The following is a 142,465-nucleotide window of genomic DNA, read 5'->3' as shown; positions in this document are numbered from 1 at the left end:
AATTCTTGGTTCTCTCTGGTTGGAGCATTTCTCCATCTATTCTGGTTTTTGTTCCTAATGTCTTAAGTGGCTGTGGCTGGTTTATGTAGTTTTGTCGTTGATGCTTGCTGCTGCTGCTAAATTTGCTTGTTATTGTAGGGTAAAGTTGTTGGTTTGCTCTTTTGTTTCTCGTTGTATAGGTTTGTTTGTTTGGTCTTCTTAATTTCTCAAAAAATTAAAGACGGAATTTTCTTCTTTTTTTCTTTATGAGCAAATGTGTCGAGGTACCATTGATCACTACAAAAAAACAATTTTTTTTTTTCACTGGAGTTTTCTAACGTGTCAGGGTGTCTGACACGTCAAAAAAATTTTCTGACGTGGCGTTTCTGACGCGCATTGATTGTCAGAAGCATAGGTGACACGTCAGAAAATTTTCTGACGTGTGAGACAATAGAACGTTAGAATCACGTCAAAAAATAGCAATTTTTTTGTAGTGGATGGACAATAGCTTATAGCTTATACCCATAATTCATTAACCAATTAAAGGCTTTTGAAACAGAAACGTCATATGCATGAAGAGTCTTTTTCAAAACAATGAATGATTTGGGAAAAAGAACTGAAATTATATAGGGTTGAAATAATGATAAGGATCTAATTACGTGTTAAAGTTGTGATCATTAACTTTATTGGTTTGTAATACAAATATCTATATTTATAGGGTAGTAATTAGTAAATACAAGTACAGTAATCAAATTTCATTGATTTGATTATAATTAGTCATTAAATAGAGAATATTTTAAATATCAATCAAATATTAAATATTAAGAAAATATTATATATTGTTCATATACTCTAACAAAGAGAAACACAATGGAATGAGAAAATATGGGGAAGCTGGTGAGATTTACAGAAAGAATATAAGCTCAAGATTAAGGGCAGGGACGGAGCTAAAAAATTTTATGGGAGGGGGCCAACCAAAATTTCTTTTTTGTTCTTTAGAATTTTTTTATTAAAAAAAATTATTTTGATTGTTTTTTATAAACTAAAGACTACCGTCAAGACTAAAAAAAGTAAGCATTTGAAACTAAGGGCCAAAAAATGGACATTTGAAAGTAAGGACCAAAAATAAAAAACTTAATGGGTATGGCCCAAAAAAATTAAGAATTGGGCCAAAAGTTTTCATTAGATATGGCCCAAAAAATCTAAAAATATGGCCAATTTTTCTTTTGGAGGGGGTCAAATGACTAAACTTAAACATTACTTTACTTTTTTTTTTTTTTTTTTTTTTTTTTTTTTTTTTTTTTTTTTCCTTATTTTGGGGGGGACCATGGCCCACCCCGGTCCCCCCCTCCCTCCGTCTCTGATTAAGGGCATGTTTGGGTGTGCGTTTGAGGAGCTTAAAAGTGCATTTAACAGTCAAAAAACCTATTTGAAAAAAAAATATCCGTTTAATAAAAAAAATTGAAAGAACTTTTAAGGGTCTAAAAAGCTTAAAAATTGCCAAAACGCACTTTTGACAAAAGCTTAAAAATGAAGCTTTTGCCGAAAAAAGCTTTTTGACTTAAAAACTATATTTTTCAAACACAATCTCAAACATGCTATAATAGGGATATGATTAGAGTAAGATAAATATAATAGTTGAATTGGAATTCACTTCAATTCATTAGGATTGTATCATTTTTTTTTTTGAAGGAAAATCATTCTTATCTCATTAATAGAGGAATCAAGAGCATTAAAACTCTTACAATCACAGAACATAACGTTCTTAAAGGTCTCAGCCGAAGCTAAAAGATCAAAGTCGTAACTAAAAGATTATACATCAAAGACGCCAAACATCCGCTAACCTATAACTAATCTTCAGTTGGAATAACAGATCTGCGCTAGGCAGACACAAATTAATGTATAGGTAGCTCTTATTCCTCGACCCTGGGATCAAAAGGACTCCATGCCAACACACATCCTCCTGAACCCGAAAGCCAGGATTGTATCATTTTAAATTAAGATTATGTTATTTAAAATTAGGATTAAGATTAATTACGAGTTGGTATTCATTTAGGTATTATCTTATTTTATTTAAAGATCATTTTGTCATTAATGAAAAATTAAAGTGAAGAAAATATTTGTGAAATTTGTAGTATTCTCCAGCCCTGCGTGGAGTTCTTGTGGTTTCTCTTACCTCAAGTGGAGAATTACTTCACCCCTAAACCAACCGCAACCGTCTTAAGCGTTTATGAAATTTTAGTAATGACAACTCCGCCTTAGCCGATTAACAGTTTTAAAATAACTGTCAGTTATAAGTTATTTGAAGCTCAACCACACCACAAGTGCTTCTTTTTTTTTTCCTTTTTTTTTTAGAAAAAAAAAAAATGGTTTGCTTGTTTGGCTAGCTTAAAGAGGATGATGTGATAGTGATTTTTTATTTTTTATTTTAAATACAAATGCTAATTGTATATGTGTAGAGATTCTAGGTTTTTATTTTATTTTTTATTTTTTATTATTTTATTTGCTCTCAGACATTGAAAATACAAAATGAAAGATTGTCACGATTCCCGTTAATTGTCAATTTTATATTAGGATTTTATTTGTAGAATATTTAATTTGATTAGAACTTTATTTCCTTTCCTTATTAGGATTAGATTTTCTTTAATTATTTTCCTTTTCCTTATTAGGATTAGGTTTACTATTACTATTAGGATTAGGTTTTTTACAAGTATTTATCACTACAAAAAAAAGGCCATTTCCTGACGTGTCAAACAGTTCCATTTTTTTGCCACGTCAGTAAATATTGACGTGCCAAAAGTGGCACGTCAACAAATTTTTTTTGACGTGCCAAAAGTGGCACGTCAACATTTACTGACGTGTTGAATATAACACGTCAGGATTTACTGACGTGTCACTATCTGACACGTCAGTAAATTTGAATTCAATTTTATTTTAAAATTTTTTATTTAAATAACATAATAATTTAATATTTACTGACGTGTCAAAATTAGACACGTCAGTAAATATTGACGTGTTACTTTGACACGTCAATAATTGATTGACGTGTTAAAATGACACGTCAATAATTTATTGACGTGTCAAAATGACACGTCAGTAAATATAATGTTTATACATATATAATATAAAATAAACATGATTTATAAAAAATAAAAATTAAAAAAATATATATATTTATGGAATTCCTGACGTGCCATATGTGGCACGTCAGGAATTCCTGACGTGCCATATGTGGCACGTCAGGAATTCCTGACGTGCCAAATCTGGCACGTCAAGAATTCCTGACGTGCCAAATTTGGCACGTCAGGAATTCTTTTATGTTTTTTTTTTTTTTTTTTTCCTTTTTCTTTATATATATATATATTCCTGACGTGCCACATAGGCACGTCAGGATGTGCCTTGGAAGGCCAGCAGGCACCCATCGCATTTGCATTCAATTTTTTTTTTTTTTTTATCTGGTTTATATATATATATATATATATATATATATATATATATATATAATATTATAAATTACTGACGTGCTAATTTAGCACGTCAGTATTTTTATTTTTACTTTTTTTTTAAAAAATATCAGGTATATATATATTGTAAATTTCTGACGTGTTGATTTGGCACGTCAGCATTTACTGACGTGTCAAAACTAGCACGTCAGAAATTTTCTGACGTGCTAAAATTAACACGTCAAAAAATAAAAAAGCGGGACATTCAATTTAATTTTCCCTCTTTTTTCTCTCTTTTATTATTTATTATTTCTCCAGCTACTTTTCTTATTTAATTCCAAATTTTTTTTCTCTCTCTTAATCTCCCTCTTCTCTCTCAATCTCTCTGAATCTCCCTCTTCTCTCTCACTCTCTCTGCACGGCTGCTAGAAGAAAAGCAGATCAAGAAGAAAAAAAAACAAAGGAGAAGAGAAGATCGAAGAAGAGAAGGAGAAGAAAAAAAAAAAAAGAAGAGAAGATCAGAAGATCGAAGAAGAAAAAAAAAAGAGAGAAGTCAGAAGATCGAAGAAGCAGAAGAAAAAAAAAAAGGAGAAGAGAAGATTGCAGAAGAGAAGCAGGCAAAAAAAAAAAAAAAAAAAAAAAAAAAAAAAAAGAAGCAGCAGAAAGAAGAAAAAAGCAGCAAAAAAAAAAAAAAAAAAAAAAAGGAGAAGAGAAGAGGATCGAAGAAGAGAGATTTTTGATTTGAAGAAGCTTTGATTTGGTTTATTTTGATTTGATTTGAGAGATTTTTTATTTTTTATTTGAAGAGAAGAAGATAGAAGAAGGAAGAAGGATAAAGTTTATATTTTGATTTGGGTTTTTGATTTTTTGAAGATTTTTTGGGTTTGAGTTTTTGAAAATGGAGGAAAGAAGAGAGAGTGCAAATGGAGGAAGGAAGAAGGCAGCAGGGAGAGAGCTGGGGGAAGAAGAAACGTACTTCTTCAGACTAAAAAAAATATTTTTAATTGAAAAAAAAAAATCCAGAAAATTTTTAAAAAAAGAAAAATAATTTTAAATTTCCTGATGTGTCAATTTTGGCACGTCAGGAAATTTAAAATTATTAAAAAAATTAATTTTTCTTTTTTTAATTTTTTTTTAATTAAAAATATTTACTGACGTGTCAAAATTTGACACGTCAGAAAATTTGTTGACGTGTCAAAATTTGACACGTCAAAAAATTTTCCTGACGTGTTAAATCCAACACGTCAGTATTTTCTGACGTGTTGGATCTAGCACGTCAGTAATTCCTGACGTGCCAAAAATGACACGTCAAGAATTCCCATTTCCTGACACCCACATTCTTCACGACCGAAACACGTCAGAAAAGCCCCGTCAGGAGGATTTACTGACGTGTCAGACGACCTGACACGTCAGTAAACCTATGTCAATAAAAATTGTGTTTTTTGTAGTGTATCTTTTATAACTAGGCTAGCATATGATGTAAAGTTCATTCAATTGAATTATTGTAAAATCGTATAATTTTCTCTCAAATACTATTCGGAGTTTTATCTTTCTTTTAGCCGATGGGCTTGTTTTATATTTTAGGTACGTAGAAGACGAAGACATTTTTCTTTGCATAATCAAAGACGTTGTTCTTTGATTAGTTATTTTAGTCTTCCGCTACATCAAGATCTTTGAAAAATGAGATGAAAAATCATTTTTATCATTTTTCAATAATAATAATAATAATACAAAGTGTGTTTATGCTTCTACAACAGCTAGTCAATGACATTCGTCACGAGAAAGTAGGGAGAAGGATTCTCACCATTTCATTTGACATGGAGAGAAACCGGTTAGTTATTTCAAGAGAGGCAAAATTGTCTAAATAAATGACAATTTTACTTTTCTTGAAGAACTAAACAATGAAATGAAGAGGATCATATTCCATATAGTTGGTACCTGTTTGGTCCAAGCATTTTTTTTTAAAAAAAAAATTTCATAGTCCCCGTTAAACATGTCTTAAATATTGGTAACCATTGTTTGTCAATTGTCAAAACATTTTCTTGTTTAACGGGAAGATGAGAGATAGATGACAAAATTAAAAATAAAAACGCACATAAAGGCAGAAAAGAAAGCAGCCAATTTAAAAGTCTCCACTTGCTTTATCACTTGCACCGGTAACCACTTGGCACTACCTACACACGGCTTCTGCAATTGCTTTGTGTGTAGCCTGTATGTAAATTGCTTTTATAGCCTACATTATAGGGAAAATACAGCTTTATAGTTTAATGAGTAGGACCATAGAGCCAGACAACCCTAACTCTATCCACTTCCAGGCAAAGAATTTAAATGGGGGCTTGTCCTATGCTCTCCCCCTTGCATCTATCGATCTCTGGTTGTAATTCCTAGTCTATATAGCTATCTAGCTCGTTGCTTGATTAATGAAAGTATGAAAAAACTTATATTGGCAATTAAACTCATTCAAGGTAGCTTGAATCACCGTAAAATCTATCTTTTATTATGTAGGTACGTAACAATTGACATTAGAGCCAGATGGGCAAAGGAGATGAGAACTGTTAGAATATATTATTTCCTTTTATAGAATATTTTATATTTTCGTTATTTAATTTGTAATGTAGGGTTTATTTATTTTCCTTATGTATTTTAGGCTTTAATTTGAGTTTCTTGGTCACTACTCATTGTCTCTCTATAAATAGAGAGTTGTAATATTGATTGATACTATACGGTGAATATACAAGATGTAGCCCATACATCTCTCTCTGCTTCCGCTATCTTTTCTTTCTCTTTTATATTTTAGTATTTTATATTTTTATATATATTTCAACATGGTATCAGAGCAGCGTTTCTGTTTCTGTGGCTTTCAATAAAAGTCTTATGACGTTTCTATGGTGTTTTCTAGCATTCTCTTCTGATGATCTCTTAATTTTGTTGTGATCCACGGCTTTATTCATTGGCGAATCTTGGCACAATGCGGTTTTGGCCCTTCACGGGAATTTTAACGGCTAGTTTTCGTTCTTCGGCCTCATTGTCAGTTGCGCCTTGGCCCTTCACCGGATTCTTTTAGTGGCTTGTCTCCGTTCTCCGGTATTTCTCCAGCCGTCACTTTCAGCCTTTCTCGTCTTTGTTATTGGCGAACCCTGGCACAATGTGGTTTGGCCCTTCAAGGGATTTAATGACTAGTTTTCGTTCTTCGACCGTCATTGTCAGTTGCGGCCCCTTAACTGGATTCTTTTAGCAGCTTGTCTCTGGTCTCCGGTATTTCTCTGGCCGTCACTTTCAGCCTTTCTCGCCGGCATTGTATTGATCCAACCATTGACTTCAGATGCCTTCAATTTATTCTCTTTTCCAAACTCAAGCTTACACCTTGAGTTTGAGGGGGGATGTTAGAATATATTATTTCATTTTATAGAATATTTTATATTTCCGTTATTTAATTTGTAATGTAGGGTTTATTTCTTTTCCTTATGTATTTTAGGCTTTAATTTGAGTTTCTTGGTCACTACTCATTGTCTCTCTATAAATAGAGAGTTGTAATATTGATTGATACTATACGGTGAATATACAAGATGTAGCCCATACATCTCTCTCTACTTCTACTATCTTTTCTTTCTCTTTTATATTTTAGTATTTTATATTTTTATATATATTTCAACAAGAACAAAGAGTTCCACCAAATAAAAATTGTCTTCTTATTTAGTTATTATCCATGTGTCTTTGTGATTTGGTTATTATTTATCTTGTGTCCTTGTTCCCGGCCTAATGTTATAAGTCTTCCTACAGTCATCCCAAATGTGATGTAGTTTTTAAAATCACTGTTGAAAACTACATCATTTTTGAAATGACTATAGGAAAACTCTAAGAAGACTTATAGCATTACTCGTCCTTGCTCTGTACCGTTTCTCTCTGATTTTCTTCTTTTCATTTCTCTCTTTTTTTTTTCTTTTTTTTTTTTTTTTTTTTTTTTTATTTCTGTATCTTTTTTTTTTCGTCTCTCCTCTGTACCGTTTCTCAGGTTTTTTTTTTTTTTTTTTTTTTTTTTTTTTTTTTTTAATTTCTTTGACGGAGAAACATAATCTACAAGGTTTTTATAAAATATAAATATATCATCTGTTTTTTATTTCTTTTGATTCTCTGTACATTCTCCAACTATATATATATACATATATATATATATATATATATATATATATATATTTTATTTCAAGATTGAGTTTGATTCTGTTTTCTCCAAGTATATATATATATATATTTTTATTATAAATAATTTTGTAGCATAATTGCAAAAAAAAAAAAAAGTAAAGTTGTTTATGTTTCAAAAAAATAAAATAAAAAAAGAATGAAAGTTCTTAATAATATAAATTGTATTTGTATTATAAGGGTATTTTAGGAAATTTGATCACAATATGATTTTATTCATCAACATATTGCATTGTACCAAATGAAGGAATATGATTAGCTAGTCTATTCCAACTTTACAACTAAACAAGGAAATATGAATAGTTAATCTATTCCATACTCTTCTATTCATAGTAGTAGCTAATTCTTTTCTAATAGACTAGACATTTCGCGAATCAAATGAGGCCTAAGAGTTCAACCTTGATTCTACCAAACAACTTCGATTCTGCCAAACAAACTCAATCTAAATGATACAATCAATCCTTATAATAGCACCTCCAAAAAGGTAGTTACAATCTGCTGAGATCAATATCAAACTAGACACAATATTTTAAGAAAGTCAAGTAAGAGTCCCTCAACCCGCTACAACACAAAACACAGTTAAATCTCTCTATACGTTTATCTTGATATTATTTTCTATTCAATTATTCTCTCTAAATCTTTTCATAATTCTAATTAAGGCATCAGAAGTGGAACAACCACCACACTCCCACTTTGTAGCCTTCCATCATTGATCATCATTTTCTTGTTTTTAGCAGACTTTGAATTCGAGTCGCTACCTGAATTGACAATGACTAACAATATGGATTATTGGCGCTGTTCACGTAAGGCCAAAACAATGTAATATACAAAGCAAACCATTTTCCCACATAATGTGGGCCTCCAAAACTAGACACGAATGGCTCTCCTCTAGGCTCTTCTTCGAATTGGTTCCCAGTTTTCTTTGTTCTGTACACTTTTTTTTAATAAGTATTTTAAAAGTTGGCTAGGAGAGTTTGAAAATAGTACGTGTATCTTTCGATAAAGGGTCTTTTCAGTGGTGGGAGGGAAAACAATTTTCAATTTGGCAATGAAAGGGTAGAGAGAGAAAGTGGCATGGGTTTATTAGGGCAACGTTTTAGAGTGTCCGGCACTACTACTTTAGCTTTCCACAAAACCATGTCAGCCATTCATCTCTAACATTTGTGCCTGTTCATCACTAATAACCTAAAGAGAAAACGACATTCGAGAGCTCTCCACTCTTCTTCATCATGCGTCGTTTCATCTTTCAGAATTCTATTTGATAAGGTTTGTACGTGATACGAGCAGGAAGGGTTCACATGCATGAAATTCCAATACGATTGGTGTCAATGGACAAAAATCAGACGATCGAAAATCACAAACCATATTTGGAAAGTTGGGTGGAAATATTATTGCTGGACCTCATTACTTATTCTATAAATTGCTTATCAACATCTCAAAAACCCATGAATTATTGAAAGCAACATACATGCACTTCCAAGCACTCAGAAATTAAAAAAATAAAAAAAAATACGCACATTGTATATTTATGTCACGTTAAAAGAATCCACGGCATGGAATGGCATACACCCACCAATCCATGTCTTTGATAATAATTAATAAACAAAAGAAAATGCCCATGATCAGAGTCCCATTTACGTACGACACAAAAGAAATTAAATCTTTTACTAATACACGTTTACTAAAATGATGTGTAATTTATTCATTGGAGAAAAATAAAATAATAGAAAAATGATAGGCTTACAAACAAATTTTAGAACATGATGTGGGGTACAACATGATTGAGTTTCTGAAAAGCTGAATTTATCTAGTTTCCAATCATGTTGTATCACATCATATTATAAAAGTATTTTTTGTAAAATTTGTTTGTAAACCTAGCATTCCTCAAAACAATAACGAGTACTAATGAATGAGCTAGACATTAATTTAGTAAGCCTTTGTTAGTAAAAGATTTAGTACCCATAGCATTTCTCATATAAGGAAAAAAAAAATACTTAAATTATTTTTTCTAATAAATTTAAGGAAAAACATCACTTAATTACCTAAACTTTCATATTTTTGCAAACACTCCCCTAAATCTTCAATATATTATTTATTTATTTATTTATGTTTGAGTGGGAGCTGACGGGGGCCAGGTCCCCCCGGCCAGCTTACTTCCGTCTCTGTTTTCCCTGCATGCATATAAATACCCTTCCAATCTATTCAGCTCAAAAGAAAGAAGAATATATATATAATAAGAATGATTGGGTGGGAAGACGTTTACAAAGTGGTGGTGGCGATGATGCCACTTTACTTCGCATTGATTTTAGGGTACGGGTCGGTCAGGTGGTGGCGGCTGTTTACTCTCGAACAGTGTGACGTTGTTAACCGCTTCACATGCTTTTTCACCATCCCGTTCTTATCCTTTGAATTCACCGCCCGCGCCGATCCATTCAAATGGAACTATTTGTTCATCGCCGCCGACGCAGTTTCGAAGGTCATCATAGTGGTGGTGCTGGGCTTCTGGGCAAAGTGTAGTAGCAAGGGGAGCTACAGCTGGTCCATCACAAGCTTTTCTTTGTGTACTTTGACCAATTCTCTTATTGTTGGGTTGCCGTTGATGAAGGCCATGTACGGCCAGCTGGCTGTGGATATGGTCGTTCAATCCTCTATTTTGCAGGGTATTATATGGCAGACTCTTCTGTTGTTCGTCTTGGAATTCCGGCGGACGGGGATTGACTATTCTGCCGATCACACTACTACTGTCAGTCAATCGGCGCCCGTCGAAACGGGAAATGATTTGGAGATTGCGGCGAGCGCCGGGCGGCCGTCTTTCTGCTATTTGATGAGGACGGTGTGGTTGAAGCTGGGGAGAAATCCCAACTCGTATGCGTGTATTATAGGCATTGCTTGGGCTCTTATTGCCAATAGGTAATGTAATGTAAGAATTGCGTGCGGTTGTTTTATTGAAAACATATATACATTTGTCTTGAATTCAAGGATGAGTAAGCTGAAAATGTTTACAGGTGGCATATTCAGATGCCAAGCATCGTGGAGGGATCTATATTGCTAATGTCAAGAACTGCGACAGGCACTGCCATGTTTAGCTTGGGTGAGAGATCTCATTCAATCTCTTGAATCCTATGATCAGTACTGACTTAGCAAAACAAAAACAAAAAATTGGTTACGTTTGTTTATCCATTTAGATTTTGTGTTTTTCTCTGGAAAAAAAAGTATATTTTAAAAGTACTATATTCTGGTAGGATTCATATGGCCACTCTAATCCTTTTTTCTTCTATTTTTTTTTTTTTTTAGTGTCTGAATTCTGAAATAAGAAGTTAAAGCAAGGAAATTAAAGAAAAAGTATTTTGTGTTTGTTTTTTTTTAAAAAAAAAATTAATATATTTACTTTATTTGAGAAATTCAAACTACACGTAGAAATTAGCGAAAAATATATAGTTATAATTTGATTATGTGCAGGGACCTTCATGGCCCTTCAAGAAAAGTTGATTGCTTGCGGCCCAGGACCCACTGTGTTTGTGATGGTTTTGAGATTTATTTTTGCACCGGCCACTATGGCTATTGGTTCTATCGCTGTGGGTTTGCATGGTGACACTCTACGTATTGCTATCATTCAGGTAATTTTTCTCTATAAATTAGAGCATTCCTAATGGATGAGCCATATTTTTATGTAAAATAGCTTCTAAAAATTCACTTTTATCTAGTTTAGCTAAGCCATTTTTAAATGTCTCTACATCCGATTAGCTATATTTCTATCTATTCTATTAAAATATTATTAAAAGTAAGAAAAATTTTGGGAAAAAGAGAACATGTGAGAGGAAAAATGGGAAAAATTTTGGGAAAAAGGGAACATCAGAGAAAAAGTATGAAAATATTTGAGAAAAAGAGGAAACATGTGAGGAAAAATAAAATAGCTCCCTTAAAAAATGCTGCTACATTAACTTTTTTTTTAGCTCTTCCAATCATATATCTATTTTACATTTTCTTTTGGCTAATCTAATGTAGAGGGTTTTTTAAACATTTGAAGAGCCATTTTAGATAAAAGTAGCATTTAGCTCTTCCATTGGGAATGCTCTTAATTCAGCACAAACTTTTCTTTGATTTTTTATTTTTAAATTTTAAAAACAAAATCACTTCAACACCCTTACATTTTTTATAAAATTTCAATACAATTTCTAGTTAGGAAGAGTTTTTCTCCAAGTCTAAGTCGTTGTAACATTCTTATTTAAAGGATGATCATGAATAAAAAAATAAACATAATTAATCTCAAACCTTTTGTTTGAAAAATGGTTTTTAAGTTTCTTTAAAATTTAATTCCCGAAGAATTTAAGGCACAGGTTCCCTTGTAACCTAAAATCTACCCCATTAAGTTTCAAGGCTTTCAAACGGTTGCAGTACTTCGGTTTAATTTCTCTTCAATTTCATCCTCTAGCTGTCGGAATTGGGCTTGAGGTCAAAGGTCAACTGAATTTATTCTTGCTTGATGTTGCAGGCTGCATTGCCACAATCCATTTCGTCTTTTATCTTCGCTAAAGAATATGGATTGCATGCAGGAGTACTTAGCACTGCGTAAGTTGCTCAAAAATTCCTCTTTCACACCATCTTTCATTTTTTACAATATAACAAACAATACTTTTCACATTATTCTGTATTATAATTTTCTAAAAAATCTTTTGAAGGAAAACCATTTCTTACATGAAATTTTTTTAAGCAAAAACGTTAAATTTAAATTGACTATTATTGTTTTGGTTTGCAGAGTCATATTCGGCACAATGGCTTCGCTTCCTTTGTTGATAGCTTATTATACGGTTTTCGAGTCTGTATCATGATACCTTTTTTTTTTTTTTTTTTTTTTCCAGCTTGTAATGAAATTGATACCCTTGGCCTTATCTACTTCTTCTTCTTTTTTTCTTTTTTTTATACGTCTCATAATATGAGGTAAATTGAAACTAATTATCTCTACCTCATGAGGCAGAAAGAGCTCTTACTAACTGAGAGACTTCTCTCTCCAGTGAGTGCAAACAAGGGAAGAAGGAAGAGCTCTTATGATTATGATTATGATTATGATTGAATGTATCCTACCACTCTCCCTTAATGGACACTCTCAAGCTCATGACGATGGGCTTTTCCTTACATTGTGAGTTCAGGCAGGGGAGGAAGAAAGATATCTATATATATATATCTTTATCTCCCCTCAAAGCTGTCGTTTTCAAGAGCCCCTTTCTTAGACAATGTGTTTAAAAACTATTGGGCCAGGCCATTTGTTTGGTATATTCTCATATGTTAGATTTTATCTTGCGCTATAATGTTTGTCCTTGCATTTTCGTTGAGGTGCCTATTCCCTCATTTTGTATTATATATATATATATATATTATGATGCAGCCTCACTTATTAAAAAAAAAAAAAAAACAAAGAATCACTTGCACATCAATTTGCAAGGACCTAGACGCACTGAATTAGGACATTTCCAGCAAATCCACAGTTGCATGTTAAACTTTGGGTCGGGCCCTTTGGAGTCATAATCCCAAGTTGGGCCTACTTGGACTCAAACGGATGGACCTCCGACTTATTACTTTTATATCCCACCCTATATATATATATATATATATATATATATATATATATATATTGCTCTTTTCACTATCCTAATTGCCTAATTCATTCATGCTTTAATTATTAATAAAATATTGTTGTCTATTGAGCCCTCAAAAAAATCAAGATTACCAAAAATTACGTGTATTTTATATAATAAACTAATCTAATTTTAATTTGTTAAGTCAGTTTTATCCTCCTTCCAACTAATTATCTTATTATCACACGTTTATTAATTGCCTCTGAACTTTGTTGTAATGGAAGTATGAGCTTTAATGGCATCAAATCTTAATGGGATTTCTACACATTTTATAGTCTGACAAAATAAATAAAAGCATATACGGACCTAGGGTTTTCTCACTTTTTCTCTAACGCCACAACCTAGGTAAGCCCCCTCCCCCATGGTGAGGGGAGGAGGGATGGCCGTTTGTTCTCCCTCCTCCCCCTCGCCTTCCCTTGTACCGGGTGGTAGTAGTTTACTTGATATCTCTGGCCCAGGTTGCCTCCTCCCTACCCTTTCTCTGCGTCCCTTCCTCTTTGTTCCGCTTTTGTCCTTGGCGGGGCTCTTTGTTTTGTTTTGTGTTCGCCGCCGATCTCCTCCGCCCGCTCTGCCGCCGATCTCCTCCGCCTGCTCTGCCGCCCACCGTCCGATGTTGAGTCTTTCCTCGTGCCCCTCCAGCAATGAGCTTCAACGTCCCCTGCTACGATGGTTTTTCGGCCAGTTGGCGATCAGTTTCGCCACCCTCCGTCCACTGTTTTGGGCTTTTTCCGCGTCCCCACCGCGTCGAGCTTCCATCGTTCCCTTCTGGTGTCGGTTTCCGGCGAGTACACAATCGGCATCCACGCTACGTGTGCCTGCTCCCATTTGTTTTATTTTCCTTGTATTGTCTTTGTTCATGTTTTTTCCGTGTATGCATTTCATTCTTGTTATTTGCTTGTAATAAGGCCCTGCCTCTTTGGTTCACCCACGTTTTATTTCGGTTTTCTTGCTTATGTTTTGTAATAAGGCTTGGCCACTCGATCTGCATGCTTGGATGTGAACTGAACTTTGGTCCAAATCTTTTAGGTCGTGGATGTGAACTTTAGTCCAAACCTTCGAGTTGTGGACATGAACTTCATCCTAGTTTTTGGGTCGAGGATTGCGTCTGTCTTATGCAGATCTGTTATTTCAACTGAAAATTAGTCATAGGTTAGCGAAGGTTTTAGGTGATGTTATATCCTTATAGCTTCGGCTATAATTTGCATTTTCATGGCTTTATGCTCCTGCGATGTAAGAGCTTTATACTCGTAATTATTATTAATGAAATTAGAATATATTTCTTTAAAATATATATATATATAGTCTGACAAAATAAGCAAAAAAGTAGTCACATGCTTTTAATTTTAGCAAACGAGAAATGATGAAAGCATCCATGAAAAAAGAGGGTCTACAATCATGAAAGCTGCCACCCAATTTGATTAGGTTTATTGACCTAATTATCCGATTAGCCCTTACAGCTCTGGGTACATATTTAATATAATACACTTGTCGGCGGCTCCGGTGTGTCCGTAAATAAAGTGTTTCAGCTGATGGTCATGACTACAGAACGGCTAAGGTGTAACGATTGACCTCTGGGGTGTGTTTGGCAAAGACTTGAAAAATAAAATAGATCGTAATTATAGCAGATTTGATTGATATGAGAAAAAAAAAAGTAAATGTTTTAAATGAAAAAAGTATATATATATATATATATATATATATATATTGTAGTGATTTTTTTTTATTTAAATAGCAATAAAAAGTGACTGATGTAATGTAAAAAATTAAAATATTATGGTTGATTTTGAGAGGAGGTTTTTTTTTTTTTTTTTTTTTTGAATCATTTGGCAAAGTGGCAAACACACTTGGCAATAGGCCAAGTTAGCCAAAAGGACATGCATGTCATCCTCGGAGTTACATGCATTCTGATCATGATTATAGTTAGGGGTAGGCGCAAGTCAAGTCGGGGCGGATATCTGCCTTTTCCCCTACCCGATCCACACCCTGCGTGTTTAAAAAATCAAACCCACTACCTGGGCAAAGTGAATACTATTCGCGTAGGTTCGGGTTTTGTGGGTCGGGTATTGCGGGGCAGGGGGGTTTTGTTATGGAACTCCTTGAATGAACCTAGAGAGGTCTTTGAGGACCCTAGAAAGCTCAAGATTAACCCATAAGATTAAGAGAAAAATATACAAAAAAATCCAAAAATCAATACCCAAAAAAATCTCAAGATTAACCCAGAATATTAAGAGAAAAAAGATACGAAAAAACTCAAAAATCAATACCAAAAAAAGCTCAAGATTAACCCAGAAGATTAAGAGGAAAAGATCAGAGAGAGCAAGACAACAGAGAGAGTGAGTTCTGAAGAGATTCTAAAAAGATTTCGATACCCAAAGATTTCAGTCAACAAGAAAAGAGCTCACAAAGCAGTGGTATCAGCTTTGTTGGTCCACGAAGATGGCGACAAAGACTTTGCAACACAGAGTAGAGAGAGAGAACGAGATAGCAGAGAGAGAAAGAGAGGCGAGAGTGAGAGTGAGAGAAGAGAGAATAGGGAAGAGAGAAGAGAGAAAAATAGAAAAGAAAAGAGAGGTACTAAGGGGGGGGGGGGGGGGGGGGGGAGGAGGTGGCTAGAGAAAGAAGATGAAAACTAGGGTCTTTTTTTTTTTCCTTTTATTTGCTTATGCCGGGCGGGTACCCGCACACCAAAATATTTTATACCTGCAACTTGCCCCGCCCCACACGGGTAACGGGTTAGAAGAAATCCAACCCGTACCCAAAAAAAAAACACCTAAATTCGCGTGAGGCGGGTTTGCGGGTTTTTGCCCACCCTTAATTTGCTGTTAGAAAATTTATTATGCACAGTAAAATAGTACACTACTATTAAATATTGCTATACATTATTCTTTAATGAATATACTACCAAAAATTAATGGAGTAATATTTACAGAAATCACAATGTAAGAGCACCAATAAAAAATATTGTGATTTGTGAGAGAGTTTTTATATTATTCTTATGATCTCTATATTCAACCCATCCAATAAGAAACTATTTATAGCATCATCCATGTCAATGGGAGGGAGCATATTTGGAGTAACATCCCAAAAGTTACTCCCTAGAAAAACTGACATGCATTATGCCTGCCGGTTACCATTGTATAAGCCAGGCATTGTATCGCTGGGCGTGAATGTTGGTGCCCCCTCTATTTTCAACGGCTGGAATTAGTATTACATACATTTAAAATGTGATAAGTCTGTGGACGAGGAATTTTTGCATTTACGTGTTCAAATTATTAGCAATTTGATCGCCCTTATAGTAGGACTGGAAATTTAACCCGTAAACACGACACATAGTTTTAGGGTTAGAATTTAGGTCAAATGGATTCTGGTGTTTAATAAATATGCTGGGTTATACATATATAAAGTAAAATTAAAAAAAATTAAAAAAAAAAAAAAACTCATGTTTGGGTCATTCGTGTCTTGTCAACCCGACAGAACCCGTTAATTAAATGGGTCACACGGATCATGTCTTGTCACCCATTAAATTAGCATGTCGTATTCAGGTTAACATGTTTAACCCGTTTATTAAACATGTTAAGTTCATATCAACCTAAACGAATTGGAGTGTCAAATGAGTAGATCATAACTCAACATGCCAAATCGTTCTTGACTCAAAATGCCAACTCGATTTTGCCTCCCTTACTTTATAGAGCGGGGCTACGAGACCCACAAGTTTCAAGCAATTGAAGTTGTGTCTAGTACAATTGGGGCAAGTGAATTCGGCAATTTCTCACTTTTCAAATTGGGAAAATTACACTTTACCCTTCTAAAGTTTGGGACGATTTTCAATTCGACTTTCAATGTTTCAAGTTTTGCAATGCACCTCCCCCAACTTGCAAATTTTTTCACTTCGACCAATGTTATCCAAAAATTCTCATATTGCCCCTAATTTTTTTATTTTTTTTGTAAAAAAAAATTTGGGGGTGCAAAAATGGCTAGATGGCCAACCATTCCTAATTTTTTTTATATTAAAAAAAATAGGGGCAATATAAGATTTTTGGAATAACATTGGTCGAATTGAAAAAAAAAAAAAAAAAGGAATTCAAGTTTGAAAGGTTGCATTACAAAAATTAAAATATTAAAGATTGAATTGAAAATCGCCTCAGACTAGAGAGGGAACTCAGTAAAGTGTACTTCCTTTCAAATTGTTAGTAATTGAAAAAAAATAATAAATGCCTGTACCTTTGACCAAGTTGAGCTAAAACCTAAAATACAGGCCCAGCCAGACCCACCCAACCCTATGTGCGAGAGGGTTGCTGCAAGAGCCCAAGAGCCCAAAACCCAAGGCGATTGCACCTGTTTCCATCCTTTGTTTTATTATTGTGGAGTCTGTACGAGAGACAGAGAAAGACGTAGAGAAAGAGAGAGAGAGAGAGAGAGAGAGAGAGAATGGCCCATGAATCGAAAAATGCGAACATTAATTAGAAAGGTAGCCCAATGGAGAGGGAACTGTATATGCATAATAAGAGTAACTGCAAATGGTAAGACATTCTTTAACTTGTATCCCATTTCTGGAATACTTTCAACAAATTTTGCTCTTCCACGACTTGTCATCTGTTCAAAAGGGACGTCCTAGATTGTTACAGAAAGGCAGGCTACTGCTCCACCAATATCATAGAAGCGAGAGAACCAAAACCATTCTCTCTCTCTTTCTCTGTTTCTCATATATCTAATGAAACTCAGCTTTCAACCTCAGACATGGTCCCCTACAAATAGAAGGGCTCTTCCCTCTTGGGCTCATATTCTTTCTGTAAACCTTCAACACCTCCCCCAGCCCCCTATATTTTCTCATTCCATTGTGTCTTCTCTTTCATTTTTTTTTTTTTTTTTTTATATCCCAATTATGCATTGCTTTGAAAATGACTTTTCATGCATATGACGACGTTTCACTTTCAAATGCATTTTGGTTAATGGATTCTGGGTACTTCCTCAGACCTTAGACCTAAAGATTCAAAACAACCCTATTTTTTTCTTTTCTTTTTTTTATTCAAAAATGAAGGAATGGGGGACCATATAATAACTAGTCTATCTAGTTAGCATGAATATTGATAGCATGTGCCCGCTAGAAAACGCACAGGAGAAAGGGCTTAAACAGTAATAACTGCAAACGCTTCATCAAATTTCATAGAGCACTCAATCCTATCAAGCATGAAAATTTGAATTCATGCTCTAATGTGTACCTCACTATTTCAAAGGAAACATTTACTCACAAAGAATAAAAAAAATCAAAAATAAAAAGAGAGAGAGATCATCTCCCCACATTATTATTTTTTTGAGTTGTGATTGTTGGTTGGGTGTGCTTCAGATTTAAAAATAAACCCTTCAAGGACAAAGGGGACATAATGCTACAAAAACAAAACTCTGTTGGATTTTTTTTTTTAATTAACTCTGTTGGATGTTAGGGTGGTTCTAGTAGCTTCTTCTTCTTTTTTTTTTCTTTTTTTTTTTCATAATCTGTATAATGCAAACAAATGGATTATATAATAAAATGAAAGTAGTTCATAACACAACAAAAAATGGATGTACCTAAAACCCCATGATATATCTTGTCATTTATTTGTACCAATAAATTTAGAAAACTTGCTAAGTTGTTGTCTTTGTCCTGGGAACCATGCCAATCTCATTGCTAAATCATTGGAATAATCGTCAAATTTCCTTTTCGGTAAAGGCTTTTTCTAACCAGATTTGATTGGTGTGAAAAAATAAATAAATAAGAATATTTGGTATGAAAAAGTAAAAGAAAAATTATTTTATTTATTTATTTTTTAATTAAATAATATTAAAAGATGGTTAATGTGATGTAAAAAGTAAAAATATTGAAAGTTGAATTTAAGATAAATAGTATGGTAAAAAAAATTTTGTTGATGGGCAAACAACCTGTACGTCTATGTCTAGTACTTGCTAAGCTAATGGGTGTAAGTGATGGTCAGATAATGTTTCTCAATTTCTGGCATGATATATGGATCTATTAAAATTAATTTAGGGTATTTTATGGTCTATATATATATATGCAAGCATCTGTTGTCGGTCGACTAGGTAGCATTAAACAATTTCCTTTTCAAATAGTTTAAGAGGCAAATATCTGATACTGATTTTCAATAATATTATTGTTATGATTTGGAATTTAGTGGTGTACTAATTTCATTTGTCGACCACTTTTGAATGGGGGGAAAAAAGGCTTCATTTATTTGTTGGACACTATCTTTTTTGAAAAGTCCAAGTCAACCAACCATACGATAATTTGGGACAATATTTTGTTTATATGTTTTTCAAACATTTACCATCAAATCAAACAATCATATATCAATCCTTTCCATCCCCAGCTTTTCAAGGGCTTTCAGGTTGAAAAAGTTTTAAAAGCCCTAAAAGGTTTGGGAAACCTCCAAAACCTTTTTTTTTTTTTTTTTTTTGGGTTTCAAAAGAATCAAGAAGCTATCTTATATGAAAAAGCAACAACTGTTCTTCTAGTTCCCCTCTTCTACCATCTTTTCAAAACACAGTGCTTTCCACTGACACTAGAATCAAAAGAAGAGCAGAAGATCACGAAAATAACCACAGATAAAAACAAGGAAATCCCACATCACTGTAATAATGCCCGCGTTGAAACAAGAACAAGACATGCAGTGAAAAGTAGAATAGAATCGAATCGAGAGCACTGGAGCAATTAGAGAGAGAAAATGGCGGAAAGGAAAAATCACATTAACAGAGAGTTGATTAAAGTTAGAACTCTTAACTAATTTTTCGTAGAAACACAAACAGACACAGAAAACAGAGACAGTTTTCTTCAAGAGTTAAGATCTATTACAAAACAGAGCCTCCCAAATCTCTGTGAAAACCTCCACAATGACCCTATGGTGATGAATAGAATTGAGCGACAGAAAACACTGTAAGAGCTGCTCCAAATCCTTAGCCGCAAATATCTGCTTCTCAACTATCATCTCCACCATTGACGTCCTGAAATCGTTGTACGGATCGCTGGACCTCTTCACCACCGCAAAGCTATCCTTCACTCTCCCCTGCATTGGCACAAGATCGATTTCGGAACTCCAAGCCCCCGCCCTTCTCCGCCGAGTCTCGTGCCTTTTCCGACGAGAACGACGTCGTCGAGACTCGGATGAATCGGAAGAGAGGCTCTTGGAAGAGAAAAGGGTGTCGGTCTCTTCTTCATCGCTGCTATACCACCACCCACCAAAACTCTTGTCCTTAGAAGACCAGGTGAGGGGAAAGAGTTCTATGTGCTTGTTCTTCATCTGGGTCGTCTTCTTTTTCTTCTTACTCTTAGTTCTCTCCGAGCCCTTCCTCTGTTTGAACTGGCCGTAGAAGGGATTCAAGGGCGAGGTTGGAGACGCGGGAGGGCAGTTTCGTCCATCCGGGTTGGCCGAAGCGAAAGGCGAAAATGGCTCCGAGACTTTTCTTCTTGGGAACAAATTTCTAGCTGGAATTATGCAGTTTTCCTGGTTTTGAAACGGTTTCGGCCCGCAAATGGAGGGAAAAGGTCGAGGCTTAGGGGATAAGGGCTCGATCATGTGGAAGTTTTGGTGGTTTTGTGGGGAAAACACGGCCTTCTCAACTACGTCAGAGATGTTTCGGGTCCGACACGAACCGAATGAGGCTCGGAACATGCGGGAGATTCGTAGCTTGAATCGGTTTTCCATGACAGAGCTAGAGAGATGGAGGGTGGGTTTTGAGGGTGAGTTTTTTAAGAGAGAGAGAGAGAGAGAGAGATGGCGGTGTATGTTGAGAGAAAGAGAGAGAGGGAGAGGAAATATGAATGCACGAGAGAACCGAAAGTGGAGTTCTATAAATGACGGTATTTAATATTTTAAAAGGGACTGACGATCACTTTTTTCTTGTTGTTTTCGTCCTCTTCTTTGTCCTGATTAGCAATATTTGGATTGAAGGAAGACCTTTGATTACAGAACGATTCTATATTAGAATAAATTAATGGTCATCCTCGTATCCTATCTAATTTAATTAGTTAGGGCCCCCCAAAAAGATATAATATATATAGTTACGGCCAAAATAACATAGATGATTAAAAGAAATGATTCATTATCTTTTCAATTTCAAAATCACCCTTGAATGTGTGAGCCTCATGTGTGTAGATAGAGAAGAACCAGAGAAGATGTACAACACGCCTTGGTAAGTAAATAAGAAGGATAAAACCTTGATTTTTTCTGATTTTCTTTCTTAAATTTTAAATTGAAGACCATGGTGCATAACATTTTTAATGAATAATGCTATTTAATAAACTATTATGTTACTCAATTTTAAAAATTGAAATAAGGGCTTATAAAAAATAAAATAAAAATAAAAAAGTAAAAAACTATTTTGCTCTGTCACGTCATCTATAACAGTCATAGCATTTCTCTTGTGATATGTTAACCCTCAAGTACCGCACTACAAAAATACTTTGATTTTGTGACTGCCATATAATGACTTTTTTGGCCGAATCGAAAAAGGTCATTAATTGGTTAGTGATGTTCAAATAGTGACTTTTTCAAAATTACAAAAAGTGTAAAGATTAGAAAAATGGATAGTGTTGTTTGAACAATGCAAAATGACACTATTTGGTGACATTTTAACAAAACGGCACCGTTTACCAAAAAAGTGACATGTGACTACTTGGGACGTGCCACTGTTACACAGTAGAACACCTCTTCTATAGGGTGTCGTTCACTGTTCAAACAAAGAAGTTCTTACAAAATGACACTGGCTAATGTGTTTTTGTTAGTGACCTACTATTTACACTTCACAAAACCCTAATGTTTTTTTTTTTGCTTTCACCTCGATTGGTTTATTTCTGAGTTCATTGTATTTGAAGCATTACATTTGGTTTTATTTAAGGATTTTCGAAACTCTCGACATTTATTATCAGGGAGGCCATATTGATGAACCTTTATTGTCAATCCGTGGCTATTTCTCTTTTGGTTAGGTTAGAATTGTTCCCACAGTGGAAGAAATTCTGAACACACCAGTGGAATAAATATTAGAAATCAGCTGAGTTGGTTGCCTTACAATTTATCTTTTGGTTTCCCGATGTATGAATTGGGATTTCCATTTTGGGAAAAGAAGAATCAAATGAACCTGCATCATTTTTGAATTGTCTTCTATCAAAAGTTATGAAGCACCCTTAAGTCTATGGGTAAATGCCAACTACCCACCCACATTACTAAACTATATATATATATATAGAGAGAGAGAGAGAGAGAGGTATAGGACTACAAGTCTACAACTAGGGGACCCATTTAATTAACTAAACTGTGGTGGATTCTTTAGAATTTCAAATTCAAATTGTGGAGAAATGAGAATGAATAATTAAAAGGTGCCAGTGATGAAGACGGTGTAAAAGCTGTATATAAATCTACCTATACCAATTATCACTAGTCTTTTTGTAGTATTTTGGCTAATTAATTATTCCCAAAGCAGTTTAGGAACCCACTCATGTATAATGTTCTTACTAGCTAGCTAGACTAATACTAAAAATCACATTTTTATTCTAGCTACAATTATTTTAAAATCACATTTTTGTCCACTCCATATATAACTATTATACTAGTTTTTGTATTAAAGCATGTTAGAATTCATATGGCTGTTTTCATATATACATACCATTATGGAAATGGGTTCGTCATTATTTATATCAAATTTCAAAACATGTATGAACATGTTACATGTTGGGACGAAAACACCATGTACGTACGTACGTGAATTCAAACCTAGATCTACAATATGGAAACGTACGTTTTGCTAGCTTCCAGTACTAAACTTAAATGTCGGTCATGTGCTCAAATAAATATTTCAAGTAGTTCTTCAATAATTTTTCTAGTTCGAAAGGTATTGATGGATCATTTAAACCTGTTCAAGTTAATTAGTTTGATCTTCAAAAACATGCTCTACCAAAAATTAAAATTGTTTTTATACGATTTGAAGTGATTAATGGAGCAAAGATGAGTTGTTAATTGCTTCAGACTACTTCTCCAACACATGCGGTATAATTGTAAGAGCTTATAGTTTAATCTATCTTCTTTTGGCTTATATATACACATGTAACAACTCTGGGGGAATTTTTAAATCAGAAATATTAGTGGTCTACAGCAATTTACTTATGGGACTGAGATTTTTCTTCTTTTTTTTTTATTCTTTTTTAATTTCCATTATTTAACCAATTCCACATTAGTTATTAATTAATTACTTCATACAATCTAATATTCTCATCCACTTCACTCCAGCAAACATGGATTTCCAAGTTTGTGCTTCACATTTTCACTTTGTCTTGCCCAATTCTCTCCTTGGTCCAACTTATCTGGTGGAATGGAGATAGTAAAGAGTTTGTGCTTCACATTTTCACTTTGTTAATAAAGAGTTTTTGACCCAGTACTATATATAAAAGTCCCATGTACAAATAATAAATGCTTCGAAAGGGTTTCCTGCCAGGCTCTTTTCATCATGCATGTCGATCTGTAGACTGTAGTAGTACTACTACACCAAAAATATATATACCAGAGAGAGAGAGAGAGAGGGAGAGAGTTTTGAAATGCGGGATCCAGAGTGGAGGGACAAAGGCAATATACTGTCACCTTTTTCATGTTTTATGCGGGAAATTTTATATTGTTATCTTTTACATGTTTCAATTCTGGATTGAATAATATATACGGGGTTTGTCAATATGCTCTTGTCTTCTTCCCCTCGTCCACTGCTTTGAAGACAACACTGAGGAGGGTCTAATCCTTTGGATATATCATAAAGTTGAATCTTAGGGAGTACTTGATCATTTCACTTTAAAAAAAAAAAAAAAAAAAAAAAAACAATAAACATTAAGCTGTAGAAACATATTAATAACGTCAAGGTCTCCCTCTGTCTGGCTGTCTCTGTCTCTCTCTCTCTCTCTCCCTTTTCCCTCGCCATATAGAGAGCATCTCAAAGTCATAGAAGCTTCCAACAATACAAAAACAAACTAAAGAGAGCAGCTCTTGCCCTTTATTTACTACAAATGCCCCCACCAAGAGCTAACAGACAGTTTTAGTGTTTTGATTATCTTCTCAAGTTGAAGTTAACAGAAAGACAAGAAGAAACTACATTCGCCATGGGCCACGGCATAGATTTCCTACAACACTTTTGCTTGCTTAATTTGGTGCTTATTTTTGTCATAATCTTGGCTCTGAAAATTTCAAACCATGCATTCCCAACTGGCTTTTCAGACAAGCTATGAAATGGGCACCGTTTTGACATTTGGATATTATGATTTTTAGGTAAGGTCGCTTATCATGTGGGGTTGTCGTTTACTTTGTCTTTATGTTTCTCCAAAAAACCTCACGACCATTTTTTTAATAAGATTTACCATAATCAACTCCATATAATTAACTAATTACCCAACCCACTTTCTTTATTGCTTTTGAAATGAAGAATTGCTTGATTTTTAGGAAGAAATGGGTCGTCGTGAACAGTGGGTCGCACCATTGCTGTGTCTGGTAGGGTAATGGATATGATCAGTGAATGCTGCCAGCAGCATGATCAGGACCCGTGACCAAGAATGTTTGTCTTACTCTGTCATCCAAATTCCAATTCTATGTTCTTTTATTTATGGTTACAACTTGCAACATACGCCGTCCAATTATATCGGCCGATACAATTAAGTAGGAAATTTGTCTCTTATCTGTCTTTATCGGATCAATGAAAGCCAACTAAGACAATTTATATGTAATTAACAAGAGTTTTAAGTAATAATCAAGTGATTTGAGAAAGCTCTACTTAAGCAACCCAAGCTTATTATATATATGGTGGCTTTATAGGTGGACTCGGACGCGCCAGATGGACCACAGCCTCGCTTGACTATGTGAAGAGGACTTTCCTTCATAAGATTGCTGCACCATCACCATGCATTGTTATTGTTGGTTTTTAAATCTAAGACTTAGAAAAAGTCAATAAGAATTGATGAATGTAATTATTTAATTTATATTCTAATACTCTTTTTTAGGTGTTAAGATTCGAATTGAATTTAAGACATTTTGTTCTCATACCACGATAAATCGATTACCATTTATTTCAAAATTTTAAACTGATTATAAAAATAACTTAATTTAATCATTTAATTCATATTATAATAATTTATGCCCATAAAAACTTAAAATTGTAATCTTGCGCCAAATTGAACAAGTCTTTCTTGCCCAAATTTGCACCGAGCGGTTGAGGTACACCTAGGTTAGAGGTTGCATTATATGTTATGTATTGAGCCCATAAATATCACTTATGACCAAAATACTTTCTCCTTAGTGACCTTACCGTCTTACATTACGGTTCAAGAAAAGCACTAGTCATATTTGCATTATTACTCAAAAAAAATTAGTCAAGTTAGAGTTGGAGTTCTGTAAAACTTATAAAATTAGTTTCAATTTTTTTTTTTTGCAAAACCATATTGGTAGGTATTATAACTGGATCATTGACAAAACAATTGCTTCGTCAATAAAATGTCTCTGATACAAGAAGGACCATCTTTCAACCATACATTATCAATGGCCAGTTGGAGAGCCAATTTTGCTAATTTATGGGCTACCCTACACAATGTACATGTTCTACGCTCCACTTTGAGAAAACATTAAGACCGAGCCTAACATCTTCTATCAAACGACCAATCCTACTGGAGCTATGATCCTCTCTCTGAATGGCGTCAATTATTTGTTTTGCATCACCTTCTAGTATCAGTTGTTGCACCCCTTGTTCATGGCCAGATACTACTATACCCCAAAGAAGGCAGCCAGAGCCTCGGCAAGTGCTGAATCCCACGACCCCAGCCGCACAATACTTTTCGCCACAAGTACTCTACCTTCATGATCCCGCATGATTAGCCCAAATGAGTTCTATTATAATACTTTACTCCATGTAGTATGATAGTTTCTAGGTGTCGGAAAAAGATCCTTTCCATTTTAAATTTCTTCTATTTCCTTTATTTCGTGCATTTTGAAGGGTAGTGTTGTCCAAAAGTTTTAATGATGGTAGTGTATTAAATGCACTAACCCTTCAAAATGCACTAAATGGAGAAAATTTAGAGAATTTAAAATGGAGAAAATCCTTTAATTACCGGAAAGATGGACCAATGACACCAATCTTCATCTTTTGATGTGCAATTAATATATTAATATATTTCACTTTTATAACATTAACAAACAGTCAAAAACATAAGATACTTAAAAATTATTTTTACTTTTATGTCACATCAAAACAATTTTTCAAATAAAAAACCAAAAACAAAAAATGCCCCTCAAAAGATATTAACAAATATACTCAAACTTGAGTTGGGCTTGAGGTAGATGACACTTAGAGATTTTTTTTTTTTTTTTTTTAAAAAAAAAAAAAAAAAAAAAAGCTCATTGCACCCATTTGAAGGTAATTTTTGTAACCCATGGTTTCAGGTTAAGTCTAATTAAATTATCAACATAATTCATTCTACCTTGAGTCTTACTCACCGTCTAAATTACCAGCTCCTTTTATTGTTAAGTTAATTAGAGGAATAAAAATAATGGATGAAATCACTGCCTCTTTCTTTTTCCTTCATTTTATAAATCAATTAAACAAACCTGAATAGTTAACATCATCAAAAAGCCAGACATTTTTTCTCAAAGTAAACACACACATAAACAAATTAACTATGCTACCGGAATTGCCTTTTCCATGTCATCATTCTTTGTATGTTTATCCTCAAATAGAGCTCCTATTTCTTCTAAGCTCTTGCCCTTTGTCTCCGGCAAAAACACATAAAAGAACACCGTGCCCACCACCATTATTCCCGCAAGCACAAAAAACATTCCCCCAAAAGTAATCTTCTTGGAAATGGTCAAAAACGTCATTGACACCACCCCACTCACCAACCGGTTGACCGAAATGGCCAGGCTCGAACCTTGGGCCCGTAACCTCATAGGAAAAATCTCCGACGAGTAGACCCATGTGATGGGCCCAAGCCCAATTGAAAAGAATGACACGTCAGCACACACGGCCAGAATGCACAATACAGTGACCCATGTCGGCTTACTATCGGAGTGGTCGAGAAACTTTGAGCCCAAGCCGAGCCCAGCCAACGAGACGGCCATCCCAGCCGAACCCAGCAACAAAAGGGGCCGCCTCCCGAACCTGTCCAAGTAGAGGGCCGAGAGCAACACAAAGAATGTCTTGGCAATGCCCATAATGACATTAACACCAAACAGTTTTTTCTTACTATGAATCCCCGCAGCCTTGAACACTTCAGGGCTGTAGTATATAACGGCGTCGTTCCCAGAAGCTTGCATGAAGAAGTTGATTCCAATAGCAGCAATAAGCATCCGTCTAATAGGCTTAGTGGGCCTTAACAAAAGCTGCTTCCAAACCCCTTCTCCTTGCCAATTGCTTTCATGGGCCGAATCTGGGCTGGCAGTTGGGCTCCTCACCAAAACCGACGCCGCTTTGGTTATTTCCTCAAGTCTGGATTCAGCTTCATCAACAGTGTTTGATATTTTAATCAAAACCTTTTTTGCTTCGTCCACGCGGCCTTGCATGGCAAGCCAACGAGGCGACTCCGGCATTGCGATGACACCTAGGCCGATACCGATGGCTGGAATTGCTGCGAGACCCAGCATTATTCTCCAATTTATGTGTTCTGGGAGACCAGATAAGGCGTAGTTGAGCACGTAGCCAAGTAGGATGCCGAAGGTGATGAAAACTTCAGGCAGGGAAGTGAGGAAACCGCGGGTCATGGAGGGGGAGAGCTCGGCGACGTAGACGGGAGCGATCATGAGGGCAAAGCCAACGCCGATGCCGGCAATAACGCGGCCCACCATGAGGACTGGGAACGATGGGGCTAGGCCCATCAAAAGCGCACCCATTAGAAAAGCTCCCGCGGCCAAAACTATAGTGTAACGCCTGCCTATGTAGTCGGAAGTCTTGCCGGAAGCGAGTGATCCCACCAAAGAAAACACGTTTAGTGTACCCACCAAGATTTCCTCTTCGATTGATGTGAGTTTAAGGTTTTCTTTGATGAACAGCGCTGCCCCACTCATCACCCCAATATCTGCACATGCCAATTTGGTCCATATAAACCCTCTCCACCAAATATTTGATCAGCCAAAAATAAATGTATTCAGTCGAGGGAGTGGAGATTTCTAACACAATTAGTGTAAATTTTGTGCTGTTATAAATAATTTTTGGGCCGCACCAGCGTCCAAACTTTATTCAATCTATGTGGAGAGGGTGCTAGGAAAACTAATCGGGGTTGAAGCTTCGGGTACTGGGTTAAAAGAAAAGTGCAATTATATATTGAGAAAACTAAACAATTTGAATCGAGTTGACTCACCATAGCCCAAAAGAATGGAATTTGTGGAGGCCAAAAGAGCACAGAAGAGTGTGTATTTGTTGAGCCGACCCTCTTTATGGTCAAAATTACGCCTTGCTTCTTGGGTCTCGGTGGTCTCCATAGCCAGTCCCGCGCGCACAGCAGCCGTTTCCTGCGTTGGTTCTCTCTATTATCTGCTCCGAGTCTTGAGATGAGTTTCTTTGTGTGGGTTGAAGGGTGGAATTAGGTAGAAGTAAAGGATTTTGGTTGGCTGCAGAGAAGAGCCAAATAGCATGAAATGTTAAAAGCTGACATGACGGAGGGGAATGAAGATCACGTTGGGCAAGTGATACACAGCCTTGTTGATGAGGTTGCATTTGTTTTTTTCTCCAAAATGTTTTTATGTGTGAGTTTTTATCACTGGAATCCCATCTCACTTTTCTCACTGAAATTATAAAAAGAGAGCCCCACATTTGAAAGAATTGTCCAATTTGTTCAATTATTGTTTTTAATTTATTTAATTTTATAGTAAAACCTCCAATAATTTTTTCTTTAAATGCAAGTCTAACTCATCCATTTCACCTTCCATCGATGCACTATTGGATTCTCTATATTTTATGCTAATGATTTAAAATTGGCGTATTTATTAGTATACACAATTTCACATTATTTAAACGAGCTTGTATCCCAAGCAATTCACTAGTTTTTTTAAAATGACCTGATGAAAAGAATAATAATAATTAGTAGGTGAATAAATGACAGGAAAAAAAAAAGTTTGAGTTTGAGTTTTTTGTGAGCATTAAACCTTCCAAAAAAGATCCATTGTGAGCATTAAACCCCACTACCTACTCTTGATGCAACAAATATCAAATAATCATTAAAAACCATTAAAATCATTTAATGATTTATAAAATTGGAATTGGTTATAAATTAAATTAATATCAAAGGATCCTGCTTACATACTGTTATTTTAATAACAGCCTGTATGATATAGTTTATCAATGGTCAAGATTGAATCTTTCAAAATTTCTCTTCATTTTCTCTCTCTTATTAAAAGCTTCTAAAATTAAGTCAACTTTGAGATTTAATCTTGACCATTGATTAAAATAACAGAATGTAAGCCAAATCCAAAGCATTTACAAAGAAAATAATGATCAAAACACTGCAATAGAAATTGAAAGCGAGAAAAAAAATGAAAAGGCATTAACGGATATTATAAGTATAAAATTCGAGAAATCATTTAGCTTTTGAGGGAAAAGTTAGAACTATGTCTTTTTTTATTTTTTTATTTTTTATTTTTTTTTATTATTGTATTAAGGATAGAAGTAAATTGCACCGCACAAAGGCAAACTTTAGGAAATTGGACAGTTTTTAAGAGAATTTTGATTTTGTAGGGAACAATTTTTAGACTTTTTTGAAAAAAAACAAAAATGAAAACAGAATGCATATGTTTTTATTAAAAATGAGAACAAAATTCTCATTAACAAGAAAGGGCATCTTTGCATTCAAAATTTTATGTATTTGAATAATATGAGTATTCGAAGAATCAAGCAAAAGAACATATATAGACTTATAGTGTAAGAATAAAAAGTAAATCTTAACAATAGAGTAAATGGAATTTTGTAAGGCATAATTGAAGGAAAATATATCATATTGGTGGGGGCTTAGACATTTACAAAGTTTTTTTTTTTTTTTTTTTTTTTTTTTTTTTTTTTTTTTTGGGGAGAATGTGACATTGTATTAGTGAAATATTATGATTTTTTATTTTGAAAAATTAAAAATGTATCTTTTCAGTTATGGTGAGATTTCGCAAGAGTTGTTCACTGGATAAGGATGTGTGTTGTAATCTTCTGTTTGAATTCAAAAACAAGAGATAATCTCTCAGTTATGCTGAGAATTCAAATTCTGGGGATAAACTAAACATGGGATTATTTTATATGTTTATTTTTTGTTTTTTATTTTTTATTATTATTATCTTTGTGAGTTTTACATATTATGCTTATATTTAATAACAGTACTGTGTTTTCTTTAAATACGTAATTGAGTTTGTGTTTTTAATCTCAAATTTTCTGTGGGTTTTTAATAAAAGCACTGGATAAGGATGTGTGTTTTTAATCACTGGATAAGGATGTGTGTCAATATCTATTGTAATATTTTGTTTGAATTCAAAATCTGTGGATAATCTTTCAGTTATGTTGAGCATTCAAATTCTGGGGATAAATATGGTGTTGTTTTATCTATTTCTTTGTGTTGTTTATCGAAGTTTTTGTGGGTTTTAATATTATGAGAATCTTGTGTTTGTAGGTAACAATTTTTAGACTTTTTTTTTTAAAAAAAAAAATAAAAAATAAAAAATGAAAACAGAATGTTTTTATTAAAAATGAGAACAAAAGTATGGATAATTCTCATAACACAAAAGGGCATCTTTGCATTCAAAGTTTTATGTGTTTGAACACTATGAATATTCTAAAAATCAAGCAAAAGAACATAGTGCAGGAATAAAAAGTAAATCTTAACAACATAGTAAATGAAATTTTGTAAGGCATAATGGAAGGAAAATATATCATATATAAACATAATTAACACAATTTCAACTAAATTTTTAAAATGAATATTCAAAACTTACTTGGAGTACAATGACGAATAGATGGTAAGCAAATTGTAAGTGTTCTAATGATTTGTCTTTGGGTAAAATGATTTACTGTTCAACCATTTATTTTTTTTTAAAAAAAAAGAGTTGAGTGTGGTTGTGGTTGAGGATGGTTGGGAAGGGAGATAAGACTTTTGTTTTGAATGCCCGCACTGTTACATTTTAATTTTGAATGCCACGTGTATAGTTCTTATATTTGTTAGATATGCCCATGTTTTTAGTGCCACATGTCAAGTTGTAACATTTATCAAATAAATGTTATGCCATGTGTCATAATATCATACTCTCAAGTAAAAAACTCTCTATTAGATAACATGATATTAGAGATTTGATATTAGATAATGTAGGGATAAATAAATTATAGTAGTTGAGATTGAGAAAGAGGGTAGTTTAAAAAAAACGCATGTGTTTTGATTTTAAATGGAATGACACATGTCATGATATTAATCTATTCTACTTAAAACTTACAAAAATTCAAACACACAATTTCATTTAATATAATGATTTGTCAGATAAAAAAAATGTCACGTGTCAAACTCTTAGACTCTCCCGTCTAAAACTCCCCTATTATATATATATTAGATAGATTAGATTAGGTATTTTAAAAGACGCATTAACATTGACTCCATATATATTGTTAGATGCATCAACTTTAAATTCTAATCATCCAATGAATATTATCTTTTTTTTTTTTTTTTTGAGAAAAGATCAGATACTTTATTCAAATTGAATCTCACGAAGATAGAGCAATACGCTCCATCCTCGTTATGTCCGCAATACAATCAGGTGTAGCTAAAATCCATTGCTGATGTACAAAATCTGTCGTGGCCATCTTTGACATAACATGGGCAGCTTGATTTCCATTCCTGCGAGCGAAAGTCATCCTCCAATGAGGGACATGTTGAAGCTCCAGTTTTATATCATCCACCATCAGACCCCTACGACTCCAATCTCCTTTATTTGAGTTGACTCCATCGATCACAATCTTTGCGTCGCCTTCATAATGAATTCTTTGAAGACCCAAAGCTCTGCTCAATTGTATCGCTGTCAAAGCCGCCCCGGCTTCTGCTAGCGTTGGGTCCAGACAGCCCACAATAGTTATACACTGAGCCGCAATCACCAGCCCATGTTCATCCCGTACCACAGCTCCGTACCCCATCCACCCTTTTGATTTCTCGATGGAGGCGTCCCAATTCACCTTCACCCAACCAGGAGCTGGTGCCTGCCATCGCAAAGACTCAGTAGATTGTAGCCCTCCCTGTGGCACAGGATTTTCAGAGGTCACGGCTGAAAATTCCTCCCATGCTTTTTTTGCTCTCTGCACAAGGACATTTGGATGCAAAAAGCCCCCCTCATGCACTACATCGTTTCTTCTCAGCCATATTCTCCTAGCAATGCCAGCAAATTGGGAAATCTCCTCTGCTGTACATTTTTGAAAAACATCCGCCACTATCTGGAGGAAATCCCTTCCAAAGCTGGGGCTCTTCTGCAGCTTCATATTTGCAACACACCACACATCCCTCGCTGATGGACATTCCCACAGAATATGCACTACAGATTCCTCCTCCAGATCACAAATGGGGCACTTTGGACTATCAATGATCTTCCTTCTGTATAAGTTTTTTCTGGTTGGAAGTGTTTCGTGGCAGGCTCGCCACAAAAAAAGCTTCTCCGCATTGGGTAGCCGTAACCCCCACATGTCCCTCCAAATGGTACTAGTTCTCTGTATTGAAGAGCATCCAGCCATTCCTCTTCTTTCCATCTCCCTGTGCAGGTAATAGGCACTCCTAACAGAAAAAATTCCATTTGAAGTTCCCCCCCATATACATACATCAGCTTGGTTGAACACACTGATCGGGATAGAAAGGATTAACTGAGCATCCTCCTTCGAAAAAAGACTGTCCAGCATCTGGGTCTTCCACCAGTGTGTATCTGGATCAATTAGTTCGCTCACCTTTGCCTCTGAGTCCAACCGAGCTGGTGGATATTGTAGTAGGGGACGAGACAGCCAGCGATCCTTCCAAATCCGAACTTGCTCACCATTTCCTATTCGCCAAACCAGCCCTTCTTTTAATAAATCTCGTGAATTGTGAATACTCCGCCAAGCAAAAGATGGTCGATTACCGAGCTGGGATTCTAAGAAATTCCGTCCCCTATAATATTTGGCTTCCATAATTTGCCCAATTAGACTATTAGGCATGCTCCATAGACGCCAAGCTTGTTTAGCCAAAAGAGCAAGGTTAAAGCTTCGGAAGTCTCTAAATCCCAGCCCACCATTTGTTTTTGATTCACCCATCCGACCCCAACTCATCCAATGCACACGTGACTTGTTTTGACATCCCCACCAAAAATTTTGCATTAAAGAGTTAATCTCCGAACACAAACCTTGGGGGAGGAGGAAAACGTTCATACTGTAAGACGGAATTGCTTGGATTACCGCCTTGAGTAATATTTCCTTCCCCGCTTGAGACAAAAATTTATTCTTCCAATCCTGTAGCCTCTTCCATATTCTATCTTTGAGACTCTTGAAAGCCCCCATCCGAGATTTTCCCACCAAGGCCGGTAACCCCAAATAAGTATCATAGCGTTGCGTCACTGGGATCCCTATCACCTCAACAATCTCCCTTCGTGTTGCTTGCGGAGTATTGGAACTGAAAAAAATTGCCGTCTTATTACAATTTAATCGTTGGCCCGAAGCTGCTTCATACTTTTGTAGCAAAGTGGTTAAGTTTGACCATTGTGACATTGTGCTCCTACAAAAAATCAAACTGTCATCTGCAAATAGAAGATGGCTGATCCTCGGCCCATATTTGGATGTTGGAACACCCGTAATAAGCCCATCACTATTTGCTTTTTCCACCATTGCACTTAAAGCCTCCGCACAGATGATAAACAGATATGGTGACATGGGATCCCCCTGCCGGATTCCCCTAGAAGGGGTGATATGCCCACACGGCTCTCCGTTCACTAGAACTGCATATTGAACTGTTGTCACACACATCATTATTTTCTTTATCCACCTAGGATCAAAGCCCAAACGCTTCATAGTGGCTTCCAAAAAAACCCACTCCACCCGATCGTAAGCTTTACTCATGTCTAGCTTCACCGCCATATACCCTTTTTTCCCTGATAATCTTGTGTGCATAGTATGTAAAGTCTCGTATGCAGCCAAAATATTATCAGTTATAAGCCTACCAGGGATGAAAGCACTCTGTGTGTGTGAGATAATTGAAGGCAAAATTTTCTTTAGTCGGTTTGCAAGAACTTTAGCCATTAGTTTGTATATCACGTTACACAAACTAATAGGCCGAAATTCTGAAACACAATTTGGGTTCTGCACCTTAGGGATAAGGGCAATATTTGTCATATTCAAAGAGGGAGGCATAATACCCGAATTGAGAGCCTCTATCACCACCTGACAAATCTCCTCACCCATTAGTTCCCAGTGGTTCTGGAAAAATCCAGCAGGTAAACCGTCGGGTCCCGGAGCCTTCAAAGGTGCCATTTGTGTTAGAGCAAAATTGACTTCTTCTGTGGTGAAATTCTTCAGCAGTTCTTCATTCATGTCCACCGTGACTTTTGGACTAAGTGGCTGTAAACAATTCTCCAAATCTCCAGGAGGATGTGCGTATGTGGGTCGGATCCGATTCGATCCGATCTAGGTCCGTCTATCTTCTCCTTCTCCTTCTCCCTCTTCCTCTGATCCAATGAATATTATCTATTTTATTTGATGTACATAGGATCCATTTCATTTGGTATGGAAAATGAATGAGGAATGACAAATACATCATGCATTAATGGATTAGTATTGAATTGCCGTTAAGAAAATGGAAACTTATCCATTTGAAATGGAGCCATTTAGGCAAAATAGTATAAAATTTATGACAATATTGTGCTAATTTTTTAAAATTAAGACATCTTTATCCCACCATTTTGCCTAAAATTGCTCCCTGGACAAGTCATTTTATGGTAAGAATTTAATGTAGTTGCATTTTATAGTGTAAGTGATGTCATATTATTTAAATTTTTGAAATAGCTTGCCAATATATTTAATAAATTAAAGGATATAAATTTTCTTCAAACTTGATGTTTTTATATTAATGCTATTAAAAAAAATGAGTAAAGATATATACTACTTTTTTATGTATATCACAACTATCCACAATGTTGATTTGATAGTCTTAAACAACCATTGATTTTTATTATTATTATTATTAGTTTAACAAGGACAATATTGTAGTATAGTTGTAGGATGGAAATTCACCTTGCAATTTTTAACCATGGAAAGTTGAATAAAAAAAAGGGTACAACTTGGGATAAAATGTAATTTTTCTTTAAAACATACACAAACTTCATTTGTAATATATATATATATACATGCTCAAGAAATAGAAGGACCAAAATACAAGCAAACCGCCAAACCCTCTCAATGAAACAGCCAAAAATAGTGTAAGATGATTCGAAAGTATTTCTAAGTTTTATCCAATCCATCCACTAATGCTTTGAAGTTACTTTCCCATATGCCCATATATATCCAAGAATTTGCCAATCTCTTCAGCATTGCTTCCATCCTCCTCTCGGGCAATAACTAGTCCCGGCCGACCCGGCCGGCGGCCATGCATCTCACTGAAATTCCAACATATGCCCCACACCGGCCACAAGACATTTCAAAGAAATTGGACCACTATTTTAGTTGAAGACACATGAAATGTAGCAAAAATTTGTACCAAGAGACGAGGAGTTTAGAGGATTAATTATGATTTCTGATCATGAACTTCATCCTCAAAGAGAGCCCCAATCTCTTCTAAGCTCTTCCCTTTGGTTTCCGGCAGGTGGTAGTAAAAGAAAACCGTGCCCAAAACCATGATTCCGGCGAGAGCAAAAAACATGCCCCCAAATGTTATCTCCCTGGAAATGCTTAGAAATGTCATGGCCACCAACCCACTCACCAGCCGGTTCACTGAAATCGCCAGGCTCGAGCCTTGGGCCCTTAACCTCGATGGGAAGATCTCCGACGAGTAAACCCATGTAATGGGCCCAAGCCCAATAGAGAAGAAGGAAACTGCAGCACACACAGCCACCACGCACAACGCGATGGCCCAGCCCGGCTTGCTATTGGAATACTCTAGAAATTTCGAGCCCAGGCCCAGCCCAGCTAGTGAGACGGCCATGCCGACTGAGCCCAACAGCAACAGCGGCCTCCTGCCGAATCGGTCCAAGAAGAAGGCTGATATTAGAACAAAGGATGTCTTTGCAATCCCCATTATTACCGTAACGCCGACAAGCTGTTTCTTGTTGTGAATTCCGGCGGCCCTGAAAACTTCCGGGCTGTAATACACAACCGCATCATTGCCGGAAGCTTGCATAAAGAAGTTCACCCCAATGGCAGCTATGAGAATCCGGCGGATGGGTCGAGTCGGTCTTAACAGTAGCTCTTTCCAAACGCCTTGCCCGTGCCAGTTGCTTGAAGAAGCACCATGGCCGGAGAAAGAAGCATCTTTCACCATGTCTGCTAATCTCCCTTCAGCTTCCTCTTTGGTTTCCGACACATGGATTAAAACCTGCTTTGCTTCTCCTAAGCGGCCTTTCATGACCAGCCACCTCGGTGACTCTGGCATTGCCAATACACCCACCGCAACGGCAATCGCCGGAAAAGCCGCGAGTCCAAGCATTATTCTCCAGTTTATATGCGGTGGAAGACCTTTAAGTATTAATTAAATTATTAAATTAATTATTTTTTATCGAAATTTTGAGATAAATGGTGAATTAATACCTGATAACGTGTAATTAGCAATGTAACCGAGAAGGATTCCGACATTGATGAAGACTTCAGGGAGGGAGGTGAGAAAGCCTCGAGTAAGATCTGGGGAGAGCTCAGCCACGTACACAGGAGCAATCATAAGGGAGTAGCCGACTCCGATGCCGGCAACTAACCGTCCGGCCATGAGGAATGAGAAAGAGGGTGCAAATCCCATAAGAAGCGCACCTATAAGAAATGTGGCTGCTGCTAGGACAATGGTGTAACGCCGGCCGATGCAATCAGAAGTCTTGCCTGAGGCAAGCGATCCGATCAAAGAACACACATTTAGAGAACCCACCAAGATCTCAATTTGTGTTGATGTAACATTCAGGTTCTCCCTGATGAAAAGCACTGCGCCACTCATCACCCCAATATCTGCACATGGAAAGGTCATGTATAATTCCCAGACAAAAGTTTTCAGATTTTACTCTTGTGGGTATAAATTATAATGGGTTTGATTCGGAAAATTGAATAGAAGCATAAATCTTACCGTAGCCCAATAGAATAGAGTTTGTGGAAGCCAAAACGGCGCCGGCGAGTGCGTATTTGTTGAGGTAAGCCTTTCTATGCAGGGGAATATCCTCTGGGACATCGTCTTTGTGATGCGGTGCTCCTTCTCTTCTTCTTCTTTCGTTCTTCAGATCAGTTTCCACAGGCAAAGCGGATCCTGAATCAGGAATTAAGTGGTAGTCATGGCGCTTCTCTGGTTCTCGAGCAGAACTGAATTGCATCTCTAATGGGGATGGAATGCGATTGCAGGCTTATTATGCTAGAAACAGACAATACCTCCCAGAAGAGGATGTGTATCCACTTATAATCTCAGACTATATAGTGATGTTTTAATTTATATTTTTTAAAATCAAATAAGGAAAATAGTAAAGAATTGGGTTTTTTTTTTTTCGAAATGAAGTGTGAATAGAAGACAGGTCAGAAATGCTTTCAGACGCTAAATTGGAAGCAGACCATCTGAGTACAACCAAAAAATGCACTCCTAAAACCTATGCAAGCTAACCTATACAAAGAAAGCAAATATACCAAAAAAAACTAGAGTCCAGTCTTGAGATGCTTGTAGCATAACTAGAGCTTCGTCAATGGCAGCAGAAGATGAGAGATGTGTGGTGACAATATGGATAATTTTACAATTAGAAAAGTTAAATAGTAGAGGTACCAAATTTTTTAACAAGAGAGCCTTACTAAATTAATATGTAACTCATTTATTGGAGAGGAACAAAACAACTAATTAAGAGAAATGTAACGGATACCAATGAATGAGTTACACATCAGTTTGATAAGGCTCTTTTAGTAAAAGATTTGATACCCCTAATATTTCTCATTAGAAAATCTAAGAATCATAACGGCAACTAATAAATCTCTCTTAACCGTAATAACAAGGCACAATAGCAAAACACGCACCATAGAAGACTGAATCAGAGCCAAAAATAGAGTCTCCACCCAACAATAATACAACACAAGATCAACGACACTAAATCCAAGGCCAACACAAAACATCATTAAAACAAAAACCAATATAGAAAAACACCTAAAAACGGAATGTGAGAGACGGACAAAGAAGGTAAAGGAGCAGTCAAAGAGGGTTGCCGGCCAGGGCATGGCCGTATATAAAACTTATTCAAGTAAGTGACTAGATAACTCAAAATTTATTTGAATATGTCAATTTTATATGTGTTGTATTACGTTACACATCCAAATTTCCAACTATTCGAACAAATGAGTGTTATCAATCCTTATCTCAAAGTCTGACCCAAAATATAATCGTTGAAAATGCACCAGAAGAAGAAAAAAGAATTTTCCATTTCTGAAGGACAGAAAGTGCATTTCTTTTTCAAAAGCGGCTTTTCTAAAGTAGGCAGGGCACGCCGCTAACACACGCCTCTTCAGATGGTTCAAGTAATTATATAAATAAACCACATAAAAAGATGAGGACAGGACTAGACTAGAGAGCACAAATAGGTATTATCGTTATCGCAATTATGTAAGGCCACCTTAAAGCATGGGCCTTGTTTGGCAAAGATTTTGAATTTTTTTTTTTTATTATTGAGGTAAGAAAAAGTTTTAAATTTTTGTTTTGTTTTGTAAATTTTTATTTATTTGAATAATAATAAAAGTAATTAATATAATATAAAAAGTAAAAATGTTGAAAAGTTAAATTTTTTGAAAAATAATTTACAGCTTGTGATGTTTTTGCCAAACAAGGCCTTGGATTCAATTTCTTTTGTTTCAAGATGAGCTGGCTTTATATTATAGCAACCTATAATTACACGTGCAGAATATTTCACTTTATCTAATTAATATGTATAATCCAAGACCAGCTCACATGCAGCGCATTACCAAATCCTGTTTTGACATTCAGATAAAATTCTATAATTCTCTTCAATTTACCACTAAATTAATTGCTAAACTTTTATTACAGTTTCTTAATTGATGCGACAATTTATATAATAATGTTACATTAATTACAATCAAAACCAATTCCTACCTGTAAAAATAAACTTACAATAAAAGATGAACTCGTCGAGTGATGGAGGAATTATTCACGAGCTGCGAACCAAAGGACTTATGCTTGTTTGCAGGGATAGCCCGGAGAGTGTGGCACAGGCGGAATGAGCTGGTCCATGAAGGCTTGTTTAGTCATCCGAATACATTGGTTCACCATGCCAATATTGCTGTTCTAGATTTCTCGGAGGTTAACGCTAGACAAGCTAGTTCTCTTTCAGATTTTGCAGAACCTGACGAGGGTCATGGTGTTGGGTAACCTTCGGGTGGCGCACATCATGGCCTGTATTCCTTCAGGGAGAAATTTGATGTCCAGGGAACAGGAGGGTGGTTTAGAATGAAGCAGAGTCGTTTTATGTTGGAATTTGGATTTGTATTCCTGATTAATGATCATCAATAAAGTCTCCTTTTATCAAAAAAAAAAAAAAAAAAGATGAACTCGTCTAGTTTGTCTAAAACATACTTTAAAACAACATTAATGTGGTCTCAAGAGGTAGAACAATCAGTTAGAAAACACGTTTCATGAAGCGGAAGTTACTAGTTCAAATCTATCATCTCCCCTCCCTTTATGATTTCAAAAGCGCGATTTTTAAAATTGCAATTCTAAACCGACCTTAAACCTCATCCATCACACATTCACGTAGGAGAGTCAAAAGAGCCTCCCGTCTCCTAGTTTGAATTTTTAAAATTTAAAATTTAAAATTAAAATTAAAATTAAAATTTGAAAAAAAAAAAAAAAAAAAAGAGAGTGTGAACACAGATTTGAAATAGAATATTTCATTTCATATTCCAAAAGAATATCCAACAAAAAGAAGAAGAAGAAGCATCATCATAGCTAATAGAAATCCAGAAAGAGTTGGGTCCAACATGTGCTACTGTGGGTTGGACCACTCACTCTACAGCACGTTGCTCTTTGATACGACACAATTGGCTTTTGATTTCGATGTGTTACCGGCACTCTGACTCACCATATGCTCAGCAGCATTAATGCAGAAGTAAACAAAGTTCATTGTCGTACAAGGCGCCAAAGCACTCGTGTAAGTAAACAAAGTTCCATCGTCACACAAGACGACAACAACCCTCGCTGTCGCTTTGGCCCACTTGAATATGCCTTGTTCCGGCATGTGTATCTCCTTCTCGTATCTAATCATCTCCTCCAAAGGTCTTCCACTTCACATCATTTTCTTTCACCCTTTTCCCCATCTTTTGGGGACCAAAAGCCCTGCATAATTATTAACAAAAGAATTACGTTAAAATACTCTCTAATATGTAAAGTATGGCCTATGTAACAGATGTGATTTAGCGTTACTTACTTAATAAATAACAAATCGAAGATGTTTAGAAGTTTATTTCAATTATAGTAAAAAGCTGGCCAGCTCATATCTTTTACTTCCAGTTGGATGGGTGAGCAGAAAACACACACAACAAAAAAGTCATTCTCTCTCACATGTTTGTTTTAAGTGCGTGGCATTATTATATGAAGTTCTACTATCGAGAGAACTCTGACGTTACAATTATATTTGAGAGATACTTTTGCTTTATTTATTTTTTAAGAGGACAACAATATTCTTCAAATATAGGTAATTGAAGAGGATCTTAATTTACTATTGAGAGAGAACAAATTAAATAACATCAAGCAATATATCAGTTATTAGTTTTAGTACAATTCATTGTCCGAGAGTTTTTTTTTTTTTTTTGTTTTTTTTTGTCCGAGAGTTTTTGAAAACATTAAAATTGCATATTGACGGACTATGATAGAATAATAAAAGGTTGTAATAGATGAGTTAGGATAGGTAGTGGTCCGAGCGTCGATTCGGGTCCACTTTTAATCCTTTAAGCCAACGTTGTGCCTTATTAACCATTGGGTCAAAAGTATCAATTTCTTAACCCTAATTTGGGTTGAGATGTTACAATCATAATGCATTTGCCTTATTCACTTGTCAGAAATCCTATTGCATGAGGTCTTGGAGATGCATATGTAAGTATATTATCTTTTTTGGGACTTTAGAGGGAGTTGCATATCTCCAAGAGTATGTTGAGGAGTTTGAGTTGGCCTAGCTAGGCTTTATATACTGGTGATATAAATATTTATCTTGGGGCCATTGAGGATCCCATTTATGACCCATGACCTCTTTTGTATTGTGATGTTTTTGTTGCAGTATGACTTGAATTGTTAAGTAAGCGAGGCCCATATTTTTTTTTTTTCACTCCTACCGAGTTTTGGAGGTGCAGTAGTAGCCACCTTTTGCTCTACCTATTCTAATTGGTTTTGGGGGCTAGATTTACTTCTCCTACACCAGAACTCTTAATAAATCACTTAAATTTTTATGTCTTGTGTGATTGATTTATTTTTTATTTTGTTCTTTTATGCTTATTTGAGATCCTTAATTTTAATTCCGTGCATAACAAATTTACCTTAACTACTAGACTTGAGATTATTATTTTGGTAATCTAAACTTCTTGTTTTATCTATGACCGTGACGACCGACGAGGGTGGAGAATCTGAGATGATGGGCTTGGATCAAAGGTCTTCCTTCTCCTTGTTTATGGGCTTGCCCAATGTGATGACTGGTGACAAGGGACACAACTTTTGCCTAAAGATCTCTCTCAGAGGGCCTGTTTGAGATTGCGTCTGAGAGGCCTAAAAGTGTTTTTAACACTCAAAAAGCCCGTGTGAATAAAAAAGTATTCGTTTAGTAAAAAAAATTAAAAGTGCTTTTAAGGGTCCAAAATGCCTAAAAATATTAAAAACACACTTTTGACAAAAGCTTAAAAATAAAATTTTTGCCCAAAAGCACTTTTTGATTTAAAAACTATATTTTTTAAATGCAACCCTAAACAGATCGTCGGGTGGAAGCTCCCCGCTTCGGCTTTACCAGAGAGATCATTTTTATTTTGAAGGAGCTTTTTTAAGCTCCTAAATGCAAAACGGAACGGCCCTAAAGCCCAAAGCCCAAATGGTAACGAACGCGCCAAAACAGTGGTTCTTCTTGCTGTTATTCCGGACGCGGTGAAGGGTACTTTAGTAAACAAAAGTTCACCGCTTCAAAAGCTAGAAAACACCTCCACCGTCTTCCGTCGACATTTAGAGCACAAAAATCAATGACCGCGGTGCGATTTTAAGCTTTCAAAAACCCCCCTTGGGTTTCTTCTTGCAACCACAACAAATGGTAATCTCTTCTATCCCTCCCTATTTTCTGCATTGTTCTTGAGTCTGTAAATGATCATTTCTTGTATTTGTCTGCTGAAAGCAACGAAAGAAAACCAGAACAGTGCAGAACAAGAGATACATTGAACAAGTTTGTTACTTTTTTTTTCTTGTTCATTTTCGTGGAATTTATATGCAACGGGATAAGAGGGAATGAAGTGCTCTTTTTCTGTGTGCGTGTGTTGATGAAATCAGAGCAAAGGAACAGGAAGCTTCGGGAAGAGGAGGAACAAGAGTCACACGATCTGCGTGCGGTGCAGCCGTCGCAGCTTTCACCTCCAGAAGAGTCGCTGCGCTTCATCTGGCTGCCCTTCCAGCCGTATCAGAAAATGTTACCTTATTGTTTGCTTCTCTTTCTTTTTTCTAGTGAAAACAAATTTGCATTAATTGAACTTTGAGAATGCGCGACTGTTGAAACGTTTTGTTTTTGTTTTTTTGGATTTATTAGACAATTGGAATGAGAAGGCGATCCAGAGGAAGACTACTGGTACCGGTAGAATGAGTATTTGCGTTACGTTGCGGTCCGCTTCAAGACCAACTTCAGAGAAAGTAATGCAATATATATGCGCATTAATTGCTTCTTCTTGTTGGAATTTAGGTTCAATTCTATATTTGGAGTGATTGTTGTGTTGTTTAATAGGAAAATCTTTTATTGTTCAGGTACTCAGGCAGCCCCGAGGAAGAAATGCAACAATCTTTAATAGTAATTGTTGTGTTGTTTAATAGGAAAATCTTTTATTGTTTAATAGGAAGAAAGAGCTTCGACCTCCTCGTCTTAGGTTGTCAGAAGATGTTGTACGTGTTGGTAGTTTGTTTTAAACTATCAGTTTTAGTTGTACTGGAATCTGGTTATGGTTGTGGTGTTTGCTTTAGCAAGAGTGGCACTTTTGGAATGCATAAAGAATTGATCAAAGATTGGCACTTTTGTAAGCCTACTACTCCCCAATGTAGAATCAACCGAAACTCTACTACGACTTCTTTTGGAAGTAGAAGCTATCCCAACGAGTTGAATATACAGTTGGTGAACACAACGAAAAACGCGAGGTCATGAAATTCCACGCTTTAACATTGTTGTCATGGTCGGGTGTTTCTATACCCTATGGGAAAATGAAATGCATAAAGAATTGATCAAAGATTGCTTATTTCATTGATAAAATTTGAGAAGAAGAACAGGCTTACATATTGCAATTGCTTCTGCTACAAATGCAGCATAGGTGGCAAGTTTGAACAGCATAGGTGGCAAGTTTGAAGGTATAAAATTTTTATTGTTGATTGACCAAATCAAATCGAAATATGCATAACCAAACAGAACCGCCAAATTTGACACGAATTAAGACTTCGACGAACGAACTTTGCAGAGTTATATTTTTTTGAAAGTAATTGGTAAGTTTTTTTGCATCTTATGTTCAATAAGTTATTTTAACCACAAAAACAAAAAAATAAAAAAACAATTTGAATCTCCCAAATAACTAATTTTTGACTCATTTAAAAAGAGTATTGAATCAATTAAAAAAGTACACAGTAAACCGATTAACCAACCGAAATTAACGAAAAAATTCGAAATAATTTGTTATCAAAATGAAATCTGCAAATTAACCGACATTTTCGGTTACCCGGCTGATAATGACTACCAAACCGAACCCACTAACAGTTAACACTACAACAGTTGCTATCAGTTATGACACAAACACGTGTTCTGATGTTTTCTTCCCATTCTCCCTTCCCCTTAAATTGCTTAGAAGAAGAAAAAGAAAAACAATCTATCTTTATACTACCGCATAACTTTTAGCAGTTTCTTCTTTCCAAATGTCTAATACCCACCTCATAATACTAACATCCATTACCAGTAGCATCAATTGAGTAAAACCCAGAAGTAAATATATTAACAATAGAAACTAAACTTAACTTTAACTAATCGTAAATCTCATAAGGTATTAATACAGTAGATTCCACAAAAAGATGAGATTTCCATTGCATAATCAATAAGTGAATCCAGAGTGAGCAGCTCGAGGCTAGTAGAAAGGAAAGAAATCCAAAATACCCTTTCATGCTCTTGATTTGTAACATCATTTCTTCTACCAATGGATTACCATGCCTGGCAGAAACATAGACCAACATGAGTTGGGGATTAAACCTCGTATAGGAAAAGTAAAAAAAAAAAAATCAGTGCATTTTTACCTCATACTCTGGTTCCCTTTCTTCCAAGTCGACATCAATAACACTATCACCATCGAGAAGAACAAGGCTTCCCACACAAGTCGCCCTCCGAGACATATCCGGCATACCCACAATCTCAACCTTGCTGCATGTCTTCTCTTTTATGTCATACCAAAAGAGATTGTCAAAGTCCTGCTGCATCAGAAGCTTCTCACCGTTCTTCGAAAACACTAAAGGCTTACAGTACTCAAACGCCCATGGCACTGCCTCCCGCAAAATAGTATAGAGCCGAGTCCAGGAGCTCTCTACCCCATATTTGTTCATCACCCAAACACTCATATTGCCAGACTCCAGATATTCATTCACGCAAACACAGAGATATCCTCCCAACACCTCCATATCGGGCTTTGAAAAATCAGAAACATTCTTAAACGGGGTCTTATACATCTGGAATTTTTCTGTGGCAAGATCCAAAGCAATAAGCATTTCCAGAGACCTGCGCTTTTTAGAAACAGCCAACCAATGCAGAGCACCGTTCAAGAAAGCAGGCTTGGAAGCAATCGATGAATCCTTTTTAGGCCATTTATCTCTGACACTCTTCCAAGAATGCGATCTCAGACTATATACCTTGACTTCAAATACAGACTCACGCCAATTAGAAAATTTCGAGACCTTCACCACCTTATAGTCGTCGTTAACTGGATCGTGCCCAAATGCTAACTCCGACCACATAGCCGGAGAGTTCCAGACAGAATAAGAGCCATCTTTCTCGAAACCTGAAGGGACATCGATAGGCTCAAAAGGTAATTTCTTATACTTTCTTATTAACGGGTTCCAAATCGTAATCTCACTCTCCATGTTGTAGAGGCAAACCAGGCCGTTGCAAGAGTACACGAGTGTGCCTTTTGCTCTTTTGTGGCGCAGTGGCTGGTAGATTCGCACGGCTCTATCGAACCGACCATCGTCGTGAAAGCGTACCGAGTAGTAGTCCGGTGGGCGACGTTTCTTGTCCTCAAATTTCAGAAACAAGGGATCCGCATTGTGAAGGCCCTTGCAGTCCTCGACAATGAGCGTGCGTTCCCTGTTGGTCTCGATGGAGCGCTTGAGATGCTTCCTTATGAAATCCGGATTTTTTATCATGGCATACCATAACTTGGAGACGCACAGAAAACGCACGAGACTCTTGACGGGTAATTCTGCAAGTATTTCCACTATAAACTCAGGCGGGAGAGTAGACGTCGACGGCGGGGCCATCAAATATTCAGATGAAAAAGAAGAAGAAGACGACGATTTATTCAAATAGGTGGAGGGAAAGAAGACAAAATTGAACTAAAAAGTGTGAATGGTTCAGCTTCCCAGTTGGCAGTGTATAGTCAAATCAGTAGGCATTTCCCTATAGCCAGTGTGGGATCAAATCAGTAACTTCTTGTCCTCTTGTTTAGGCCAGACTTCACATTTGGGTAGGCTCATCAACGTCTTCCATATGGGTGGGCTAGCTGTCTTGACTAGTGATGCGAGTCCATGTCCCAATCTTTAACTGAACAGTTCAATTCATCAAATATCTTCCAGAGAAACTACATTTAGAAAAATAAATTATTTTATTTTTCAGCTTAAAAGAGTTTTTTTTTTTCTTTTTTTGCAGCCTCACTCAAATTATTTTTTGGTTATTTTTGTGCGAAAATTTAATAAAAGTGATTAAAATTTTTTATTTTCAACCTCACTATTTTAACTCAAAATAAAAGGCAAGTTTACAGTGCAAATGAATTAAAAAAAATATAACTTTTCTTTCTCCTTTCATATTCTTTGAAAAAATAAAAATATATATATAAATAACTCTTTTTTGAAAAATAATATTTAAATAGAATAATGAAAGTTGATAATTAAAATAGTAAAGTTGTAAGTGTTCTTTAAAAAAGTGGATAGTTAAAAGAGAAAAATGTACTTTGAATTATTTTGGTGAGTAAAATTTGCTAACGCCGCTAGGAATACTCGGTGAATAGCAACTAGAGTAAAAGATCAATTGAAATAAGAGCACTATTTTTAGTCTCACCAAAATCATATTGTTTATTTTGGAGAGCTAATTTGGTAAAAAACACTTCCGAAAACTTCCATTTTTGGCCTCACAATTTGACCCCAAAAGAAGGGTGATGCTAAACTGCACGCCAGTAAATTTTTATTTTTATTTTTTTATAATTAAAATATTAGAAGAAAAAAAATTTGCTGGGTGCGCCAGCGTGTTGTGAATCATTACCCCCAAAAGAATAGTGAGTGACCAGTAAAAAATACTATTCACTCACTAAATGAATAAAAAAAATGATTTTTTTTTTTTCACCACCTTTAATTGTTAAAGAAATAATAAATAAATTTTTAAAAATAAATATTTAAATAAAATAGTATAAATTGATTATTAAAATAGTGAGTTCGTTGGAATACTCTAAAAAAAATAAAAATAAAAAGTAGTTAAAATAAAAATATATATATTTTTAATTATTTTGGTGTGGCCGCTAATAATACTCTGAAAATATCAATCGCTGGAGCAATATTTGAGCTCAAATTTTTTACTTTAATACATATAAATTATCACTTGTCAGCTTATTCAATTTGGATTCATTTCGGAATTGTTGGCCAAAGTGGGCTGCCTCTGTCTTGAGTGATGATGCGAGTCCATTGCCCAATATATACATGAACTTTTGCCTTGAAAGTTCTTATGACCTCAAGTAGGCTTGCTGTTTTGTCTATTTCAAAAACCGCTTTTTCTTTTCTTTTCTTTTTTCTTTTTTTTTTTTTGGCTCATTTCCTAATTAAAAATCTTCTAGAGAAAGAACATTAGAAATAAATTATATTATTTTTAAGGTTATAATAGCAACTAGAGATTTTTCTACATTTCATTATATAAGTTCCGTCCAATTTGGAGGTATAAAAACTCACTCTCAAAGTCTGTCGCTTAGGGAAAATGAAAAATTCACAAGACTATCACGTATTATCTTTGAGCATCTCGAAAGAATAGTCAAATTTTTAACAATAGTCAAATTTAATTATTATGAGTGTTTTTCTGTTTTCAACAAAATAAGCAATTTAACTTTTTTCATTTAGCGTGAACAGTAAATAGGTTGATTATCCTATTTACTATGCACCTATGCACACTTTAAACTTTCTTTGTTTTACTCTCTCCTCCTTTTTCTTTCACATGATTTCCCACACAAAATAATATTTTTTTAAAAAAATGTTAAATACTAAATACTAGGGGTGGGCAGATTAATCGTTACCGTTTAACAGGCCGTCTACTGGCTTCAACCGAACCGATATTAACCGTAACCGTTTAACCGATATTCTTATCGGTTAAAAATTTTGTACTGAAATTCTTATCGGTTCGGTTCGGTTAACAATTTGTTATCGGTTAACCGTTTTAACCGATAAGAACCGGTATGGGGGAAGGCTAGTAACAAAACTAGTCTAATTCAGTTGGTAGGGAACTAAAGCACAAGGCTCAAATCCTCGTGGTTGTGGGTTCAAGCCCCACATATTTCTTTTCTTTTCTTTCTTTTTTTTTTCTCCTCCTCCCACACATTAGACTCTTTCTTCCTCATTGTTTTTCTTTATTTTCCTTCTCTTCCCAATTCCCACGCCACTTTTTTTTTTTTTTTGTTTTCTCCTTCTCCCACGCAGCAGACTCTTTCTTCCTCATTGTTTTTCTTTCTTTTCCTTCTCACCATTGCAGGAGAATGGGTTTCTTCCCTATTTTTTTTTTCTCTTTCTAGTTCTCGCAACATCCTCCCCCATCTGCTTTCACATACGTCTCTTTTAGCATCAAAGATTCAATTCAGGTAAGAGTTTTTGCCTTTTGGTGCTTAGGGGTTAGAGAAGTAGAGAACACTAAAGAATGTGAGATTTATAATCGGTTAACCGGTTTAACCGAACCGTTTAACCGTGTACCATTATAACCGATAATTTCGGTTAAAATTCTTATCGGTTAAGAAACCGTTTAACCGAAAATTATCGTTTAATAACCGATAAGAGCCAAAACCGGACCGTTTTGACCGATACCCACCCCTACTAAATACCCCCGGTGTTTAGTTGCTTTATTTTTTTTTCCCTCTTAGGGTTTAATTTTTATTACAAGAGGACCTTGTGATTTTGGTAATAAACTAAATTAGCTTTTTGTTAGTTGACCTTTAGTTGACTTAACGGAAGTTCACGTGAACCAATCAAATGTTGACACGTGGCATCTACTTATTCTTTTTTTTTAATTAAAAAAAAATTAAAAAATAATTTGGGGGTGGCTTCAGTACTAGGGGTGGCCAACCCCATGGAGCCTGGGGCCACCCCCAATTAGTTTTTAAAATATTTTTTTTATTTAATTTAAAAAAAAAAAAAATTAAGTACGTGTCACGTGTTAACATTTGATGGTACACGTGAATTTCCGTTAAGTCAACTGACAGAATGACTAATTTGGTCTATTATCAAAATCACAGGGACCTCCTGTGATAAAAATAAAACCATAAGGGAAAAAAAATAAAGCAACAAAATCCCAGAGAATATTTAATATTTAACCCTAAAAAAAAATAAAATGTATAATAGAGGATCTGTTGGAATTGTATTTAAAAAATGGAATTTAAATCCTCTCATATTTTATAAAATATGAGAATCTCATGTTTTAAAAAATATGAAGAGATTTCAATCCTAAAAAAAGAACAATCAAAGTAAAAATTTGTAATTTTTCAATAGTTATTTTGCTTAATTCAGAGTTAGCTCTAATATCCTGATATAAAGCTTATTTGACAAGTGGCGTTCAGATTGCTTTACATCTATGGGACAAACCCACGCTACTCTCCACTGACAAAATTATCCCAATTTATATTCATACTGGATAAAGTCAAACATTCAAACTAGGCATACAGTTTGAATTTGGATCAGAAATGTTAATATATATATATATATATATAAGTGAATTATAATTCAACAAATTTAATTAAACGAGTCGAACCACTAAACTCTAATCCGCAAATTTTATATTAGGCTCATGTCAAGTTTAGGAGTCATGTCAATTTTATATTTATTGTTGAGTTTTTTTTTTGTAACAATTGTTGAGTTTAAATCATGTTAAAGAATAAACATCTTGTGCGGTCCGGCTGCAAAAGATGTATTTTGTAGCACTCAATAAATGAAGGACACCTCACATAAAGGGAAAAAAATGCCAAAAAAAAAAACCTACACCTCAATGCACCTTATTTTCAACTAAAGAAGAAAGAAAGAGAGAAAGAAGAGAAAGAAGAAGGCCGTGTGTCTACAGACCCACGGCCGGCCTGGATCTGGCCAGCCAACGAGACCCACAGCTGGGTCTCACCGGCCGTGGATTTGCTGAAATGCTGGCCACATGAGTCTTGCTCCGATGGGTCTAATTTTTTTGTTTTTTCTTATGGGTCTTGCTCCGGTGTGGGTCTGGTTTTTTGGTTTTTTCTTTGGTTTTTCATATGGCTCGAGCGCCATGAGTGATAGCATGACTTCGGTTTTAGGGTGATAAAATCCCAAAAAGGGTTAACCTTTCCCTCTAAGCTTTAGTTTTCAATCCAAAATTGAATTTTGACGCATTAGAATCGAGTTTTGTGCCATTAAAATCGAATTTTGAGGCATTAGAAACGAGTTTTAAGGCATTAAAATCAATTTTTGAAGCATTATAATCGATTTTTGAGATTGAGTTTGGCAAAAAAGTCGCCGGAGAGGTGACCTACAACTGGGTCACAGCTAGACCCAACCGTGGGTCACGCTTGACGCAGTGGCTGGGTCTGCCGTGACCCAATCGTGGGTCACGCCAAACCCACGGTTGGGTCTGCCGTCGCCGGTGGGTTAGCTGATGGTGTCACTGTCGCCGGAGCAAGTGGTTCAGTTCTTTGTTTTTTATTATCTAATGTTTTGATTTTATTTTGTCAAAATAAGCTTGGTGATGTGTCACCTTGTGGTTGGATGCTACAAAAAACCCTTTTTGCAGCATGACCGCATAGTAGGGGCTTGCCATGTTAAAATATAAATATAAGTTTATATATGTCAATATTCTAATCGAATCCATTTAATTAAAGGAGACAAATTCTTTTAACCTTTAACTTACCACCTTTTCTATTGAATTTATGATAGAATTTAGTACGGAAAAAACAAGAAGACTATTTAACCAGTTTTATTTAATGCTATAGTGACTGCGTGTAGCCAAAAACGCCGGATTTAAAGGAGAGACGGGACAGAGTCTGAAAGACCTCCCAATGAAGTCCATAAATAAAAGCTTTTCATGATTTAACTTGCATGAGAAGCCAGAGGGAGAGAGAAATCAGCGGTGGCAGATGAAATAAAAAAAGAAATGCAAATGGGTTTTGTTTTCCACTGTGAACCTGTTTCGGTCAAGAACCCATCTTCAAGTTTTCAGTGTCCTTGTCGAGTGGAAAATCTCTCCCACTCTCTGTTTAGACTTCATCTTTCATGTTCAACTAATCTTCACCAAATGCTTAATGATACTTTTAGCCGTTCCTTTTTTCCAAATGTCCAATACCCACCTCAACCAGTAGCATGCATCGAGTAAAATTCAGAACCAAATAAATATAGGGAAAAATTACCCTTATCCCCTTAAATTTTAAGAATATTTCAATTTGAACTTTAAAGTTTAAAAATTGACAATATATCTTTTAATGTTTTAAAATTTTTTAATTTAAACCTTTCGTTACTAATTTTCGTTAAATTAGACGAAAATTTATGAAATTATCTAATTACTCTCAAGTTTTTATAAAAAAGTTTTCATAATTAAAAATTTTTGAAACATTAGAAATGTACATTGCCAAATTTTAAACTTTAAAATTAAAATTGCAAAACCCTATTCCCCATAAATATATTAACAATAGAAACTAAACTTTAATCGTAAATCCCATAAAGTATTAACATGAGATTTCCATTACATACCAAAATGTGAAAACAGAGTAGCTCGAGAAATCCAAAACACCCTTCCAGCTCTTCATTTATAAACTCCATTTCTTCAACCAACAGATTGGAAGACCTCCCAATGGATTTACCACCATAACTGGCAGAAACATAGACCAACAAAAGTTAGAATCTCACTACCACATATGATATTGAGACACAAATGACAAATCCAAGCAAACAAAAACAAAAGCTACCAAAAATTTCCCCATTTTTACCTCATGGTAGAGTCCCCCTTCTAAGTCGACATCAAGCACACTATCACCATCGAGTAGAACAAGGCTTCCCACACAAGTCGCCGTCCGAAACATTTCCGGCATACCCACAATCTCAACCTCGCTGCTTGTCTCCTCTTCTATGTCATACCAAAAGAGATTGTCGAAGTCCTGCTGCATCAAAACCTTCTCGCCATTCTTCGAAAATGCTAAAGGCTTACAGTTGTGATGTGCCTCCAGCCTAATAGTAAAGAGCCGAGTCCAGGAGCTCGCCAACCCATACTCCTTCATCACCCAAACACTGTTAGACTCCATAAAATTCGTTTACGCAAACACATAGACAGCCTCCCAGGACCTCCAAATCGGGCACTGATAAAAAACTGACCAACTTAAACGGAGTATTATACATCCGGAATTTTTCGGTGGCAAGATCCAAAGCAATAAGTATCTCCAGAGACCTGTGGCATTTAGTAGCCAACCAATGCAGAGCACCGTTCAAGAAAGCAGGCTTGGAAGCAATCGGTGAATCGTTTTTAGGCCATTTATGTTCGACCCTCTTCCAAGAATTCGTTCTCAGGCTATATATCTTGACTTCAAAAACCCGCTCATGCCAATTACGCAATTCCGACACCCTCACCACCTTGTAGTCGTCGTTAACCGGATCGTGCCCAAATGCAAATTTCGACCACATAGCGGGAGAGTTCCAGATAGAATAATGAGAGACTTCTTTCTTGAAACCTGAAGGAATATCGATCGGCTCAAAAGGTAATTCCTTATACTTTCTTATTAATGGGTTCCAAATAACAATCTGAGTCTCCCAGTTGTAGAGACAAACCAGGCCGTTGCAAGAGTACACGATTGTGCCTTTTGCTCTCATATGGCGCAGTGGCTGGTACATTCGCACGGCTCTACCAAACCGACCATCGTCGTGAAAGCGTATCGAGTAGAAATACGGTGGTCGACGATTGTTGTACTCAAATTTTTTAAACCAGGGATCCGTTCTCCGAAGGTTCTCGCAGTCCTGGACAATGAGCGTGCGTTCCCTGTTGGTCTCGATGGAGCGCTTGAGATGCTTCTTTATGAAATATGGGTCGTTAATCAGGGCGTTGAATGACTTCGAAACGCACATAAAGCGTATGAGACTCTTGACGGGTAACTCGGTAAGTATTTCCGCTATAAACTCAGGCGGGAGAGTGGACATCGACGGAGGTGCCATCAGATGTCAAAGAAGAAGACTCTCTCGATGACTGTCTTAGACACGTGACTTGAAATCAAGTTTGGAGTGGGTTCCATTGTGTCTTATTCCTTTCAAATGTTGGGAACTCCTTTTAGAGCATTCACAGCAGACTCCCTTATAGGGAGTCTGTCCCTATATGTAGGGAATATGTCTAAAAAATCGCAAAAAATGTCCCCAGCAGACTCCCTATATTGTTCCCTAAACAATCAGATGCTACAGTAGAACCCAATGTTTTGGGTTCTACTGTACCAATCCTGATGAATTATTTAATTCTAAAAACACTCTCTCTCCTCTCACGGCTATCTATGCACGCAATCCTTCTTCTTCGTCTTCGACGTCTTGCTTCCTCTTCTTTGTTCAAGCACGCTTTAGCGCTACTATTCCATGAGCTAGAAGTTCATGGATGAGTATCAGAAGTCGCCGAAGAGTACTCAGGCGGCGGCCACAAACTGGAGGATCTCTAGTCGTGGAGTGCTTGCTTTGGATTGATGGTTGATCTGCTTGGGATGGCTTTCGATTAGAATCATAATATGGGTTTCTTTGATTTTTGAAGGGAAATTTTGGTTATCATGGTGATTTGGTTTGCTTAGGGTGTTCTGAAATGTTGAGATGGGTCCTTTGATTTACCAGGTTGAGATGGGTCCTTTGATTTTGCAGCAAGGGCAGAGGACCGGCAGAAAGAAGAAGATGGAAAAATTTTGCAGCAAGGACTGGTTTTCTACCGACAGAAAGAGGACCTGCAGAAAAATTTTCCCTTCCAGCAAGGGCAAAAAATCCAAAGTAGAGGGAAGAAGAAGATAGCTACGGGAAGAAAGAAGAAGAAAAAATGAGGGAGAGAGAGAAAGTTTGTTTAATAAATTAAAAGAATAAAATAAAAAAGTAAAAAAAAAAAAAAAAATATTTTAATGATATAGGGAATGACGAAGGGAAGCTATTGGGGTGCATATTGACATAGGGAAGCATAAAGTAGTTTGGATCCTTAAGTTTAGGGAAAATGACAGGGAAGCTGCTGGGAATGCTCTTAGAGCATTCACAGCAGACTCCCTTATAGGGAGTCTGTCCCTATATGTAGGGAATATGTCTAAAAAATCGCAAAAAATGTCCCCAGCAGACTCCCTATATTGTTCCCTAAACAATCAGATGCTACAGTAGAACCCAATGTTTTGGGTTCTACTGTACCAATCCTGATGAATTATTTAATTCTAAAAACACTCTCTCTCCTCTCACGGCTATCTATGCACGCAATCCTTCTTCTTCGTCTTCGACGTCTTGCTTCCTCTTCTTTGTTCAAGCACGCTTTAGCGCTACTATTCCATGAGCTAGAAGTTCATGGATGAGTATCAGAAGTCGCCGAAGAGTACTCAGGCGGCGGCCACAAACTGGAGGATCTCTAGTCGTGGAGTGCTTGCTTTGGATTGATGGTTGATCTGCTTGGGATGGCTTTCGATTAGAATCATAATATGGGTTTCTTTGATTTTTGAAGGGAAATTTTGGTTATCATGGTGATTTGGTTTGCTTAGGGTGTTCTGAAATGTTGAGATGGGTCCTTTGATTTACCAGGTTGAGATGGGTCCTTTGATTTTGCAGCAAGGGCAGAGGACCGGCAGAAAGAAGAAGATGGAAAAATTTTGCAGCAAGGACTGGTTTTCTACCGACAGAAAGAGGACCTGCAGAAAAATTTTCCCTTCCAGCAAGGGCAAAAAATCCAAAGTAGAGGGAAGAAGAAGATAGCTACGGGAAGAAAGAAGAAGAAAATATGAGGGAGAGAGAGAAAGTTTGTTTAATAAATTAAAAGAATAAAATAAAAAAGTAAAATAAAAAAAAAAAATATTTTAATGATATAGGGAATGACGAAGGGAAGCTATTGGAGTGCATATTGACATAGGGAAGCATAAAGTAGTTTGGATCCTTAAGTTTAGGGAAAATGACAGGGAAGCTGCTGGGAATGCTCTTACAAGTGGTATTTGGAAATCCTTTTGGAAGTTGGACTTGGTTTCCGTGACTTGGACTTGGTTATTGAAGTTCCATGTGGACTTGGCTTTCGTGATATACTCTGAAGAGGAAAAAATCTACTTGTAGGAAGATTTTTTAACCGACTTAGTACTCTTATGTAAAGAAACAGTCCTTGAGTTTTTTCTTTGCTTTTTGAAGTGTGTCAAAAACGTGAAGTACCAAAAGAGGAGAGAAAAACGTAAATATAGAAGACACAACGTCGGAGAGAATTTGGGAGGGATCAAGTATGCAAGGACAGTAAGAGTGTTTTTCTTTCTCGATGGTTTTTGAGGAGCCAAAAAAAAGAGGTTAGAAAAAAAAATGCTGCAAAGTGAAAGAAAAAAAATAGATCAATCGTCATCTATTTCAGTAAAAAAAGAGTTTGTACATTTGTCTTTTGTATTATATTTTTGGAACTTGCGTGCTAATAAGATTTGAAAGTATTAGAGTTTTAAAATATGATTATCAAATCACTTAAATTTTTGTATAGTATGTAATTGCTTATTTTTGTTATTCTCAATTTTTTTTATTTTTTCGCATCTCATCTCGTGAATCTTGAAAAATAAAATTAATTTCCTAACCGACTGTGAGTAAGATGGCTGTAGGGAAAGAAGACATAATTAAACTAAGAAGAGTCCGTAGGTCTGCAGTCTGCTTCCCATTTGGCAGTGTATAGTCAAATCAGCAGGCATTTCCCAGAGTAGTCAAATGAATTACATCGCATCCTATTTGCTACTTTTTACAGAGCTGTTACTGATGGTGACAAGGTGGTGAAGGATAGAGATGGGTTTCTTTGCCTTTTGGGCTGGACATTCACCCTTTAACTTGGGTATGTTTTGGATTGTTGGACGAGGTGGGCTGGCTGTCTTGAGTGAACTGTTCAGCAAATATCTTCTAGAAAGTAACTTCCATAATCTTCTAGAGAAAGAATATTTAGAAAAATTAATTATTTTATTTTTAAGGTTATAAATTATAATAATAGCAACAAGAGATTTTTTTTTTTTAAAAAAAAAATCATTTTATAAGTTCGATCTCTAATTTGGACACGGACTCAAACCGACTCCAACAAATGTAAGTTAGCCCCAAGCATAAACATAAAAATCAATAAACAAACCACACTCAAAATTGACAAAGTCTATCACGGTATAACATTTCTTCTCCAACTCACTTTAAAAACAAATTCGCTTAATATCATGTTTGATTAGTATTTAGAGACATTATTTTATGCTATACTTCTCTTTCTATAGATGATTATGTGAATCTTTACTACGTCTAAAACATTAAAAACATATGAAGCAAAGAGATGTTAAACTGTTTTGGTTTGCCTATAAAATATTTTATAGGTAGTTAAGTAACGAAAGCATTCACACCGGGCTAGCTAAATAGCTAAAACAGTTTCCGGTACAGTGAATATATAGATTATCCAACGATCTTTTCTTATGATCTTCTTCTACGCTCTTCCTTCTTTCTGCAAAGCAATAAGGGTTAAAAGAATTCACCGGAAGTGTTTTGGTAGATCTTCTCCCGATGCTTAAGTCAGCTCATTCTTGATAGATTCAATTCAAGAAGTAAAAGATAAATCGCACGTACCTTCCTGCTCCATGTGCAAGCCCATTTATAGGCCGGATTGCTTTGGGCTAAAGAGGTAACAAAGCTAGAAATTCGGGATTCGGGAGTGAATGGCGACAACCAAATAAATGGCCCGATCTTGTGACTGTTACAAGCAAAATGGATCCTCCTTGGTGATTTAATGCATATCTTGCAAATGATGCCTCGCATATCATGAAGATTTCATTTGATCATAACTGTTGACTCGGTTGTTAGTTTTGTCCCGGGCCACCCTTCAGGCCTCTCGAATTCGAGAGGTAGGTGTATCCAACTATATTGCCCTGGGACAGTGCCGACCCTTGAGAAAACTGGCCCTTCTATAGGTTATGGGCTTTTGATGATACCTGTATCTTTGGGCTATCATGAATCGGGTCCATGAATTTGGCCGTATTCTATGTGTGTAACAAAATTGAATTTTGAGGAAAAATGATTGATTATGTATTGAGTTCCTTGAGACATAATTTTATGCAGATTTTATCTTTTTAGTGATGTCTCTTCTCTTAGCCTATGTGGGATAATAGTTTATAGAGCGATTGACTAATTTTCTTATGTAGTTTTAGTTTTAGTTTTTTTTTTTTTTTTGGTGACATGTTTGTTAATTTTCTTGTGACTGTATTATATCATCTTTATTGATATTAATCATTAAATTTTATGTTTTTTTTTTTTAATCTTTTCTTATAAATTAAGATATCAAATATGTTAATTAGTATCTAATCTATTAATATAATTTGTCGGCCCAAAAATGTTCAAAAATTTCATTCTTTCTAAACCCTCAAACGGTCCCCAAAGAAAAAATAGCCCGAAAGAATTTAACTAGCCCCAAACAAACTTGAATTAAGCCTATTTATTTTTCCACCTACCGCTCTGCCACTGACTTGGCGGTGGATGGCAAAAACACTGCCCGACAGAGGAAGTCGGTAGCATTTCCTACTCTTTCGGCATTGGCAATGGTGGGGGGGGGGGGGGGGGGGGGGGGGAGATGCAGAAGGCTATGTATGGAAGTATGGGTGGAAGAGTACTAGCGAGTATTTGGGCTCAAGGATCATTGACTTGTTTGATTTGTGTTAATATTGAAGTTGTAGGAAGAAGTGGCCGCCCGAGAGACCATGGGCTAATGTAGAATCAACCGAAACTCTATGCCTACTTCTTTTGGAAGTAGAAGCTACTCTAGTGAGTTGAATATATAGTTGGTGAACACAACGAAAAAGGGGAGGCATGAAATTCCACGCTTTAACATTGATGTCATGGTCGGGTGTTTCTATTTCCTATGGGAAAATGAAATGCATAAAAAATTGATCAAAGAATGCTTATTTCATTGGTAAAATTTGAGAAGAAAAACAGGCTTACATATTGCAATTGCTTCTGCTAAAAATGCAGCATGGGTGGCAAGTTTGAAGGTGGGGGACTGAACTCTATTCGAGCTTATACAAGTAATTTGACCTAATGAATAGTTACTTTTCTTAAGACTTCAAAGCTTGAAGAAAATGCAAGAAAGCTCTTGTTCTCCTTAAACAATCCATAGATGGTTGTTTTTATCAGAAAAGAGGGATGGACCAGCTGCAACGCTGCTGTTCCAACACATTGATGTCCCAGTAAAATAATGTCAATCAAGAAGCATACTCTATTATTGGATTAATCAGAACTTAATTATCTGTAGCCTGATGTAACTCAAATCTCCTAGTTTTGTCCTCTTTTCTTCTTTCATATTTGATATTTTTCCAAGATTTCATATGTAATCAACCATTATCACATCACCTGTGCTTAGACATCCCAAAGCTTCAGATGCAACCTGCGAGTTCCAGTTAACTGCAATGTCAAACATGAGCTCCTAAAACCAAAGATCCATTTATGCAAACATTTATTAAGATGACCAGTGCCGTGGCCTTCTTTGTGTTCATCACCCTAGTTCTCTCGAACAATAAAGATTTGCCTTGATAGTCTAAACACCAGATAAATTTTCTTCAGCCAACCTCTCACACAGTCCCCACTTATTTGATTCAATCACTGGGCTTGAAAACTTGAGACACCAATTTCTAACCACTAGCATGCATAGAGTAAAATTCAGAACTAAATATATTAACAAAAGAAACGAAACTTTCATTAGAACTTTAATCCTAGATCTCATAAAGTATTAATATAGTAGATTCCACAAAATGATGAGATTTCCATCGCATAATCAAAATGTGAAAACAGAGTAGCTATAGAAATCCAAAATACCCTTCCTGCTTTTGAATTATAACTCCATTTCTTGTACCAACAGATTTAAGACCCTTAAATGGATTACCATGCCAGAAACATACACCAACAAGAGTTACAAATTAAACCTCGTATACGAAAATTAACAACACTACAAAACTTTTAGATTTTAATGACTCCCATATAATGACATTTTTGGCCCAAAGAACGTCATTATTAAGTTAGTAACGTTCAAATAGTGACTTTTTCAAAATGGTAAATAGTGCATAGACTAGAAAAGGGGCTAATGTCGTTTGAACAGTGAAAACAACATTATTTGCTGCAATTTTTAGCAAAACGGCACCTTTTAAAAGGTGCCATTTGAACAGTGCACGACACCTTCTAAAAGGTGCCGTTTAGCACTATTCACCCGTAACACAATATAAGGCGACATGTGAATAGTAACACATCATCTTCTAGAAAACTCGCGGGGTTCAGGGCCAGGCTGCCCAGGCGTGCATGTCCCTATGCGCCCTACATGCAGCAGTGAAACAACTTCCTCCATGAAGGGGACATCGTTTCAAGTTTCAACCCCTCCATGAAGGGGGACGTCGTTTCAACTCAGTTCACTGTTTAAACGAACCATCAACTTCAAGAGGTGTCGATTTTTGCCCAAAATAACATTACATAATGTCCTTTTCTTTTAATGACCGCTTATTCACACGTCACAAAATCAGTGATTTTTTTTTTTTTTTTTTCCGTAGCGCTGCAATACTCTCACCGCCACATTCTAAGATATTGAGACAGAAATCTAAGCAAAAAAAAAAAAAAAAAAAAAAAGGGTTAAATACCAAATACCCCATGGGGTTTGGTAACTTTATTTTTACCCCCTGGGGTTTCATTTTTATCACAGGACCCCCCTGGGGCTTTGATAAAGGACCAAGTTAGTCCATCCGTTAGTTGACTGTTAGGACTGATACGTGGACCAATCAGATGATGATACGTGGCACATATTTAAATTTTTTTTTAAATTAAAAAAAAATGTATTTAAAAAAAAAAAAAAAAATTGGGGATGACTCTTGGCCATTTGGGGGTGGCTTGGCCACCCCCATCTGGTCGGATGGGGGTGGCCGAAACCACCCCCTGTACCCACTGGGGGTGGCTCCCATCCGGCCAGATGGGGGTGGCCTGGCCACCCCCATGGCCAAAGGGGGTGGCCGCCAAATTTTTTTTTTTTTTATAAAAATACATTTTTTTAATTTAAAAAAAAATTAAATATGTGGCACGTGTCAACATCTGATTGGTCCACGTGTCAGTCATAACGATCAACTAACGGTCAACTAACGGATGGACTAACTTGGTCCTTTATCAAAACCCCAAGGGTGTCCTGTGATAAAAATGAAACCCCATGGGGGGTATTTGGTATTTAACCAAAAAAAAAAAATTAAAACTAAAAAGAGGTTTGATACCGAAACAAAACAAACCCAATTCATGGCCAATTTTTCTCCTACGTGTAAAAGAAATTGAATTTTAAACCAAACAAATTGTATTTTTTTTCCAAATTTTCTGAATTTCAATATCCTCTTTCTCAATTTTTTTTCTCTTTTAAATTAAACGTAAGAGAGAAGTTGGCAAAAGTTGAATTTGTGTTGTGACCTTAACATTTTCCAACTAAAAAATATCACGGTCCACGGAAATCAGGACATTTTTACCTTTTCCTCTGGTTCCCCGTCTTCTATGTCGACATCATTCACACTATCACCATCGAGCAGAACAAGGCTTCCCACACAAGTCGCCGTCCGAAACATATCCGGCATACCCACAATCTCAAACTTGCTGCATGTGTCCTCTTTTATGTCATACCAAAAGAGCTTGTCAAAGTCCTGCTGCATCAGAATCTTCTTACCATTCTTCGCAAAAGCTAAAGGCTTACAGTAGCGAAACGGCCGAGGCACTGCCCCACACGGGCCACACACAATAGTATAGAGCAGAGTCCAGGAGCTCTCCACCGCATACTTCCTCATCACCCAAACAGTGATATTGTGAGGCTTCAGAGATTCAGTCATAAAAACACATAGATATCCACCCAAGACCACCAAATCGGGCTCTGAAACACCAAAAACATACTTAAACGGGGTCTTATACTTCTGGAATTTTTCGGTAGCAAGATCCAAAACAACGAGCATCTCCAGAGACCTGCGCATTTTAGCCAACCAATGCAGAGCACCGTTCAAGAAAGCAGGCTTGGAACCAATCACTGAACTCTTTATTGGCCATTTATCTTTGACCCTCCTCCAGGAATTCGCTCTCAGACTATATACCTTGACTTCAAATGACCGCAGACGCCCCTTACACAATTCCGAGACCTTCACCACCTTGTAGTCGTCGCTAACCGGATCGTGCCCAAATGCTAACTGTGACCACGTAGCCGGAGAGTTCCTGACAGAATAAGAGCCATCTTTCTCGAAACCTGAAGGGACATCGATAGGCTCAAAAGGTAAATTCTTATACTTTCTTATTAACGGATTCCAAATCGTAATCTCACTCCCCAAGTTGTAGAGGCAAACCAGACCGTTGCAAGAGTACACAACTGAGCCTTTTGCTCTTTCATGGCGCAGTGGCTGGAAGATTTGCACAGCTCTATCGAACCGACCATCTTCGTGAAAGCGTACCGAGTAGTAGTCCGGTGGGCGACGTTTCTTGTCCTCAAATTTCAGAAACAAGGGATCCGCATTGTGAAGGCGCTTGCAGTCCTCGACAATGAGCGTGCGTTCCCTGTCGGTCTCGATGGAGCGCTTGAGATGCTTCTTTATGAAATATGGATCGTTAATCAGGGCGTTGAATGACTTCGAAACGCACATAAAGCGTACGAGACTCTTGACGGGTAACTCGGTAAGTATTTCCGCGATAAAATCAGGCGGGAGAGTGGACATTGACGGAGGTGCCATCAGATTTGAAAGAAGAAGAAGAAGCCTCTCTCACTGTGACTGCGAGTAAAATGGGCGGAGGGAATACCTGAGAATATTAACAAGAGAAAAGTAAAATTAATTCAAATAATAGAATCTACAGAAAATTACTATAACAAAACTGTATCTCACCCAGGCATTTTAACAAACATCTTAGCTACGAATACAGAACACAACCAGCCAAATAAAATTAGAGATCATATGACAAATCACGAAAGAAAAAGAGTTTTGATTATACCCAAAATTTTCATAAATCCACCCAAACTTAGAGGAACGAGAGGGAAAGAGATGAGCCGTGTGCGTACCTTTATTTTTTCTTGATTCTCCTCCTTTCTCTTATTTCACACTAATTTCTCTCTCTCCAGGTAGACCACGCCCCCCTTCGGGAACCTATTCGACGACGTGCTTGTCTCACCGTCGTCTGGGTCGGTGAAGCTGGGATTTTTTTTAGCTTAGCCTGAGGAAGGGGAGCGGCAGAAGATGGTTTTTTTTTGGGTAATGGGGACGGGGTTGGCCTAAATACTGTTAATCATCATTTCTCAAAAAAATTAACATCAAAACATTCTAACTTTTTCACTTTTAATATCAAATTATTCACTTTTTATTATTATTCAAATAAAAAAATCACTAGAAAATAAAACTTTTTCACTTTTCCATATCACTTTTTCATTTTTTTTTATACCAAACATTCTTAATCTGGATGCACAAACTCAAACTGACTCCAACAAATGTAAGTCGGTCCCAAGCATAAACATAAAAATCAATAAACAAACCACCCTCAAAATTGACAAAAGCCCTCACGGTATAACTTTTCTTCTCCAAACCATTCTGAAAACAAATTTGCTTAAAATCTGGGAAAAAAAAAATGTTTGATTATGTATTTAGTTTCTTGAGACATGAGTTTAAGCTATAATTTTCTTTTTGGGAAGTAGTGGTAATGATTCTGTTGTACAGATGATGATGATGATGTGAATCTTTACTACGTCTTTAACACTAAAAACATTGAAGCAAAGAGATGTTAAAGAGCTTTGGTTTGCCTATTTTATAGGTAGTTAAGGAATAAAGGTATTCACACCGGGCTACTTAGCTAACCATGTGGCAAAGTTTGGTAAAAAAAATCACTTGCATTCGACTCAATATTTTTGCCAAAAAATTATTAGTTCCTACTGAACAAATTTGATGAGCAGCACTCAACAATGCAAAACAATTCATTTGTTTATTAGGTCGATTTTCTCTTCACTCATTCCCTTTAGTTCTTGGTAGCAATGGGGTATGGTAACAATGTGAGGACAATGAGGAGCAACACGAACCAAAAGAGGCTTCAGAACCAAACATACTCTTTTTTTTTTGGTCCCTACTCGGATCATCGCCTCCAAGAAGCACCAGAACTCTGGAAAATGCCGCATCTGTGTAATTTCATTGCTTAGAAAGTGTGAGGGAAACTGATGGAGGAAAGTCGATGAAGTGCAACTGCTTTGGTTTAAATGGCCTTGAATGGACTTGCTTCAATGGAAAATAGAATGGACAATACATGGAGCTTCAATTAAGTTTTATCCACCTCCACTGTCCAATTAATAACGTCATCGAAATCAAGAATCATATTTAGTTCTTGGATTGTCCAAGCATTGTAATATAATTTAATCAGAGAAGTTCAAAAATATTTACAAAGTGCATATATAAAGAATGTCTCATTATAAATGAACCCATATGTGTCACGATTATTACATCACCTGTGAACTATCAACATATTGAAAAACATCAGATGCAGCTTGTGAGATCCAGTCAACTGCAGTGCCGAAAAAGAGCTCCCAGAACCAAAGATCCAATGCCAGCACGGAGGAAAAGATGAGCAGTGCTAAAGTCTGGTAGCGGTTCAATGGCCAACCCAAGATTTTGGCCAGAGTCTTCAGAAATGGAAGGGAATTGCTATTTAGAATCCGGTTCGTTATTGACCAAGCTGTTATCCACTGCACACGGGAAGGGTATAGCTCAAACTCCTCTCTTAATCTTCTGCCCAAGTCCGGCATGTGGCCACCCCCATATAGTATGGCAATCCTATTATGGCCCTCATCAATTGCTCTTCTAAGTGCCTCTACCGCAGCTCTATTCCTTTCACCAATGATCACAGAACTCTCCTCTACATCTGCTGTCACCTGTGTGAACCTTCAAAAAGAACAAAAACAGTACCTTTTGTATCAGCCGGCCCCAACATCAAGAGGAATGCATCCAAAATTCTTTTGGGTAATCCGTGACAAAATAATTCAACACTCTTTAACTGTTGAATGCTAGTTGAGCATTAAAGCAAATGAAATTTAATCTAAGAGGAAAAACAGAGAGAAATGAAAGAGAGAACCTGGCAAATACTTACTCGGTTGCTAGTCTCTTTGCCAGGAAGACCTTCATTGCAGCACCAAGATCAAGCCTAGACAAGGCTTCTAGTTCTGGATATTCTGATGCCTGGCTTCCCGCATCACAAACAGATCCAATGATGAGCAGGCCGACAAGTGGCATAGGAAGCACCCGTGAAGCCCATAGCAGCTTGGATCTCCAAGGATCAAGGTCTTCTGGAATTGCAGGCTGTACCAAAGCTTTTGTTGATCTAAGAGTCATGTCTCTTGCAAAAGTGAAAAAGCTTTCACCTTTTTCAACCTAACAAGTAACAATAGGACAATTAGACCTAGAAGTTGGGGGGTAGAGAGAAATACAGCGCTGAATCTTGAATTTTAAACCTCTTAAGGGGAAAACAAAAATCATAACTATATACAACTATACCTCTTAAAGGGAAAAGAAAAATCATAACTATATACAACTATATAGAAGGCCATCGCTGCAAGTTATTGGACAAGCACAACAGCAAGGAACATTCAGACAAACCCCATACTGGACTGTGTAAGAGTAAAACAGATTGAAATGAAAGAAAACAACAGTGCGAATGCAATTGGAGACCAGCTTCTTTCCATACTTGAGAAGAGTACCACCCCACCTAGTAATAAAGCATCTCTAGACCACCTAGTTCACTGAAGAACAGAGTGAACTAACTCCAAGAAATTGTCAATCACTTCAACAACCTCCATAATAAGACCAATTTAAGAGGCGATAAAAGAACAGACCTGAAGTAATTTGAAGGTCTCATAGTCAAGATCTGCATGGTACCAATTCTCAGCTTGGTAATCAAGACAGTCTAACTGGAAATCAAGCGTAAGAACTCGAGCCATTTGTCGCTGGATACATCCAAGGATGTTAAAACCTCGTGAGCGTGCACCTTTAAGTCTTTTTGTGGCAGTCATGTTTCTTCTATTCTCTAAACTCTCTCTGCTAGCTACCATTTCATAGAGGACACAGTCATATGGTTCAAGTTCCTTTTGAAGGGTTTCAAAGTACCTGCACATTCAGATGAGAATCATTCAGAGTGGTATTATTTGGGAAAATATACTTTACTAAGTAAAAAATTAACAAAACAGTGGTTATCACAATTCAATGGACTTGCAACATAAATATCTCAGAAAAAGCTCAAACATAAAGCCAAGAATATATCATCTTCCCTAAACCACCACAACAAAATATCTACAAAACCCCTTTCCTATTAACATAAAACTCATTAAGCTCAAAATTTTAATCATAAAGCTATATGGTGGAACATCAACCAATAAGTAAAGAAAACAAGGTAAAATAATCAGTAGAGCCAAAATTATAAAGGCCAACCAAGGATATCAGTCTTAACTCTTAATCCAATTTGGCAAGAAACAAAAATGATGAACCGAAACTAATGAAAATCCACCTCAACCCCAACTTTTAGCCGGTTTTATTTCCAAATTTTCCATACCCATGTCATAATACCAACATCTACAGACAGTACAGCATACATTGCAATAAAGTTCAACATATGCAATCCAAAACTACATATATTATCAATAAATGACAATCAAGCTACAAACTGAAAATCTATCACAAGTGTAACAGAAACTCTATGAAGTAGACATACTCTTTATCCGCAATGTGAATCGTCGAAACCAAATCAACCTACACCACCAAAACAACAAGAATCCTCCAATTAAACAACCCACGTGAGAAACAGACACACCCACTTGAAGTGAATAAGAAAGCCCATCTTGTACCTGAAGAAAAGGCCGTAAAAGAGACCAAGGAAACCTCTTCCTGTATCTGACCACAGCAGTCTGCAACTCCGCACAGCCCCCATCAACACCCCTCTTGAACCTCATGAAGTCCGCAATGGAATTGTTCTGCAAAAACTGCTCCGCCGAGCCATCTTCGATGGGCTGGTTCAGAGAAGCTCTGGGGATTGCGAAGCTGAGGGGTTGGGGGAAACTAAGGCTGCGTTTGAAGGAGTAGAAGGGTCTGACTCTGGGTCTGATGGAAGAGAAAGTGGAAGACGAATCGGTGTTGGAATTGGATGGAAATGAAGACGTAGAAGAGAGTATCGACAAAGAGCTGGAGACCATTCTTCTCTCTGCACAGAGAGAGAGAGAGAGAGAGGGAGAGAGAGAGAGAGATAGAGCTTGGGTGTTTGGATAACCAGAAAACGGGAGATTATCCCTTGACACCCGGCTTCTGGTTATTGCGGGTAATTCAGTTTGCGTACATTACATAACAATAAACATATATTATTATTTTTTTTTAGGTCTTTTTCAATTCGGACAGATTTTTCTTCGATTTTTTGAATGTTATTGCATTATCAATTCTAAATTTCTGGCTTGTACGCCAAATTCAAGATTTGATTTTGCAATTACTAAACGGCTTGACTCTGTGCGCTTTTTGCACCTAAAACGATGGGGAAATTTATTTGGATTTTTATTTTTATTTTTATCTTTTCTTAAATGGCCCTTAAAATATGAAGAAAAGGCAATTGCACTTTTATTTTATCACTATTTCTATTCTATCAACACATCTTGCTAAAAATAAATATAAGTACCAATTTGTAGTACTACGCCTTTAGGCAAGATTAGTATAAGATCAAAATATGATTAGTTGATTTGAGAATTGAGTATTTTCAGGTCATCTTTTCTTAAGGACTTTGGGTGTGTTTGGCATTTTTTTCTTCTTCTTGCTTTAGATGAAAAATATATATATATTTCGATCTAACATAAAGATAAAAGATTTCCTTCGCCCATCGTATGTATCAGCTAAGCTTAGTTTGAGAGGAGGCATTCCAGCAGACGCATGCGTGTAGGAAGGCCGACCACTACATAAGCTAAAAGACTACAACTACGAGCTAAGCCAAAAGTGATTCGCTTCTATTCTTGTTGGGATTGGATATAGATGGGGAATCTATAGATCATAGTAGTTTGTCAACCTCTCTTAACTAAGAGCATTTTTAGTAGTCTCACCAAATTTTATTCACTAAAAGTACAATTTTTTTTTTTTTTTTTTTTTCTATTTTAACAGTCTACTTTCACTATTTTATTTAAATATTTTTTTTCAAAAATTTGTTTATTCTTTTTAACTATTAAGAAATAAGTTGTTTAATCAATAGGTGAGTGAACAATATTTTTTTATATTTGGTGAGTACTGTTCACTTTACTATTTTTTTTTTTTGTTAAAGTAGTGAGTCTGAAAAGTGATGATTTAAGTTACTTTTGTTAAATTGTCTCATCAAAATAACTAAAAAATGATTTTAGTGAGGCTGCAATGAGTGCTCTAACATTCAATACTATTTCACTTCACGGCACAACCCAAAAAAAAAAAAAAAAAAGATTTTGAGTTTTTTATTAATATTTTGTGTTACACGTTGTTTGTTAATGTTTTGATAAATTTTTAATAGAAAGGAAAAAGATGAGAGTGAGTCAACAAAAACAGCAATTAGAGCAGAGAATGCGATTACAACTTAAAATACAAAATATTTTTTTTCTTTCAAGTAAATTATCCTCAATTAATATCACATTAGAATATTTTTCCAATAAAAAAAAAAAAAACCCTCCAAAATACATTAACAAACGTACTAGAAGATCTTTCTTTTCTCAATCATACCGAAAGACAGTTGGATTGTAACTGACTCTACGGAACTCTTTTTTTTTTTTTTTTGGTTTAATTTTCATATGATTTGGTTGAACATGAAATAAGCCAATAACAACAACGCCAGACCGTTCACACCCATTGAATTCGAGTGCAGTCGACCAAAACTAAAACCAGCTACGAGAAGAAAAATTTAGTAAAACATAAGTGGAAGACAAATGATTGAACAGCACGCAATATCTTATTATTCAGCTGAATGATTGAGAAAACAATGTGTATTCAAAGTTTGAAGAATTAACTATCCATCAAATGACAACGAAAATCTCATACTGGAAAAGAAATTTATTGCTGACGACTACATGTCAATAAATCAAAACAATGAATTTAATAGAACCCCCCACCCAGAAAAGATCCCAAGCGCCATTGGCATCTACTGTGAAATTTTCAATTACAAGGATCAAAACGTATAAAACAATTCATAGGAAATAGGCCTGCCAGATGGTGATACTACTGATGCAAGAGCTTGTGAATCTTTGGCAATTATATATGCAGCTCATCCTTAGAGTTGCAGAGAGGGTGAAAGGCGTATGATCATATAAATCTTTCTGATTTAATTTGAAGAAATTCTATCAAGATGCCAAAAACAATGATTCTGAGTTTTTCTTGTCTAAGGTTATCCAGTACCTGTATCATTGTGAAAACAGCCGTAGACCTGCTTCTAAATCCTCAAGGGTAATAGTACGAAGTTCATCTGTGTCTATACAGTCAAAACTGAGCCTAAGGTCCAAATACTCTCTAGCATTAACTAGCATTGGATCCACCAAACCGCCATTCATCTCCTTGCGCAGCTTTTCCGTTGTTTCCCTCTGAATCGAGGCTGCCACAGCTTCTTCGGTGCAAGAAGGGTGTAACTTAAATCCATACAACAAGCTATCCTCCGCTTGATTATTCATCTTGATATGGAGAATCTTGGCTAGTTCTTCTGAACTGAAGTCATTAAAATAGAAAAACTTGGTCACCCGTCTGCAGAAGCCTTCGTTAGAAGCAATGACACGCTTCATTGGTTCACTGTACCCAGCAAATATGACCACAACCTTTCCACTGTCCATGACAGACATAATCTCTTCTAAGGCCTCCAATCCATAGTCCTTATCATCTGCCTTCTGCATAGGTATCAGTCGGTATGCTTCATCCACAAAAAGAATTCCTCCTTCTGCATCCTTTATCTGTGCACAGCGTTCTATTATTAGTTTGTGACAGTAACATATTCAAACTTGTCTTTGCTGGGACGAGAGAGAGAGAGGGAGACACAGAGAACTTAAGAACATAATGTGAGAAAGCCCAGTGGTTACCTTTCTCCTAGTTTTTGGCCCGGTATGACCAACAAACTCTCCAACCAAATCAGTCCGCTGTACTTCTGTTACCTTGTCAGTCGGTAAAATTCCCACCATATGGAGTAATCTTCCAAGGATTCGAGCTACCATTGTCTTACCTGTGGAATATAATATTAATCATAGATGCTTTGCTAGTTGATCAAACAAGATACAGCAAACTGACATCTTCAGATATGGTAGAAAGACAATCAATCAATTATATGTGTATTTATAATTTTCTTTTGCACATCAAAGCAGCAGTTAAATCTCTTGGAAGATATTATTGTGGTTTCAGCTTTACCTATTAAAAAAAAAAATCGTGGTTTCAGAAAAGAAATTAGCAACAAATACACAGATTGATATAAAGAAGACACATTTGATATATAAACAAATTAAGAATTGGGTGTGTAACTTATTTGACTCTGAAGAGTTTGGATAAGGCATTTAACAAATCAACTCAAGAAGTTCACTTCGTTTCTGTATCAGAAATGGATTATATAGACATATAGTTATTTTACACACTAAAACCAAGATGCCTAGAGAACATGGTTTTTACAATGTTAACGATTTGTGATAAGATTATCTTCCAAATACAGTAAGCAAGTAGCATGGCAAAATAAACAGGAATTTAGCAGTGTTGACGGAAAATAAAGAAATATTTATCACAAGCCAGATACAATCTTGCCAGATACTACCTGTTCCAGGATTGCCAAGGAACGCCATATGTGGGGGTCTTCTGGTGCCAACTTTCAGCCCAAGGGCCCTACGCCTCTCATCCAAAAGCATTCCCTTCGCCCACTTCCGTAGTTGTGTCTTCAGCTCATGCAAACCTACTACTTTTGATATTTCATTTTCGAGTTCATCCATCTTGGCTTTAGTTTCACCGCATGCTTCAATTGCTCTTCTCTTTCGCTGCTCTTCAAGATGCAAGTGCAATAGTTCTCGCAACTTTTCACTTCCTGGGCCTTGTGAAAGATGATTTAGAGGAGTCATGCCCTCCTGCAATTCAAAGTTTATGCCAACTATGATTATTTCCAATTTTTCACTAAGCTGAAAGTACAGAAAGCAATTGCAGTCCACAGTACATTATCCTTAGCACTGCAATCAGCATTGTGCTCAAGCAACGTCTTGACAGTTGAGCAGTCTTCAGCTCGAAGTGAGTACCAAACAGCAAGATGTAATGGCGTCATTCCATTCTGCATTAGTAAGAAAGGAAAAGAAAAGTTTTTACAATCAGAACACAACCAAATCCCATTCTAATTATTCTTTAAAGTGGATCATATGGTGACAAGAGAAAAGCACATTTGCTTTCGCTTCAATAAAAGCACCATGAGCAAGAAGCAATCTCGCAGCATCACTGCACCCATTCTTTGCTGCCATGTGCAATGGTGTTTCTCCATACTGCAAAGCACGACAAGTTAACGTCAAGAAATCAATAAAAAGAGCAACAAGTATTATTAAGTCATGACCAAAAGCTTATATAAATTCCAAATGTCATAACAATTTAGATTATCCACATTTTTGCAAAGGAAAAAAAAACACGCATTAATTTTACATACCATGTTCTTGGCTTCCAACTCAACCTTATCTGGCCCTTGACAATCAAGAAGAAATTTAACTATCTCAGCCCTGTTGTAACCAGCAGAAACATGAAGAGGCGTCTGTGCCATCTATAATAAAGCAAAGAAAGTGAGGCATAAAATTAAAGACAAAAAGCTTTGTATAGAAGCAGATTCAGGAATTCAGAAACGAAGATAATATATAGACATGATTTATTTAACTCCAAAAAATAGAAGCAAAACTACATATAAGCGAGCAAAACCTAAAAGCAAAGTAAATCCTAGCTCATTTTTATCTTTTACCAACATCATCACTCCCCATTAACTATCTCAGCCCTGTTGTAACCAGCAGAAACTTGAAGCGAGCAAAACCTAAGAGCAAAGTAAATCCTAGCTCATTTTTATCTTTTTACCAACACCATCACTCCCCATAATCCATTCTTTCCACTCCAACATTTGTTGAAATTACTAATCATGTGTTCCGTGTTCATCCTACCTATACTAAAGCATGTTCATTCTCCATAGCTCTACACCCCCTACTCAGCATTGACAGCTTCTCTAGTCTAATTAAACCAAATCTATGTCACCATCACATTAAACATTACATAAACTTGATTAAAAAGAATAACATTGATTATATATATAGGCTCAATGCAACTCTTAATGCACACACACAGATAGGAAATTCATCCATCCCCAGCCCAACTGTCTGCAATCGAGATCCATTTCCATCTATGTCCTTGATCTCATTAAAACATCACTTTTGTGCTTCCTTCGTCTCCAAATTCAACTACATTATATCTACATAGCCCCTGCCAACTTTATTTTTAAGCCAATGACAGTCTCGATTTCCTCAAGAAACTAATACAACATTCCCTACCAACCAAAATTCAGCCACCCAGCATATGACTCAAATGGGTCCAAATTCGTTTAATTTTACAACCCAATTCACAAACAAACTTAAAGATGTACATAGCACAAAACCCATTAAAACAACTCCTTCAAACAACACCCATCAAAATGAACGCACACAAAAGAATCGAATTCTTGAAAAAAGTTTTTTATTTTATTATATAAATAGAGAATGAGATCTTACAACAGGGTTTCTTTCGTTGAGAAGCGACGGATTCTCTCGGAGTAGCCTCTGAAATCCAAGAAGATCCCCGAACTGGGCGTAACCATGAATGGTGGTCGGCTTGGCAGATCTCGACCGCTGATCCTGTATCCTCTGCATCCCTACGAATTGCCTCTCAATGCCTCTCTCTAATGCAAGAAAAAACGAAGAGACACGGAAAGAGAGAGAGCTTCGAGAGGCTGCGCGCGCTCTTTCCTTTTTCTTTTTTTTTCCTTTTTCTTTTCCCTCTCTCTCTTTTTTATTGGGTTTTGCTGAGGATTTTTGTGTCAGAGCCTACAGCGGTCAACGCGCAGATGAAGCCGAAGCTCACCCCGCGTCCGACTCTCTCGCGTCCTAATTTCACACCACTGGGACTAGTCTAAATTCTGCTCATCTTCTTCGCTGACTCGAACCCATCAGTTTTCTGCGGGACACTGGCTGCTGCCAGCTGCCTTCAACAATCACTACCTATTAAGTAATGCTTTAAACCATCTGTTTGTTTTGAGATTTGGATTTTCTACCCAATTCGACCATGGAAGGTTCCTTTGAGTCTTTGACAGTTCCCTAAAATGCATATAGCATCACTATTCTCGGGAAAATGTTCGGTTACTATAGCATTTCCAATAGACTTTTTAGAGCGTCCTTAGGCCCACTAAAACCATTTTTTAATTTTTTTCATAAGGTAATTTAATTAAAATAACCTAAACGTCTACTTTTCAGAAAAGTAGTGAAGTGAGCGGTACAGTCAGTATCACCAAATTTTAAAACTACTATTTACTCACTTATCAATTAAATAATTCATTTCTCTCTTCTTCTTTTTTTTCTTTTAATAGTTAAAAAAATAAATAAACAAATTTTAAAAAAATAATATTTAAATAAAATAGTAAAAGTGAATTGTTAAAATAGTGAGGCTGCTAGTAATGCTCTAAAAAATGAGTTGTCCAAATAACCAAAAACGTGGAGAGTAAAATTCGGTGAGGCCGCTAAGAATACTCTTATAGGTAAATTAACAATTAAAAATGTTTTGGTTACTCATAATAATAACAAGACCAAGATGCAGCCGACATGAATACACATTATTGTTTACCATCTTTATCTATTTTATTTCTTCTTTTTTTTTTTATTGTTTTATTCAATAATGCAAGTTAGCCTGGCTGTCAATGCTTTTCACAATATATAATACAGTTCACAATCTATTTGTAGTAGCGAACAGCCTCAATTATTTATTTATTTTTTTTTAAAACTCTATTGAGATTTATTATAAATTGCCTCATCAACTTTGTGTGTAATCCCAAGATTACAACTAAACCGACATTAGTCATTGGAAATTGGACATTAAACGCACCAAAAAAAGGTCTGAGCCCATCATGTCAATGAACCCGGTTTGCCCGTCTCGAACCATTTCGGATCTTTTCAATTCAGCCTGTTTAGGCCTTTAAGTTCGGTCTATTGGGCCTTTTTTTTTTTTCTTTTTTTTTTTTGCATTCTCCGTAACTTGATTGGTGTAGCGTTCTGGTTTTTCAAGAGTGATAGATGGACCTCAGGGCTAAGGTTGATCAATTGAGACACCTTCGTTCTTCGTCATGTTCGAAGACGACGAAGATGAGACATAAGAGATTAAGAGAGGGTTACAAAACAAAAAGTGGGGTAAATGATGACGACCGAATCGAGGCCGGCAGTGAGATGTTGTTATACATCACTTCTCATTTCTCAAAAGTTTAGGTGTGAAGAAGTGATTTTCCAAAATATTCGGCGTAAAGAGATTGATTCTTTGACGGGAGACCAAGATGAGAAGAAAATTGAAGTGATGTTTATAAAATCTAAGAATGAGTTATATATATGTTGCTATTTTACTAAACACTGGTTTATATGAGATAATTACAATTAGTGTTTGTGATCAGCAAAACATTCAGCTATGATTAGCTTATCTAAATATATAATTCTAATATATTATTCATTATTTGAATCTAAATGCAGTGGTCGGCTTCTTATTCTAGAGGATATCTTGATGTAGTAGACAACTCTTCAACACGTGAGGGAGTGTAAGTATGATCTCTAATAATGTCGAAGACGTACAAACAGTTATAGTTAACGATTATTATTTTTAACTATAACCACAACTAAAAATGTACAAACAATTACAATTAACGATTATTGTTTTTAAGTACTACAACCACAACCACCTTATGTAATTATTAAATTTTAATAACTAGAAGCGCATTGCTTTAAATAATCAACGAGTTTGAAGTATGAGCTTCTTTGGGCTCCTAAAAGTAGTTGCTAATTAGTTTACTCAAAGATCAGGAAAACGACAGAAAAACCAGCATTTCAAGTTGCTAATTAGCTCCTAAAACATGTACGTACAAGCATCACCTTCCCTACCTTGTCTACCTTACCAACAGAAAAACGACACGCTGAGACAATCTAATTAGGACACGTGTAACATGTACACTTGGAGATGAGGTTGCTTTAACGTGTGGTCATCACAGTCCACCTTCTCTCTTCCGAATCTTTCTCTCTTTGATATTTTATTGATTTTTATCTTTTTTATTTTACCAACCTTAAAAGGGAAGAAATCACAACCGTCGTACAAAATCAGCAAACACTCCCAGATATTTTGGAACGGTTTTTTTTTTACATCAACTTTGGAGTCTGGGGTATCCTCAGTCCATAGCTAGCAGCCATGGCCACAGTCATGAGGCTTCACATTTTCCCACAAAGATTCGAACAATTGAGCTTCAAGGACCCCGGAAGGACCGGCCAGCCGGTCGTGCTCGGACCGGGTTTATGCCAGTCCGGCTTGGGACGACGGCGTGGGCGTGATGGGTTGTGTTTGAAACAGTGCAGGTCGTTTAGGGCTGAGGAGGGAGAGAAAGAGGTGGAAAGTGCGAGAAAGTGTGGGACTTTGAAGGAAACCGAGGCTAAGCTTCAAAGGGGAATTGGGTTTTGGAGCTCCTTGAGGACTACTATTTTGGGTGGTTTTAGTTTGGCTCGTGGTGATGAGTATAGCAACGCTCTGGCCAAGGTGGAGGAGGTATTCTCTTCGGTGAGTTGTATTTGTATACGATTTGTTTCATTATTTTTAAAGATTCTTTCTTTACTTAGTGGAATATGTAGTTGAATTGGAGAAATGATTGCAAGCGTAATTCAGAAAATTTACTGAGTGTTGAGTTTCCATTCCTTTTGTTTCCATCCAAATTATCCAATCCAAATGTTAGAGCAGTGAAGATATTGAAAATATGAACTTGAAACTTTGTTATTTGGGACTAGAGAAATTAAACTTTCCTCATATTGGAGCCTAATATTTATATTTTTCTTTGCTTTCAAAAACTTTTTTCCCTTATCAAATGCTGAAAACTCGTTTAAAATACTTTTCATACCAAATAGATTTGTAGACGTGGCTCCTACCACTCAAACACTTTTCATACCAAACTACAAAACTTTTGACAAAAACACTTTTCACAAAATAAAAATAAAATATTTCTCAAAAAATAATTAAATTTATATTTTTTTCAAAAAGGGGATTTTCATGTACAATTTTCTTTTTCAAATGCAAGGATGTTAATTACATGTATAATCCATAAAAGTAGTTAAGAGTTGGGTGCTGTTGTGGTAGCCAGATCAACACCACGTGGTGGTTAGCCATGGAACAACCAATATTTTCTTCTTTTCTTACCTTTTATTTTTTATTTTTTTTTTATTTTTATTTTTAAAAAGGTTTTTCTTTTTATATTGTAAAAATATTTCTTAATTTTATATTTTTCAGAAGCATTTCTCAAATTTTTACCAAACTAATTTTCATTTGTGGACCCTACATATAACACTTTTTTCCAAATAGATTTGTGAGTATATTTTCGGCTTTAACATTAGTTTTCTTTCTCACAACAGAGTGCCATCCAAGTGGGAAGATATATTATAACCATGATGAGCACTGGAGTGATACTTGCAATTGGATTTCAGATGTCAGGTTAGCTAACATGCACTCTGGTTGTGAGATTGCATGCATTGATATAATGTAAAAACATCAGTGAATTCTCGATGTACACAAGAATTCAATTGTATTTGATTTTGTGAAGGTGGAGATAGTCAGATGGACACTTTGATTTGGTATAGCTGGCTTGGAGGAATTATTATTGGAACCATGATAGGTGCTAATATGGTTTTAGAGGAACATTGTCGTGCTGGTCCACGTAATGTTGTCATAACTGGAAGGTGATCTCTCCCTCACTCTCTGTCTCTCTCTCCTTGGGCTTGAAAAGTAATCGATTTTACTTCTACAAGTAGTTTTAAACTCTAAAGCTCATGCATTTTGTTAAATGGAGTATCCTATGATCAATGCTCAATGCTTACCAGTGTCTTTCCCAAAGCCTTGTCCTTAGGTACTATCAATTTGTGTACCTGCGTTGGGGGTGGGGGCTCTGCAATGTCAAATTAACATGGCAGTTTTCCATTTTGTTCACTTATAGAGTAGTTAGAGATTGAAAGTGTTAAACCACCTCTCATGTGTGGGACCAAACTCTCCCTTAATAAGTAAGGCCCAACACGTGAAATATTTAATTGAATTGGAAGGTGAATTGACGGAGTCAAGGTTCGAACTCATGATCTCTGAATTTGATACCATGTAAGCTTTTATGATAAGTGGTGATTTAACAGAAAGCTTTACTTTATATGATCTGATGTTGATGCTTAAAAATGCATGTGTGGATGTTTCTTTATTCAATTCGTAAGTTCACTTGATCCTGTGGCTTGGGATCGTTTACTTGGGTGTAATCACAGTTTGGATATATGTGCTCCAGATGGGTTATTGCTAATGGAAAAAATAACAATTTTATGTTTTAACTGTCTGGTACAGTACAAGGGGACTGGGAAAAGCACTTGCTCGTGAATTTCTTCTTTCTGGAGATCGGGTGGTTATTGCCTCTCGCAGGTGGTATTTAGAATTAGGATATTGATTTAGTTCGATAATGTGCCTATAATTTCAACACAGTTATCACTCACAATGTCGCTTCCATAAATGGATCTTTTGAAGGCAGCCCTGAGTCTGTAGATATGACTGTCAAAGAGCTTGAGGAGAACCTAAAGGAATGTCTAACCACTGCGGGTGGCTCGTCGAGGACAATGCTGCAACGTGCAAAAGTGGTAGGCATTGCATGTAATGTTTGTGACGCTGATGATGTACAGAAATTGGCAAACTTTGCTGTCAAGGAACTTGGTTCTATCAACATTTGGGTGAGTGACTCACCTTTTTCAATTGATGCTTGTTGCTAACCACTCTCGCCAGTTGCTGTTGTTACTGAAGATGGTATATGACAATTTCTTTTTATTTGGACTATGCATGTTGCCGTTGTTTTTGCAAATGCTTGTTTGGTCAAATTTAAAGAGATTGAAACTTCTAATGGCATAATGTTCTTGGTTGTCAACTGTCAGATGGTTACCTTTTTTCTGTGTCAAAACTCAAAAGGCTTAACACTTTTTGATGGCATCTCCCATATGATCATGTTGTTCAGACTTGCATTAGATGAAAAGCAGGATAAAACAATACATTCGTTTTTCATTTATGACTGAGGTTCCAATAAATTGGGTAGCAATATCTTATTATGATGAGGTTTATGCTTTTTGTGGATTGGTGGTGATGATGTGATAATAATGCCTATCTTTTGTCCTTGTCTCTGTTTAATTATCCTATTCAACCTCTAGTTCCTGTTGTATTTAATGCGGCATGGTTTGTAACTTTCTCAAAATTACTGAAATATTCCATTTTGTACTTCCATTGTTTGGCAGATAAACAATGCTGGCACAAATAAAGGTTTTAGACCATTGCTGGAGTTTTCTGATGAAGATATTAGACAGGTATTCATATATGAATTATTTATCGATTTGTTTTGATAGATCTGGTATTTGAGAACTTTATCTAGTATGTGCATGTAGATGTACTTTAAGCACAGGAGGTCCTGTCAGAAAAGTAACTTTGAAAATACTAGGAGCTGTTGTATTGAATCACCATCTGTTTGATATAGGATTTGATTCTAAATATGGCTGTTTTCCATTGTTGAATCACTAATTGTGATTAGACAACCTTCATACTTTGACACAATGACCTAATGCTGAGAAGTATCTTCAACCCTCCTCCTCCTCTATGCATCTCTGTGTGACTCAAAGAAGACAGGGATGATGTGCTCACACATCTAAACATTATGGTACAAAGTACTTATTAAGATTATTTCTTGTATAGTTGGCCTAATTTTCCTACCAATATATCATGGTAGTTTACACATTTCGGTAAGAGTGGTTTTACCTTATTTCTTGAATTGATTTAACTCTTACCTCTCCTAATTATGCTAGATTGTCTCAACAAACCTGGTTGGCTCTCTTCTCTGCACTCGAGAAGCCATGCAAGTGATGAAGAACCAGGCTATTGGGGGACATATATTTAACATGGATGGTGCAGGCTCTGGGGGATCTAGTACCCCTCTTACAGCTGTGTAAGTTTATATTACCATGGAAGCTAAGTTTATTCTGTAGTGAGCAGAGGTGAAAACTTTCACCTGGTTTAGCCTAATCATTATTCAATGACCCATGGTAGTTGTTACTATTCCAAGTTCCCATGGTTGATGATGATATTTATTAGTTTGTTCGTTTGACTTGCAGCTATGGGTCAACAAAATGTGGGCTTAGGCAGCTTCAGGCATCTCTGTTGAAAGAGTGCAAGCGGTCCAAAGTTGGGGTGCACACAGCATCTCCGGGCATGGTCCTTACAGATCTGCTCCTAAGGTACATAGGAATCATCCCTGGTTTTTGCAATGCACTTATAACGCCATTCGAGTTCCTTTCATAATATCATCTTAAGTGCCTCAATGCCAATTGCCACATTTCTATTTCTTATAAATTCTATGTTCTTTGGTTTAGATTTGAAGGTTGCATCTCTTTTCTATCTATGGCTATTTCACTTACCTTATATACCTTGTCTTTTGCTTTTGCTTCTCTATGGTTTGCAGTGGCTCGAGTATCCAAAATAAGCAAATGTTTAACATCATCTGTGAGCTTCCTGAAACAGTTGCTCGAACTCTAGTTCCAAGGATGCGGGTTGTAAAGGGAACAGGAAAGGCAATCAGTTACTTGACCCCCCCTAGGATCTTACTTGCTTTAGTCACTGCATGGCTTCGACGAGGTCGATGGTTTGATGCCAAGGTAATCTTCATTATTTTGTGAAAGCATTTGACACTCCCTGCTGGTGCTCAACTATTGAGTTCTGACAGCCAGAGGAGTCCCTTATCAAGTTACCAACCATAAAAAGATTCTTAGTACCATTCATGATTGAATGTGAGTGCGTTAGATGACTTGGTAAATTTAATTCCTTTAATTCTAAACTGAACAGGGGAATGTGAGATAATTTTAAAATTTTGCTCATGTTTATCATCTAAATGTGATGGTGATGACATATCTGTAGCAAGAAGAAGCTGATTTGAGCATATATTGCAGGGGAGGGCATTGTATGCAGCGGAGGCAGACCGTCTCCGTAACTGGGCTGAAAACCGCACTCGGTTTTCTTTTACAGATGCAATGGAAATGTACACGGAGAACACTTGGGTGTCGGTTTTCTCGCTTTCTGTTGTTTGTGCCTTCATAATCCTTTCTAGCACTGGCAGCACATTTCCTGGTACGTGAGTTGTAAGCACAATTACAGCCTGAAAGAATCAGTAACATGTACATCAGGGCAATGCTCTCTGTGAGTGAGGTCAACTGCTATGCCTGGCAAGGCAAGTATACAACACTTAGAGCAGATTAGTGGCTTTATACCCTACATTCTTGGGACACTTACTTAACCATTAGGAGGGTCGGTTATAGCATGATCCCAAATGTTTTAACGACCCATGCATGCACAAGAGTCCAGTAAAAGTTTAGGGCATGTACACAGAAACAAACGCATTGTATTTCATTAATGAAGCATTCTCCATTGAGATGCTTCTATGGGCATGTAATGTTTCTATGGTATATATGTAATGCTTCTATCAGTCTATGGGTTCATTGTGAAATTCCCCTTCGAAATCTTTGTCCGTCCATTTCTTTTTTTTCTTTTTAATCTCTCACAATGATCTTCTAGCAAGCAAAACACATGGTCAGTATGCCTGGAGTTGGATTTTTGGCCACATTTGCATGAAGAAGTTATTAAACAAGTGTATGTTCTGTTGGGTCTGCTGCTGCTGTTGATCTTTATGAAATTCCCTTACCTTTGGGCCTGTGGCACCATTCCTCTTATTTATACTAGTTGGTTTGAGTAGTGGGAGGGGCAACATTTCCTCGACGGGCCAAAGCATTTTGAACCAATCATTCTGAACCAAAGCATTTTCGAGTTAAACGACTATATAAAATAATATATAGCCCGTTTTTTGGTATTATTAATCTAAACAATTGGGCTCAAGGCGTCCAAAACGATGGGCCTTTTCAACATTTTAAAGTTAAACAACAGGGTGTTAGATGTAATAAACATAGGGGATTAGGCTTAAACAGCTGAGCCATCAATGTTTTGAGCTCTCTCCCTGCAATGTGAATAGACTAGAATAAGACCATCAAAGTTGAATAAAATACCATTATTCATCACACACCTGAACTTTTATGTAGTCCACAACCCATATTTATTGGTAATAGTTTAACTAACAGGGGTTTCACAACCACAAAGGATCTCTTTACAAGATTACACACACATATATATATAGTCTTAATCACTCATAAGAGCATTCACATTTGGTTCAACAAATTTTTTATTTTAGGTCATATTTTTTCAAAATTTTCTAATGGATATTTTTTTAAATTCGTTATTTCCGACTGGTCATTTAAAAAAAAAAATTGTCTTTTTCTAATGATTATGTATTTATTTCGTGTAGAGATGGAAAGTATGCTTTTTCATTTGAGAGACAGAAAGAGAAATGAGAGGAGTGCATAAAAGACACCAAAAAAAAAAAGGGCCATGATTCAGAGCACGCTGGCGTGCTTCAACAGTGAAGCACGCCAGGCTAAATTTCTTTTTTTTTCAAAAAAATTAAAATAATAAAAAAAATCACGGCCGGCGTGCTCTATATCTTTACCAAAAAAAAAAAAAATTAGAGGAGATAAAATTGTAGAATAAAAAAGATATTTTTATACGTTTGGTTTGGTGGGTGTAAAATGCTCACCAAATTGTAGCAACTCAACAAATTTATTTCTAAATAAGTAGACGAACTTAAATTTTTTCATTCAAAATAACCTTTCACCCGGTCTCTAAAAGGGACGTGTTTTTTGAGCCATTAAAAAAAACATGTGAAAAGAACATTCAACATGCAATTAAAAAAAATGTGTTTCTCACATGCAAATAATGATACGTCACTTTTAAAAGTTAAGCATAAATGCTCTAACAAACTGAGTCCCAAAAAAAATACAAAATTACTCAATACAACAAGTTAGAGGGTCTTGTATTGTTGGACGCAATTTGGTCAGTTTAATGGAAATATTAAATATAATGGTTAATTGTTGTTGGTTGTGGAATTTCGGCCTTTTCTCATTTTCTGTGTTCTTGGTTGTTGATTTTGTTTTGCAGAGTTTGCTTCTGTGTATGTAAATTAATGTTGTTTTAGTTGTTGTAATGCTGTTTGTGGAGTTGTGTTTCTTCACAGCTTCAGTGTTTTCGTTGCTGTAGTTGTATAGCAGCATAGTTTTCTGTGTGTATAGGTGGAGGGTTTGTAGTTGTAATTTTGTTAGTTGTTGTGTTTCAGCTTCCTTTGTCTTGCTGGAAAAGATTAAAGCAAATTTAAATGTGTTCATTATGCTTATGGTTTAAGTAACTACTAATGTCTCCCGATATTGCTCCCCTATTGCCGTCCAACCAAATATTAAAAAATAAAAAAAATAAAAAAATAAAAAATAAAAATAAAAAAGTGGATTGCTGGATTGATTGGGATGTTAGCCGTTGGTCAGGCACCGAATGTCATGCCCATAATTACATAGGATTAGAAGATTAAAATAATTCGTTGCCATGTGCTTTGAGCTCTCATGGTCCCCTTCGCCTCTCAAAGTATGCAAAAATATTTCACGAATTCAAAGTCAACCACAACAGATAAAAAGAAAAGCGACAAAATAATAATGAAAGACTTCTAACATGCCAAGGCTTATAATTAAAAACCTCCTTTTTCACTCAACAATAAAAATAAAAATAAAAATAAAACCCTCCTTTTTCTTCTCTCTTTTTCAACTTCTATGAAACTTCTATGTTTCATAGTCAATCGTAGATATTAGGTGATATGAACTACAGTATCCTTATAATTGCCACCTGAGTTACTAGCATTGCATTAGAACCAAAAAATGATAAAAGAAGCATGAATTAGGAGTGTGAGCTAGCCTCAAACCTCTCCCTCAATTGACTATGCGTGGAAAACACTCTGTAAAGAGAGAGGTTAGATTATTGAAAGACACTTGTTATTTTTACGAAATACTATTTATTTCTTTGTTTACTTTTGATCTCAAAGTTTTTTACTGACTTAGGCATCAGAGTGACCCTCGTTAGACAATAACGAGTCACTTTGACCCTTTTTTTTTTTTTTTTTCTTACCTTACAAGCATTGTTGATTCGAATTCGGTGTATAATTAACTGATCGCAACCAATCGCCCTTAACATGTAGCATATTCAATGCGAGTCGAACCAAAACATAGCCATATCCTTAATGAAAAAAAAAAAAAAACAGAACATAAAATAGGATAATGTGGTACTCATGGAATTTAGCAAACCTGATTGTCGGTCTGGTGTTCTTACAATTAATATTATTATTGTCCGGCAACACCGAATAACTGAGATTAGAAAAACGCGTCTTTCCCCTCACTTCAAATATATATGAGATGAGAACTGATTCACAGCACGCGGCGTGCGTGGCATGTCAGTGCAAAAAAAATTTTTCTGTTTATCTTTACCCATATGAGATTTGATAACGTTAAATTAGCTTACATTTGGTCTTACGTACTAGAACCTTCTGTTTTAAACAAAAATAAATAAATAAATTAGAACCTTCTGCTCTGCTTAATTAATAGGGAAAAATAAAAAAATTATTCCTTATGGTTTACTTGATTTACATTTTACTCCATGTGATATCAAAACGAACTCAGAGGTCCCTGTAGTATGCAAAAAAAATAATTTAGTCCATACAGTTAAATTACATCCATTGACTTAACATATTCCGTTAGTGTGTCACGTTACATCCAATAAAAGTATGATACATGTCATATTTTATTTATGACTTTTAAAAATCATACTTGAATTTTCCATGTCATATTATTATGTCAACTAATATTCCCTCCTCAGATTTACTCCACGTCAAACACAAGTAAAATATTTTTAACCAACCTAATTCTACCAAATTATTGATACGAGCACCACCATCTTCTTTTTCTTCTTCACGGACGCCGCGTTCTTCTTCTTCTTCTTGTCCTGTCTTCCTTTTTTTCTTGTATCTCTTCTCATCTTTTGAAATTTTGAATCTATTTCTTAATTTAATTTCCTCTTCTCTTCCTATCTTCTACTTTTTCTTAGCTCGGCTCTTATGCTTTTCTCCACTGTTGAAATTCGGAGAAAAAAAAAATTATGTTGCTTGACAGAGACAAAGACAGAGACAGAAAGACATAAGAATTTTTCTAACTCAAATTCCATTAAAAAGAATTCACTAATTCTATCAAAAAAGAAAAGAAAAACGAATTGAATAAATCAAAACAACAATTTGAAGTTTCTGTTGCTTTTTGTTGAAGATAGTGGGATTAAAAAAAGTGATTTCCTTGTATTTTTTTTTTTTTTTTTTGGGATCTACGACTGTGTTTGCTTTTTGTGGATTTTGTTTGCCCCTTTGTCTGAATGCAAAAACAAAGAATTTACATTTTCCTAACTGCACATTCATACAGATATTTGCGTATGGACTTTTGACCAAGACCAGTCAAAGAACTCCAATGTTGTGTTTGTACATACTATATAAAAGTAATCACTTGATTGAAAGTCGTTAATCCTGGAACATATGTGGATGATGGGCTCATTAACAATCGGAGGTCCTCCTTCTCTCCACCTAATCCTGTTAAAATCACATCTTTCAATGCTAATGGTGAAGAACACGACGTCCGTGAAGAAGAAAAAGAAGATGGTGTGCTTGTATCAATAATTTGGTAGAATTATGTCTGTTAAAAATATTTTACTTGTGTTTGATGTGGAGTAAATCTGAGGTGGATGTATTAGTTGGCATAATAATATGACATAGAAAATTCAAGTATGCTTTTTAAAAGTCATAAATAAAATATGACAAGTGTCATACTTTTATTGGATATGATGTGGCACCCTAACAGAATCCGTTAAGTCAATGAATGAAATTTAACTGTAGGAACTAAATTATTTTTTCTTCAATACCACAGGGACCTCTAAGTTCATTTTGATATCACAGGAAGTAAATTGTAAATCAGGTAAACTACATGGACTAATTTTGCATTTTTCCCTAATTAATATCTTCTATTTGTTACAAAAATAAAAAATAAAAAATCTTCTATATTGCTAGCCTTGTAATCATTATCACAGACTCGTACATCATGCAATCAGGATGAAGTTCGTTTACTATTAATAAGTTCTTAATCAAACTTATATCTAATCCATTGTTAATAAGGATATTGTTATGGTCCTAAGGGTTAAGAATTTAACCAAATCTGTATCGAACAGTTTTAAGGTTTTTGGGTTAATGGTTAAACTCTTAGAGTGCGTTTGAAATTGCGATTTCGCAAGAATAATCCGCGCTTTTAAAAGATATCACAAAACGTAAAGAGTTTGACATTGCGATTTAAAAAGTACTTAATCTAAAATAGGAAAAAAAAAATGCAATTTCTATAAGTAGGCTAAGAATGCTTATTTAAAAAAAGTGCGAATTTAAACCAAAATTACCATTTCGCATAACAAATATTTAATAAAAAAGATTAATTTTTAACATGTTTTACTAAACGCCTTTACGATTTTAAAAAGTAGTGATTTCAAAAGCACAATTTTTAAAATCGTACTTATTGAAACTACAATCTCAAATACAAACTTCATATGGAACTCATAATACACTTAACCATATGAGGCCAAAACTCGAAAATTTTAAGGCCTAAGGGCCGCTAAGACAATAAATTTAAGTGGTGTTTTTTTTTTAATTTATTTTTTTATTTTATAAAAAATATCTAAATATTAATAAATAATATTTATTTTAATTTTATAATAAAAGCAAAGTAACAAAAGATAAGTTATGTTAAAGTTTGACTTTATGAGGTAATTAATTTTATTTTATCATTAACTAATATTACACCTAAGCCATATACGAGACCCATAAGGGGATTTTTTTTATTTTTATTTTTTGAAGGAGCCTTTTAATATTATTATTTTTTTTTTAAAAAAAATGCCTTAAGCCTTTAAGCCGCCCTATATAAAATCGTAGCACGCATGCATGAATCTCCGAAAGGATGGCCAAAAAGACTTGAATGGAGGATGACTTTGTCTAGTCAAATATCCCCACTTTCTAAAAAGGCCTGTCGCCTCACGCGTCTGAATATGACTTCCCGCCGGCGAAGAATCATATTTACGCCGGCAGCTCGCCCCCCCTGTCACCAATTAGTGTATTACTTTAATTATTGTTATCATCCCTAATTAAAAAAGAAAAACAGTTAAGTTACATATAATTACTAATTAGGCTACACAAGCACATTAAGGCCCACAAGCTCTTGGGTCCATTGAGGTCCACCCGCCCTCAACATGGACCGCGCCTCCCGTCAATATGGACCTCTTGAATGGTTCATTAAATAAGAGAATTCTAACCGACGGGCAACCTTTAAAGAGTTGATTGATCGATAGACGACGGTAAGAGAATCCTCCTAAAGTTCTATTAACCGATGATTTCCTAAATAACAGTTTCTACTAAACAAACTTGTATGTATATGAACGCCATATAAGGAGTGTTCCTTAATTAAATTAAAGAATGTGGCAATCCATATCGAGCCTACTTGCCTTACATATGACAATCCAATAAAAAATGTGACAATCTTTGGTCCAAAGTATGTGTTGTAGTATCCTCTTATTCTCTCATTTTTTTACCTATTCATAGATTATCATATTGACTTAAGTATCATAGTATCTACCGTAAATATTTCCGACGAGTCACTTGTGTCTATTTTTATTTCGTAGGTATTTGTGGTTAGTTACAAAACAAGAATATGGACAAATAACTTAAAATACAAAAGAAACTCCAAATAAGTTTAAGCTCCATCCCATTAGAATACTATTTTTCAACAAATAAAAAGTAATACTTAATCAAAACACATTAACAATCATATCAAAAGAAGCTTCTTAGAGTCTTGACAAACAGATAGGAGGCGGTGGTGATGATGATCTTAATATCTTAAACCAAAATCTCCAAACATGTGCTTATTTTGTCTCTATTTATATATCCAAATAAAAATGGAAAGTAATCACCGGCTAACACCCATTGCCATTTGCCAGCCTTGTAGTGCTTGACCAGCCGCTCCAGCTTTTGGAATTGACTGAATGGAGCCTTCCTACTACCTTGAAACAGTCCTAATTGCCATGTAATGGATTTGTCAACACAGTAACGGTCCTAACGTCGGTGACAAATGCTGCCGTTAAAACTACTTATCTACCGTTATTTAACTGCTCAACTGTTATTATCTGGATACTGGTTAGTGTTAAATACTCTTAAAAACATTTTTGTGTTTAAGTATTTATTTAGATAACACGTCCACGTCTTTGTGTGTGGTTAAGCGTTGGGATCCAGCTGGTTTTCCCTTTCCTTAGAGTAACAGCCACTGCAACTATAAAAGGCTTATAAATTTTAAATAATAATTAAAATACATATGATTACCTAATCTTTGACTAATTCATAATTAACCAATCACATACAAGAACACATTTTCTTTTGTTATTTCTAATAATATTTAATAAGGAGCTTGACAACTGTCTTTCATCTTGCATATTTTCAAAGCTAAACAGGTACAGTTGGCTTTTTTTTTTTTTTTTTTTTTTTTTTTTTTTTTTCCACTTTTCCACTTTTCCTTCTGGGTAAGAAATATTTATTTCGTGCTTGTTCTTGCCCATTTAAATCAAACGCTATGGATGGAAAGGGTGGTGATAGACTAATGAGCCCATTTCAATTTTCCACATGGGCGGGTCAGAAGAAGCACCCTCGAATTATTAGGGGTTAGATTGGAATTTTATGGCTTTGTTGGGAGGACGGCTGGGATTTGGTGCACAACATCATCTCAATCGGTTAACAAATGGTCTCGTGCTCAAAACCTTCGTTGTCAGCTAATCATCGGAAATTGGTTGTCCTTTTCATCTCACTTCAGCACCGAATCCCCTTCCTGGCAATGTCCCATTTCTATCTTTGCACACTACCGAAATGGGCTCACCACATAAATAAACTAGGAAGGTTGTCGGACAAATCGCTTAAGTAGATTAAATTCGAATTATGTTTGCATAACGATCGTTCTCTCCAATTTTGGACACCATAATTAAAAAACAAAAAATACAAATAATTTTACTCCTCCATCTCCATAGGACTTCATGCCAATTTCACGTAAATAATTTTAAACCAAATAGTTACTGGTTTAAGAAATAAAATATAAGATAAATCTTAGGATATGTATAAGGTTCCGAAAATCATGTGGCCAAAACACATATACAGTCGGAGCATTGAATTCTCCCATCATTTATTTGAGAAATAAAATATATATAAAGCAAATATTTGTAAAGTTAAATTTATTTATTTATTTATTTTTCCTGGACTCAGGATATTAGTAATTTAGTATAGTAGGTCCAAGAAGAGACGGCCAAAAGAAAGACGAGAGCGTCCCCATTGGCTCACCCAACAAAGGCGTAATTAATTGATGATTCCCCAAGCGAGTGATGAGCGGAGAAATGCGCGGGCCAGTCGTGTTCGGTCCCACCAACCGCACTGTTTAGTTCCCAAACCCAAACTCTAACTCAGAAAAGTTGTGCGTTCAAACACAGCCCCCATGTGATAAAAAGTGCAACAAAAATTCCTTGGAGCTCGGATAGTTCTCTCTCTCTCTCTCTCTCTCTCTCTCTGTCTCTCTTCCGGGAGAGGAAGGCTTGTTTTCTGATTGGCCATGTCTCAATCTCCAAGCCCCTCTTCGCCGGCCACTCCCTCGGCGCCGCCACCAGCCACGCCAGCCGCTCCGCCGCCAGCTACTCCCTCAGCGCCGCCGCCGGCCACTCCATCTGCTCCGCCACCAGCCACTCCCTCAGCGCCACCACCGTCCACTCCGTCTTCGCCACCACCGTCCACTCCCTCGCCACCACCGTCCACGCCTTCCACTCCCTCCACCCCGCCGCCAAGCGCAACTCCGTCTACTCCTTCACCGCCGTCGAACCCAACGACGCCTCCTTCTCCTCCGGCGACGACAAGGAGTCCGCCGCCTCCTTCGAGTTCTGGCACCCCCCCGAGCACTCGTAGCCCTCCGCCACCCCCGTCGACGAGTGGTTCGCCGACGTCTTCGTCGAGTGGGATATCGACTGGGGTTGTGGTTGGGATAGCGATCGGTGGGGTGTTGATTCTGGTGGTGCTGAGTATACTGTGCGTGTGTTGCACCAAGAAGAAGAGGAGACGCCGAGATGAGGAGGGCTACTATGCGCCTCCACCTCCGCCTCCAGGTCCCAAAGGTATGAGCTTTTTCATTTTTGACCTTTTGAGGTGTCACTGAATTCTATCAATTCCAAGTTTATGTGCATGTGTGGTTTCTCATTTGTGATTTATTTGGGTTCATCAGCAAGGGGTTGTTTAGAAATAGATTTATGTTTTTGGGTTTCCTCTGATTCGAATTTATAGGGGTTTTCAGTTCATGTTTGGTTCGTGAATGTTGTATTGGTTTTTGTTGATCTTTGTTTTAGTTTGGGTGACTGTGCTGAAGAATGGATCTGGGTCACAGGCCTCGAAAATGTTTTGTTAAAAAGTACGAGGAATTAATGTATTATGTTTTCCCTCTCCGAGGTGGTCATAGATTTAACATTTCCATGGGCTCAAAATTTTCGTTATTGGGATTGTTGAGAACACGTTATTCGAGTGGGTTTGGAAGAAGATCTAGTGAATGGGATGAGATTACTGGGTTCTTTAAAGGCATTATTTTGTTGATACTTATTATTGTTTAGGTGGATCATTCTTCAGCTATGATTTTCCAAGTCTTTTTTTCCTCTTGCTCTTCCGATATATAAGCTTTTAATCAAGGTCCCCGAGGGCGCTTTGGTTGATACATGATTTCTGTTTCGGCTTTCGTTGGTTTAGCAAAATGATTTTGATTATCATCTTGCTTCTAGATTGTTAAAAAAAAAAAAAAAAAAAAAAAAATTCTATTCTACTGCTTTTCGTGATCAAGGCTTTTCTGCCACTACAATTTTCTAGTGCCATTTCTTCAGTTACGGAAAACAAAGTTATTAACCTTAATTTTGATTTGCTCCTTTCTTATGTTTGTTGGAATTGCCAGTTGGCCCTTACGGTGGTCCACAACAGCAGCATTGGCAACAAAATGCTCCCCCACCTGCGAATCATGTTGTTGGAGTGTTGCAGAAACCCTCTCCTCCACCAGCAGTTGCATCACGACCACCTTACTCACCGGCAAATGCTCCTACAACACCGCAGCCCCCACCACCACCGCCTTTCCTGAACAGCAGTGGAGGCTCTGGGTCCAATTATTCGGGGTCAGAAAATCCACTCCCACCACCTCATCCAGGAGTAGTCTTAGGTTTCTCAAAGAGCAGTTTTTCATACGAAGAATTAGCTATGGCAACTGATGGATTCTCGGATGCCAACCTTCTTGGACAAGGTGGATTTGGGTATGTGCATAGAGGAGTCCTTCCGAATGGGAAGGAAGTGGCTATCAAGCAGTTGAAAGCTGGAAGTGGGCAGGGGGAGCGTGAGTTTCAGGCAGAGGTTGAGATTATTAGTCGAGTACATCACAAACATCTTGTTTCATTGGTTGGGTACTGTATCACTGGGTCTCAGAGGCTGCTTGTTTATGAGTTTGTTCCAAACAATACCTTAGAGTTCCACTTACATGGTAAGTTAGCTTCAGCTCTGGAAATTTTTCTGATTTTTTTTTTCTAATTAACATGTAAAGCTGTGTTGTGAAAGACCAAAAGGATGCTATCCACTTTAGAAAAAATTAAATGCTTTTTTTTTTCTTCTTCTTTTCTGTTTTACTTGCTTCTGGATCTTACGCTTTTTGCTACTATAAAACTTTGATTGCTGATTATTACTGGTTTTGTGTCCAAATTTTGAATCTTTTAGAAGCGCTATTTCAATCTGTTGTGTATCAATGAAGCCTGGGACTAAACTAGGATTCATTGTTTTGCTGGAGCTGTGGTCCTGATAGAGAATTCTTATTGCAGGGAAGGGGCGACCAACTATGGATTGGCCCACAAGACTTAAAATTGCCTTAGGATCTGCAAAAGGACTGGCATATCTTCACGAGGATTGTAAGCTCTCTCTCTCTCTCTCTCTTTCTCTCTCTCTCTCTCTCTCATTAGTAGAGCAATTACTGATCTATTTGAGTTACTGACTTTGTATTTAAACTTCAATTCACATTTTAATTATATGTAATTATGTATATGTAGGCCATCCCAAGATCATTCATCGTGATATCAAAGCATCCAATATACTTATAGACTTCAAGTTTGAGGCAAAGGTACCAATTGCAATATTGATTTCTTGAAATCTGTTACCTTTTGAATTGTCAAAAACGGTAGTTCTGCCTTGTATGACTGAAAGGCTGGCCATGGGCTGCCTGAGTAAATTCCTGTTGATTTTGTTTATTTGGATTAGCTTTCATTCTACCTTGACAATTGTATATTTCTGTCATTCTCCTCATGAGATGTGATTGCTTAGTTATTATAGTTATAGCTGAGATAACAAGTTCAACAATTCTTTTGCTCAGGTTGCGGATTTTGGACTTGCAAAGTTGGCCTCTGATACCAATACTCATGTCTCCACCAGGGTGATGGGAACTTTTGGGTAAAGACCAACTCCTTTCATTTTCTAGTTGGTTACGTCTATGGTTTTGACCGTTAATATATTATTTTTTGGAGACCTAGAATGACTTGGATTCTCCTAGATCCTGCTTTTCCAAAAAAATTGTTTATTGTAACATCTTTATAGACTAATCAATGCCCCTGCTCTGGTATATGCTGTTTTCACATGCAGTAAATGTTAATATTTGAAAGTTCCATTCGAATTCCTGCTGCATTGGTTTATCTTAATGTCAATAGTGCTTGATCATCTGTTGTCAAATCTGGGGTTCTCAAAAATGTCATGATAGTCAACTCTTATGCTCATTTCCAGATATATTATCTTTGTTAATTTTTTTTCTTAGGTTTAACTAGTCTGGATTGATGTTCTTTATGTGCAAAGTCAGAATATATTCTTCAGGTTCTCACATACACTCCCGTGGCAGGTATCTGGCTCCAGAATATGCGTCAAGTGGGAAACTCACAGACAAATCAGATGTTTTCTCCTATGGGGTCATGCTTTTGGAGTTGATCACCGGACGCCGACCTGTTGACACAACCCATTCCTTCATGGAGGATAGTTTGGTAGACTGGGTGAGTTCATTAGTTAAACTCACTTCCTACAGGCGTGCACATAAACATACATATGTGCGTGCAAAGGACACGCAGTGTTTACTATCTCTCAGTTTTTCTTTTTGCACATGGAAAACTAAATTATGTTGGCATTACAGGCAAGGCCTTTGCTCACACGAGCTTTGGAAGATAGAAACTTTGATGCTCTGATTGATCAAAGGCTGCAAAATGATTATGAACCCAATGAGATGGCATGCATGGTTACTTGTGCTGCTGCCTGTGTGCGTCATTCCGCACGGCGTCGACCAAGAATGAGTCAGGTAAGAGTCCAAACTTTCATTTTTGATTGCCCTATTTATTTGCTTCATGTCCAAGTCTATATTGTTTACTAGAAGGCTTCTAACCAGTAACTTTATTGCTTGAAACCATGCAGATTGTTCGAGCTTTGGAAGGAGATGCGTCTCTCGCAGATCTTAGTGAAGGAATCAGACCTGGACACAGCACCGTATACAGCTCTCATGGAAGCTCAGACTATGACACCAGCCAATACAAGGAGGACATGAAAAAATTCAGGAAGGTGGCATTGGGAAGCCAGGAGTACGGTGGCAGTAGCGAGTATAGTGGACCAACCAGTGAGTATGGTTTGTACCCTTCTGGATCAAGCAGTGAAGGCCAAACCACCCGAGATATGGAGATGGGAAAGATAAAGAAAAGCAGCCAAGGTTTCAGTGGAAGCTCTTGAGTCTCGACTACTGATGCCTTTTTTCTTGCTCATGTAAAAACCCACCCACCCACCCACCCACCCCCTTATTTTTACGCTTGTGTCAAAATTGATTGGAAGATGACGACATGTTTGGCATGAATTCAATTAACCCATTTTTATTTTCTTTTGAAATATCGGCTTTTTACATTGTATTTATCAATAGTGATCATACGACAAAATAACAGAGAAACTTGTCCAATTCTTTTATTCGTTTCTTCAAGTGTGTTGTCCAAATTTTTGTGCGTGCATGGTGCTTTAATTTAGTCTTTGTTGTTGTGTCAGTTTTGCTTGTATTGAAAATTAACAAGTAGGTGGGATGTTGTTGAAGAGGCCACCACAAATTACTTCAAGCTTTTTACGTGTTTATTTTCTGTCTGCTACACTTTGTATCGAGAATTATGCGTTTGGTGGCGAAAATGAGAAATCGCTCTTGCTAATTCAGGCAATGCAATGTAAATATACCTGTTGGCGGATCAAGACTCTCAGTACTTATTATTCATTCTAAATGAATGGTTAAGATTACGCCATGTCATCTATTTTGTATTATTTTATGTTTTTTTTTTTTTAAAAAAAAAATTGTGAATAATAATAAAAAATTGAAATTAGGGTAACTTCACTGAAGACTTCTGAATTTTCACATGATTTGACAAATTTTTCGAACTTTAAAATCTCTCAATTTGGATCCCTGAACTTTTAATTGCTCTTAATGTGAACCACTCCATCAATTTTAGCCATTAAAAATACGAAAAAAAGCCAAAATATCTATGATTTTCCTTTTTTTTTTTTAAATAAAAAAACGTTTTGAAAGTTTGAATTTTATACAAAAATTAGAGTATAATCGTCATGTAACGTATAAAATCTAATGGAGGGGTCTAAATTAAGAGCAATTGAAAGCTTAAGATCTTCAGTGAAGTTACCCCTTGAAATTATGTTTGAATGGTACGGTTTAGAGAATAAAAAAAAGATAATACTAGACATTTCAACTTTTTTTTTCAAATTCATTTTTTCAAATGATCTGGTCCATTCAATAAATAAATAGATTTATCTTGTTTGTTTTGAAAAAAAAAAAAAAATTATATATATATATATATATATATATATATATATATATATTTTCTTAAATGAATGTGAGGTCGAAATTATTTGGGAAGAGAAATTTGATAAAAAAGTGTTTGGCATATCCTCAAAAAATAGAAAAAAAAAAGAAAAAAAAAAGGGGGGGTTAATTTTTCCCCAAAACTTTTCCCTCTCCTACGCTACTCCCTCCTCCCTCAAGTTCGGCCTTCGCCCACCACCTAGCGCTGCCGCTGCCCACCGTCTGGCCGAACGTCACCCCCGACCCCACCACCGGTATCTGAGTTTGGCTGGCTGCTCCTCCTCCTCTCCCTTAACTTTCGGCCTCTGCCCACCATCAAGCATTCTCGCCGCCACTGAATGCCACCTACGCCACCACCGGCGATTCCCAGAGTTGAAGAAGGAATATTAGATTTTTATTTATTTGTGATTTAATTGCCTAAATGGGTTTGTTTTGGTATGTTGTTTTGATTTGAGTTTGGGTCTTATTATGATACCTTGTGCTTATAACAGGTTTGTCTGTTTATCTACAATTGGTGGCTTTTTTTTTTTTGGTAAGAACTTTTGGTTGTTCTTTTTTGTTTTTCTTTGGGTAACCGATTATGGGTTTTGTTCTAATTTTGTGATTTGCTTAACTGTTTGGACGGAATTTGAATGATTGATTTTTCTGAGGTTGATTTTGTTGAGTCTAAGTTCCCTTGGTCGATATGTTGAATCTTTGGGGATTTCTCTAATTTTTTTTTTTTGTTGGTAAGGTCAAATGAGAGAGGGAAGAATTTTGTCTTCCTCCTCTTGCACTAGCCGAATGGGTTATAAGCATTTTGATTTCCTCCTCTTGCATTGGCCGAATGAGGGAAGGAAGAATTTAAATTGCATTTTTTTTAAAAAAAAATTCTTTATTTTGGACTTTGGTCTGCATTTTGTACTCAATCCAAGCCCTTCTAATTAGACAAATTGACTTGCAGTACTCTTTATGATGTGGCGTGAATGCAATTCTCGTTGTGAAAGCTTAGAACTTGGTATTTGTCAGTTGTGAATCTTGATTTTATACATGTGTATTTAGTTCCATTGGTGATTAGTTTCAATGATTTTCTTGTTTGTTAATCTTCTCTTTCTAGATAGGTGTGTCTCTTGTATATTTCATGTGTGCTTGAGATGCTTTTAATGATATTTCAGAGTACTTGTAAATAAAAAATTTCCCATGGAATCATTCCTTTTATTTGTTTGTTTTTTTTTGGGGGGGGGCAGATGTACATTTAATTGTAAACTCTTTATGCAAAATACTAATGTATGAGTCATTCTTCTGATTGTGTGGTTGCTGCTTTTTGTTATAAACTGAGTATAGAATATCTTGTTTGGCATATCTTTATGCATTGTCTTACTCTAAGAGTCTGCTATGCTAAGAAAGGATTTCAATCGTGCAAAACAGTCTTGTTGTTCTTATTGATTATTTCATTTGCTCTCTTGATATTGCAGGCCAGGGTTTGGTGGAAGGCCTGGCTTTGGTCGTGGCAGTAGAGGTTTTGGTGCAGCTCCCCCCTAGCTAGTTCAAGTTTTGCTTGAAATGATGCTTCTTCATATATAGTTCATAGTCTATAGTCTATAGTTAGTTGTGTCAAGATGACGAGCTATGTATTCCCTTGAGTTTTGGTTTGAGAACGAGAAAATCATGTGCTTCATTCTGGTTATCAATGCGCCCTTCGTATTATCCTTACCTTTTGAAAGCTAGTTGACAATTGAAAAACATATAATTTCCCCTTTTTGGTGTTTAGACCTGAAGCTTCATTTATTGATTCTTCATGCATCCCAAAACAATGTTGCATTGTTACAGCTCAATTCATTCATATTCTGATATTTGTGGTAATTTCACGTGGGGATTTATGTCCTTAATCATCATCCCATAAGCCAGCAAATCATATGGTAATTCTCTAGAGACCTGGCATAACAATTTGTAAGGAAAGCTAAACGAAAGATCCAAAACGAACAACAACAATCAACCATTCATTGAATATTTCCTGTGTGGAAAATGAATTTTTAAAAATATGAACTCTTGACTTATTCATCTATATGCCTAAGCAGATGATTCCACCTCCCCCATAGGGAGCTCATAACAGAACTTGATCCGGGAATTATTTGATTAAAAACATGGTAACATGAGCTAAAATAGAAACTAAGTTTGAATACTATCCATGAATCATTATCATTTTTAAGTACACTCAATCCTGTGGCATTTGTTCTCATGCACAGAATAATCCACAAGAAGGATGATACCTAATTTTAATCAAAGAAGATAAGGATACTTTTCAATTGATTAATGATGTCAAAATTTGGCTTAAAGCACTGCACAACCCAGTAGTCCAAGAATAAACCAATCAAATTCCAGAGATCAGTAAAAGAACAATTTTATTCTAGAGATGGAACATAGTACAAGATTCAAACATAAGAGAAGGAAAAGCAATTTAAAGAAGCACTATTAAGTATCTTTTCGTCAAGCTCATGTACATGGAAACTTGAAGAAACTTTTCCCAAGCTCATTCACAACCCAATGATCTTAGTTGCTGTCGACCCACCACGCCAATGCTGTCAGGGAGGTAACTTCATCAACAACAATATAGAAAATTGACTATCAGCATATTCCATGACATTGCATGTCCCATTATCAAATGCAGACACATTACAGTAAACTTAAGGACTGAAATCAAGCAAGGGTTTGGCATTATCAAATGCAGACACATTAGAAATTCAAACACCCAAGTATTTGGCATACTTTCAACCTTAAGGAAGTTCTAAATTCTGATATAATGCATTACAAATCCAAACAAAATTCTGATCAATCCTCCAATAGTCCAATATGCATATAATATTAAAAGCAACAAACTTGTTATTCAAAGTCAAAAGCAAGGATTTATGATGCAATATTTTTTTTGATAAGTGCAATTTGGGTACTAGAGATTTATGACGCAATATAAAATACACAATTCACAAAAAAACAAACAATGAAAGCATTGCCATTGAAAGATCCACACTGCCACGACACACCCGTCTCCCACAAGAACACACAACATACAATATCAATAGAAGTAGGGATCAATTCATAACTTACATTGGCTGCAACAAGTGTTTGAAGCCCCTTAGACATCGATTCCTTCCACAACCTGTTAGGGGTAGGAATTCATGGTTATAACCACACAACTTTAATAACATGCAGGTGGAGATGCAGAGTGTCTCGGTTTTGCCCCAGATACTGAGATTTATGCTTTTTGCGTATTTATTTATGCACAGATAATGCACATTGTTACTGCTTGTGTGTTCTTATATTTAGTTTTCTATCTACACCATTCTGACTTAAAGTTGCATTTATGTCTCACTTTCTATCCTCAATATTTGTTTTCAAGTTCTGCAATTATTATGTGTGATTCTGAATTGCAGCTCATGCGTTGGATTGTTAAACACTTCAAAGTTTGAGAAAGCCAAGCACAACTTTTAAAATGACTGAATCTATCTTTCAATGGTTCATTAAAATTCATTTCCAGGAAGATTTTGAGAATTTTGTATATAGTACATTATATGTTTATTGGGCTATTGTTATACTTCAGATTTTGTCAAGAAAGCTTGTTGAGATTATGAGAAGATTTTATTCAGCCTATTGCAGGTATCATACACGTCATGGTTCCTTGATGCGTTCTACTATGCCACTGCAATAAATATGGATGTATTGAATTGAGTATAGGTGGACCCGATTACTTGGATCTCCCGTTTGTGGAGAAGGTAAGATGGTGTTCACTGACTTGATAAGATTGGATATAATATAATATTCATCTAAAATAAAATAAAATAAAAGATTGGATTATTATGATTCTCTTACAGTTAAATTGTTAATCATCCCTTGTCCAAAAATCATTTTGGTTTCTTCCCTTCCCCCACTCCTACCCCTCTGGATTTTTAAGTAACGGGACAGTACATGGAAAGCATTTCTTAAAAATTAAGCGAGCAAAAGTTAAATTTGTGAAAGTTGTGTGGATTCCATTTTTCTTTTCTCTAAATTGCTTGCTGTCTTAGTTTGTAATTGTTGGTGTAAAGTTGTATATCTAGTCTTGTAATCTTCATTAAAATTGAGAGTTACATTATTGTCACTCCAACGATTCTTGCCCAACTAACTTAACTAATAAGTCCTATACTGCCCCGTTCTTGACATTTTTAATAAAATTTAAGCAAATTTCTCTGGTTTATGTAATCTGTTTACTTAGTTTTCCCATTGTAAACCAGTTCAGAGTCCTTGCTTATTCATAGAAGATAGTCATAATCCGTCGCGGGATTGGCCACTGTCTCCCCCATGCACCCTCGACCTTGTTCATATGCTTTTATAACATGTAATGTGTTAATACTTTCTTCAGCCTTGAAGCTTCTTTCTATGGTATACTGTTTCTCTGATCGGAATTTCACTAAAATTACGCTGCTTTGTATTGCAGGGTTTGAGAGGGCTATACGCGGGCTTCTATTCTGTAGGTCTTGGGTCTACTGGTTCACGGGGTTTATGTTTCTTCTTGCAAGTACCAATGTTTTGGTTGTCTGAAATTGATCTTTAGATTTTTCTCATCTTTTATACATAGCCAGTGCTTATTTGGAAAACAAGATTGGTTTTTGTTAGGTAGACAGTCAAATGTAAAACTCTATAGTCAAACCTTATATACATTTAATGTCATTTGCAAGTGATATATTTACCAATTCATGCTTAAGTTTTATTAGGTTCAAAATGGTTGCTAACAAAAGGAAGGGTTTGTGTGCCCATATGTACTTATATGATAAATACCACCTGCTTGTAGTACATTTACCTTAGCAAATGAATAACACTTTTACTTATAGTTTGGTTAACAAAAAAAAAAAAAATCCTATCAATTGCAGCATGTCTTTTTAAAGTAATAGCTCCTAGAAGATATTATTTGCATTTAGATTATCCAATGGTAATGTCCTGCCTATTGCTTCTTTCATTTGAGAAAATCAAAGGATGCTGCTCATATTGTGCTGTGATCTTTCGGTTTGATTGCTTTCACTTGTATATTTCTGATTTAATTTGTTGAATGTTGAAAGAAAAAAAAAAATTCGATGGTTTTGAGAGGATGGAGACAAAACTAAAAGCCATTATGCTCAAATCTCTTGGATGGCTGCCTTCAGTTGTTCTTGTTTCCTAATTTCTTTGAACTTCTTGATATGTGTTTTTCTTTTTCTAAATTTTAGTGCTTCTCTTATATACTTTTTGTGTACTTGGGTTGTGCCTCTCTATGCTTCTTAATGAGATTGGATTACTTCTCAAAAGAAAATAAAAAAGAAACCAAAAAGATTGTTATATTTGTAGCTATGATAGTCTTGATAGAGCAAAACAAAGGCATTCAAAAAACAAGGAGGAGAAGCTGAGTCCTGGTCTTCCTACTGATGTTTCCAAATTTGTAGCTTGTCAGGTTTGTTTGTGCACGAATCCTATTTGCTTGTAAAAACGAGATGGCAGTTTCAAACACCTCTTCATCAAACTCGACCATATTTTGGCTCTTACGATCTACTCTGCATCTTACATTAACTTGCTAATAATATGCACTCTGAAAAATCCCTTTTCCTTGCAAGTCTCATATCAATTTTGGCTCTTAAGTTCTGGCAATCACATGAAGCTTAATTATTTTCTCTTACGCCATAGATTTTCATTTTTTCTTTCCTAAGTAAGACTTAAACTTAATTGGGTCTATCAGGATCCCACCCCTTAATCACCTCAACTAAGGATCAATCATAGTGATGTTGATATTTAAAATTCAAAAGATATTCTCTTTTTATAATGTCAAAGTTGCCATCTAGATGCCTTTGTTTAGTTGACAGGTTTTTGTTTGAATGAAGTGCCGATCAAGGATATAAATCAAATGTGTTCAACTTGGAGCCCAACCACCATCGTACTATTATTATTTCATGTTGGTCCTTGGGATATTTGGCTAATGATTAAGCCCCATTTGTTGATTTTTTACCACTAGTTCGCCTTTTTTTTCTTTTTAACAAAAAAAAAAAAAAAAAACCACATTAAAACCACTTTTCCTTAACAAATAAAACCACATTAAAGTTGCCAAGGTTCCTGACCATCCTGACTTTTGACCAACCTCAATCTATCCCAAAGAATTCTCCTATCAACACCCTTGTTAGCCCCGTAAACAAAATATTGAAACCAATCCTCAATTCTACAACTTATATCTTCTTATTCCAACCAAGACCCTAGTATGCCCTAGCCTGCCTTGGTCTTCAGTAATAGAATCATCATACAAAGGCTTCCCAATACCACTAGCGACAAAATTCAAACAAGTAGAATTCCAGAATTCCAACGTAACATCTACAAAATACTCTTTCTCCACCACCAACTGTGGAGACTTGCAACCCTACAGCCACTTGCAACTATACCAATGAATTCTCCTTCAGCCATGTCGGCAATTCCTCTCAAACTGAAATAATTGTTTTTTTTTTTTCTCTTTCTAAATTGGTTAGTAAAATTCACTGACCACTTCCACTAACCACCTAACTGATTAGTGGATAGTAACTTTAATAACCGCTAATCGCTAACCACTTTTTAAAACACAATTTAAAAAATTATTAAGTAACTCTAATAACCGCTAACTAACGTGGGTCTCGCTGGACGTTTGCAAATGCTTAAGTAAGCTAAACACTTGAGAAAAAAAAAAAAAAAAAAAAAAGCGCAACAACAAAGATCAAACATACAGAAACGCACACAAGTAATCATCAAACGCAAAATCAAACTTATCTCCATCAAAACAGAAAGTAGAGAAAATTTTGATGAGATTGTAATGGACGAAAACACATTAAATGCTTCTCGTGGGTCTCCCCGGACCCACGGGTCTGGCTCGCGGTGAATGCCTCAAACCCCGTCGGCTGTGACTCGCCTCCAAACCCGTTTCTAATGCTTCAAAACCCGTTTCTAATGCCCAAAAACCCATTTCTAACTCCTCAAAATTTATTTTTAATGCCCCAAATCCCATTTTTAATGCCTCAAAACCCGTTTCTAATGCCTCAAAGCTCGTTTTTGGATTAAAAACTAAAATTTAGAGGTGGAAGGTTAACCCTTTAGAGATGTTATCACCCTAAAATCTAGTGTATTTTGGTTTAAGTTATTTTTGTACACTTTTTATGTTTTTGCTTATGTGTCGATTATTGATTGTGGCTGTAAAGGAGATGTTATCAGTATTGTCCTAATAAAAGGTTTTCTCTTATATTTTTCTAAAACATAATTCCTTTCTTTTTTTTTTTTCAAATTCAAAATCACCTTATCCATTACTTCCTAGTTAGTTTTGCTCGGAACAATTAGAAGAAAAAAACAAAAAAAATGTAAGTGAAACCCTTCATCCAAAATAAACACCATCCAAATTACATTATTAATGTTAGTTGGAAATCAATGAAATTGTACAACTGTGCTCATGTTTGTTGTATTCCAAAGAATGAAGCTCGTTTGATCCGCATAATGCATATTTTATTATAAAATATAATAGTTATTACTAGGAATAGAGGGGAGTGGAATGAAATAATTATTCCTATTTTTTTGTTTAGTAACAACACACATCAAAACATAAGGGCATATTAAGTTATTATCAGCAGTGTGGAATAAGAGGCTTCTCTCTCTGAGAGAAGCTAGGATATTTTTTTAACAAACCACCTCACCGTGAGGTTTTCCCACCGCCTTATGCGGCTTTTCCGGGGAGGATGGATGGGCTTTGCTTTCTCCCTCCTCCCTTTGTCCTCTCTGCCTTGAGCGGTGTTTTTCCTCTTCCTTTTCGCCTCTTTCCCCTCCTTTTTCCTTGTTTTGCTCTTTTCATTCTTTCCACAAAGCCTAGCTCTTGTTGTGGCTTCGCCTAGCCATCTCTAGTATGCTACCAACCCCCACCGCATCGTCCAATGTGCCCTCCATCGTTTCTGCTATGTTGTTTGCTGGATTTGGCTTGGTTCTTGGATCGGTTTTTCCCAAGCTCAATTTACTTTCCTAGGTCAAAGCCACCTCGACACGCCCTTACACCATGTTCACCGGCACCATCCGCTTCCATAGCCACCTTCTGCGTTGCTTTTCGAGCACCATGCGTCGGAGCATGGATCACACACGCTAACGTTTGGTTGACGCACTCCGGGCAGATTCCTCCGGCGGCCCTCCTCCGCCCCTTAATCCGATGGTGCTACTGTTTTGTGGGTTTATTTTCTCTCGTCTTTATTTTTCCTGTATTTTTCTGTTTCGAGTGTTTTTTGCAGCTAGATGTCTCATGGGTTGTTACTGATGTATTATTGTAGTGGAGATTGTCGTGTGTTCAAGTCATTCTGTTGGAACTTTCGACAACAGAATTCAATAGATTCTCTATCCACCATTATGAGGCACTACATTCAACATCATGTGCTTAATCATAAACCTTAGCACTAAAATACACATCACTCATGAAATAACACAAGAATAACTTCTAAAATTACTCAATTATCACACATGCTTAAAAGGGGTTCATCAAGCATGTATAAAGAGGCTCTAAGAACCGTAATAAAATTAAGTGATTTTGAATACAATTTAATAGCCACAATATGAAATAACGTCAATGCAAATACATATATTATCTCTTTTTTAAATAGCACAATATATCCCCAACTAGTAAAGTAAATTAGAACGGAATAGATCATTTTTTTTTCCGTCCTTACATTGCCCAACTTAAGAACACCAAAAAGTGTATGACCCTTAGAAATAAATTCCTTCCACAACCTGTTAGAAGTAGGGATTCATGATTATAACTACAAAAACTTTGGTAATTAGCCCAAGGGAAGTAAAACTAAATTTCTAACCAAGAGAAAGAAAACCTAGTTACCTTATAGTTATAAAGGCCATCATCTTTTTTATGTTCACCCTTGGGGTAGATAGTGTAATCATGTTTAAGTAATTCCGGCGGCTACATAAAGTACAAGAAAAACTTCATATTAGATAACAATGAAAAACTAATGATATAAAACAACTAAAAAGGTCATCAGTTTTTTTCAAAAAAAGTTGTTGGATCAAAGAGAATTGCGATTTAATATGCTAAACCGAAAAGGAAAAAGAAATTACCCCCTCCCTCGGCTCTTTCATGTAAATACCGGGTTTCTTCTCACCGATTATTCTTTTTTTCACGAATTCCTTTAATATTACTGAAAACAACTAAAACAATATTAAAAAAAAAAAAAAAAAAAAAAATTCTTCCATAGGAGAATCTTGAATTTAATATTTGTTTATAATTAATCCAAGTACCTTCAATGTCCTCCTGCAAACCAAAAAGTATAACATAATATTATCTCATTAAAAAAGACTGTCTTTAAAGACAAAAGAAAGTAACTAATAACCCTAAAAACTAAAAAGAAACTCCTTCAAAAATAACATGTTCAACTTTACCACACATTTGCAGTTGACTTGATTAAGGACATCTATAATTTGAAATTCGCCACATTTTTGCAGTGCAATCCATCCCCTAACGGCACTCCTTACATCCTAAATCATAATAAATATTCAACATTGTACCACAAAATTAGTTTTCCTAATGCAAATGAAAGACTATTATATCATGTCCGAATTTGAATTTAAAATTATTGCGAAGCAAGTGAACAAAATGAGCTATAGAACCATTTTACCTTCCCCACCTTCCCCTTAAAAATGGAATGAGGTCCAAACCGGATTCGATCAACACAAAGACCTGGAGCAAAATAGCTCAAAACCTACAAAGGTAAAAAACAAAACAATAATAAGTGTATGCAACAAGTAATATGTTCCCAAAGTTTCTATGTATTGTATAAATTTCAACTTTTAGTTATTCATCTCACCCGTAGTGTTACAACAAGACTTCCTAACCGTATTGCGCCTAGATGATAATAAAAAGCTGGAGGATATGACCTAAGCGTCAAATCTTCTGATGAACATGATTCAAACAAATCATTTGACAGTAACTGCAAAAAACAATGGTACCCACATGTAGTATTTATAATGTCAAAAATGATCCTCATTTATAATGTTCAGTATTTTTAAGTGAGCAACTACCATAACATCCTAAATGCATAACAGTAGAATTTTTTTGTGCAACCGTCAAAAGAAATAACAATGTAAGACCTAATTGTGGATAAACTTAAAGAAGGTAAAAACCACACACGAGTTATACATACCTTGATCTCGGCTTCAAACCGCAAGTACATAATTATAGTCCGCTAAATAAATCAAACATTAATGTTATACAAGCGCTAAAAATTATAATATGTAGCACATTGAGTTCAAAAACGAAAAATTTGAGCTTACAGTGGCTGGAATAGGTTCCAAATGTTCCAAAATATCAATCAACATATGTATTATTTGATTTTGAGTAGAATATGAGGCTTTGTTGTTGGCAGGAGTTATCGACACTACAACAAGAAAAAGTAAGAATTCAATTGAATTTCCCACTCTTTCACCTTTTTTTTTTTTTGGAAAAAACAATCAAAAACAAAAAAAGATAGATTATGAGCAAGCATACTCAAATATCTTTCTTCTAATCGCAAACCTCTTGCTTCAGAAATCTCAAATATGATTTCTCTTGGCATACTTTCCTTATTCAGTGCTAAGAAGAACAAAAAAACCACAATCAATAAAAATAATTTTTAGAAATAAACATGTGCTCTTATATGTCATATCAAATGAATAAAAACACAAAACAATATTGAATTAAATTATATAAAAAATAAATCTTGGTTTGCGTACCCATATTAATCCAACTCAAGATTTTTTGTGTGAATCCATTTTCATCTGACAAGAGATACTTCAGACGTTCTTGAGAAGTGTTGGCTATTTTAGACAAATAAGGTTTAAAGGGGCCATACATTTGTTCCCAAGTAAAGCGACATAGCCGAGGATCTAATTTTGTAGCACAAATATCATTTTTGTATCTTTTCGCAGATTCCATCAAAGAGTTGGCTACAATATTAGCCCGCCGATGTGTCCAATCTACTTGGATACGATTCTCGTCAATGATATGCATACAACGTTCAATAATGTTCTGTAACTCCTTTGAAGTCATTGTGTGTAGTGGACTAATGCCTACAAGCTTTTGACACAAAAAGGCAGAACCAAGTTGAACCACACCGGGTAGCCATCCTCTTTCCTTTAATTCAAATAAAGCCAATTCTAGTGCTCTTGCCTCAGCCATCACTATATTATAATTAGGGTTTTCATCATTTTTTGCCACAGCCTTCCTCATAGTGTGATTTTCAATTCTTGTAACTTTTGTACGCCGTAAAAGATGTATGCCACGATGGTCAAAAAGCACATATCTTAAGAAAACGTGTTGTTTTGAAAGACTCGCATATAGGTTAAGTTTAAATTTTTGCGTCATTGTTGGAGGTGACCATCTTACAAATTTAACTTTGGAAGTACGTTCTGAAAAGGAAAAGAAAAAAAAATTGTATTCAAATTATGAAGAAAAAGAAATAGGAGATCAAATTTGCATTTTCTAATTAAAGACATCAACGCATTGCTCTTTTATATATATATATATATATATATATATATATATATATATATATATATATATATAATTTAAAGAAATTTAATTTTATGAACAAAAATATTGCTACAAAAAAATTAAAGTTGAAAAATTTGAAGGACGGAAAAAGAATTAGCTGTCGATAACATGCCCTTCAGCCTATAGCCTATAGCCTATATGAAATATAATTGTACTTCCCAAAAGACTTCTTTTTAGCCTATAAGACTCTTTCTTGTTTAAATTATACCTGACGGAAGAATGGAGCCTTTTATAAGGCTCTTGTTTGCCAGTAGCTTTCTGTAATGGCAGGTTGTTGCAATGACATTCTGGATGAATCGGCTAATCTGAAAAATGGTACAAATCGGTAAATAGACACTTGAATTTTCTTAGAAGGAAATTATATCGAGAATCAAATACAAACGACTTCCTAATATTGATTAGTCAGAGAATCAAATACCTCATCTTTCATGTTGGATATGGAGAGCCGTCGTCTTTGTGAAGCAGAACAGGATAAACTACTTGCCACGTCGAAACACAAACACAGGCGCTCAAAATTTATATATTTGAAATTTTCATACTCCATCCATTTCACACCGCCGCGAGAGAGCGAAACAGAGAGAGCGTGAGTCAGAGAGAGAGAGAGAGCGCGAGAGCGTGAGTCTGAGAGGAGGGAGGAGAAGAACGCAGGAGTCTGAGAACTTGCATGCAATCTGGGTTATTAGGTTTAGGACTTAAGAGTAAATTCAAGCGGAGCGGGTATCCGAGATTTTTTTAAAAAACAAAAAAGCGCGACCCGACCCGCCTAGAACGGGTATTCGAAATGTTACCTGGGACCCGCGTTTTTATTAGGGAAAATGGGCGGGGCGGGTAGATGCCCACCCATTTATTTTGTAAGACAAACTTTGGTAATCTGCCATTCACGTCTTTCCTTTCCTTCTTCTCCAATTTCCACTCTCTCTTCCCTGATTCAAATTCAACCATTCTTATCCATAATCTCCGCTCAATCGACGCACACACGAGCTCACTGATTGTTTGTTCAATTGTGTTCTTTTTGTGCTTCAGAGTCATTTTATACTGTGAAGAGAGCTGTGCCATGGAGTGATAAGGAGAAAGATTTCTCATCTGATGAATACTCGTCTTCACATAATCACATTCATACGTTGGAGCCGAAGAAAGGCGAAGGATCAATCTAAAGCCAGCCAACCTTCCAAAAAGAAAAATCCTCCGAAGGTAACAGTTCTCGATGTCTCTCTAACAAATTTGTTGCTTCATATTTTGATTTTTCTTCTCTCCTCGAGCGAATTAATGTGGATTGTGGTTGGACTGCTCGTTGCTCAACCTTAATGCTTGTGATTAATGGTTGTGTTTGTGGAAATGGATTGTAAATGGAAAGTGTTATTGCATTAAAGATAAGCTCTCCACTCAAAGGTGGGAGAAACCGCTTACAAAGTGTTTGATAGAATTTCACAATGAATTCCCCAAAAATGGTTAGCTTATTAGTTAATTCAAGGCTATCTCTATCGATAGATCATAACTTATCCTAACCTAACAAGCAGCAGAACATCAAGTAACTAATAGAGCATATCTCCAGCTTATCTCCTTCTAGGTCTCCTGCTCCTACTAGATCTGTCAACCATCAGTCTTGAGTGTGCCTCCAGTCCACCAAGAGAACCGGAAGACAAGAAGTGAGACTGGTCATGGTCTACTTGCAAGGAAATTCGTTAGACTAACGAGATTGAAGAATCTCATGAAGAACGAAGAAAACAAGGGCTGCAATAACCCATAAATGGAGAGTGACTGACAAGTGTGGAAACTTGGAAAGAGAAGAACCTTACTTTTCCTCTGAAGGAGAAGAGGAAAAGAGAGCATGGTCTGGCTAGCAGGGGAAAGAATTCTGTACTTGAAGAAGAAACGATGTTGTTAAGGGAGAGTGGCCTCGATTCTGGTTTTGATACTTGATCCCTTTTGCTTGTAGTCATGACCCATGAGTTTCTTAATGTAAAATATGTAAAAGCTCATTTCTATATGGTCATTATTGCATTGAAAAGATTGGATTGTGACCTATAGTAGCAATTCTAAGATGACTTTTGAAGCATTGTCTCTTGAAATTTGCATTGTTTCAGGTTACCAGATTACTGAGAGCCATGTCCATCTAGGTATTATTCATGTGAACGTGAAGGATATTCGGTTTGGGGCTCTATTTTATTTTTTTTTATTTTTTTTTATGGGACCTATCTAATATTTTCTAACAGTAGCTGGAACTGTTTTTGGAAATATTGACACTGCATTCTTGATGTCCTTTTATTTTTCAGTATTTTTCTTTTTGAGTTGACGTTTGGTTGTCGTTTACACCCAACTCAAATATTTTCATCCCAAGTCAATTTTTTTTCAACCCAACTCAAAATAATACTTATAATAATAATTTTTTTTAAAAAAATAAAAATAAAAAATAAACAAAAATAAAAAAGGAAAAGGAAAATTAAAAGGTAATCAAAAAATAAAAATAAAAATAATACCCAAGGTGGCCAGACCACCCCAAATAGCCGTTGGAGATAGCCGAGCAACCCCAAACAGCCGTTGGGGGTGACTAATTTTTTTTTTTTTTTCTTATAAAGAACAAAACTCATAAAATTCTTAGTAATATTGTTGACCAGAACTCTCCAAAAAAGTTTCACATTTGAGTAAATTTTGATAGACAAAACCCATCTCCCAAGCAGAGTTTAACAAGCCAAGCCCGAGTATATTCACGAGTAGCTAGGGATGGAGCCAGAAAGCAATATAGGTAGGGGTGAAGGCATAAGCTTAGGAAAAAATAAAAAAGGCCACGGCCTAAATTTATTTATTTATTTATTATCATCTAAAGTAGTGGTTCAATAGCCCAAGAAAATCCTCAAAGTGATTAGGTACACACTATAGTATAAACTAGAAGAACAACAAAATTTAAGACCTAGATTGAAAATCACACGAAGAAAAAGCAACAACCATGAAACGAGAATATAGTAAGTTTAAGCTGCGTTTACTTACAGTTTGGATGGAATTTGAATGATTGATTTTTCTGAGGTTGATTTTGTTGAGTCTTAGTTCCCTTGGTGGATATGTTGAAATCTTTGGGGATTTCACTATTTTCTCTCTTTTTTTGTTGGTAAGGTCAAATGAGAGAGGGAAAAATTTTGTCTTCCTCCTCTTGCACTAGCCGAATGGGTTATAAGCATTTTGATTTCCTCCTCTTGCATTGGCCGAATGAGGGAAGGAAGAATTAAATTGCATTTTTTTTAAAAAAAAATTCTTTATTTTGGACTTTGGTCTGCATTTTGTACTCAATCCAAGCCCTTCTAATTAGACAAATTGACTTGCAGTACTCTTTATGATGTGGGGTGAATGCAATTCTCGTTGTGAAAGCTTAGAACTTGGTATTTATCAGTTGTAAATCTTGATTTTATACACGTGTATTTAGTTCCATTGGTGATCATTAGTTTCAATGATTTTCTTGTTTGTTAATCTTCTCTTTCTAGATAGGTGTGTGTCTTGTATATTTCATGTGTGCTTGAGATGCTTTTAATGATATTTCAAAGTACTTGTAAATAAAAAATTTCCGGTGGAATCATTCCTTTTGTTTGTTTGTTTTTTTTTGGGGGGGGCAAATGTACATTTAATTGTAAACTCTTTATGCAAAATACTAATGTATGAGTCATTCTTCTGATTGTGTGGTTGCTGCTTTTTGTTATAAACTGAGTATAGAATATCTTGTTTGGCATATCTTGATGCATTGTCTTACTCTAAGAGTCTGCTATGCTAAGAAAGGATTTCAATCGTGCAAAACAGTCTTGTTGTTCTTATTGATTATTTCATTTGCTCTCTTGATATTGCAGGGTTTGGTGGAAGGCCTGGCATTGGTCGTGGCAGTAGAGGTATTGGTGCAGCTCCCCCCCTAGCTAGTTCAAGTTTTGCTTGAAATGATGCTTCTTCATATATAGTTCATAGTCTATAGTCTATAGTTAGTAGTGTCAAGATGACGAGCTATGTATTCCCTTGAGTTTTGGTTTGAGAACGAGAAAATCATGTGCTTCATTATGGTTATCAATGCGCCCTTCATATTATCCTTACCTTTTGAAAGCTAGTTGACAATTGAAAAACATATAATTTCCCGTTTTTGGTGTTTAGACCTGAAGCTTCATTTATTGATTCTTCATGCATCCCAAAAAAATGTTGTATTGTTACAGCTCAATTCATTCATATTCTGATATTTGTAGTAATTTCACGTGGGGGTTTATGTCCTTAATCATCATCCCAAAAGCCAGCAAATCATATGGTAATTCTCTAGAGACCTGACATAACAATTTGTAAGGAAAACTAAACGAAAGATCCAAGCGAACAACAACAATCAACCATTCATTGAATATTTCTTGTGTGGAAAATGAATTTTTTAAAATATGAACTCTTGACTTGTCCATCTATATATATGCCTAAGCAGATGACTCCACCTCCCCCATAGGGAGCTCATAACAGAACTTGATCCTGGAATTATTTGATTAAAAACATGGTAACATGAGCTAAAACAGAAACTAAGTTTGAATACTATCCATGAATCATTATCTTTTTTAAGTACACTCAATCCTGTGGCATTTGTTCCCATGCACAGAATAATCCACAAGAAGAATGATACCTAATTTTAATCAAAGAAGATGAGGATACTTTTCAATTGATTAATGATGTCAAAATTTGGCTTAAAGCACTGCACAACCCAGTAATCCAAGAATAAACCAATCTAATTCTAGAGATCAGTAAAAGAACAATTTGATTATAGAGATGGAACAGAGTACAAAATTCAAACATAAGAGAAGAAAAAGCTGTTTAAAGAAGCACTATTAAGTATCTTTTCGTCAAACTCATATACATGGAAACTGGAAGAAACTTTCCTCAAGCTCATTCACAACCCAATGATCTTAGTTGCTGCCGACCCACCACGCCAATGCTGTCAGGAGGTAACTTCATCAACAACATAGAAAATTGACTATCAGCATATTCCATGACATTGCATGTCCCATTGTCAAATGCAGACACATTACAGTAAGCTTAAGGACTGAAATCAAGCAAGGGTTTGGCATTATCAAATGCAGACACATTAGAAATTCAAACACCCAAGTATTTGGCATACTTTCAATCTTAAGGAAGTTCTAAATTATGATATAATGCATTACAAATCCAGACAAAATTCTGATCAATCCTCCAATAGTCCAATATGCATATAATATTAAAAGCAACAAACTTGTCATTCAAAGTCAAAAGCAAGGATTTATGATGCAATATTTTTTTTGATAAGTGCACTTTGGGTACTAGAGATTTATGATGCAATATAAAATACACAATTCACAAAAAAACAAACGAGGAAAGCATTGCCATTGAAAGATCCACACTGCCACGACACGCCCGTCTCCCACAAGAACACACAACATACAATATCAATAGAAGTAGGGATCAATTCATAACTTACATTGGCTGCAACAAGTGTTTGATGCCCCTTAGACATCGATTCCTTCCACAACCTGTTAGAGGTAGGAATTCATGGTTATAATCACACAACTTTAATAACTAGTGGAATTCAAAACTAGATTTCTAACTAATAGAAAGAAAACCTAGTTACCTTGTAGTTATAATGAATTTTCCCATCATCTTTTCTACCTCCATACTTCAAATCTTCAATGATGAAATCATAAATTGGTTGAGGCAACTACGTAAAGTAAAAGAAAACCTTCATATTAGATAACAATGAAAAAAATAATAATATAAGACAAAAAAATTCATAATTATCTTTTTTTTTTTTTGTTGGACAAGAGATTATTGGGAATCAATATGCTGAAAAATTACCTGCTCCCGTTCTATCATGTACAAATCGGGTCCCGTCTCAACAAGCATACCTTTTTTTACCTACTCTATTAAGGTCACTGAAAATCACTCAAACAACATTAGGAAGAAAAAAAAATTCATAAGAGAATCTTGAATTCCATCTTTGTTTATAATTTTAGTCAATTACCTTCTATGTCCTCCTGCAAACCAATAAGTATAACGTGATATTAACTCATGAAATAAGTCTATCTTTAAATATAAAAGAAAATAACTAAGAATTGTAAAAAGAATCTCATTCAAAAAATTACCACATGTTTGCAATTGACTTCATTAAGGATATCTATCAGTTTAAAATCGTGAATTGTTCGGTTGTGAAGCCATCCCATTATGGTGCTCGTCATATCCTAAATAATAACAAATATTTAGAATTGTACAACAAGATTAGTTTTGTCCTAAAATGCAAAGCAATTGAGCAGATGATAGAATTTTACCTTCCCTCTATAGATTTTACGGGAGCCAAAATTAAGCCTTTGAATGCACAGACCTGGAGCATAATGGCTCATAACCTGCCAAGTAAGAACATAAAGAATAGTTAGCCATATGCAAAATGTAACACATTCTTCTAAGTTTCTATATTTTATATAAATTTTCCTTTAAGTTATTAATCTAACCTGTAATGTCACAACATGCTGTCCAAATTGTACTGCGCCCATATTATAGTAGAAATGATGAGGATTTGATGAAACCGTCAATTCGTCAGATGAACACGGTTCAAACAAATCATTTGGCTCAAACTACAAGAAACAACAATATTATCTACAATTAATTGTTATAATGTAAAAAATGTTGTAATATTTTTCACAAACATTCATTTTTCAGTAATTTGAAAATGTTTTATCATTTGATATTATCTTCATGAGTTTTTATGAGAAATAAAAATCATCTTTAACCAATTTGGTTTATAACTGTATGTATTTATTATTTGGTTATGAGATATAACTTTTATGACCGTTTGTATTTATTACCTGGTTATGAGTTATTAAATAAAAATTAGTTTTAATTGATTTTTACAGTTTTGACCATTAGTCTTTAACAAGTTTTATTGTAGTTTGACCATTTGATTATTAGCAAATGTTTTACCCTTTTTTGGTATTATGACCATTTGGTCATTAACCCATTGATTTCCTTATTGTTTTATAACCGTTTAGAATTAATATGTTTTATTGCATTTTATAACAAGTTTTATGCTTGGTACGAAACACCTTTCTATACTTTTCTTTCACAAAAAATTTAAAACTTCTTTTTAGTTTATATCACATAAATCAATTCCTTCATTGTTTTGCCAAGGTGAATTGAAAAGCAATCAGCTTATAGCCTTGTTGAAATGTCTTAAATTTATGATGTTCCCCTGCTAACGGAAGTGCATATGATGTTCCATGCAATTGAATATGCATGTAGCAAGAATTTAAAAGAGTTACCTTTCGATATTTATAAGGAAACACCTGGAAACTTGGATAGCCCTTTTCTACCTAATCATACCACAATAGAGATTGTTGTGGGGGAATTATGAAAGGATCTATAGCTTTTTATGTGCACCACACATACGCACACAACTAAGTCATTGGGGGGGGGGGGCACCCCATTAATGACGGTATTTCACCTTTTTTTCACCGGCACTAGTTGATTTTATTAACAATCTTGGATATTCAATAGATTAAGCTTCATTAACCAAGCGATAACAAAGTGAAAATGTGAATTATTTGCTTATCTTTTAGTGTAAAAAATGTCTTATTACTAGTGTAAAACTACAGTGTGAATCTGAAACAATATTAAACCATGGTATGCGTTTCAAAGCAATCCAAACTCTAAACTGGAATACTAGGACAGCAAAAAGCAACCAGCTAAAGACCAGTAAATTATTTCACTCATGCAAAGTGCCAAATAAGTTAAGGATATCGAATTTTCAATTAATCACTTTCGTTATAATTATTCGTAAAATTCTCAAAATATTAATTTTTTTTAATTAAAATAAAATAAAATAAAAAATTGTAAAGGTGTGATGCTGGAGATGGCGATATCATATAATATATAAGAAGTTGGTTTTTCTTCATAAAATTGTATGTTATAATCAGCATTGCTGGAGATGGCGATGCCTGAAACTCTCTCTCTAATTCTTGTGGTCAGTGTAGTGCTTTTTCTTGTGAGCATGAGCAAGCATATAGATGGCCATCCACCTGTAGCCAACCTAACTCACGGTGTTAAAATCTAAGGTTTAGGTTCCGTTAAAAGCAAATGAAAGGATTCTATACCGTGCAACATGGAGTTGGAGAAGAATAAAACCACTCCCTGGTAATGGAAGAGATGAGGGCAACCAAAATTTTGCAAGAGAGAGATGCGATGTATAGAGAAAATTATATCAGGGAAATGAATATTTAAAGAGAGTCTAGGGTTTGGTGTAAGTCTTACACATTTTTGTTTTAAAATTTAATGCTAGGGTTAGGATTTAGGGTTTTGAAATTAATTAGGCTTTGACTAGGGTTTAGGGTTTAGGGTGAAGTAATTAAGCATGCCGATTTTAACAAAAAAGAAAAAATTAGATTTTAAAACTTATCTCTTTCAACCACTTAGCTGATTTTAACAAAAATCAGATAAACCTACAGGTACGGCCTGCCGACACTCCAAAACGACTGCCATTAAAGCTAATAACCTTCTTGTCTCTGCATTGAATATCTCTAGTATATAATCTCTCTAATTAAATCACTGTCAACTCTTAAATCACCCAATAATATTATTTCATATAATCATATATAAAATCAGGGAACTAATATATATTACATCAATGTCCATATAAACTTGTAATTTCCTCAATAATTAATATTACACCTAGCATGAATATTAGAATAATCTTATAACAAATTAACATCTCATATAATAATGATTATAAAATCTGGGTTGCTACAGTGGCCTTTCGATCCCAACAGTATGGATTCCAGGAGGTGTACGCTAGCTTCTCAAGGTCATAAATCCTCAGTGAGCGGGTGAGACTTTCGGGTTTTTCTTTTAAAGTATTTTTATTCTTTGCTTTGTAAGAATTGGGAAACTGTAATGAATTTTGCCTAATAATTCAGCTCTTCCATTGACTGCAAGCTTCTTTGTGTGTGTGTGTGTGTTTTTTTTTTCTAGCTCACAAGTCACAAACAGAATGATATACATGTAAGATATTGAATATATATAAATGCTAATTAACAATATAATTAGCAGCGGAAATTTAATATATATATATATATATGTATATGTACCTCCAGCCATTGCTTTACTCAAGCAGCTTGAAGAACGACTTCACAGCAATCAAACTAAAAATTAAAAACAATTTTATTGAGAGGTTCTTATGACCTATGCCTACCAGTGAGTGCCAATTGATGGAATACACAGGCCTTATTTATAGGTAGGTCAGGGGACCCTCAATTAGAGCTGTTACCTTAATTATTCCTCCCATCAAGGAATAAAAAATCAATCAATACAGCTAATTGATTCCACAAACATTAAATCATTAATTAAATCAAATACTTGTTCCACAAGAATTAAATCAGTGATTTAATTCAGAATATTTGATTGAAATCAAATACTTGTTCCACAAGAATTAAATCAGTCATTTAATTCATAATATTTGATTTACATAATAAGCTTCAAATTGGAATAGAATATTGAACACCGTAATTTTATAATTACAATAATATATGTGACATAAGGGACATACTTAAATGAAATTTCTTACATTCTCCCACTTGGCCCTTATGACACATAAATTCCTTATGGTGTTCAGTTCTATGATTTGGCCAATACTTTATCTATTCCAACCATTCATGGAATCCTCCCACTCATTCAAGGAATACTACACACGAATCATGGCGGTAAAGCTTTTATGTAATAAGCTGTCCCTTCCATGTATCACGATGTCTAATACCTCCCTAAATGAGTACTTTATGGATAATGTACTTAATGAACGAACTTCCTATAAGTCATTCGGGTCCAAACTTAATTTTATCCTCATGGATAAGATAATAAATGTGCACAAAACTTTATTAAAATAACATGATGTCTATAGACTGAATAGAAAGAACTAAGTACAAAATGAATCAATGAGCCCCATATGCTCCACATGACTTTTAAACTGCTTTACCGGTAAACCTTTAGTCATGGGATCCGCAATCATCAGTTCAGTACTAATATGCTCAATGAATACTTCATTCCTTTTAATGTTCTCTCTCACACGAAGGTACTTGATGTCGATATGCTTACTTCTGCTTCCACTTTTATTATTCTTAGAGAAGAAAATGGCAGCACGATTATCGCAGAAGATCTTGATTGGTCTCGCTATAAAATCGACAACCTTGAGACCACTAACAAAATTTCTTAACCATAATGCCTGTGTAGTGGCTTCATAGCATGCAATAAATTCTGCTTCCATTGTAGATGTAGCAATTATAGTCTGCTTGCTGCTTCTCCAAGATATAGCTCCTCCAGCAAGAAGAAAGATATATCCTGAAGTAGACTTCCTGCTATCCACACATCCAGCAAAATCTGAATCTGAATATCCAACCACCTCCAAATGGTCAGTGTGTCTGTATGTCAGACTGTAGTCCTTGGTTCCTTGCAAATACCGCATCACTTTCTTTGCAGCTTTCCAATGTTCCAATCCTGGGTTGCTTTGATATCGACCCAGCATTCCAACTGCCATTGGAATGTCAGGTCTAGTACAGACCTGTGCATATAATAGGCTGCCAACTGCAGATGCATATGAGATACTTTTCATCTGTTCTTGTTCCAATGCATTCTGGGGACACTGATTATTGCTGAATTTATCCCCTTTAATGATAGGTGCTACAGAAGTTGAACAGTTCTTCATTCTGAATCTCTCTAAAACCTTTTCAATGTAAGCCTTCTGAGACAATTTTAATATTCTTTGATTTTTGTCTCTGTGAATCTCTATGCCAATGACATATGAAGCTTCACCCAAATCTTTCATTTCAAAGTTTTGAGAGAGGAACTGTTTGCTTTCTTGTAGCAAACCTAAATCATTAGTTGCAAGCAAAATATCATCTACATATAGGACTAAGAAAATAACTTTGCTCTCACTGACCTTAAGGTATATGCACTGATCAACAAAGTTCTCAACAAAACCATATGAGGTAATAACTTTGTGAAATTTGATATACCATTGGCGGGAGGCTTGTTTTAGCCCATAAATAGATTTCTTTAATTTGCAAGCCTTCTGACTGTTATCATCAAATCCTTCAGGTTGTTTCATGTATACCTCTTCTTCAAGATCCCCATTTAAAAATGCTGTTTTCACATCCATTTGATGTAGCTCTAGATCAAAGTGAGCTACTAATGCCATGATTATTCTAAATGAATCCTTCTTTGATACTGGAGAGAAGGTTTCATGATAATCAATGCCTTCCTTCTGAGTAAATCCCTTGGCTACAAGTCTAGCTTTATACCGTTCAACTTTACCAGAAGCATCTGTTTTGGTTTTGTAAACCCATTTGCAGCCTACGGCTACAGCTCCCTCTGGTAAGTCAACGAGATCCCAGACTTGATTTTTAGCCATGGATTCCATCTCTTCCTTCATGGCATTGAACCAAAATGTGGAGTTATCTCCACTCATGGCTTGTGAAAATGATTTTGGATCATCTTTAGGCCCAATGTCAAAATCAGACTCTTGGAGGTATACAACATAATCACTAGGGATTGCTGGTCTACATATTCTAGAGGATCTTCTTAATCCTACTTCCTCCCCATTTGGAGGAGGTTGAGTAGGCTCATTCAGAACCTGTTCCTCAGGAGTTGGCTGTTCTGAAATTGATTGTGGTTCAAGGAAATCATTTTGATTTTCCCTAAGCACAATCAAACGTCCTTCATGTGAAGGAGTTTCAGTCAACTCTCGTGCTTCCTCTAATTCAACCATTTGAGGATGAGCACTCCCACAAGGTTCAGTATCCTCTATAAATTTTGCATTTATAGACTCAACAATTCTAGGACTATGCGAAGGACAGTAAAACCTAAATCCCTTGGAGTTAACTGCATAGCCCATAAAAAATCCGCTGGTTGTCCTTGGGTCTAATTTCTTTAGACTTGGATTGTAAATCCTTACTTCAGCAGGACAACCCCATATGTGTAAATGATTTAAACTTGGTTTCCACCCATTCCATAATTCAAAAGTTGTCTTGGGGACAGCCTTGGATGGAACCCTGTTTAAAACATACACAGCAGTTTTTAAGGCTTCACTCCATAAAAATAAAGGGAGATGGGAATTACTCAGCATGCTCCTAACCATGTCCATAAGTGTACGATTCCTTCTTTCTGCTACACCATTTTGTTGTGGTGTGCCAAGCATCGTGTATTGAGCCACAATACCTTCCTCTTCAAGGAATTTCGCAAATGGACCTATCATTTGTCCCTTTTCTGTGTACCTACCATAGTACTCTCCGCCTCTATCAGATCTTATGATCTTGATTTTCTTTTCCTTTTGTTTCTCTACTTCTACCTTATAGGTCTGAAAAGCATTTAATGCTTCAGCCTTATCATTTATAAGATAGAGATACATAAACCTTGTATGGTCATCAATGAAAGATATGAAATATCTTTGACCATTTAGGCAGGAAGTAGGAAAAGGTCCACAGATATCAGTGTGTATGATCTCAAGAATCTCAGAACTCCTTTTGGCACCTTTAGTGGTCTTAGTGGTTTGCTTTCCCTTTATGCAATCCACACAAGTACCAAGGTTTGTAAAATCAAGAGTTTTTAAAACTCCATCATTCACTAACCTTTTGATTCTCTCAATGGAGATATGTCCTAATCTCCTGTGCCATAACAAAGTGGAGTTTTGATCCATTAGACTCCTCTTTATGCCAACATCAGTATGCAATGATAAATAATTGTTTTCAAAATTGGGATCTAGATCAATTTTGAATAAACCATCAATTTTTATTCCACCACCAATCAATTGTTCACCTTTAAAAATACTAAAAGTTGAATTGATAAACCAAAATCCAAAACCCACAGCATCCAATTTGGAGACTGAAATTAAATTTCTAGAAAATTCTGGAATAAAAAATACATTTTCAAGGTCTAAAACATATCCAGATTTCAAAATTATTCTAAAGGTCCCAACAGCTTTTACTTGTGAAAATAGTTTGTTTCCTGAATAAACACGTTGTTCATTGCTTGCTGGCTTCCTTGTTGTGAGAAAACCCTGCATTGAGTTGACAATATGGATTGTAGAACCCGAATCAATCCACCATGTATTATTAGGAGCCTCAACAAAAAAAGATTCATGACACACTAGAGATATAAGATTACCTTTTCTTTCGAGCCACTTTATATATTTTTGGCAATCTTTCTTCATATGCCCTTCTTTCTTGCAAAAGTAACAAGTATCCTTCTTGCCAATTTTCTTGATTGGCAACTTGTTCTCCCTTTTGAAGTTTTGGGCATGCTTGCCTCTCTTGGTCTTTCCCTTAGCATGAATAGCCATGTGAACACCTTCTGGCTTCTCATGTTTTAACCTCTCTTCCTCTTGAACACACATGGTCAGAAGTTCATTTACTGACCATTTATCTTTATGTGTGTTATAGGATATTTTAAAAGGAACATACTCAGAGGGAAGAGAGTGCAAAATGAAATGCACCAAGAATGACTCAGATATGTCAATCTCTAGGGACTTAAGTTGAGCTGCCATGTCCCTCATTTCCATAATGTGCTCACGCACACTTCTGGAATTATCAAAGGACTTGCTTGATAGTTTCTTCATTAGGGTGCTGGCTAAGGCCTTGTCGGAACTCACAAATTGTTCTTCAACTGCCTTAATGAATGCCTTAGCCTTAGTGCATTCAGGGATGGAACCCCTGATGCCTTTAGAGACATGAGATTTCATGAACATTAGACTTAAGCGATTTGATCGCTCCCACCGTTCATGTTTAGTAATCTCTTGTAGCGTACTTTCCTCCGTGAGGGCGGGTGGTTCGTCCACACGGAGCGCCAAGTCAAGCTCCAAACACCCCAATGTGAAAAATAAATTTTCTTTCCAGTCAGAAAAATTGTTACCATTAAGCATTGGAACATGAAAAGTTCCATCCATTAAAGCAGTAGGAATAGCTGCAATAACCAAGAAAAATATTTTAATGCTATGAAATAACTTTATTTAAATTAACCAATGTTAACTTAATAGTAAATTTCAACCTACCTGTGGGCAAAGGTTGCATCAAGCATGAAATTTACTCTTTATTAATAAGACTAATAAATTTAACATTAATAAATAAAATTTTCCGTACCTGTGGGCCTAAGAGAAATTTTATTTTTAATGTTAAATTTACTATCTTATTCTAATTAATTCATAAAAATAAAAACATCCCTGTGGGGATTGGCAAATTAAATTTATGAATTAATTACAACATGATGTTAATTTTCCGTATGAAATTCACATATATGATCTTGATGCAATTATCATCATAAAATCAGGATGCTGTGGCTCTCCCAAAAATTATTATGATAATCACGACTTCATTAACATCATTAACTATATAGATGCCAAAAAATAAAGTTCCCAAGAATAAAAGACAAAACCATCATGTTAGTGGGTAAACAGTATTTTTCCAAAGTACAACCAGATAGTGTCCCAGGTAAGCGGGGGGGCGCACAACGGCACACTTAAGTCCCATGACTTGTCTTGCCAGAGCTTTCCGATTGCAATTTTGGATAGTACCATAAACATTCACCAATACATGAGATTTAATTAATTATTCTCAGGTCCAGGCATCAAACAATTTATATTTAAACAATTAATAAATGTATCCTTAAGTTCATGCATTAAAGAAATAATAATTTAATACTGAACAATTTAAAAGATAAGATAAATATAAATGCAATATTAAAGCATAATAAACTAAATAGCCCAATGGTCTTAAAGTGACCTTAGGCTCTTTATTCCTTAAGAGCCCAAGTTCGAAACCCAATGAGCCCCTTTTGTTTTGTTTTTTTTTTTTTTTTTTAAAAAAAAAAAAAAAAACTGAATTGGGTTTGGGTAAAGTAAAGCCCATACCCAATAGCCCAAAACCACTAGACCCGGTTTCCTTATGGGTTTGAAAACCCTACCCCGCATCCTTAAGTCCTAACCCGGGAACCCTAGCCCTTGCGCCGCCGCCGCCGCCGCCGCTTCACCTTCACCATGTGCCGCCGCCGCCCCTTTAGCCTTCCTCATGCGTCGGCCACCATGGGCTGCCGCCTAATGGCCTAACAGGTTTTGGCGACAGGCGAAAGGGTCACCATTCAGGCCAGTCGACAAGCAGGCCTTGTAGGGCTGCTGCCGTCGTCCTTTATGGGCGACCCCGGCGAAGAGCCGTCGTCCCGATAGATCCTTATGCGAGCAACGGTGGAGATCGAGCGTTCGTTGCCTGGAGCGGCATCCTTACGAACGCCGGGCCCGAAATGTCTACCCACACGGGCTGCCGCTGCATTGAGCCACGGCGGTCCTCATCAGGCCGCCAGCGCTCACCTTATGCGGCCAACGCCGCTGCTATGGGGAGCCGGCGAGCTCTGGTTCCGGTGGGCGGTGGGCATCCTTCTGGGTACCTTGTCTCTTTCGGCTATCTCCTCGTTTTGTTCCAAAAATTCTCCAGAGACAAGAAGGGCAATTTGGTCCAAAAACAAACATTAAGTGGTTCATTTAGTTTCAATAGAGACAAAATGCTTTATGCTCCTCGCCACAATTTTGTTTCAATAATCAATAAACAAAATAAAGTATTATTGAAACAAAAAATAAAATTTTATAGCAGGCATATCTCAAAATTAACTGAGCAAATATGGATTAGAGGAAAGCTCTGATACCACATGTAAGATATTGAATATATATAAATGCTAATTAACTATATAATTAGCAGCGAAAATTTAATATATATATGTATATGTACCTCCAGCCATTGCTTTGCTCAAGCAACTTGAAGAACGACTCCACAGCAATCAAACTAAAAACTAAAAACAATTTTATTGCGAGGTTCTTCTGACCTATGCCTACCAGTGAGTGCCAATTGATGGAATACACATGCCTTATTTATAGGTAGGTCAGGGGACCCTCAATTAGAGCTGTTACCTTAATTATTCCTCCCATCAAGGAATAAAAAATCAATCAATACAGCTAATTGATTCCACAAACATTAAATCATTAATTAAATCAAATACTTGTTCCACAAGAATTAAATCAGTCATTTAATTCATAATATTTGATTTACATAATAAGCTTCAAATTGGAATAGAATATTGAACACCGTAATTTTATAATTACAATAATATATGTGACATAAGGGACATACTTAAATGGAATTTCTTACAATACATTCTATCTTTTCCTGGCATCTTTGTGTTGTCAGGCTCTCTGATTGTTCAAGAAAAGTTAATGAGATTTTAATTTTTTTTTTTTTTTTTTTCTAAAATAGAGTAATGCTGATGCATCTTAAGTATATAGAGTGCCATTTAGTGTGCTTTATATCTCACTGATTGTGTGAATATAACTATCATGAAGAAGTAATAGTGACCAAATTCCATATTCAATGAAATAGCGATTTCTTCAATAATAGTGACCAAACGTTCAAATAATTAAATGCCATAAAATTTTGTTAATATACATTAATGTTAAAAACTATTTTTTCTAAGCAACCGTAAAATCGAAAACCAATTAAAGATGTTTCAGTTTTTTTTTTTTTTTTTTTTTTTTTTGTTTTCATAAAAACTGGTTTGGTCATCTAATAAAAGTTGATTTATCTAGGGATGCTTAAGTTGGCATCTTTATTTGTGGATAAAAAATATAATAAAAATTTATCTTTATTCATCTATAAATTTGTGTGTGAATAGTGAGAGATGTATGTTAGATTTACATAGAGAGAAAAGGGTTCGCGAGAGAGAGAGAGAGAGAGAGGGAGAGACATAAAGTCTCAGAGATATGTGAGAGAGAGACTTTCTAGAGTCCCTGGGAGAAGGATCTGTAGGAGAGAAGGAAGAGAGACCCCAAAAAAGGTCTCAATTTCCCCTTTTATTCCCAGGTGCAAAAAATGGTATGCACACGTATCACAAGGTGAGTGAGTGATGGCATATTGTAAATAAGTGTAAATAAGTGGGGCCCATGGTGAGATATTTTCTCCCCAACAAAGGCCATGCAGATTGGGGCAAACCCAGAGGCCTTCTACATCTTCCATTATCGTACCCTGTATTTTTCACCCTACTCTAGATCTGTTGCAAATCAGAGCATACGATGCACGGTGGGGAACTGCGTGGTGGAGAGATAGGGAGCTCACGGTGCCAGCAGGGGAGAAAAGGTGGGTTTGGGAGGAAAAATCTCGTGGGGAGAACTGAAACTTGCAAGAGCTGATGGATGGGTTGGTCAATGACAGTGATGGTGGGGAGACGCACGGTGGGGAGAGGAGTCACACAGTGCATGCCGGTGGGGGAGGGGGGAGAGAAAATTGGTTTAGAAAAAAAAAAAATGAGGGAAAATGAAAATGGGTATCACGGATTGGTTTTGATGCTTGGTTTTCAATTCTTTTTATTATTATTATTTTTTTAAGTTGGGTGAACGTGGGTTGTGCCACGTCACTGTCGTGCTTACTGTTCAAGCATGTCGGTGTTTCGTATATCATTATTATAATGATAATGATAAAGGCACAACTTAAATCCAACTTTATTATAATACTCCTAATCGTGTGAGTTTCCTAACAAATGTGACGTTAATTGTAGGCTGAGTCTCGCGCATGTTTCTTTCGGGTGTGTACAAAGAAGTCAGTGAAACAAGAAGGTTAACAGAAGAAGGGAAAAAAAAAATGCTTCACAAAATTTTATGAACTTTATCTCCAAATCAGATATGGATATCGTATTTTCAATTAATCACTTCCGTTATATTTTTTCATAAAATTCTCAAAATACCAATTTTATTTTATTAAAATAAAAAAAAAAAAAATTATAAAGATTCAAACGTTTTTTTTTTTTTTAATAAAAAAAGCATCTTTGAAATTTTTTTGCAACATCTTTGCAATTTTTTATTTTTAATTTGTAAAAGAATGAGTATTTTTGAAATTTTGACAAAATTTAATGAAAAATCCTAACGAAAGTGAGTAATTGAAAGAAATTAAAAGTTTTATACCCATAATTGAGAGTTTTAAAACTTTGGGGTAGTTTCAAAATGAGTTCAAGTTCATAAAAGTTTTGTGAAGTTTGTCCAAAAAAATAAAAGAAGTTTCATACGCTCATCTCTTGCCTATTCATAATTCAATGTTGGATTTGTCCATCTCTTGTAGAGAGATGGACAAAAGATGAAAATCAGATATTAAAAAAAAAAAAAAAATCCAATTAAGCCCTTTATGTTATAATTTTCTTTTGAGCACAAGTACTTTGCATTGTTATGGAAAACGATGTTTAAGATGACAATAAAAAGTAGCATACTCACATTCTCATCAATGAAAAATCCTAAATAAACATTTACAAGTATAGCAAACAATGATATAAAAGGAATGGGATCCTCTCCATTTCAAAAGTGATCAGGTTAGTACAATTTAAGAGTGTAAAATGGTCTTTTCAATTAACCAGTTTCTCTCCATTTATTTTGAAATGAAATGAAAAGATTATTTTGCCCTCGTATTTTTACTTAACCATTCCTCTCCATTTCAATCCTTTTGGAATATTATAAAAGGCAGAGCGAACGGCATTGGATGCAAGGAATCGAACCGCATTCATTGCTGGCGATGAGTTTCTGCCACTTATATTGTGAACGGCGGTTAAAAATTTACTTCAGAAAAATTGATTCTTTTGACCAACTTAAAAATCAAAAGGACATGTAAAAAGAAACTCATTCAAATTACATCAAAATAACAATTTAGCTGGAATTGACGGCGCCCGGCGACCAATTCGGCGACCATGTTGTGATACTCTTATAAGTTGTATTTACTATTTAGCTGAATTTGTGAATGAATGGAAAAGGATTGAATGTGTGTAATTGATTACGCAAATGGATTGACCAAGAATGGGCCGATGAGTTTCTGCCACTTATATTGTGAACGGCAGTTAAAAATTTACTTCAGAAAAATTGATTCTTTTGACCAACTTAAAAATCAAAAGGACATGTAAAAAGAAACTCATTCAAATTACATCAAAATAACAATTTAGCTGGAATTGACGGTGCCCGGCGACCATGTTGTGATACTCTTCTAAGTTGTATTTACTATTTAGCTGAATTTGTGAATGAATGGAAAAGGATTGAATGTGTGTAATTGATTACACAAATGGATTGACCAAGAATGGGCAGATGAGTTTCTGCCACTTATATTGTGAACGGCGGTTAAAAATTTACTTCAGAAAAATTGATTCTTTTGACCAACTTAAAAATCAAAAGGACATGTAAAAAGAAATTCATTCAAATTACATCAAAATAACAATTTAGCTGGAATTGATGGCGCCCGGCGACCAATTCGGCGACCATGTTGTGATACTCTTCTAAGTTGTATTTACTATTTAGCTGCTGAATTTGTGAATGAATGGAAAAGGATTGAATGTGTGTAATTGATTACGCAAATGGATTGACCAAGAATGCGCCAGGCATCAATTACAAGAAACTAAAGAACATGACTAAAGTGGACCCGAAAAGGTTGTCAATGATTTTACAAATGAAAGCTCACTTTTTTATATACTAATAAAATGGCCCATAACAAATCAAACAGGCTTTCCTCCCAACTGAGCCCAACTAAGCCCAAATGCCAGCTGATTAGTTAAACCTATTTTATACATAGAAAAAATTCTAAAAGCATGTTTGGAACATTTTGAAGCTTTTTGAACCCTTAAAAGTGTTTTTAAAATTTTACCAAACGTGTATTTTTTTTTTTTTTTTTTTTTCAAATAAGCTTTTTGAATATTAATAACACTTTTAAGCCTCTCAAACGCAACCCCAAACAAGCCTGAGACTCTAATTCTCATAGACAAATTTGTGGCTTTTCGATTCCAACAATATGGCTTCCAAGAGGCCTACTTTAGCTTCTCAAGGTCATAAATCGTCAGTGACTGCGGGTGAGTTTTGCAAGTTTTTTCTTTTAAAGTACTTTTATTCTTTGCTATGTAAGAATTGGGAAACTGTAATGAATTTTGCCTAATAATTTGTCAGCGCTTCAATTGACTGCAAGCTTCTTTGTTTTTTGTTTTTTTTTTCCTAGCTTACAAACAGAATGATAGACATTCTACCTTTTCCATGATCCTTTTTTTTTTTTTTGAGCAACGAAACATGTGCTAATCGTTTACACTATGTTTTGCTCCACTCAATGGAGCTTTGATGTCTTTACAGTTGTATCAGAGTGATTTTGCTAATGCTCGTTTCATAAAATGCGTAGGAACTAGGCTTCTCTGATGTCTAGGCTTTTGATGTCTTTACAGTTGTATCAGAGTGATTTTGCTAATGCTCGTTTCAGAAATGTATCCTACTCATATGTTTTGTTTGTACAAGCCCATATAACAGTAGTGTGTAACGTGATTGCCCTTGTACTCTTCATTTAGATATGTGAATCACAAATTCAGAAATCAGTTCAAAGCAACCATTGGAGCTGATTTCTTGACAAAAGAAGTGCAGTTTGAGGATAGGTTATTTACATTGCAGGTTTACGATCTCAAACCTCGTATATCAATTGGGCTTTTTCACCATAATAGTTTATGAGCAGTCAACTGATTACTTCTTTTTTGATAAGGAGAATTGAAAAGAAGCAATTAGTTGATTGCCTTGTTGAATTGCTTAAATTTATGATATTCCCTTGCTAACGAAAGTGCATGTGATGTTCATTGCAAATGAATGTGCATGTAGCAACCAAGAACTTAAAACAGTTGACTTTTGATGTTTATGAGGAAACTCCGAGAAACTTGGATGCCCCTTTTCTGGCTGAGCACTAAGGGCTGATCATGCACGCTCGCACACACACAAGACAATGTCACAGGAGAGAACCCCATTAATCATGATGGTGCTTCACCTTTTTTCACCAGCACTAGTTAATTTTTTTAACAATCTTGGATGTTCAATAGGTCAAGGGTTATTTATCCAAGAGATAACAAAGTGAAAATATGAATTATTTGATTTTATTTTACTGTAAAAAATGTCATGTTTTTGCCCTTACATGCACTAGTATCCACCATTCAAATTCAGGTGAGAAAAATAGTGGTTTGGCTCCGATAATACAAACCAAATTGTTGAAGATGTCTACTTTACTATTTGTTCTTTTTTTTTTTTTGACATGACTATTTGTGTATTTACTTGAATGGTTATGATCTCATCACTAATGCATACAAAAATGCATTTGGATCAATGTTGATTGCACAATGTTATATATATATATATATATATATATATATATATATATATATATATATATATATATATATATATATTGTGTAAGCCCTTTATTTCTAGAATGATTTTGTACATATCAACATTGGGAATAAATTAAATGTGTTCCTTGGCTTTGCTAACAAACAGAACGAGTCTTCCATTATTTTGTAGTATTTGATAGATGTTTGGAACCACTTGGGAACTTCATTTAGAGGTCCTAATCATGGATTCATAATTGTGAAGAATATTGATTAGGGTTCAGGAACCTCTCATCCAATTATCTAAACATCAGTTTCATATCTGGTATCCATTTTATGGTTGCAAATACATCCTTGTTTGGATGATGTTCTTTGGTCAAAAGTGTATACTGGTGCAAAAGTCAAAATCGCCATATTTGACACTGGCATTCGAGCTAATCACCCACTTTTTCGTAATATCAACGTATTACCGATAGGGAGAATCCTTCCGAGTGTTATTTGTTTTTATGTTTAGTGTCATTATTTCCATTGCAAGCAAACTTTAGATGTGCTTTTAGATGAGGTTTTAGTGGAGGAGTTGATTACTAGTTTTGAAGTTGTGTTCAGGAGCGAACAAACTGGACAAATGAGGATATGCTAAATGACCACCTCGGACATGGGACATTTGTTGCTGGTGGAGATGCAGAGTGTCTCGGTTTTGCCCCAGATACTGAGATTTATGCTTTTTGCGTATTTACTTATGCACAGATAATGCACATTGTTACTTCTTGTGTGTTCTTATATTTAGTTTTCTATCTACACCATTCTGACTTGAAGTTGCATTTATGTCTCACTTTCTATCCTCAATATTTGTTTTCAAGTTCTGCAATTATTATGTGTGATTCTGAATTGCAGTTCATGCGTCGGATTGTTAAATACTTCAAAGTTTGAGAAAGCCAAGCACAACTTTTAAAATGACTGAATCTATCTTTCAATGGTTCATTAAAATTCGTTTCCAGGAAGATTTTGAGAAGTTTGTATATAGTACATTATATGTTTATTGGGCTATTGTTATACTTTTGATTTTGTCAAGAAAGCTTGTTGAGATTATGAGAAGATTTTATTCAGCCTATTGCAGGTATCATACACGTCATGGTTCCTTGATGCGTTCTACTATGCCATTGCAATCAATATGGATGTATTGAATTTGAGTATAGGTGGACCCGATTACTTGGATCTCCCGTTTGTGGAGAAGGTAAGATGGTGTTCACTGACTTGATAAGATTGGATATAATATAGTATTCATCCAAAATAAAATAAAATAAAAGATTGGATTATTATGATTCTCTTACAGTTAAATTGTTAATCATCCCTTGTCCAAAAATCATTTTGGTTTCTTCCCTTTCCCCCACTCCTACCCCTCTGGATTTTTAAGTAACGGGACAGTACATGCAAAGCATATCTTACAAATTATGCGAGCAAAAGTTAAATTTGTGAAAGTTGTGTGGATTCCATTTTTCTCTTCTCTAAATTGCTTGCTGTCTTAGTTTGTAATTGTTGGTGTAAAGTTGTATATCTAGACTTGTAATCTTCGTTAAAATTGAGAGTTACATTATTGTCACTCTCCTATACTGCCCCGTTCTTGACATTTTTAATAAAGTACTGTATTGTTCTTTTAAGCAAGTTTCTCTGGTTTATGTAATCTGTCTACGTAGTTTTCTCATTGTAAACCAGTTCAGAGTCCTTGCTTATTCATAGAAGATAGTCATAATCCGTCGCGGGATTGGCCACCGTCTCCACAATGCACCCCTCGACATTGTTCATATGCTTTTATAACATTTAATGTGTTAATACTTTTTTCAGCCTTGAAGCTTCTTTCTATGGTATACTGTTTCTCTGATAGGAATTTCACTAAAATTACGCTGCTTTGTATTGCAGGGTTTGAGAGGGCTATACGCGGGCTTCTATTCTGTAGGTCTTGGGTCTACTGTTTCACGGGGTTTATGTTTCTTCTTGCAAGTACTAATGTTTTGGTTGTCTGAAATTGTTCTTTAGATTTTTCTCATCTTTTATACATAGCCAGAGCTTATTTGGAAAAAAAGATTGGTTTTTGTTAGGTAGACAGTCAAATGTAAAACTCTGTAGTCAAACCTTATATACATTTAATGTCATTTGCAAGTGATATATTTACCAATTCATGCTTAAGTTTTATTAGGTTCAAAATGGTTGCTAACAAAAGGAAGGGTTTGTGTGCCCATATGTACTTATATGATAAATACCACCTGCTTGTAGTACATTTACCTTAGCAAATGAATAACACTTTTACTTATAGTTTGGTTAACAAAAAAAAAAAAATCCTATCAATTGCAGCATGTCATTTTAAAGTAATAGCTCCTAGAAGATATTATTTGCATTTAGATTATCCAATGGTAATGTCCTGCCTATTGCTTCTTTCATTTGAGAAAATCAAAGGATGCTGCTCATATTGTGCTGTGATCTTTCGGTTTGATTGCTTTCACTTGTATATTTCTGATTTAATTTGTTGAATGTTGAAAGAAAAAAAAAATTCGATGGTTTTGAGAGGATGGAGACAAAACTAAAAGCCATTATGCTCAAATCTCTTTATGTTTGGATGGCTGCCTTCAGTTGTTCTTGTTTCCTAATTTTTTTGAACTTCTTGATATGTGTTTTTCTTTTTCTAAATTTTAGTGCTTCTCTTATATACTTTTTGTGTACTTGGGTTGTGCCTCTCTATGCTTCTTAATGAGATTGGATTACTTCTCAAAAGAAAATAAAAAAGAAACAAAAAAGATTGTTATATTTGTAGCTATGATAGTCTTGATAGAGCAAAACAAAGGCATTCAAAAAACAAGGAGGAGAAGCTGAGTCCTGGTCTTCCTACTGATGTTTCCAAATTTGTAGCTTGTCAGGTTTGTTTGTGCACGAATCCTATTTGCTTGTAAAAACGAGATGGCAGTTTCAAACACCTCTTCATCAAACTCGACCATATTTTGGCTCTTACGATCTACTCTGCATCTTACATTAACTTGCTAATAATATGCACTCTGAAAAATCCCTTTTCCTTGCAAGTCTCATATCAATTTTGGCTCTTAAGTTCTGGCAATCACATGAAGCTTAATTATTTTCTCTTACGCCATAGATTTTCATTTTTTCTTTCCTAAGTAAGACTTAAACTTAATTGGGTCTATCAGGATCCCACCCCTTAATCACCTCAACTAAGGATCAATCATAGTGATGTTGATATTTAAAATTCAAAAGATATTCTCTTTTTATAATGTCAAAGTTGCCATCTAGATGCCTTTGTTTAGTTGACAGGTTTTTGTTTGAATGAAGTGCCGATCAAGGATATAAATCAAATGTGTTCAACTTGGAGCCCAACCACCATCGTACTATTATTATTTCATGTTGGTCCTTGGGATATTTGGCTAATGATTAAGCCCCATTTGTTGATTTTTTACCACTAGTTCGCCTTTTTTTTCTTTTTAACACAAAAAAAAAAAAAAAAAAAAAAAAAAAACCACATTAAAACCACTTTTCCTTAACAAATAAAACCACATTAAAGTTGCCAAGGTTCCTGACCATCCTGACTTTTGACCAACCTCAATCTATCCCAAAGAATTCTCCTATCAACACCCTTGTTAGCCCCGTAAACAAAATATTGAAACCAATCCTCAATTCTACAACTTATATCTTCTTATTCCAACCAAGACCCTAGTATGCCCTAGCCTGCCTTGGTCTTCAGTAATAGAATCATCATACAAAGGCTTCCCAATACCACTAGCGACAAAATTCAAACAAGTAGAATTCCAGAATTCCAACGTAACATCTACAAAATACTCTTTCTCCACCACCAACTGTGGAGACTTGCAACCCTACAACCACTTGCAACTATACCAAGGAATTCTAGCTCCTTCAGCCATGTCAGCAATTCCTCTCAAACTGAAATAATTGTTTTTTTTTTTCCTCTCTCTAAATTGGTTAGTAAAATTCAAGACAATTTAAAAAATTATTAAGTAACTCTAATAACCGCTAACTAACGTGGGTCTCGCCGGATGTTTGCAAATGCTTAAGTAAGCTAAACACTTGAAAAAAAAAAACACAAAAAAAAAAATCGCAACAACAAAGATCAAACATACAGAAATGCACACAAATAATCATCAAACGCAAAATCAAACTTATCTCCATCAAAATAGAAAGTAGAGAAAATTTTGATGAGATTGTAATGGACGAAAACACATTAAATGCTTCTCGTGGGTCTCCCCGGACCCACGGGTCTGGTCGACGGTGAATGCCTCAAACCCCGTCGGCTGTGACTCGCTTCCAAACCCGTTTCTAATGCTTCAAAACCCGTTTTTAATGCCCAAAAACCCATTTCTAACGCCTCAAAATCCGTTTTTAATGCCCCAAATCCCCTTTTTGATGCCTCAAAACCCATTTCTAATGCCTCAAAACTTGTTTTTGGATTTAAAACTAAAATCTAGAGGTGGAAGGTTAACCCTTTAGAGATGTTATCACCCTAAAATCTAGTGTATTTTGGTTTAAGTTATTTTTGTATACTTTTTATGTTTTTGCTTATGTGTCGGTTATTGATTGTGGCTGTAAAAGATATGTTATCAGTATGGTCCTAATAAAAGGTTTTCTCTTATATTTTTCTAAAACATAATTCCTTTCTTCTTCTTTTTTCAAATTCAAAATCACCTTATCCATTACTTCCTAGTTAGTTTTGCTCGGAACAATTAGAAGAAAAAAACAAAAAAAATGTAAGTGAAACCCTTCATCCAAAATAAACACCATCCAAATTACATTATTAATGTTAGTTGGAAATCAATGAAATTGTACAACTGTGCTCATCTCTGTTGTATTCCAAATAATGAAGCTCGTTTGATCCGCAGAATGCATATTTTATTAGAAAATATAATAGTTATTACTAGGAATAGAGGGGAGTTGAATGAAATAATTATTCCTATTTTTTTGTTTAGTAACAACACACATCAAAACCTAAGGGCATATTAAGTTATTATCAGCAGTGTGGAATAAGAGGCTTCTCTCTCTGAGAGAAGCTAGGATATTTTTTTAACAAACCACCTCACCGTGAGGTTTTCCCACCGCCTTATGCGGCTTTTCCGGGGGAGGATGGATGGGCTTTGCTTTCTCCCTCCTCCCTTTGTCCTCTTTGCCTTGAGCGGTGTTTTTCCTCTTCCTTTCCACCTTTTTTCCCTCCTTTTTCCTTGTTTTGCTCTGTTCATTTTTGCCACAAAGCCTAGCTCTTGTTGTGGCTTCGCCTAGCCATCTCTAGTATGCTACCAACCCCCACCACACCGTCCAATGTGCCCTCCATCGTTTCTGCTGTGTTGTTTGCTGGATTTGGCTTGGTTCTTGGATCGGTTTTTCCCAAGCTCAATTTACTTTCCTCGGTCAAAGCCACCTCGACACGCCCTTACACCATGTTCACCGGCACCATTCGCTTCCACAGCCACCTTCTGTGTTGCTTTTCGAGCACCATGCGTCGGAGCATGGATCACACGCGCTGACGTTTGGTTGACGCACTCCGGGTAGATTCCTCCGGCGGCCCTCCTCCGCCCCTTGATCCGATGGTGCTACTGTTTTGTGGGTTTATTTTCTCTCGTCTTTATTTTTCCTGTATTTTTCTATTCCGTGTGTTTTTTGCAGCTAGATGTCTCATGGGTTGTTACTGATGTATTATTGTAGTGGAGATTGTCATGTGTTCAAGTCATTCTGTTGGAACTTTCGACAACAGAATTCAATAGATTCTCTATCCACCATTATGAGGCACTACATTCAACATCGTGTGCTTAATCATAAACCTTAGCACTAAAATACACATCACTCATGAAATAACACAAGAATAACTTCTAAAATTACTCAATTATCACACATGCTTAAAAGGGGTTCATCAAGCATGTATAAAGAGGCTCTAAGAACCGTAATAAAATTAAGTGATTTTGAATACAATTTAATAGCCACAATATGAAATAACGTCAATGCAAATACATATATTATCTCTTTTTAAATAGCACAATATATCCCCAACTAGTAAAGTAAATTAGAACGGAATAGATCATTTTTTTTTTCCGTCCTTACATTGCCCAACTTAAGAACACCAAAAAGTGTATGACCCTTAGAAATAAATTCCTTCCACAACCTGTTAGAAGTAGGGATTCATGATTATAACTACAAAAACTTTGGTAATTAGCCCAAGGGAAGTAAAACTAAATTTCTAACCAAGAGAAAGAAAACCTAGTTACCTTATAGTTATAAAGGCCATCATCTTTTTTATGTTCACCCTTGGGGTAGATAGTGTAATCATGTTTAAGTAATTCCGGCGGCTACATAAAGTACAAGAAAAACTTCATATTAGATAACAATGAAAAACTAATGATATAAAACAACTAAAAAGGTCATCAGTTTTTTTCAAAAAAAGTTGTTGGATCAAAGAGAATTGCGAGTTAATATGGTATACCGAAATGGAAAAAGAAATTACCCCCTCCGTCGGCTCTATCATGTAAATACCGGGTTTCTTCTCACCGATTATTCTTTTTTTCACGAATTCCTTTAATATTACTGAAAACAACTAAAACAATATTAAAAAAAAAAACTTTCTTCCATAGGAGAATCTTGAATTTAATATTTGTTTATAATTTAATCCAAGTACCTTCAATGTCCTCCTGCAAACCAAAAAGTATAACATAATATTATCTCATTAAAAAAGTCTGTCTTTAAAGACAAAAGAAAGTAACTAATAACCCTAAAAACTAAAAAGAAACTCCTTCAAAAAAAACATGTTCAACTTAATTTACCACACATTTGCAGTTGACTTCATTAAGGACATCTATAATTTGAAATTCGCCACATTTTTGATGTTCAATCCATCCCCTAACGGCACTCCTTACATCCTAAATCATAATAAATATTCAACATTGTACAACAAAATTAGTTTTCCTAATGCAAATGAAAGACTATTATATCAGGTCAGAATTTGAATTTAAAATTATTGCGAAGCAAATGAACAAAATGAGCTATAGAAGCATTTTACCTTCCCCACCTTCCCCTTAAAAATGGAACGAGGTCCAAACCGGATTCGATCAACACAAAGACCTGGAGCAAAATAGCTCAAAACCTACAAAGGTAAAAAACAAAACAATAATAAGTGTATGCAACAAGTAATATGTTCCCAAAGTTTCTATGTATTGTATAAATTTCAACTTTTAGTTATTCATCTCACCCGTAGTGTTACAACAAGACTTCCTAACCGTATTGCGCCTAGATGATAATAAAAAGCTGGAGGATATGACCTAAGCGTCAAATCTTTTGATGAACATGATTCAAACAAATCATTTGACAGTAACTGCAAAAAACAATGGTACCCACATGTAGTATTTATAATGTCAAAAATGATCCTCATTTATAATGTTCAGTATTTTTAAGTGAGCAACTACCATAACATCCTAAATGCATAAGAGTAGAATTTGTTTGTGCAAACGTCAAAAGAAATAACAATGCAAGACCTAATTGTCGATAAACTTAAAGAAGGTAAAAACCACACACGAGTTATACATACCTTAATCTCGGCTTCAAATCGCAAGTACATAATTATAGTCCGCTAAATAAATCAAACATTAATGTTATACAAGCGCTAAAAATTATAATATGTAGCAAATTGTGTTCAAAAAAGAAAAATTTGAGCTTACAGTGACTGGAATAGGTTCCAAATGTTCCAAAATATCAATCAACATATGTATTATTTGATTTTGAGTAGAATATGAGGCTTTGTTGTTGGCAGGAGTTATTGACACTACAACAAGAAAAAGTAAGAATTCAATTGAATATCCCACTCTTTCACCTTTTTTTTTTTTTGTGGAAAAACAATCAAAAACAAAAAAAGATAGATTATGAGCAAGCATACTCAAATATCTTTCTTCTAATCGCAAACCTCTTGCTTCAGAAATCTCAAATATGATTTCTCTTGGCATCCTTTCCTTATTCAGTGCTAAGAAGAATAAAAAAACCACAATCAATAAAAATAATTTTTAGAAATAAACATGTGCTCTTATATGTCATATCAAATGAATAAAAACACAAAACAATATTGAATTAAATTATATAAAAAATAAATCTTCGTTTGCGTACCCATATTAATCCAACTCAAGATTTTTTGTGTGAATCCATCTTCATCTGACAAGAGATACTTCAGACGTTCTTGAGAAGTGTTGGCTATTTTAGACAAATAAGGTTTAAAGGGGCCATACATTTGTTCCCAAGTAAAGCGACATAGCCGAGGATCTAATTTTGTAGCACAAATATCATTTTTGTATCTTTTCGCAGATTCCATCAAAGAGCTGGCTACAACATTAGCCCGCCGATGTGTCCACTCTACTTGGATACGATTCTCGTCAATGATATGCATACAACGTTCAATAATGTTCTGTAACTCCTTTGAAGTCATTGTGTGTAGTGGACTAATGCCTACAAGCTTTTGACACAAAAAGGCAGAACCAAGTTGAACCACACCGGGTAGCCATCCTCTTTCCTTTAATTCAAATAAAGCCAATTCTAGTGCTCTTGCCTCAGCCATCACTATATTATAATTAGGGTTTTCATCATTTTTTGCCACAGCCTTCCTCATAGTGTGATTTTCAATTATTGTAACTTTTGTACGCCGTAAAAGATGTATGCCACGATGGTCAAAAAGCACATATCTTAAGAAAACGTGTTGTTTTGAAAGACTCGCATATAGGTTAAGTTTAAATTTTTGGGTCATTGTTGGAGGTGACCATTTTACAAATTTAACTTTGGAAGTACGTTCTGAAAAAGAAAAGAAAAAAAAAATTGTAGTCAAATTATGAAGAAAAAGAAATAGGAGATCAAATTTGCATTTTTCTAATTAAAGACATCAACGCATTGCTCTTATATATATATATATATAATTTAAAGAAATTTAATTTTATGAACAAAATTATTGCTACAAAAAAATTGAAGTTGAAAAATTTGAAGGACGGAAAAAGAATTAGCTGTGGATAACATGCCCTTCAGCCTATAGCCTATAGCCTATAGCCTATATGAAATATAATTGTACTTCCCAAAAGACTTCTTTTTAGCCTATAAGACTCTTTCTTGTTTAAATTATACCTGACGGAAGAATGGAGCCTTTTATAAGGCTCTTGTTTGCCAGTAGCTTTCTGTAATGGCAGGTTGTTGCAATGACATTCTGGATGAATCGGCTAATCTGAAAAATGGTACAAATCGGTAAATAGACACTTGAATTTTCTTAGAAGGAATTATATCGAGAATCAAATACAAACGACTTCCTAATATTGATTAGTCAGAGAATCAAATACCTCATCTTTCATGTTGGATATGGAGAGCCGTCGTCTTTGTGAAGCAGAATAGGATAAACTACTTGCCACGTCGAAACACAAACACAGGCGCTCAAAATTTATATATTTGAAATTTTGATACTCCACCCATTTCACACCGACGCGAGAGAGCGAAACAGAGAGAGCGTGAGTCAGAGAGAGAGAGAGAGAGAGAGAGCGAGAGCGTGAGTCTGAGAGGAGGGAGGAGAAGAACGCAGGAGTCTGAGAACTTACATGCAATCTGGGTTATTAGGTTTAGGACTTTAGGGTAAATTCAAGCGGAGCGGGTATCCGAGATTTTTTTAAAAAACAAAAAAGCGCGACCCGACCCGCCCAGAACGGGTATTCGAAATGTTACCTGGGACCCGCGTTTTTATTAGGGAAAATGGGCGGGGCGGGTAGATGCCCACCCATTTATTTTGTAAGACAAACTTTGGTAATCTGCCATTCACGTCTTTCCTTTCCTTCTTCTCCAATTTCCTCTGTCTCTTCCCTGATTCAAATTCAACCATTCTTATCCATAATCTCCGCTCAATCGACGCACACACGAGCTCACTGATTGTTTTTTCAATTGTGTTCTTTTTGTGCTTCAGAGTCATTTTATACTGTGAAGAGAGCTGTGCCATGGAGTGATAAGGAGCCGAAGATGGGGTTAGCATGGAGCCGAAGAAAGGCGAAGGATCAATCTAAAGCCAGCCAACCTTCCAAAAAGAAAAATCCTCCAAAGGTAACAGTTCTCGATGTCTCTCTAACAAATTTGTTGCTTCATATTTTGATTTTTCTTCTCTCCTCGAGCGAATTAATGTGGATTGTGGTTGGACTGCTCGTTGCTCAACCTTAATGCTTGTAATTAATGGTTGTGTTTGTGGAAATGGATTGTAAATGGAAAGTGTTATTGAATTAAAGATAAGCTCTCCACTCAAAGGTGGGAGAAACCGCTTACAAAGTGTCTGATAGAATTTCACAATGAATTCCCCAAAAATGGTTAGCTTATTAGTTAATTCAAGGCTATCTCTATCGATAGATCATAACTTATCCTAACCTAACAAGCAGCAGAACATCAAGTAACTAACAGAGCATATCTCCAGCTTATCTCCTTCTAGGTCTCCTGCTCCTACTAGATCTGTCAACCATCAGTCTTGAGTGTGCCTCCAGTCCACTAAGAGAACCGGAAGACAAGAAGTGAGACTGGTCATGGTCTACTTGCAAGGAAATTCGTTAGACTAACGAGATTGAAGAATCTCATGAAGAACGAAGAAAACAAGGGCTGCAATAACCCATAAATGGAGAGTGACTGACAAGTGTGGAAACTTGGAAAGAGAAGAACCTTACTTTTCCTCTGAAGGAGAAGAGGAAAAGAGAGCATGGTCTGGCTAGCAGGGGAAAGAATTCTGTACTTGAAGAAGAAACGATGTTGTTAAGGGAGAGCAGGGGAAATATGTAAAAGCTCATTTCTATATGGTCATTATTGAATTGAAAAGATTGGATTGTGACCTATAGTAGCAATTCTAAGATGACTTTTGAAGCATTGTCTCTTGAAATTTGCATTGTTTCAGGTTACCAGATTACTGAGAGCCATGTCCATCTAGGTATTATTCATGTGAACGTGAAGGATATTCGGTTTGGGGCTCTATTTTTATTTTTATTTTATTTTTATTTTTTATGGGACCTATCTAATATTTTCTAACAGTAGCTGGAACTGTTTTTGGAAATATTGACACAGCATTCTTGATGTCCTTTTATTTTTCAGTATTTTTCTTCCCTGATTCAAATTCAACCATTCTTATCCATAATCTCCGCTCAATCGACGCACACACGAGCTCACTGATTGTTTTTTCAATTGTGTTCTTTTTGTGCTTCAGAGTCATTTTATACTGTGAAGAGAGCTGTGCCATGGAGTGATAAGGAGAAAGATTTCTCATCTGATGAATACTCGTCTTCACATAATCACATTCATACGTTGGAGCCGAAGATGGTGTTAGCATGGAGCCGAAGAAAGGCGAAGGATCAATCTAAAGCCAGCCAACCTTCCAAAAAGAAAAATCCTCCAAATGTAACAGTTCTCGATGTCTCTCTAACAAATTTTCATCCCAAGTCAATTTTTTTTCAACCCAACTCAAAATAATAGTTATAATAATAATTTTTTTAAAAAAAATAAAAATAAAAAATAAACAAAAATAAAAAAGGAAAAGGAAAATTAAAAGGTAATCAAAAAATAAAAATAAAAATAATACCCAAGGTGGCCAGACCACCCCAAATAGCCGTTGGAGATAGCCGAGCAACCCCAAACAGCTGCTGGGGGTGACTAATTTTATTTTTTATTTTTTTTTAAAGAGCAAAACTCATAAAATTCTTAGTAATATTGTTGACCAGAACTCTCCAAGAAAGTTTCACATTTGAGAAAATTTTGATAGACAAAACCCATCTCCCAAGCAGAGTTTAACAAGCCAAGCCCGAGTATATTCACGAGTAGCTAGGGATGGAGCCAGAAAGTAATATAGGCAGGGGTGAAGGCATAAGCTTAGGAAAAAAAAAAAAAAAGGCCATGGCCTAAATTTATTTATTTATTATCATCTAAAGTAGTGGTTCAATACTTCAATAGCCCAAGAAAATCCTCAAAGTGATTAGGTACACACTATAGTATAAACTAGAAGAAAAAAAAAATTTAAGACCTAGATTGAAAATCACACGAAGACGAAGCAACAACCATGATACGAGAATATAGTAAGTTTAAGCTGCGTTTACTTACAGTTTGGACGGAATTTGAATGATTGATTTTTCTGAGGTTGATTTTGTTGAGTCTTAGTTCCCTTGGTCGATATGTTGAAATCTTTTTTATTTATTTTTGTTGGTAAGGTCAAATGAGAGAGGGAAGAATTTTGTCTTCTTCCTCTTGCACTAGCCGAATGGGTTATAAGCATTTTGATTTCCTCCTCTTGCATTGGCCGAATGAGGGAAGGAAGAATTTAAATTGCATTTTTTTTAAAAAAATTCTTTATTTTGGACTTTGGTCTGCATTTTGTACTCAATCCAAGCTTCAATTCTCGTTGTGAAAGCTTAGAACTTGGTATTTATCAGTTGTGCATCTTGATTTTATACATGTGTATTTAGTTCCATTGGTGATTAGTTTCAATGATTTTCTTGTTTGTTCTTCTCTTTCTAGATAGGTGTGTCTCTTGTATATTTCATGTGTGCTTGAGATGCTTTTAATGATATTTCAAAGTACTTGTAAATAAAAAATTTCCCGTGGAATCATTCCTTTTATTTGTTTGTTTTTTTTTTGGGGGGCAAATGTACATTTAATTGTAAACTCTTTATGCAAAATACTAATGTATGAGTCATTCTTCTGATTGTGTGGTTGCTGCTTTTTGTTATAAACTGAGTATAGAATATCTTGTTTGGCATATCTTGATGCATTGTCTTACTCTAAGAGTCTGCTATGCTAAGAAAGGATTTCAATCGTGCAAAACAGTCTTGTTGTTCTTATTGATTATTTCATTTGCTCTCTTGATATTGCAGGGTTTGGTGGAAGGCCTGGCTTTGGTCGTGGCAGTAGAGGTATTGGTGCAGCTCCCCCCTAGCTAGTTCAAGTTTTGCTTGAAATGATGCTTCTTCATATATAGTTCATAGTCTATAGTCTATAGTCTATAGTTAGTAGTGTCAAGATGACGAGCTATGTATTCCCTTGAGTTTTGGTTTGAGAACGAGAAAATCATGTGCTTCATTATGGTTATCAATGCGCCCTTCGTATTATCCTTACCTTTTGAAAGCTAGTTGACAATTGAAAAACATATAATTTCCCCTTTTTGGTGTTTAGACCTGAAGCTTCATTTATTGATTCTTCATGAATCCCAAAAAAATGTTGTATTGTTACAGCTCAATTCATTCATATTCTGATATTTGTAGTAATTTCACGTGGGGGTTTATGTCCTTAATCATCATCCCAAAAGCCAGCAAATCATATGGTAATTCTCTAGAGACCTGACATAACAATTTGTAAGGAAAACTAAACGAAAGATCCAAGCGAACAACAACAATCAACCATTCATTGAATATTTCTTGTGTGGAAAATGAATTTTTTAAAATATGAACTCTTGACTTGTCCATCTATATGCCTAAGCAGATGACTCCACCTCCCCCATAGGGAGCTCATAACAGAACTTGATCCTGGAATTATTTGATTAAAAACATGGTAACATGAGCTAAAACAGAAACTAAGTTTGAATACTATCCATGAATCATTATCTTTTTTAAGTACACTCAATCCTGTGGCATTTGTTCCCATGCACAGAATAATCCACAAGAAGAATGATACCTAATTTTAATCAAAGAAGATGAGGATACTTTTCAATTGATTAATGATGTCAAAATTTGGCTTAAAGCACTGCACAACCCAGTAATCCAAGAATAAACCAATCTAATTCTAGAGATCAGTAAAAGAACAATTTGATTATAGAGATGGAACAGAGTACAAAATTCAAACATATGAGAAGAAAAAGCTATTTAAAGAAGCACTATTAAGTATCTTTTCGTCAAACTCATATACATGGAAACTGGAAGAAACTTTCCTCAAGCTCATTCACAACCCAATGATCTTAGTTGCTGCCGACCCACCACGCCAATGCTGTCAGGAGGTAACTTTATCAACAACATAGAAAATTGACTATCAGCATATTCCATGACATTGCATGTCCCATTGTCAAATGCAGACACATTACAGTAAGCTTAAGGACTGAAATCAAGCAAGGGTTTGGCATTATCAAATGCAGACACATTAGAAATTCAAACACCCAAGTATTTGGCATACTTTCAATCTTAAGGAAGTTCTAAATTATGATATAATGCATTACAAATCCAGACAAAATTCTGATCAATCCTCCAATAGTCCAATATGCATATAATATTAAAAGCAACAAACTTGTCATTCAAAGTCAAAAGCAAGGATTTATGATGCAATATTTTTTTTGATATGTGCACTTTGGGTACTAGAGATTTATGATGCAATATAAAATACACAATTCACAAAAAAACAAACAACGAAAGCATTGCCATTGAAAGATCCACACTGCCACGACACACCCGTCTCCCACAAGAACACACAACATACAATAGCAATAGAAGTAGGGATCAATTCATCACTTACATTGTCTGCAACAAGTGTTTGATGCCCCTTAGACATCGATTCCGTCCACAACCTGTTAGAGGTAGGAATTCATGGTTATAATCACACAACTTTAATAACTTGTGCAATTCAAAACTAGATTTCTAACTAATAGAAAGAAAACCTAGTTACCTTGTAGTTATAATGAATTTTCCCATCATCTTTTCTACCTCCATACTTCAAATCTTCAATGATGAAATCATAAATTGGTTGAGGCAACTACGTAAAGTAAAAGAAAACCTTCATATTAGATAACAATGAAAAAAATAATAATATAAGACAAAAAAATTCATAATTATCTTTTTTTTTTTTTTTTTTTTTTTTTTTTTGGGACAAGAGATTATTGGGAATCAATATGCTGAAAAACTACCTGCTTCCGTTTTATCTTGTACAAATCGGGTCCCATCTCAACAAGCATACCTTTTTTCACCAACTCTATTAAGGTCACTGAAAATCACTCAAACAATATTAGGAAGAAAAAAAAAATTCATAAGAGAATCTTGAATTCCATCTTTGTTTATAATTTTAGTCAATTACCTTCTATGTCCTCCTGCAAACCAATAAGTATAACGTGATATTAACTCATGAAATAAGTCTATCTTTAAATATAAAAGAAAATAACTAAGAATTGTAAAAAGAATCTCATTCAAAAAATTACCACATGTTTGCAATTGACTTCATTAAGGATATCTATAAGTTTAAAATCGTCAATTGTTCGGTTGTGAAGCCATCCCATTATGGTGCTCGTCATATCCTAAATAATAACAAATATTTAGAATTGTACGACAAGATTAGTTTTGTCCTATAATGCAAATGAAAAGACTACTAAATATTTCCTAATTTGAATTTAAAATTATTGCAAAGCAACTGAGCAGATGATAGAATTTTACCTTCCCTCTATAGAGTTTACGGGAGCCAAAATTAAGCCTTCGAATGCACAGGCCTGGAGCATAATGGCTTATAACCTGCAAAGTAAGAACATAAAGAATAGTTAGCCATATGCAAAATGTAACACATTCTCCTAAGTTTCTATATTTTATATAAATTTACGTTTAAGTTATTCATCTAACCCGCAATGTCACAACATGCTGTTCAAATTGTACTGCGCCCACATTATAGTAGAAATGATGAGGATTTGATGAAACCGTCAATTCGTCAGATGAACATGGTTCGAACAAATCATTTGTCTCAAACTGCAAGAAACAACAATATTATCTACAATTAATTGTTATAATGTAAAAAATGTTGTAATTTTTTTTACAAACATTCATTTTTCAATCATTTGAAAATGTTTTATCATTTGATATTATCTTCATGAGTTTTTATGAGAAATAAAAATCATCTTTAACTATTTTGGTTTATAACCGTATGAATTTATTATTTGGTTATGAGATATAACTTTTATGACCGTTTGTATTTATTACTTGGTTATAAGTTATTAAATAAAAATTAGTTTTAATTGATTTTTACAGTTTTGACCGTTAGTCTTTAACAAGTTTTATTGTAGTTTGACCATTTGATTATTAACAAATGTTTTACCCTTTTCTGGTGTTATGACCATTTGGTCATTAACCCGTTGATTTCCTTACTGTTTTATAACCGTTTGGAATTAATATGTTTTAT

General features: G+C 35.7%; 13 protein-coding genes, 1 long non-coding RNA gene and 1 pseudogene across 15 annotated transcripts; 4 read left to right on the top strand and 11 right to left on the bottom strand.

The window, feature by feature from the left end:
* Nucleotides 1-9,858: 9,858 nt before the first annotated feature.
* On the top strand, nt 9,859-12,192 carry LOC132166523 (auxin efflux carrier component 5-like). Its single transcript, XM_059577353.2, has 4 exons — nt 9,859-10,529; nt 10,625-10,710; nt 11,079-11,236; nt 12,112-12,192. Exons 1-4 carry the CDS (start codon nt 9,859-9,861, stop codon nt 12,190-12,192), a joined length of 996 nt encoding a protein of 331 aa, XP_059433336.2.
* A 7,783-nt stretch (nt 12,193-19,975) lies between these two features.
* Nucleotides 19,976-21,065, bottom strand: OFP8 (ovate family protein 8). The gene has a single exon (XM_059576752.2). The coding sequence runs from the start codon at nt 20,944-20,946 to the stop codon at nt 20,083-20,085; it is 864 nt and encodes a 287-aa protein (XP_059432735.1). The 5' UTR covers nt 20,947-21,065; the 3' UTR covers nt 19,976-20,082.
* Nucleotides 21,066-26,826: 5,761 nt separating this feature from the next.
* On the bottom strand, nt 26,827-28,867 carry LOC132166013 (polyol transporter 5-like). The gene is made up of 2 exons (XM_059576750.2): nt 28,611-28,867; nt 26,827-28,328 (listed from the first exon to the last, which is right to left on the bottom strand). The coding sequence occupies exons 1-2, from the start codon at nt 28,729-28,731 to the stop codon at nt 26,935-26,937; spliced, it is 1,515 nt and encodes a 504-aa protein (XP_059432733.2). The 5' UTR covers nt 28,732-28,867; the 3' UTR covers nt 26,827-26,934.
* A 6,707-nt stretch (nt 28,868-35,574) lies between these two features.
* On the bottom strand, nt 35,575-37,881 carry LOC132165878 (putative polyol transporter 6). The gene is made up of 3 exons (XM_059576570.2): nt 37,530-37,881; nt 37,013-37,414; nt 35,575-36,940 (listed from the first exon to the last, which is right to left on the bottom strand). The coding sequence occupies exons 1-3, from the start codon at nt 37,768-37,770 to the stop codon at nt 35,994-35,996; spliced, it is 1,590 nt and encodes a 529-aa protein (XP_059432553.2). The 5' UTR covers nt 37,771-37,881; the 3' UTR covers nt 35,575-35,993.
* A 6,758-nt stretch (nt 37,882-44,639) lies between these two features.
* On the bottom strand, nt 44,640-46,172 carry LOC132166493 (F-box protein CPR1-like). Its single transcript, XM_059577315.2, has 2 exons — nt 44,940-46,172; nt 44,640-44,856 (listed from the first exon to the last, which is right to left on the bottom strand). Exons 1-2 carry the CDS (start codon nt 46,170-46,172, stop codon nt 44,848-44,850), a joined length of 1,242 nt encoding a protein of 413 aa, XP_059433298.2. The 3' UTR covers nt 44,640-44,847.
* A 5,613-nt stretch (nt 46,173-51,785) lies between these two features.
* LOC132166546 (F-box protein CPR1-like) lies at nt 51,786-53,373 on the bottom strand (annotated as a pseudogene). The gene is made up of 2 exons (XR_015909496.1): nt 52,094-53,373; nt 51,786-51,975 (listed from the first exon to the last, which is right to left on the bottom strand). The product of XR_015909496.1 is annotated as an F-box protein CPR1-like (transcript).
* A 7,357-nt stretch (nt 53,374-60,730) lies between these two features.
* Nucleotides 60,731-62,552, bottom strand: LOC132166518 (F-box protein CPR1). Its single transcript, XM_059577347.2, has 2 exons — nt 62,374-62,552; nt 60,731-62,117 (listed from the first exon to the last, which is right to left on the bottom strand). Exon 2 carries the CDS (start codon nt 62,048-62,050, stop codon nt 60,800-60,802), a length of 1,251 nt encoding a protein of 416 aa, XP_059433330.2. The 5' UTR covers nt 62,051-62,117; nt 62,374-62,552; the 3' UTR covers nt 60,731-60,799.
* Nucleotides 62,553-63,667: 1,115 nt separating this feature from the next.
* On the bottom strand, nt 63,668-66,673 carry LOC132165751 (thermosome subunit gamma). The gene is made up of 5 exons (XM_059576429.2): nt 66,184-66,673; nt 66,051-66,088; nt 65,179-65,449; nt 64,437-64,717; nt 63,668-64,231 (listed from the first exon to the last, which is right to left on the bottom strand). The coding sequence occupies exons 1-5, from the start codon at nt 66,526-66,528 to the stop codon at nt 63,790-63,792; spliced, it is 1,377 nt and encodes a 458-aa protein (XP_059432412.2). The 5' UTR covers nt 66,529-66,673; the 3' UTR covers nt 63,668-63,789.
* A 1,692-nt stretch (nt 66,674-68,365) lies between these two features.
* LOC132165835 (AAA-type ATPase family protein / ankyrin repeat family protein) lies at nt 68,366-72,663 on the bottom strand. Its single transcript, XM_059576516.2, has 7 exons — nt 72,067-72,663; nt 70,971-71,081; nt 70,714-70,812; nt 70,497-70,607; nt 70,107-70,410; nt 69,391-69,530; nt 68,366-69,264 (listed from the first exon to the last, which is right to left on the bottom strand). Exons 1-7 carry the CDS (start codon nt 72,202-72,204, stop codon nt 68,728-68,730), a joined length of 1,440 nt encoding a protein of 479 aa, XP_059432499.2. The 5' UTR covers nt 72,205-72,663; the 3' UTR covers nt 68,366-68,727.
* Nucleotides 72,664-74,614: 1,951 nt separating this feature from the next.
* NYC1 (NAD(P)-binding Rossmann-fold superfamily protein) lies at nt 74,615-80,109 on the top strand. The gene is made up of 10 exons (XM_059577524.2): nt 74,615-75,130; nt 75,973-76,051; nt 76,161-76,296; nt 76,937-77,011; nt 77,118-77,313; nt 77,866-77,934; nt 78,427-78,566; nt 78,733-78,855; nt 79,080-79,272; nt 79,564-80,109. Exons 1-10 carry the CDS (start codon nt 74,768-74,770, stop codon nt 79,747-79,749), a joined length of 1,560 nt encoding a protein of 519 aa, XP_059433507.1. The 5' UTR covers nt 74,615-74,767; the 3' UTR covers nt 79,750-80,109.
* A 7,924-nt stretch (nt 80,110-88,033) lies between these two features.
* On the top strand, nt 88,034-92,593 carry PERK1 (proline extensin-like receptor kinase 1). The gene is made up of 8 exons (XM_088511684.1): nt 88,034-88,798; nt 89,617-90,189; nt 90,521-90,607; nt 90,746-90,816; nt 91,066-91,142; nt 91,582-91,729; nt 91,867-92,028; nt 92,142-92,593. Exons 1-8 carry the CDS (start codon nt 88,246-88,248, stop codon nt 92,448-92,450), a joined length of 1,980 nt encoding a protein of 659 aa, XP_088367810.1. The 5' UTR covers nt 88,034-88,245; the 3' UTR covers nt 92,451-92,593.
* A 10,034-nt stretch (nt 92,594-102,627) lies between these two features.
* LOC148582998 (uncharacterized) lies at nt 102,628-105,554 on the bottom strand. The gene is made up of 11 exons (XM_088511770.1): nt 105,543-105,554; nt 105,333-105,429; nt 104,305-104,979; nt 104,081-104,164; nt 103,867-103,970; nt 103,737-103,778; nt 103,401-103,523; nt 103,221-103,295; nt 102,976-103,071; nt 102,835-102,847; nt 102,628-102,734 (listed from the first exon to the last, which is right to left on the bottom strand). Exons 1-11 carry the CDS (start codon nt 105,552-105,554, stop codon nt 102,628-102,630), a joined length of 1,428 nt encoding a protein of 475 aa, XP_088367896.1.
* A 437-nt stretch (nt 105,555-105,991) lies between these two features.
* Nucleotides 105,992-107,177, top strand: LOC132166337 (uncharacterized). The gene is made up of 2 exons (XR_009438565.2): nt 105,992-106,315; nt 106,677-107,177. It is a non-coding gene; the product is annotated as an uncharacterized LOC132166337 (long non-coding RNA).
* A 10,972-nt stretch (nt 107,178-118,149) lies between these two features.
* LOC148582997 (uncharacterized) lies at nt 118,150-119,045 on the bottom strand. Its single transcript, XM_088511769.1, has 2 exons — nt 118,292-119,045; nt 118,150-118,184 (listed from the first exon to the last, which is right to left on the bottom strand). Exons 1-2 carry the CDS (start codon nt 119,043-119,045, stop codon nt 118,150-118,152), a joined length of 789 nt encoding a protein of 262 aa, XP_088367895.1.
* Nucleotides 119,046-132,406: 13,361 nt separating this feature from the next.
* LOC148582996 (uncharacterized) lies at nt 132,407-135,675 on the bottom strand. Its single transcript, XM_088511768.1, has 13 exons — nt 135,664-135,675; nt 135,455-135,551; nt 134,456-135,130; nt 134,232-134,315; nt 134,017-134,120; nt 133,887-133,928; nt 133,551-133,673; nt 133,371-133,445; nt 133,126-133,221; nt 132,981-132,993; nt 132,810-132,889; nt 132,574-132,654; nt 132,407-132,470 (listed from the first exon to the last, which is right to left on the bottom strand). Exons 1-13 carry the CDS (start codon nt 135,673-135,675, stop codon nt 132,447-132,449), a joined length of 1,506 nt encoding a protein of 501 aa, XP_088367894.1. The 3' UTR covers nt 132,407-132,446.
* Nucleotides 135,676-142,465: the final 6,790 nt, after the last annotated feature.

This window comes from Corylus avellana, chromosome 11 (assembly GCF_965113065.1).
Source record: "Corylus avellana chromosome 11, dhCorAvel1.hap1.2, whole genome shotgun sequence".
NCBI classification, from domain to species: Eukaryota; Viridiplantae; Streptophyta; class Magnoliopsida; order Fagales; family Betulaceae; genus Corylus; species Corylus avellana.
The sequence above is the reverse complement of the archived record's forward strand: the minus strand, read 5'-3'. Positions and strand labels throughout refer to the sequence as shown.

Excerpts from the sequence above, each read along its gene's own strand:
- LOC132166523 (XM_059577353.2), top strand. The coding sequence starts at position 9,859 with ATGATTGGGTGGGAAGACGTTTACAAAGTGGTGGTGGCGATGATGCCA. Across the intron at positions 10,530-10,624 it reads TGGGCTCTTATTGCCAATAG|GTGGCATATTCAGATGCCAA; the intron begins GTAATGTAATGT and ends AAATGTTTACAG. Across the intron at positions 10,711-11,078 it reads CACTGCCATGTTTAGCTTGG|GGACCTTCATGGCCCTTCAA; the intron begins GTGAGAGATCTC and ends GATTATGTGCAG.
- OFP8 (XM_059576752.2), bottom strand. The coding sequence starts at position 20,946 with ATGGAAAACCGATTCAAGCTACGAATCTCCCGCATGTTCCGAGCCTCA.
- LOC132166013 (XM_059576750.2), bottom strand. The coding sequence starts at position 28,731 with ATGGAGACCACCGAGACCCAAGAAGCAAGGCGTAATTTTGACCATAAA. Across the intron at positions 28,329-28,610 it reads TTCCATTCTTTTGGGCTATG|ATATTGGGGTGATGAGTGGG; the intron begins GTGAGTCAACTC and ends TGGCATGTGCAG.
- LOC132165878 (XM_059576570.2), bottom strand. The coding sequence starts at position 37,770 with ATGCAATTCAGTTCTGCTCGAGAACCAGAGAAGCGCCATGACTACCAC. Across the intron at positions 37,415-37,529 it reads CTCTATTCTATTGGGCTACG|ATATTGGGGTGATGAGTGGC; the intron begins GTAAGATTTATG and ends TTCCATGTGCAG. Across the intron at positions 36,941-37,012 it reads TGCTAATTACACGTTATCAG|GTCTTCCACCGCATATAAAC; the intron begins GTATTAATTCAC and ends TAATACTTAAAG.
- LOC132166493 (XM_059577315.2), bottom strand. The coding sequence starts at position 46,172 with ATGGCCCCGCCGTCGACGTCTACTCTCCCGCCTGAGTTTATAGTGGAA.
- LOC132166518 (XM_059577347.2), bottom strand. The coding sequence starts at position 62,050 with ATGGCACCTCCGTCAATGTCCACTCTCCCGCCTGATTTTATCGCGGAA.
- LOC132165751 (XM_059576429.2), bottom strand. The coding sequence starts at position 66,528 with ATGGTCTCCAGCTCTTTGTCGATACTCTCTTCTACGTCTTCATTTCCA. Across the intron at positions 66,089-66,183 it reads TTTTACGGCCTTTTCTTCAG|GTTGATTTGGTTTCGACGAT; the intron begins GTACAAGATGGG and ends TTGGTGGTGTAG. Across the intron at positions 64,718-65,178 it reads AGACCTTCAAATTACTTCAG|GTTGAAAAAGGTGAAAGCTT; the intron begins GTCTGTTCTTTT and ends GTTACTTGTTAG.
- LOC132165835 (XM_059576516.2), bottom strand. The coding sequence starts at position 72,204 with ATGCAGAGGATACAGGATCAGCGGTCGAGATCTGCCAAGCCGACCACC. Across the intron at positions 71,082-72,066 it reads TCAACGAAAGAAACCCTGTT|ATGGCACAGACGCCTCTTCA; the intron begins GTAAGATCTCAT and ends GCTTTATTATAG. Across the intron at positions 70,813-70,970 it reads AGTTGGAAGCCAAGAACATG|TATGGAGAAACACCATTGCA; the intron begins GTATGTAAAATT and ends CGTGCTTTGCAG.
- NYC1 (XM_059577524.2), top strand. The coding sequence starts at position 74,768 with ATGGCCACAGTCATGAGGCTTCACATTTTCCCACAAAGATTCGAACAA. Across the intron at positions 77,314-77,865 it reads TTGGTTCTATCAACATTTGG|ATAAACAATGCTGGCACAAA; the intron begins GTGAGTGACTCA and ends ATTGTTTGGCAG. Across the intron at positions 78,567-78,732 it reads AGTACCCCTCTTACAGCTGT|CTATGGGTCAACAAAATGTG; the intron begins GTAAGTTTATAT and ends TTTGACTTGCAG.
- PERK1 (XM_088511684.1), top strand. The coding sequence starts at position 88,246 with ATGTCTCAATCTCCAAGCCCCTCTTCGCCGGCCACTCCCTCGGCGCCG. Across the intron at positions 90,190-90,520 it reads CTTAGAGTTCCACTTACATG|GGAAGGGGCGACCAACTATG; the intron begins GTAAGTTAGCTT and ends TTCTTATTGCAG. Across the intron at positions 91,143-91,581 it reads AGGGTGATGGGAACTTTTGG|GTATCTGGCTCCAGAATATG; the intron begins GTAAAGACCAAC and ends CTCCCGTGGCAG.
- LOC148582998 (XM_088511770.1), bottom strand. Across the intron at positions 104,980-105,332 it reads AGGCTCCATTCTTCCGTCAG|AACGTACTTCCAAAGTTAAA; the intron begins GTATAATTTAAA and ends TTTCCTTTTCAG. Across the intron at positions 103,779-103,866 it reads TGGAACCTATTCCAGCCACT|CGGACTATAATTATGTACTT; the intron begins GTAAGCTCAAAT and ends TGATTTATTTAG.
- LOC148582997 (XM_088511769.1), bottom strand. The coding sequence starts at position 119,045 with ATGCTTAATGGTAACAATTTTTCTGACTGGAAAGAAAATTTATTTTTC. Across the intron at positions 118,185-118,291 it reads AAAGTGGCTCGAAAGAAAAG|GGTTTTCTCACAACAAGGAA; the intron begins GTAATCTTATAT and ends AACTCAATGCAG.
- LOC148582996 (XM_088511768.1), bottom strand. Across the intron at positions 133,446-133,550 it reads GTCTTGTTGTAACACTACGG|GTTTTGAGCTATTTTGCTCC; the intron begins GTGAGATGAATA and ends TTACCTTTGTAG. Across the intron at positions 132,471-132,573 it reads ATGGCCTTTATAACTATAAG|GTTGTGGAAGGAATTTATTT; the intron begins GTAACTAGGTTT and ends TACTTCTAACAG.